The sequence below is a fragment of the Bos javanicus genome, chromosome 3 (genome assembly GCF_032452875.1).
Source record: "Bos javanicus breed banteng chromosome 3, ARS-OSU_banteng_1.0, whole genome shotgun sequence".
Lineage (NCBI taxonomy): Eukaryota > Metazoa > Chordata > Mammalia > Artiodactyla > Bovidae > Bos > Bos javanicus.
Window position 1 is genome coordinate 114,131,185 of NC_083870.1, and position 144,179 is coordinate 114,275,363.

Consider the following 144,179-nt stretch of genomic DNA (forward strand, 5'->3'; position numbering starts at 1 on the left):
AGACATTCAATAGTGAGAAACATTTCTAATAACGGGAAATGGAGAGTGAATCACATACCAGGGCCCCTAGGCTGGTTGGCCATAGAAGCCTCAGAAGCATGTTTCAACTTTGTTATTCATTCAAACTGCCACTGTTCATCCCTTTTGTACCAATTCCAACTCCTATGTTTCAGGTTGATTGTTCTGATGCAGAAGGCTGGCCAGAACCAATAAGAGGCCTGACTTTGGATTCAGACGCCTGCTAAGGCTGGCCCGAAACACCATACTTTTGAGGCTTATTCACAAGTGAAACATACTTGGGGAAGCGACTTATGGAGAAGCACATTTCAGTGGCGATTAGGATTACAGGCTAACTTTAGTCAACTGGTTTCAACACATACCAAGGCAATAGACTTTCTAGATGTATCATTTTCAGTATATTCACTTACCCCAGCGTCTGCCTTTGGCCATGGTTCCTCGTCCTAGAAAAGCTGTGGTGAAAAGGTTTCCTCAAGGGGTTGGAAGTGGGAAATGTGAGGACTCTGAGAGGTCACGGGATCTGAGAGAGAGAGTCATCAGTCCAAATGGTTCATCAGAGCGCGTTCAGCCTCCAGGGGGAACCGTGCCTCTTTTCTGTGAATCCTCTCTACCTCTTCGCCTCCAAGTCTTCCCAAGAGCCCATCTTCTGATCTAAGACTGGGTAGCACATGCCTGTAACCAAGGAAATAAAGCAGAATTAATTAAACCACCACTAGAGGAAGTCTTTGTCAAGTGTGAGTCCATAGTTAACAAAACACTGCACTCAGTATGGCCAGCTTGGCTTAGAAACTATAGATAGAAAACACTCCACATGAAAATCCAGAATGATTAGCTCTGGATGGTGATTTCTATGATATTTTATATTTATTTATTTGTTTGTTTATTTTGATGTAGACCACTTCTAGGGCTTCCCAGTTTGCACTAGTGGTAAAGAATTTGCCCTCAATGAGGACGGTTTGATCCCTGGGTTGGGGAGATCCCCTGGATAAGGAAATGGCAACCCACTCCAGTATTCTTGCCTTGAGAACACCATGGAAAGAGGAGCCTGGCGTGTTATGGTCCATGGGGTCTCAAAGAGTCAGACACGATTTAGCAACTTAGCAGGCACACACACAGATCATTCTTAAAGTCTTTATTGAATTTGTCACAATATTGATTCTGTTTTGGTTTTTTGACCGCAAGGCACGTGGGGCCTTAGCTTCCCAACCAGGGATCCCAGCATTGGCCGGTGTCCTAACCACTGGGCTGTCTGGAAAGTCCCTCTGATTTTGAAAATTGATCTGTGTTTGTTAACTATGTACAATACAATTAAAACACCAAATTCTTTAAAAAGGAGAAAACCTTATGGAAACTCACATCACATATGGAAACTCACATATGCAAAATAGATTGCCAAGGGGAATTTGCTGTGTGGCTCAGGAAACTCAAACAGGGGCTCTGTATCAACCTAGAGGGACGGGAGGGAGGTTCAAAAGGGAGGGGATATATGTATACCTATGGCTGACGCGTGCTGAGGTTTGACAGAAAACAACAAAATTCTGTAAAGCAATTATCCTTCAATTAGAAAATAAATGAATTTTTTTTTTAAAGGAGAAAACCAGAGCTTCCCTGGTGACTCAGTGGTAAAGAATCTCCCTTCCAGTGCATGGGACATGAGTTCAATCCCTGGTCCAGAAGATCCACATGCTGCGGGGAAACTAAGCCTGTGTGCCACAGCTGTTGCACCTGTGTCCCAGAGCCTGTGCTCTGCAACAAGAGAAGCCCCTGCAGTGAGAAGCCCGTGCACCGTGACTAGAGAGAGCCCCTGATCCTCGCGACTAGAGAGAGCCCCTGATCCTCGCGACTAGAGAGAGCCCCTGATCCTCGCAACTACAGGAAAGCCCGTGCAGCAATGAAGACCCAGCACAGCCAAAAATAATTAAAGAAATGAAATTGTAGAAAAGGAGACAACCAAAAGAGAAAAGAATGCTTCCAGATCACCACTATCGACTTCTGTGCCAGAGCACACGCACGGCCCAAGCAACTGGCTGGATGCCTGAACGATCAAAAGCTCTCCCAGTTCCAGAACTGCATTTGTTCAGAAGGACAAAGGTGGCTCTCATCCCATCTGTGATGATTTGCCTCGGCTTGGCTTCAATTCCGCTTCAGGGCAATAGTGGGGAAAGCAGAGGTCTACAGCAGAGAGGAGGAAAGAGGGAAACACCAGAGGTCCTGGGGGGGGGGGTCCAGTGACCATCTGACACCCCTAAATGATCACAGGGATGTTAAAGCTGCCATGTCGCAGGTGAAGGGGTGATGACAGCTTGGTGGCCATGAGCCTGCCACCTCTCACGACAACAGGCAGCTCTGCACTTAGTGGGCACCATGGGGAAGCTTTCTGTGAAATCCTGGCCCCATCAAAGAGCCAAGGATGAAGCTCTGAGTCCAGGGTCACCCCCAGCTTTCAGGCCCTGAGCTGACTGGTAATGTCCAATTTTTCCTCATCCCCACTGCCCCCCAACCTCCGCCTTCCTTGGACTGACCTGGAGCCCCTTCTTGAAGGACTTTGTCAGAACCTACAGCGACCTCTGGCAGAGTCTAGCTGAATGCCTACCAGTCTGTAAGTCGAGGCTGTTCAAGCAAAGAACATGGTCTGACAAATTGGGCAAGGATCCTCAAGCCAAGATAACTCAGCACCATAGCAGAAAGAGAGACTAGTGGGTCCTGGCAGACCCAGAAGGCCTGCCTTCCTCTGAAGTAATATTTCTTCAAAAGGAAGAAAAAGAACAAGCATAGAGAAAACGCGATTTGTGCTGTCAATCAGATTCAAGAAAGATAACACTTAATAAATTATAAGAAATCTCTCTTAAAAGTGCTAAAATACAAAACAAGGAGTGATGGTGTGAAATGGGCAGCCTGATTCTGAACTGGAAGCTTGAGCATCACTGTGGAAAGTGAACCTGGTCTGGCTCCCTTATGATGTGTGGCACTGAGGCTGCTTTTATGAGCTGTGTCTCTGTGGCAAGTACAATCCACTTACTTTACTGTAATGCATGAGATACAAACGTCTGCTTGCTTTTGAAAGGAGAGCATAGTGTGCAGTGATGAGCAAGGTAACTTCTGTTTGGTGTTTCTGAAATTCAGAAAAACCCCTCCCAGCCCTCATCTCTCAATCAGTGGTTCCCCCCAGGAAAATGCCAACATGTGACTACCTTATTTCCTTTGATTCCTTCCTGTGCCCATCACCCACCGAGCACACCCCCTGTGCAGGAAGAGGTTGGATGAAGAAATCGCTGAGGGATGAGTGGATCCCATGTTGCTTCTGCTCATTCCCTACTCACCGGCATCACTCAGGTGGACTTCCCACCCTCTTTTCAACATCATTTTGCCCTTGACGCTCATTATTCTCTTTTCAACACACATTTGTATTCCAGGGGGGCATCCCAGGTGGCACTAGTGGTAAAGAATCCACCTGCTAATACAGGAAACCTAAGAGAACCTGGGTCAGGAAGATCCCCTGGAGGAGGGCCTGGCAACCCACTCCAGTATTCTTTTCTGGAGAATCCCATGGACAGAGGAACCTGGAGGGCTACAGTCCATTGGGTCGCAAAGAGCTGGACAAGACAGAAGCGATTTAGCATTCACTCACGCAGTGTTCTGGGAGAAGAGAGGGCAGGGAGGGAGTAGTAGAATTCCTAAGTCACATGTTCAGAGATTTGAAATGAACTTGCAACAGGATCTGTAATCCCAAGGGATGGTCAGGTGTGGACAGACAGACTAGCCTGGTCACAGCACTGGGTTAGGGAAGACAAGCAGCCCTCCCCCAGTGCCTCCAACCTCCCCTCCTCTCCCAGCCCTGGGGAACCACATCCTGCCGAGAAAAAAAAAAATCCCATTGTTTTAGTCTAGCCTCATTCTTGGCAGACGAACATGTGAAAATAGACGTGTCAGTCATTTTCACGATTTCCAGGGTGGCTGCCAAGTTACCAGCAGGACCGCGCGTGGGAACGACGCGGTAAGCAAGCACCTGCTGGCCCCCATTAACGTCCCGTGTGGGGGCTGCAGCTCTGCCAACTCATCAGAAGACCTTATCTGTTCGTATTATAACATGTGAAATTCATGTTTTCATTGTGAAAGGAAAAGAAAAACACAGATAAGCCCCCTTGATTTTATGGTTTCTGTATTCTTCTGAATGTGCATATCTAATGGCAGGAATGTATGATGGGAGTTGGTGACACATTTCAGCCTCACAGTTCAAGCCTGTGCTCGTCAATCTTCACCAGAGCAGACACCTTGGCCAATCTGACAGTCATCCTCCTCTCTGCCCGTCAGGTTTTAAATCAGTAAAAATCTTGGGTGGAGATTTGCTACTATCATCTCCATTTTACAGATGAAAACTCTGAGGCCCCGAGAGGTTTTTGCTGGGGTTTTGAAGCCTGTAAGTAGTGGGGTCAGAGTGCAGGCAGGGTGTACCAGGGGCCTGCCTTGCTGAGATGGTTCACATGCCATCCCAGGCATTCAAGGGTAAAGTGATTAGCAGAAATGAAGAAACAAACAAAATAAACAGGATGTCATTTAAATTTGAATGTCACATGGACGACTAATTTTTTTGGTTATAACCATGTCCTGTGAAATCTTGTGGACATATTTTTGCTTTAACATTCTTGTTGTTTATCTGAAGTTCAAATTTAACTGGGCATCCTATATTTTGTCCAGCAGCCCTAAGTGAGAGAAGGGTTGGTAGTGGATTGTCAGTTCTGGGGCCCAGAAGTCTGGTGGTTCCGCTTGCCAGAGTCGGACATGGGGCTCAGCCAGGAGGTTCGTCTCATCCTGACCCTGGTTTGGATCCCTAGAGAGACACTGGTGGGAAGGAAAGTGCTCATGGCCACTACACAGGTGGGCTTGCACACACACACACACACACACACACCCTGGGTCCTCTGCCTGGGATGCCAGTGCATCAGTAGCAGGCTCCATGACTGACAGGGTTTCAGCCCTCTGCTGAGCACAAGGGAAGCAAAGTCAAGTTAGGGGACTTTGGAGAACCCAGGCTGCTGTGTAGCCCATCCTCCAAGATCCTACGTCATGCTTTAATTTAATTTTTGTTTTAATTTTCTTTTTTTGGCTGCACTGCACGGTATGTGTGATCTTAGATTCCCAACCAGGGATCAAACCCGTGTCCCCTGTTGGGGAAGCGCAGTCTTAACCACTGGGCCACCAGGAAAGTCCCTGAGACCCCACACTTTAAATTGGGACCTAGCATACTTCCTTCACAGGCATATTTACCTCTGAACCTGAAGCATTTCTCAGAAGTCAGTGGTTTTTTTCTCGCTGGTCCTGTCAACACTGTATTTGCAGAAATGCCCCACAGATTCTGGGAGGTGGCTAATTTTTAACTCCATTCTGCAATTAGGGCATGTAGTGTTTGCATGTACCTATGGACACACGGACAAAGGGATACAGAAGGATGCTTGTTTCAAAAATGACTCAAGGCAACTTATGTCAGTTCAGTTCAGTTCAGTTCAGTTGCTCAGTCGTGTCCGACTCTTTGTGACCCATGAATCACAGCACGCCAGGCCTCCCTGTCCATCACCATCTCCCAGAGTTCACTCAGACTCACGTCCATTGAGTCGGTGATGCCATCCAGCCATCTCATTCTCTGTCGTCCCCTTCTCCTCCTGCCCCCAGTCCCTCCCAGCATCAGAGTCTTTCCCAACTTATGTAGTGGTTGTTAAGTGTGAGTCACGGCCCACCATCTTGCTCAGAAAAGCCATGTCACGTGTCATCAACTGGACTATAAGATTCTTAAACACAAGGACAGATGTCAGTCATCTAATGCCCAGTTTAGAGCCTTGCATACATTTATTTATTTTTCCACTAGTTTATTTGTGAAATCTGATTAAGCAAATACTGTTGGGTCAAACTAATTTATACTGCCCTAGGCAATGGTATTCCTCAGCCAATTAGCTGGATGATTAATAACTATAACACGTAATTGAATATGAAGTCCCTCTTCACCGTTCCCCAAACAGATGAGGTTTCATTGTTTATTGTTATCGATGGAAAAAATTGAGCTACCTTGGCTAAATAAAAGAGGCTACAGATGGCATTGCCCTTTAACTACACAAAGTAGCCTGTTATATATGTTCACTGCATGCCAATTGTTCTCTTTCATATTTGGTGGATAAACATTTATTAAAAACATTAAAGTAAACATCAACAAAGTAGCAATTTATACTTAACAGTAAAATTTGGTTTGGAGCACAGTCAGGATCCTGGGTCTGCTTGGGGCTTAGTAGAAATGTATTTGAGGCTAACATATGTACTTCTAGAACTTTCAAAGATACACTGAGTGAAAGAAAGATTAGGACATGATTATCAAGCAGCTGCAAAATCAAAATGATTAGGTTTGCTAGAGCATACAATATAAAGAAAAAAATATATGTAACAAATGTAAACCAGGATTGTCTTCATGGTTAAATGTTAACAATTTTTCTGAGAGAGCTTTGGACTTAACCGGTTTAGCAGTTAATTATTGATACTCAGAAGAAAGACTTGTTTGAACAAAGAATCCAGAGTCACTCATTCAAAACAGAAGCATTGATAGGAATTGCATTAGCAGTGCTGGAGCTGCTCAAGTAGGGCGGCCTGGTGACCCCAGCCAAGGTCAAAGGGGAAAACTGTGTCCACAGCATTTGGTGCCAAACACCACCGGGAGTGGCCCTTACAGAGCAAATCAGAGACACCTCTCTATGCCAGACTATTTGGACAGACACTTGAGAAGCCATGATGTTTCTTACTGAGGAGAGGAGACTCTGAACGCAAAGCAAATGTTGCTGTTAGAAGCAACGCCAGCCCACCAACCATAGACCACGTGGGGATGAGAGGAGAGGAACGTTGGTCCAGGTGCTGAGGTTTGTGCCTAATCTGGTTGTTCCATGTGTGGATATTACTGACCTTCAATTATACTGGGCAAAGAACTCTGCGTTCAGTAGGGGTACTTGTGTGTGTGTATAATATCATATATATACACACATACATATTTACGCTAGATAGGCACAGATACTCATCTGTGATAAAATTCATTTGGAAAAAGTCTTTATCTGAGTTGAGCCAAGAGACACAGAGATTGCCCACTTGGAGTTCAGAAGACCAAACAGGATGGGGTGCAGGGCACACTTACCCGCACCTGGTGCAGGCTGGGGTCTGGGCAGAGGAATCTCATGACCCCTGAGATGCCTGCACTTCAGTGATGGAGAGGACAGTCTGCGTTCCCATCAAGGTGAGGATCTGGTTCTCTGTGACCTGGTTTCCTGGAATAACTGCTCTTCAGTAGAGTCCTGGTCACGTCCTGTGAGACTGGGGGCTTCTCTATGATACTGTGGGGCTGTGTGGCTTAGATTGGCTGCCCTCATGGGTTTCTTCGTCATTGACTCAATGTCCCAGCAATCTTGATGTGATACCCCTGCATTCTGCCCTGCTGAAACTTGAATGAAATGTCACTTCTCTCTGGTCTCACATGTGTTAGTTGCTCAGTCGTGTCCAACTCTTTGTGACCCCATGGACTGTAGTCCACAGGTTCTTCTGTCCATTGGATTCTCCAGGCAAGAATACTGAAGTGGTTTGCCATTTCCTTCTCCACTTGGGTCACATAAAGGTGATTAATCTGACCTGTTGACACACACCTAGGGATGGATACAGCCTCTGCAGTCAGCAGGACCTAGGTTCAAATCCCTGCTCATCCACTTGTAGGCTGGAGAGACCAGAATCTTAGTTTCATTGGTGGTAAAGATGCAAATAATAACAATGCCAACACCATAGAGTCTTGCATGGATTCAGTGAGATGCTCCTATGTGAAATGTGTAACACTGTGTCTAGCATGTAAAACGTTGCCATTGTTATCCTGCAGTGAGTCTATGGGTGACTCACTGGGGGAAGAAAACAGAGAAGGTCCATTACCTCCCTGAGCTCAGAACATTCTGACATCAATTTTGAAAAATCAGTCAATAAACCAAATATCTGTTGAGCTCAGCATGCGCCAAGCATGATTCAAGGAGTTGGGCCAGATAGTCAGCACTCTGCTTTCTAAAAGCTTGCATGCTAATACAGAAGAGAAAAGGAAAGAAAATAGAAAAAGACGTAAGGGAAAGGAAGAGAAATTTAATCTATGTAGAGGTACCAATTCTTGGGCACTGTGCCAAGAATATTTTCTGCAAATATGCTCTATTAACCAAGCAACTTATGGTTTATCTGGTGGCTCAGATGGTAAAGAATCTGCCTGAAATGCAGAGACCTGGGTTCCATTCCTGGGTAGGGAAGATCCCTTGGAGAAGGACATGGTAACCCACTTCAGTATTCTTGTCTGGAGAATCCCATGGACAGAGGAACCTGGCAGGCTACAGTCCATGTGGTCACAAAGAGGCAGACAGAGCTTAGCGACTGAACACAGCACACTCAACCAAGAGCTTAGGTTCCAATTTGTCAGAAATCATCAGCTTGTGAGGGTCTGTGAGATTTCTCACCATTGCAGCTGGACACACAGAGGCAGTGTCTTCAGACCCTGACCAGGTGAGGGGGGGACCACGAAGGGTTCTCTGTGTTTGAAAAACAATCTAACACCCACAAGAGTTGTTTAACTGCAGGAAGTTCTGACTGCCTTCAGCCTGGAGGGTTGGTGTAAGGATGTCTCTCAATGGGGAAGAGAGAGCTTGAGCAAGGAGACAGCAGCTCTGAGGTCTCTCTCTTCCCAAGGCTTGCTGGGGCACGTTGTAAGGAGTGTGTGTGGGAGGCGCCTCCTGACAAGAAGGGTACCTGGCCCTGGCCAAGCACACTCACTGCGGGGATCTCAGTGACTCACTTGCAGGTCCCGTGAGTCATAGGATGTGAAACAGAGGGGAGATGGAGGGCAGGGGTCTGGAGAGGCAGAGGGCGGGAGCAGGGGGTTACATTTTTTCTTTCCATTTTCATCAGGCAACTTTCCAGTGACCGGGATGGGGTACCAAGCGGCTTTCCCTAGAGCTCTGAAGGCACTGAGATGGAAATTCACACGACAATGCTCATTTCAGCCTGTCATTTGTAATTTGTGGTAAGTGGTCTGGGTCGTTGATTCACGGCAAAAAGTGTCTACATATCAGGGAAGTTGTAGTTTCCAGCAAAAGGAAAGGCGCTGTTTGGCAAAAACTTCACGCTCTTCAGAAAGATGTAATTCACCCAGAACCGTCCTTACCAGCAGGCAGGGCAACATGTCGAAACAAGTCCTGGGCTCGAGTCCGAACACGCAGAGGTTAGACCTGCCTCAAAGCTTTATCTGGAACAGGAGCAAGTCGCACATCCCTTCCCTTCTGGAAATACCCTGGGGACCAGCTGACAGAGGTTCTCTGAGATCCGCAGGGCACAATAGGAGGGGGAAGGGACCATCATGTCTGAGATGTTGTAACCTCCGCTGCTGGCACTTTGGTAGGAGCACCTGAGTAGCTCCATAACAGGGACCCCAACACCATGGCTATTAGGGGCTGACTCAGTGTTAGGGATTAATTTATGTCCCAAATGATAGGTTCAGATAAAAAGGTAAAGCTGGGCCTTTTGATCACAATAAAAAATGAATACATTTGACTGCTAATTACATCTTCTGCATTACGTAAGGTGCTGGGCTGTGTCCTCTGGGGGAGCAGAAACAGGTCCGGTGATCAAGGAACTCAGGACTTTGTAAGGACTGTAATTTACACCTACAAATGTCTATAACAAAGCAGTGTGACCCAGTTCACTCAGGGCATCACAATTAGGCGATAAAAACTATCACGAGAGGGGTACCTCTAAGTTGTGAGATCTCTGCCTTTGCAACTTCCTCCCACTTGGCTCCGGTAGCCTCCTGCGTTCAGGAAACATGGCCCCTGGTCTCCTTGGGGAGATCCACCACCATTCTTCTCTCCCAATGGGGTCCCAGGGATGTCTCCACTGCAGCTCTGCTCCCAGTGCCCTTGAAGACACCTCCATAGAGCACTGCCCTCCTTGGGTAGTCAGATCATCATTTCCTATGGGAAACACTTCCTCCTCTACTACAACCAGCTCACTGCCATGTGACTACCCATTTATATTCCTGATTCATTCCACTGGCCTCTTTGATTAGTCTGTGGGTGGTCACAGGGGTTCTCCCCAAGCCCAATCCACCTTTGCAGGTACTGAGGTGTGCTCCGGGTAACCAAGTTGGGATGACAGTAGGCAATGCCAACGATGGCCAGGACTATGGCTGCATAAGGGTGAACCCACTGCACATGAAGGGAACAAGCTCAGAGCAGAGAAGGAAGAGGTAGGGAGCAAAGTCACACCTGAGGGTGTCATCTCCACCCTGGGATCTGGGTTCCCAGAGGCCAACTCTGCCCTGGCCTTCCGGGTTGTCAGTCAGGTCAGTTCAGTCACTCAATCGTGTCTGACTCTTTGTGACCCCATGGACTGCAGCACACCAGGCTTTCCTGTCCATCACCAACTCCTGGAGCTTGCTCAAACTCACGTCCATTGAGTTGGTGATGCCATCCGATCATCTCATCCTCTGTCGTCTCCTTCTCCTCCTGCCTTCAATCTTTCCAGGATGTGTGAGCCAATACATCCTCCTTCCTGACTTAGGTGGCTTCAAGTTCACATTCTTCCATTTGCCAACGTGGTCCCTGCTGCTGTCAGATGGCCTGGACATCCTCCCTGGAGCTGCCAACACTGATGCCCAGGCCTCTGAGATCTTATGCAGTCCCTGGGGCTGGTCTTCGCCCACAAGGTCAACCCCAGTGCTGATATCTGTATGGATTCTGGTGCCTAGATGGCTACTGTCTTCAAGTTCATTGTCACTGACCTCCTGCTGGCCTTGGTTTTGTTCCCTCAGGATGAGTTCTTGTCAAGAGGTGCATGGTCTCCCAGGTAAATTGATTCCTGAAAATTTCATCCCGGGCATCCTACAGACTTTCCAGGCTTGGCTGAGTTCCAAATGAAGTGATTTAGGCTCAAGATGGGGATCCTGGTGTTGAAAGAGGACACAAAGTAAGGGTGATGGCAGTTAGAGGAGAATGAAGGTAATTTCTGTGTATGGGAATCCAGATCGTGCTTTGTGGAGGAAGTGGCTTTTGCAATAAATTTGAAGGAAAGAGAGGATCCGACATTTAAGGCATGAACAAAGGAAGTGAGGGCAATATTCTAGCCCCCTAGAGAAAGAGTGTGATGGAAGATCCAGAAGTGTTACCTACAGCTCTGCAGCAGAAGCCCTGGAAAGCCACTGGGAGGGTTTGGGTGTGTTGCATGGGCACTGGAGAGCCATCAGAGGCCTTAGGGGAGGATGAGACTATCAGAGCTCTGTTTTGAGCAGGTGTGTGGGGTTTCTGGTTGCAACTTGACCTGAGTCTACTTCCAGCTGGACTCCTTTCCTCCCATTGCTGGTCTGTGCATCCCAAGCCAGCCAGCTCAGCCCAAGCCAAGTCCAGAGAGCAGCCCAGCAGAGACAATTTACACATGGGAACTCAACATTGTTCCACTTCCTCCTGTAGCACCAGCTGGATCCAGAACACGAGTCAACTTTGGTTGGGTGATGGGGATGGGCAGATGTAGAGGAGAGGGGCCCAGAGCTGGCATGTTTCTTTTTTTTTAGTTGGAGGACAATTGCTTTACAAGGTTGTGGTGGTCTTTGCCATACATCAATGTGAATCAGTTATAATTATATGTATATATGTATATGTATGTATGTATATCCCTTCCCTCTTAAGCCACCCTCCCCTACCATTCCATCCCTCTAATTCATCGCAGAGCACCAGGCTGGGATCCCTGTGTTATACAGCAGCTTCCTGCTAGTTATCTATTTCACCCACTGTGTGTTTAGTCGCTCAGTTCTGTCCAACTCTCATAGGGTATATATGGGCTTCCTTGATGGCTCAGCAGTAAAGAATCCGCTTGCAATGCAAGAGATGCATGGTCGATTGTTGGGTCAGGAAGATCCCCTGGAGAAGGAAATGACAATCCACTCCAGTATTCTTGCTTGGGAAATCCCATGGACAATGGGGCCTGGAGGGCTACAGTCCCTGGGGTCACAAGAGCTGGACACGACTTAGCAACCAAGCCAACCAACCAGTGTGCGCATGTCAATGCTACTTTCTCAGCTTGCCCCAGCCTCTTCTTCCCCGGCTATGTCCACAAGCCCATTCTCTACCTCCGAGCCTCTCTGGAGGCAGCCAAGGCAACATGCTCAGAATGACCGTGCATTTGAAAGGAGCCACCACGGACAGTGCTCAATATTCCTATCCTCAGGGCCCGACTCTACTGGCATCTCTTCCCACTTCTATGCTATCTGTCAATGTTCCCTTCACTGGCTCTTCCCAATCAGCATTTACATGTGCTTAGCTCTTTCTAGTCTCAAGGAGACTCCCCTCCTGACTGCACACTCCTCTCCATCTGCTTCCTCCATGCTCCTTCCCTTTCTGTCTTAAAAGGGTCATCTATACCCATTGACTCTACTTCCTCACCATCCTATTATTTAGAAAATGGTCATAAGAATACTACATATCAAAATAATGTAATTCAGCCAAAGTCATCCCTAGAGATAACTTCATCGCCTTCCACATGTTGATTAATTTAAAAATGCATTAAATGCTACACGTGCAACTTAAGAAGTGAGAGCCTGGTAAAAGCAGAACAGAGAGGTTAATATAGAAAATAGAAAAGTAGAATTGGGGAATGTCTCTAAATGGTGCTTCTTTAAAAACAATCAAGAGTAGAAAAACCATTATTCGTTCTAACAGAGAATAAATGAAAGAAGAATATTTGGTGGTTATTAAGTTTTCTTGTCATTCTTTTTTTTAAATTAATTTGTTTTTGATCCTAATTACTTTACAATATTGTACTGGTTTTGCCATACATTGACATGAACACATACATGTGTTCCCCATCCTGAACCCCCCTCCCACCTCCCTCCCCATCCCATCCCTCTGGGTCATCCCAGTGCACCAGCCCTGAGCACCCTGTATCATACATCGAACCTGGACTGGCAATCTGTTTCACATATGGTAATATACATGTTTCAATGCCATTCTCCCAAATCATCTCTCCCTCGCTCTCTCCCACAGAGTCCAAAAGATTGTTCTATACATCTGTGTCTCTTTTGCTGTCTCGTATACAGGGTTATCATTACCATCTTTCTAAATTCCATATATATGCATTAGTATACTGTATTGGTGTTTTTCTTTCTGGCTTACTTCACTCTGTATAATCGCCTCCAGTTTCATCCACCTCATTAGAACCGATTCAAATGTATTCTTTTTAATGGCTGAGTAATATTCCATTGTGTATATGTACCACAGCTTTTTTATCCATTAGTCTGCTGATGGACATCTAGGTTGCTTCCATGTCCTGGCTATTATAAACAGTGCTGTGATGAACATTGGGGTACATGTGTCTCTTTCAATTCTGGTTTCCTCAGTGTGTATGCCCAGCAGTGGGATTGCTGGGTTGTATGGCAGTTCTATTTCCAGAATAAATGAAAGAAGAATATATGGTGGTTTTAAGCTTTCTTGTCATTCTTAATTGTTTTATAAAGCATTACTTAAGTCTTGCATGATACTACTTCATCAGGAATGCAATGTTTATTTTTAAAATTTATTCATTCATTCTTTCTGTCCAAGAACAAAGAGAGAATGGGGCTTGCACAAAGTTGGAGCTTGGAAATCAAGATTTCAAGCAAAGGAGCACCTCCAACTACTATAGAGGGTGTCTCTGTGTGTAGTTGCTCAGGCGTGTTCGACTCTGTCCATGGGATTCTCCAGGCAAGACTCTGGAGTGGGTTGCCATGCCCTCCTCCAGAGGATCTTCTCAATCCAGGGATCGAACCCAGGTCTCCCACATTGCAAGTGGATTCTTTACCATCTGAGTCACCAGGGAAGTCCAAGAATACTGGAGTGGGTAGCCTATCCCTTCTCCAGGGGAACCTTCCTGACCCAGGAATCGAACCAGGGTCTCCTCCATTGCAGGTGAATTCTTTACCAGCTGAGCTATCAGAGAAGCCAACTATAGAGGGTAGTCAGTCTTAAATAAGACTTTTGCTTGAATGAGATGAGCACAGGTAGACAGTCTGCCTGTGCAGGGTGACCCGCTCTGTGGTGTCAGAGACATAGGCATCTACCAACCCCTTAGAGCAAGCAGAGGTACTCAAATCGTAGCTCTCCCTAAGAGCCTAGAACAGGGCTAGAGTCCCAGGGAAAGTCTTTTCATCAAGAGGAAGACTAGAAAGACTAGGAATGTAATATTTAAATAAAATCTGCAAAATTATTTTCTAAAGAACACAAATTTAAACCTCAGTTAAGAGTATATAAGAATACCCATTTGTACAAGGTTTTACCACTACTGGCTATTATCAGTTTTTTTTTTTTTTTAAATAAAAGGTAGAAAAATAGTTCCTTCCTGAGTTTTCAATTTTCGTTTTCCTCATTAGCAGAGTTGAGCATCTTTTTCTAATGCGTTACGTCTCTGTACAATGTCTGTTAATTATTTGTTCGTATTCTTTTGGTTGAGATGTTTATCTTTGTCTAATAGGAAATCTTTACCTATTGAACACATTTGTTCTTCAGTTCAGTCACTGAATCGTGTCTGACTCTTTGCAACCCCATGAACCACAGCATGCCAGGCCTCCCTGTCCATCACCAACTCCCAGAGTCCATCCAAACCTATGTCCATAGAGTCAATGATGCCATCCAACCATTTCATCCTCTGTCGTCCCTTTCTCCTCCTGCCCCCCATCTTTCCCAGCATCAGAGTCTTTTCCAGTGAGTCAGCTCTTCGCATCAGGTGGCCAAAGTATTGGAGTTTCAGCTTCAACATCAGTCCTTCCAATGAACACCCAGGACTAATCTCCTTTAGGATGGACTGGTTGGATCTCCTTGCAGTCCAAGGGACTCTCAAGAGTCTTTTCCAACACCACAGTTCAAAAGCATCAATTCTTTTGCACTCAGCTTTCTTTATAGTCCAACTCTCACATCCATACATGACCACTGGAAAAACCATAGCCTTGACTAGATGGACCTTTGTTGGCAAAGTAATGTCTCTGCTTTTTAATATGCTATCTAGGTTGGTCATCACTTTCTTTCCAAGGAGTAAGCGTCTTTTAATTTCATGGCTGCAGTCACCATCTGTAGTGATTTTGGAGCCCAGAAAAATAAAGTCTGACACTGTTTCCACTGTTTCCCCATCTAGTTCCCATGAAGTGATGGGACCAGATGCCATGATCTTCGTTTTCTGAATGTTGAGCTTTAAGCCAACTTTTTCACTCTCCACTTTCACTTTCATCAAGAGGCTTTTGAGTTCCTCTTCACTTTCTGCCATAAGGGTGGTGTCATCTGCATATCTGAGGTTATTGATATTTCTCCCAGCAATCTTGATTCCAGTTTGTGTTTCTTCCAGACCAGCGTTTCTCATGATGTACTCTGCATAGAAGTTAAATAAACAGGGTGACAATATACAGCCTTGACGAACTCCTTTTCCTATTTGGAACCAGTCTGTTGTTCCATGTCCAGTTCTAACTGTTGCTTCCTGACCTGCATACAGGTTTCTCAAGAGGCACATCAGGTGGTCTGGTATTCCCATCTCTTTCAGAATTTTCCACAGTTGATTGTGATCCACACAGTCAAAGGCTGTAGCATTGTCAATAAAGCAGAAATATTGCATTTGCTATTAAATATGCTAAATGATCAGTTTGTCATTTGCCTTTCACTTTGTATGTTTGTGTGTGTGATATGCACAGCATTAATTTTCGTGAAATCAAGTATGTCCATATTATTATGTGTGGTTTATAAGCTTTCTTCTTGTAAAGACTGGCTTTCCACCCTGTTCCCATCTCCACCCCTCACTCCTCCTTGGTTAGGAAAATAAATCTTTTATATTTTCTGGTAATATTTAAATAGTTGTTATGTCATTTGGATCTCTAATCCACATGGAAATTACTTTGTATGCTGTCTGAGGAATATATCAAGTATATTTTTGCAAATATATGGTTAATTACAATGATATTTATTTGAATTTATACTTCCATTAGCATTTAGAAAATCTACATTTTCTTGATATTAAATTTCTCTATATTAGATTTTTTATTTATTCTCTTCCATTTAATGTCTATTCTTAGGGTATCAACAACACCGTTTTGAATAGGCTAATGGAATACCATACGCTTTGACTCCATAATGACACTGCAGAGCATCCATACTATGAAAATAATAGCACAAATAATGTTCCAGGATGTTCGGTTTTTATTGCTAGAAAATAATTGGGGACAATAGGGGAAAAGCTGGAAAAACACTTTCATTTGTAGCAAAATAGAATGATGGAATAAATCACTGTAGATTTGAATAGAGGAACTCTAAGAAGCCATTTGGAGAAGGCAATGGCAACCCACTCCAGTACTCTTGCCTGGAAAATCCCAAGGGCGGAGGAGCCTTGTAGGCTGCAGTCCATGGGATCGCTAAGAGTCAGACATGACTGAAGCGACTTAGCAGCAGCAGCAGCAGCAGGAAGCCATTAAAAATGAGGTAGTTATACATACTAATCTAGAAATATGTCCATGAGAGTTTTGTTTAAAAAATTATATTTGTATAATAAGAGTTGACACACACACACGCGTGCACACACACACACACTGTTTTATATGAATGTGTCTGCCAATGAATATAAATAGCTCTAAATGAATTAGGAGGAATTCAGGAAGGCTACCCTGGTAAAGAATAGCTACGTACTAGATGACAGGCTGGAGGAGCTGAGTGATTTTTCTTATATTTCTTACCTTCTATAACTAAATATGAAAGCAAGAATGGGTAAAATTGGTGATCTTCAAAATAAAGAATAAACCAGAAGTAGATGAAGATGGGGTCGGGCTGGGTGAAGAGAGCCTAAAGGGTAAATGCTGCTAAACCCTATGACAGTCGTGGGGGCCACCATCCCTCTTCCCACCCATCAGAGGTGTAGCACTCACAACCCTCACCACCCTGGGCTCCCAGGAACCAAGTGTGGTTTCCCAAGTTGGCCTGGAATATGAGCCACTACAGACCCTCAGTCACAGCCGAGTCCAGAAGGGCCTCAGCCTGTGATCAGGAGAATGGAGGGACACACCCACGGGCAGGGGCACGGGGAACAGGCAGCACGTGAAACAGGACCTGTTCCCTCCTTAAGCTGCACGCGCACATCCCCGCCCCCCAAGGTCCCGAAGCTTCCTTCCAGCTCCTGCTTTCAAACCTCTGAGCATCCTGAACTCTAAGCAGAAGCAGATTTGGATTGTTGGTGAATGTCAGCAATTCTGGGCCTAAAAACCACACATATTTTCTTGGAGGAATTAAAAAACAGTGAAAATTTTAAAAGAGTCCTTTTTCTTATATGCTTTCATGTCACATATTATCACATGAAAAACCTAGAGTTTTCAACAACAGAAGGTTCTTTCTTGGAATTTTTTTTCCCGTCTCAAAAACTATCTTTAAATATCTCATAGCAGCACAAAAACAGAAGAGTAAACCCACACGCTCAGCAATTATGACTTTCCATCTTCTGGAAGAAAATGGAAGAAAGTGAAAATAAAACAATAGATGAAACTGTGTCTTTCCAGTAGAGCCCAGATGAGAGGTGTTGAGTGTTATCGTCATAGCAGTGAACCTTTTGCTTCTCAAAGAATCAGACTTGCAGGCTGTCTTATGAGCAGGGAGCACTGCTAGGTCAGGGATTCTGTCTGTTCAGGCACCACTGTTACCCCAGCTTCCCTGGAGGCTCCGACTATAAAGACTCTGCCTGCAATGCAGGAGACTCAGGTTCAATCCCTGGGTCGGGATGATCCCCTGGAGAAGGGAATGGCTATGCACTCTAGTATTCTTACCTGGAAAATCCCAGGAACAATTCCATGGACAGAGGAGCCTGGTGGGCTACAGTCCATGGGATCACAGAGTTGGACACGACCGAGGGGCTAACACTGTGCCCCAGCATCCAGGTTGAGTCTCTGATCATGACAGAGTTCAATCTCCTCAGTGTATTTATGTATCTTTGATCCTTTTACAATAAGAATGTATTCATGTATTGCACAGAGAAGGAAATGGCAACCCACTCCAGTGTTCTTGCCTGGAGAATCCCAGGGACGGGGGAGCCTGGTGGGCTGCTGTCTATGGGGTCACACAGAGTTGGACACAATTGAAGTGACTTAGCAGCAGCAGCAGCAGCAGCATGTATTGCACGCGTGCATGCTCAGTTATCTCCAACTTTTTGCAACCCTATGGACTGTATCCCGTCAGGCTCCTCCCTCCATGGGGATTCTCCAGGCAAGAAAACTGGAGTGGGTTCCATGCCCTCCTCCAAGTGATCTCCCCGACCCAGGGATTGAACCTGAGTCTCCTGCATCTCCTGTATTGCAGGTGGATTCTTCATGCACTGAGACACCTGGGAAGCCCATTCATGTATTACTCATGTATAATTTTAAAAACTAGTTTCTTCCCCCCAAATCAAAATCTATTTTCAACGCACCCAGGCCAGCTGGGCTGTTTGACATTGATGGGTGAAACACATTGTCACCCCAAGGTCAAATATACATTGGCCCTAGTAAACAGTGGTTGATTATGTAAGTGGTTAAAGAGATGGTAATTACATTAGCAGAGGAGATTGAATTATGCCTCTAGACAGGTTACAAATACAGCTACTGAAATTTAATACAGAGCCCCTCCAGGCCCCAGCGGCCTCTGCTCTGTGTGATCAAAGATCCCTACATGGTTGGTGCCATGTGCCTGAGAAATGAAGGAACGGTGAGTAAACAGGGACTCTGGGGGGTAAACCCCAGAAAAGAGCAACTATCAGAGAAATTGTATGGTTAATTAGCCTAAGGAGAATCAGACTTTTTTTTTCCCATGGCGCTTTGCCTGAATCTCATGTTCAAAACTTCAGTGCTTACAAAACTACTGTTACCTTTGTGAAGCCATCTAGAGCACCAGGTGTAGACTATATCTATTATTCCCCTCGCCTTTTTTACGGTTAAGTTATGCCGTTTCATTTCCATAGCATGATGACAGCAATTCAGAGTAGTGCTGAGGTCTTCTACTCACTCAGTTATGACAGTTTACCAGTTTTATTTTTCTTAATTTTCACATTAAGTTGCATGCTTAGTCGCTTCAGTCATGTCCAACTCTCTGCGACCCTACAGACCATGGCCTGCCAGGCTCCTCTGCCTATGGGATTCTCCAGGCAAGAATACTGGAGTGGGTTGTCCCTTCCTTCTCCATCCACATTAAGCTATTAATCACATAAATATATTTTATGATGTAGCTTAGCCATGGATTTTATCTGAATATAAAATGATTTGGGGACTTCCTTGGTGGTGCAGTGGATAAAAATCTGCCTGCCAATGCAGAGGACATGGGCTCAGTCCCTGATCCAGGAAGATTCCACTTGTCTCAGAGCAACTAAGCCCATGTGCCACAGCTACCAAAGCCCACGTGCTATAACTTCCACCGAAGCCCAGGGGTCTAGAGTTTGTTCTCCACAATAAGGGAAGCCACCACAATGAGAAGCCCACGAACTGCAAGAAGAGTAGCCCCTTCTTGCCGCAACGAGAGAAAGCCCTCTTGCACCAATGAAGATCTAGTGCTACCAAAAATCATAACTAACTAAATAAAATGACTTTGGGTCCTGCTTTGTGTTTATTTCCTAAAATTGTCTGATATTAATCTTGCCATACTTATATACATATTTTAAAATTGCTGTTATTGTTGTTTTTGCCCAGAATTTATTTTATATTTAATCATCTATTTCTCTTGCATAGATTTCTTGTAGAAATCTAGTTAATGAATTTTTCAACATATAATACAGACCGTGCTTTTTGATAAGAGATCCAAAACACTTTTATTGGCATAGTATTTTGCTACATCTTATATATCTTCTTGTTTCACCCTCTCATTTCTTTCTCTCTTTTGTTATAAACACTGGCTTTTATTTCCTTTCACTTCTTGAGAAATTGGAGGTTTAAAATCTGAGTTCAGCTTTTACTAGTTTTTATGCTACAATTTCTCGAAAAGTCTTGAACCTATGTTTAATTATTTTCATGCTAAAAAAAAATTAAGTGTGTTTTACTTTTTATTGGAGATGAAGATTACCAATTGATTTATTATTCCAACATCATCCAATCTTCTGCAATTTTATCAGAGATTGTAAACCATATCACATCATTATTTTCGTTATTAGTTTTCATATTAGTTTCATTTATTATTATTTGTTATGATTTCAAATTCATGTGCAAATTTAAAAGAATTATTGTGATTATTTGTAGGTTTAACTAATTTAAATCCTTATCACCTACTCAATTTCTTTCAACAAAACTTAGTCATTCTTAAATATGGTTCTGTATATGAAATCTCAAGAATATTTATAAATTATTATGTTAGAAGGAGTTATGATCTTGTATTACAAGGGAAATTATGCATTAAAAATGTTCTTCAGCTTCTTGCTTGCAAATATTAATTACAAATCCTTTAAATAAAAAATTGCTAGGGGCTACATTTTATTGCTTTTTTCAAAGCAAATTAATTTTCTTAGATTGAACTTCTAAAGAAGTTTGTGTTCAATCTGGCTTTTAATTCTTTGAAGGTAACACATTACACATTTGGAGTTATTTTTTATCTTCTGGAAAAATTATTTTTATAGAGTCTGACTGTTTTAAAAATGTAATTCAGGAGATTCACTGTCGGTCTAGTGCTTAGGACTCCATGCTTTCACTGCAGAGGGCAGGGGTTCAGTCCCTGGGGGTGGGGGACTAAGATCCCAAGAGCTGCACGGCTCAGCCAAACAGGGGAAATGTAATTCAGATCAGGGTCAGGTATGGCCAGATTTTAATTATGTTTGCTAAGAGTTTGGCCACATTTTTTTTTACACTGAAGTCTCCATTTCCCTGCAGAAGGAAATGGTAACCCACTCCAGTATTCTTGCCTGGAAAATCCCATGGACAGAGGAGGAGCCTGGCAGGCTACAGTCCATGGGGTCACAAAGAGTCGGACATAATTGAGCGATTGAGCACTTATTAGGCCTGAAAGTTGCTTTTTTCAAAATTCTTTCCTATGTTCAGATAATGTTTCTGCATTATTTTCCCTTTTGGGAGAATATTGTTAGATGGTTGGATTTATTTTTCCATTAAATTCTCTCACATTTGTTATCTATCATCTTTTAACTTCTTTATCCCTTATTCTATGTTCTGAGGCTATTTCTCAAGATTTTGCTCCATGTGAATAGATACGATTTTTTTATAGGGAAATCTGCTCATTGTCTTTGAAGTACATTTTTGTTTAGCTACCAAGCTTTGATTCACATCAGGTCCAATACCTATCTTTTTATCATCATTGTACTGGATTAACGTAAAAGTCAAATTTTCTTTAAATTTCTTTTAAATTAACATATGTATGCTAAGAGGATGCCCTTTTCTTTGAGAGCTTTGCAGGTGCTACATAGTCACTGTGACTCAGCTTTATCAGGGGCCCCCGATTAAATCACTCCCCACATTCATACCTGCAGGCGAACTACAGAATGGCGGGACCAGACACTCCTGGTCTATTGTCACGGCCCCGTTATAAATGATGTAGTAATTGCAGAGCTCTCAGTTTCGTGTTTTACAATTAATACTTACAGTGCAGGTTTCACAGGCTGTGTTTCCTCCAGCTATTTGTGCTTCTATTTTCGCCTGTGCGCATGAAGAGGACACTGAAATGCAGATGGGGAAATACTTACATGACCTCTACCTGCGCTCACAGCTCCCGTGAAGGAGGCTCGAGCACTGTTCAGTTCTTCCTGCTCTTTCCTCCTTTACTCAGAAAGCACTTTTCTGTTGTCCAAGCACTAGAAACATCTTGCTGTCCCCAACTGCTATATCGAGGGTTAAAACCCTTTGCCCTTCGGCACTGATTCCAGAGAAATGAAAATGTAACTGAATATTCATGAGGGTGAGATGGTTGGATGGCATCACCAATTCAGTGGTCATGAGTTTGAGCAAACTCTGGGAGACAGTGAAGGACAGGGAGGCCTGGCATGCTGCAGTCTATGGGGTCGCAGTCAGACACGACTTAGTGATGGAACAACAGCAGCTGCACATGAGTGTCCACAGCAGCTTTATTCAAAATAGCAAGAAACCACACAACCCAAATGCCCTTCAAAGAGCAGATGATTAAACACCCCAAGACACCCACACAGTGAAACACTGCTCAGCCATGGAAAGGAAAGAACAACAGATACACTGGACTTCTCAGGAGGCTCGGATGGTAAAGAGTCCACTTGCTGAGATGAGGGTTCAATCCCTGGGTCGGGAAGATCCCCTGGAGAAGGGAATGTCAAACTCGCTCCAGTATTCTTGCCTGGAGAATTCCATGCACAGAGTAGTCTGGCAGGCTGCAGTCATGGGGTCGCAAGAGTTGGACACACACGACTGAGTAACGGAACAACAATTGATACGTTAACAACCTGGATAAGTCTCCAGAGAATGTAGCTGAGTATCTTTTTTATGACATAAAATGCTCATTTTGCTTACTTGGTTCTTGGTGGAAGGTTGCTGACCACAGGCCTCCGTGAGGTCACTGACCAGCAAACCCAGGGACAGTACAAATCCCGGCGCTCTCAGCAGCCCTGTCTCAGGAGGTGACCTGGGCTCACATTCAAAACATGCAGGTTCCTTCTTGCTGCTGCCTTGACCTTGGAACTAGGGTAGGGTGAGCGAGGTGCCAGATTTAGGGAGGCAGTCAGTCCCTAGCCCAAGAGTAAGCACCTTCTTAAAAGTGGTGCCCCAGGGGCCTCACTCCCCCTCCCCGGTCCCAGCCCAGTTTGTTAGCACGTGTTCCTGTGCCCAGAGGCACAGTGAAGCCAAACAAGCCGAAATGTCTGAGTCTGGAGCAGAGTTTACTGCAGGACCCTGCAAGAGACGGGAGGCTCCTGCCCCCCAAACCTCAAAGTCCCCTAAGGGTTTCTGCAAAGCCTTTTAAAAGACAGCTGGGGAGGAGCAGGGGTCACGGGGTAGGTGACTAGCTGCTGCACGGTTCTTTGACTGACCGATGGTGAAGCAACAGGGCAGGGTCACAAGGGTGAGCATTATGAGTCCTTAGGAGCCAGGAAGCCTGGGGCTACGTGCTCAGGGTCATCAAGGAGTTAACACCTGCCATTGGGGTGGGTGTGTGCTTAGTCACTCAGTTGTGTCCGACTCTTTGTGAGCCCCTGGACTGTAGCCTGCCAGGCACCTTTGTCCATGGGATTTCCCAGGTAAGGATACTGGAGTGGGTTGCCATGTCTTTCTCCAGGGGATCTTCTCAACCAGGGATCAAACCCAGGTCTCCTGCATTGCAGGGGGATTCTTTACCACTGAGCCACCAGGGAAGCTCCCCCACCCCAGCAACAGACAGACACCCCAAAGGCGGCCATGACCATCTGCCCCTACTGGGCTCTGCTAGACCCAGTCCCCTCTGCAGTTCTGGGGAGCCTTATCTCCCCCGTGAGTCTGGCTGGGTGTGTGATTCACAGACTTCACTCAAAGTGATGCATGACTTGGAGGTCAAGTCTGGAAAGAGAATGCAAGTTCTCCCTTGCTCGCTGGACCACTCCTCAGAGCCCACGTGGTGGAGGTCTAGATTGTCCTTGGCTCTAGGGTCACACAGCTACCTGGTCAGGAGCACGTGTCTTCCCAATTGCCCTGCAGGGAGACAGAGAGACTGAAGAGCCTCTCACAGGTGTTTCCTGCTTCTATGTGGAGGCACCCACATCTCAAACGGCACTTTGGTCAGGTCAGGTGATGCTCAAAATATTTGCAGAATGAATAAATGAATTTTCACTTCATTCATGTTAATTTATGAAAATATTTACTCTTTGATAATTTTTCTTTTTCAGAAATGACCAGCTATTCTACATATATTTTTCCTACAACTAAAGCCTAGAATTACTTGATTACATTTCAAAAATTCTGTTGGACTACAGATTGGATCATATCTAACATAAATGAGTATGAGAATAATAAACAGTTTTTATAATGATGGGTTTGGTCTGGATCTCTTCCCAGGTGGCTCAGTGGTAAAGAATCCACTTGACAATGCAGAAGCTGCAGGTTTGATCCCTGGGTCAGGAAGATCCCCTGGAGGAGGGCATGGCAACCCACTCTAGTACTCTTGCCTGGGAAATCCCAGAGACAGAGGAGACAGGTGGGCTACAGTCCATGGGGTCATTAAAGAGTTGGGCGTGACTTCGTGACTAAACAACAACAGAACAATGGGTTTTGTCTGTATCTCTTTGTATCGTGTTTTTCTTTTGAATACTCATCAGCAGAATTTATATGTGGTTATTTTCACATGTCTTGCACATTTTTCTGATTTATCTTGTTCCTAATTATTCTGCTTCTTTTGCTACTGTGCCTAGAATTATCTTCTTAATATTTTCTGCCGAGATTCTGAGCTCAGTAGTAAGCTATTGACTTTTGTGCCTATAAGTGTTGCTTGAAATAAGCACATACAGGAGCTGTAATTACAACACACTTTTATTCTTGTCTCTCCCTGCCCTTTAATATCCATTTAGTGGGGGAAGTTTTTCCTTTGCCTGTGAATAAAAACCTGCATGTTACATGCTCACTCTTCTGTGAAGACAGCCCTGTGGCTGCCTTTAGTCACAAAACATAGCATTAATCCAGAATTTAAAGCAACCAGTCACCTGGAATAGCCAAATCAACTTGACTTAGAGGTAATATCCCCTCGTGTAAGCAGGGTGAACTCTGGGTGGGTTTTCTGTTCTGCCATGGGCTGGCTTTGTTCTCTGTCTCATGGGCATTTAATGTTGGCCCTCTCTTGACTATTTTTCCTGAGTTCCCTTGACCAGGGCAACTCTACTGTCGACTTAAAAAATAGTCGCAATCTAAAAGTTGAGAGCTATGTTTTATTTGGTGGGAAGCTTTTGGACTTCAAGCCCAAGAGATCACATCTCAGTAACCCTGAGAGAGCTGCTCTGAGGAAGTGAGTGGAGGAGCCAGGTTATATAGAAGTTTTACAAAAAAAGAGCCGGGAGTCTTAACATCAAAAGATTATTGTTTAAAGAAATCCAGATATTCCAAGTTGAAGAATTTAGTGCTTTTCTATGTATGAGAAGATGCAAGAGTCTGGGCTCACTGAAATCATTCCTTTCATGCATCCCAGCTATCCTGGGTCAGTATCCTGCATTTTTTCACAACCTGAGCTCCCTTGGGGGTCCCTGTAGAGAGTGGCTGCAATCTTATGGGTGCTAGATGGGCAGGTATTTTTCTCCTTCCTGAGTGCTCTTAGGGCTCACCAGCTCACATTGGAGGGCTGGACCACTGATGACTCTGACGTTCTTGTTTTCTGATGTAGCAGGAAACACTCTCTTTCTCTCTCCTCTCTTGCCGGTAGTCACTTGTATCTGCTGTTGTTCAGTTGCTAAGTCGTGTCCAACCCTTGCAACCTCATGGACTGCAGCACACCAGGTGCCCCTGTCCCTCACCATCTCTTGGAGTTCACCCCAAGTTCATGTCCATTGAGCTGGTTCATGTCCACTTGTATCTAGGAAGCCGGTATCGTCCCAGCTTCCTGCTGCTGGGGTCCTTGCACCCCTCTGTGTACCCTGTCAGGCAGGACTCATGCTGACTCTCCCTCACAGTCAAGTGAGGCCATTTCTCATGCGTAGACATACCTACACATTCTTGGCTTCTCCACAGCCTAGAAATGAGGTTGAGTGCACTGCAGCAGCAACTCTTAGAGCAGAGAGGCAGCCTGTGTCTTGCCATCCAGTCCACAGTCCCATGGGTCCCCCAGCTGCAGTGGTCTCATAAATAGAGCCTATGGTTAGTCTGATTGAAAGCCCCCTCTCTGCTTGAGGTGAGGGCTCGGGCCCTCCTCACCTCCCTCTCTCTTGGTGAGGGACGGAGAAGCAAAGCACACAGTAGGGTTTTCTCCAAAACTGCCACACGTAGCCTGACCCCCTCCACACTCTCACCACTCCTTGGTTTGGATATTGGCCCCAGAAATCATGGAGTTCTTTCTCAAGGATCGACTATTATGGATTATTATGTATTTTTTGTAGCACTGAGCTTCCCTGGTGGCTCAGTCCATAAAGAATCCAAGGAAATGGCAACCCACTCCAGTATTCTTGCCTGGGAAATCCCAAGGACAGAGGAGCCTGGTGGGCTACAATCCATGAGGTTGCAAAGAGCCAGACATGACTTAGCAACTAAACCACCACCACCATATACTATTTCTTAGTGACTCAGTCATAATTTCAATTTTCACATCCTTTGCTTGTTCTAGTTTTGCATTTTGTGTAATTTTTATAACCAGTAGTGGACTTGGAAGTGAGGCAGGCAGCATATTTATTGACCGAGGTACAAGAAACACCAATTTGGCCTCAGAACTCAGAAGGATCCAGAGAATAACATCTGAGTGGGCATCAGAAAGACGTTAGATAAGTCTGAAACTGCTGTATGCAGCTGTAATAAGCTTGGGGACATATAGTCACACCTCCAGATTTTGAAATAATAAGGCAAAGGGGACAGCTCTCTGGAAAAGACATCATAAACAAGATTAATAACCACACATGGTCTAGAAGAAAATGTTTGCAGGACATATGGCAGATAAGTTAATAGCTCACATAGAAATAATGCTTTCTTTAATGAATAGAAATGAAAATAAACTCAACTCTGAAAATGGGGCAAATTATATACACAAAGTTTTGGGCAGAGTGCAATCAGAAACTATTCTAGATGTTTCAAGTTTAGGGAATGTAAGGTGGCTGCAAAGGTTTTGGAAGGGCTGGGAGAGCAAAGAAGAAGGGGGAAGGAAATGATGAGAAAAGGGAGGTGGGGGTGAAGACCAGCGGTCAGAGGCTGGAGCCCGCCTGTTGCTCCTACTCCACGGCTGTTTGAAACTCTGATGGGTGGATTCTGGACCCACCAGAGATGCTGCCTGGACCAAAGATGGAGACGTCCAAGGCCCCTGCCTGGATCAGTGAAATGTGGAATCACCCACTTTTCCACCAGCTCAGTAGCAAAAGCATCTGTCAACTCTGGGTCTTTCTCTACAGTCAGCTGCAGAGACCTTCCTTCCCCCATCCTCCTGATCTGCTTCCAGCATCTCCCAGTGGCTGAATCCAACAGAAAACTGGTCAGCAAGGAGCTGGGAAGCAGATTTTCCAAAATCCCAGAGCAGGCAGGAGAAGAACAAACGTCAGGTTGCACAGGGCAGGTGAACAACCAGCACGAAGAAAAGTGGGTGTGTGAAGATGGTCCCCTCGCCACTGGCTGTGAGAGTGAAGTGAAAACGTTAGTCACTCAGTCGTGTTCAATTCTTTGTGACCCCATGGACTGTAGCCCGCCAGGCTTCTCCATCCATGGGATTCTCCAGGCAAGAATACTGGAGTGGGTTGCCATTCCCTTCTCCAGGGGATCTTCCTGACCCAGGGATTGAACTCAGGTCTTTCAAACTGCAGGTAGATTTTCTACCATCTGAGCAAATGGTACAAATAAAAACAACACAACAGCCAAATTCTCAACCATAGATCTGCAAAATCTGAAAATATTGATAACAGCCAATGCTGATGAGGTCTTCCCTGGTGGCTCAGATGGTAAAGAATCTGCCTGCATTGCAGGAGACCTGGGTTCAATCCCTGGGTTGGGAAGATCCCCTGGAGAAAGAAAAGGCTACCCATGCCAGTGTTCTGATAAGGATGTGGGGAGATGCAAAGCCATTTTTACATACTCACTTAGTGGAATTGTGTCTATTTTTGTGAAATAAATGAGAGTTTAGTTGTTCGCCTTTTTCTTTGGATCTCAGGTGCACAGCTTGGAATAGTAATAATCTTTAATTCAGACGATGAGATGTTTTCATCATTGGTTTAAGAATAGTCTATTTGTAATTAGTTATTTTACTATCTCAATTTATTACTATCATTTTTGTTATACAGACTGGCTAGGAACACAGTGTTAAATAGAAATCATGACAGAGCATCCTTGATTCATATTTTTCAATTAAAAAAATGCTTTTAACATTCTTCATCAAGGAAGACATTTGTCCTACTTTTCTTATAGATACAGTTTACCATTCAAGGAAATTCTGTTTCCAAATTCTGAACTTCTAAAAAATTGTGGTTGGGCATTTCTTTTTATCACATGTTTTTTCTGAATTTCCTGAGCTTATTATATTGTTTTTCTCTTTTGACTGATTAATGTAGTAAATTTTGTATCATCAAACAATCCTTGCACAACTGGCACAAATGCAAAATGTGTCACCTCATCTTTATTTATACTCTGGGGCTATGTTTTCTAATATTTTATATCTATATGCATGAATTACATAGGACCAAATATTTCATTTCTGTGATGTCATGGCGTTGTATTATATCAAGGTTATGAGTTCATATAATGAGTTTGAAAGTAATCCCTCTTTTCTCTTGTCTGACAGAATTTGTTTAAAATTAAAAAGACTTGTTCCTTAAAAGTCTGGTAGAAATAGCTTATGGCCACATGAGACTGATGTGTTAAAATTTTAAATATGCAAGGCTGTGGACACAGCAATTCCAATGTTAGTCATCTAGTCTTTTGATGTAAAAAGCACATTATTTTGATGTAAAAAGCATGAAGTTTTGTGTGTAAGGATACATATTTCGGCATTTATTTCAAGAGAAAACAAATGGAAACAGCCTATGAGTGGTGAAGGGGTTAAATACAGAATATTCAATCACAGACTGTAAGACAACTACTATAAAAGATTCACTGTGTTCTCTGCTTCCATCTGATATGATACCCAAGTATATTGTCAAGGAAAACAAGTGACTTTGCTACAAAGAAAAGAGGAAAAGAAAGACAAGGCGGTGATCTGACCTACATAATGTTCCTCCGTGTTTATCTAAGCAAAGAACATTAACATATGCACCATTTTTGCCGAGGATGGACAGAGTAGAGTAGCTAAGACCATGGCCTCTGGAGCCAAACATTAATGTGGAAGCCCAGCTCTGGCTGTGGGACCCTATGTAACTTACTAAGCTCTCTGAACCTCAGTTTCTTTGCCTGTGAAACAAGAATAAGGGTAGCATTTACCTTAACTTGGATGCTAGGGTAGCATTTACTCGATCTGCTGAGTAAATGAATGATGCTATATTCCTGGTGCAAAAGAAGCATTCCATGAGTGGTGGTACTCATTATTATTGAATTATTAGTTATTTAAGTAATATTATTCCAGTTATTTATTATTCAAGAATTTATCATTTAAACATTATTTTAAAAGGTTGATAGAGGAGATAGTGGGCTATTAACTATTTTTAGATACCTTACTGCAGTTTTTGAATAATTTCAATGAATATAATTTATGCATATAAATGAAAAAAAAATGGAAAGAAAGGGGCCACCAACTGTATGAAGTCTGAGACAAGTATGAAAGGATAAGCTTTCCGGGAACAGCTGTGTTTCCAGGCAGACAGATAAATCTGCGGTAGCTTTGATGTTTCTCAAAACACAGTATTAAAATGAGTCACAGCCTCTCCCTGGTCTTTTATCATTCCTACACTGGAATCTGTATCATCCCTACCAAAAATTATCCGTGAAGACAGGCTCACTTCCTGGCATAGGAATTAGGAGCCTTAATGAAAATGAGCATTTTCATTTCCCAAAAGCTCTGAGCCCTGAGCCACCGCGCCTGACTCCAGGTCGACCTGGCCTTTATGGACACAGCAGCTGGCGTCCGATCATCCTGGCCCTACCACGCCCGCATTACTGGCGGTTCACTGCACCTGGCAAACCTCGGCTTGGAGAATCGCTTCTTCCCCACGGGGGCTGCTGTGAAGATTTCAGGTGGTACATGCACAGGTCTGAGCAGAATGCCTGGCCCAGGGGACTCTCCCAAATGTGGTAGAGATGGGGGTGGCCGATTCCTCGGATGGAAATGATAGATCTGGCTAAAAAATAACGTAAAACTTTCATAGCTCGAAAACACTTTACTTCAGAGGAAAAGACAAAGTAGAAAAAAAGGACTCAACAAGACACTGGTACAAGTCAACCCAGATGGAAATATGCTGACAAATAAATACTAATAGGAGAAAACACCATTGGCAGATAAAAGCAAAAGAGAAAGGGCTCATTGCCACTCTCCAAACATCCCAATTGGGGGACTTTTCCCCAAATTTACTGATCTCCCTGCAGCTTCTTCTTTACTTTCTCCTAAGAGGAGTGTGTGTATGTGCTCAGTCCACTCAGTCATGTCCAACTCTATGACTCTTCTGTCCGTGGGATTCCCCAGGCAAAAATACTGGAGTGGGTTGCCATTTCCTCCTCCAGGGGATCTGCCCAACCCAGGGATTGAACCTGAGTCTCCTGGGGCTCCTGCATTGGCAGATGGATTCTATACCACTGAGTCACTTGGGGAGCCTCTCCTAAGAGAAGAGGGCCTTTCAGAAAAGTAAATAGGGATGCTCACTCATCACTTCCATTTCCCTTCCGAGAGCCAGATGCCTGCAAGGGTGACCCTCCTCTGCTCCCCTAAGCTGGGACTCATGAGGAAGTACCCACATCAGGGAGGGACTGTCCTTGCCAACTGTCCAACCTGCACCACTCCAGAGGCAGAGAAAGGATACAAAGAAAAGATTCAGAGAAAGGATGATACTGAACTCTTACTTCAGTTCATAGGCATTTTGGCTCTCACCTGAAGCTGCGTCCTCCGTCTTCATCTTTATTAGGAATAGAGGTGATGTTTCAGCCTTCCGTCCCTCTTTGGTCTGACTTCTGAAATTACTGGACCAAAGGCAGGGGAAGGAACTGTCATTCATTGTCCCCTTCAGAGATTTTAGCCATCCCCATGGTGAAGATGCTAACTTGACTGATAATCAGACAAATGCATGTTGAAACAGAAGTGAAAGGTCACGGCCATGCGGCCGCTTGATCCAGGGTGAGCAGGAGAAGTGAGAGAGGTCACACCTGCAAAAGTGAGGGTTCAGCTGGGCGGGACTGTCAGGAGCCTTCAAGCTGCTGGGACCCTCTGACTGGTGCTTTCACTTTGGGGATTCTACCCCACGGACAGAAATTCACTGACAAGCTATTATCTATAGCATTGTCCCCAAAAGTAAACTTCAAAGCAGTCAGAATATCCAGCAAGGGAGATTTGTTGTTCAGTCGCCAAGTTAAGACTCCATAGACTGCAGCACACCAGGCTTCCCTGACCCTTACCATCTTCCGGAATTTGCCCAAATTCATATTCATTCTATTGGTGACACTGTCCAGCCATCACATCCTCTGCCCTCTTCTCCTTCTGCCTTCAATCTTTTCCAGCATCAGGGTTGATTTTTTTTTTCCCAGTGAGTCAGTTGTTCGCATCAGGCGGCCAAAGTATTGGAGCTTCAGCTTCAGTATCAGTCTATCCAAAGAATATTCAGGGTTGATTTCCCATAGGATTGAGTGATTTGATCTCCTTGCAGTCCAAGGGACTCTCAAGAGTCTTCTCCAGCACCACAGTACAATATAAATCATGGACCAGTCACAGGATGGAATGTGATAAAGCCATTAAAAAGAGTATTGGAAAACGTTTCGACACACCTGCAGTTACTGCTAAGCAACAAAATAAATTACAAGATTATTTGTAAAGTGTCAATCTAATTATATACTTAAGATTTAGAAGGAAATAACGCAAGCTATCAGGCTTCCCTGGTGGCTCAGAAGGTAAGAATCTGCCTGCAATGCAAGAGACCCCAGTTTAATCCCTGGGTTGTGAAGATCCCCTGGAGAAGGGAATGGCAACCCACATCAATGTTCTTGCCTGCAGAATCCAATAGACAGAGGAGCCTGGCGGGCTACAGTCCATGGGGTTGCAAAGAGTCAGACATAACTGAGTGACTAAGCACACACAATATAAACTATAATGGGATTTATATCGTGGGGGCTGGATTGCAGGTGATGTCTATTTTTGCCTCTGTGTTTTTCTACATTCTCTGCATTCTCCATAAATATACTCTTTTAATAAAAAAGAAAAAATCATGAGCCGGTCTAAAATGAGTCTGGTATGGAATGTAGGATAATAAAGGGCTGAAGAAACACAGAAGATAGAACAGCTGGCCAGGGTTGGTGGCCAGGGAGAAAGACACGTGAACACAAAAAGAGGCAAGTTTTCCAAAAAAGAACTGGTTTGGAAGAAACACACAGAGATGCCCACGGAGCAGCTGTGTGGGAGGACTAGATCTCTGGCACCTTTGGGGACAGAATGGTGCCCAGAGGTTCAGACACTAGTGCTCTGTCGCTGTGGTCAGGGTCTGCCTGTTAGAATGTCTCTTTCACTTTCACCCCACTTCTCTCCCACGTGGCCTGAGTCAGGTGCCCACCCTGACCTGCTCCTTTCATCCTCTGGGAACCGAAGAATTGATGCTTTGAACTGTGGTATTGGAGAAGACTCTCGGGAGTCTCTTGGACTGCAAGGAGATCCAACCAGCCCGCCCTAAAGGAAATCAGTCCTGAATATTCATTGGAAGGACTGATGCTGAAGCTGAAACTCCAATACTTTGACCACCTGATGCGAACAGCTGGCTCATTGGAAAAGACCCTGATGCTGGGAAAGATTGAAGGCAGGAGAAGGGGACGACAGAGGATGAGATGGTTGGATGGCATCACTGACTCGACGGACGTGAGTTTGAGTAAGCTCTGGGAGTTGGTGATGGACAGGGAGGCCTGGCGTGCTGCAGTCCATGGAAAGAGTTGGACACGACTGAGCGACTGAACTGAACCGAGCCCCAGACCGGAAGTTTCCAGTCTGGCCAGAAGGGAGCGCTGTGGCTCAGGCCGGGCACCTGGAACCAGACTCTTCTGTTCAAGTTCTTCGTCTGTCCTTACCTGTAACTTGCGAAATACACTTGGAGCATGGGGGGGGGGGGGGGTGGGAGGAGGGGGGGGGTGGGAGGAGGGGGGGGGTGGGGGGGTGGGGGGGGCGGGGGCGGACCATGAGCCCCGCGTCTCAGGGATTAAGTAAAACAGGTATCCACACATGTCTGTAACCTGAAAAAGGCCTGCGAATCTGAGGGTCACTAATCCTTTGGAGCTTACTGTCTACATTTAAATGCCTCGCAGCGGCTCTGACTTTCCCCAGGCTGGCACCACCGGCAGAGGTGTTGCCATCCGCCTGCGAGTGTGCACCGCGACCTCTGCCCGTGTGCTCCTTCTGGGCGCCGGGCCTGTTAGTGCAAAGGGCTGCTGGACGTTGCTCCTGACTTGGTTTGACCCCCTGGGCTGGGACCCTGGATCCCCGGCCCAGTGTGCATGGGCTCTGGGGTTAGCATCTTGGACCCATCAAAGCTCCCCTCAAGACGGGAAGGGCCTTGCTGTCAGCTGGCTGCACTCCACCTGCTTTCATTCTCGCTGCCGACCCAGCCGAGTGAGGAGGCCTCGTGTCGCTCCCGATCTTCACCCTGACTCTGGCTCTCAACCTCTCTGTACAGTTGTGTGGTCTGGGCACTGCACACGCCTCGGCGGTGCTGCTTATACTACAGTCTGTAAGGAACAAGCCTAGGCCTGAACAGTTACGAACAGGCCTGCCCTGGTGTAGTGATCAAGCTGTGATTCAGTCCAGCTGGCCCTGGCTGGTTCACAAAGGTTCCTGCCTGTTCTAGCTGCGAGAGGGGCAGGCCTCAGAATCTCTCTGAACCTCAGTTTCCTCAGTTGTAAAGGGAGGAGCTGGACTGGCTGATGTCCAAGCTGAATTAGCTAGACACGCCAAACTGTACTACTTAGCTCTTCTTGGTAGCTCAGCTGGTAAAAAATCCGCCTGCAGTGCAGGAGACCCCGGTTCAATTCCTGGGTCAGGAAGATCAGCTGGAGAAGGGATAGGCTACCCCTCCAGTATTCTTGGGCTTCCCTGGTGGCTCAGTTGGTAAAGAATCTGTCTGCAACACAGGAGACCTGGGTTGGGAGGATCCCCTAGAGGAGGACACAGCAACCCACTCTAGTATTCTTGCCTGGAGAATCCCTATGGACAGAGGAACCTGGTGGGCTACAGTCCATGGGGTTGCAAAGAGACACAACTGAGCGGCTAAGCACAGCACAGCACAGTACCCCAGTATATATGGATTCTGGGCAGTGTCCATGATATTACCAGACATGTATCTGCTCAGGTTTGGGATCCAGCATCCTGGTTCAGTCCTTGTCCTGATGCAATCTTTTTTTTTTTTTTCACTTTTTGACTGCACCCCAAGGCACATGGGATCTTAGTTCCCTGAGCAGGTATCGAGCCCACCCCCCATCCCTCCGCCATGCATTGGAAGCTTGGAGTCTTAACTGTTGGACCACCAGCGAAGTCCCCAAATGCAGTCTCCAGCCTCCTGTTGCTCTCGGTCCTGCTCCAGCACCGCCGTTCCCGCTCACAGGAAGAGGGAGGCTTTGTGGATGGCTGCGGAGGTTCGAGAATGCCCAACCAGACTGAATCAGAAAACCCATGAAGAGGATTAGTGGGTATTACAGCTAGAAATCTGTGTTAGGACCACAGAGTGGCTGTTTGCTCTTGTCAAGGTACTCTCTGGACTCGTAGGTCAGGAGGTGAAGCTCTTTGGGGCAGGTGGCCTCTTGGTGCCCTGCAGTCACACATGGGACCTGCCTTGCCAACCCCACAAAGATGCTGACTATCTAAGGTCAACTGTGAAGCCAGGCACACTGCCGTCTAGCAGATATAAGCCCCAGACAGTTTAGGAGGAACTGGAGTCAGAGCGCAGACACTCTCAAAGTCATGGGACTCTGGCTGGGACCCCAAACCCAGCTGCTCCCAGTTAGGAACCCCTGGGCTCCTAGGTGCCCACAGTTGCTTTGTGGGGCCCTTTAAGTGGGACCACCCTTCAATGCCTTGTACATAGAGCTGGAGGGTGGCCTGCAGAGCTGGGTGGGTGAGCATAATCAGGTCAGGGATGTCTGTGTGCACCATATTTCATATTTACCCAGAGCTGCTCTGGAGTCCCAGGGACACTAAGCAAGAGAGTAATATTTTAGAGATGGTTCTGGCTGACCACAGAGTTGGACAAGGGCCAAACGGGCACTTAGGGAGCACAGTCTGGGAGGCTGTGCAGTGGTTCCAAAGATGGATGGGTGACTAATGGAGACAAAAGACAGGTCATGGGGCAACAAGAAACTTGAGCCAGCCAGCCAGCATGTGCAGAGTGCCTCCCTTGCATCAAATGCCTGGGGATGGAAAAAGGTTGGGGCTACAAGAGCCTTGAGACCAGAGACATCCTGAGAGTCAAGAAGAGGAGAGTGAGAGAGAGGACAAGCCTGGGTGAGGCTTCTGTCTGTCCCCCAGCTCTCTGCTGTCTCCCACCCCTCAGCTCACCACAAACACACACACAGCCAGGGCTGTGCCTCTGCAGGCGTTGACTGCAATCAGGGGACCACGTTGATTGAACCAGAGCCCTCTTCACGGGGTCTGGACTGAACCATCTCGAGATAAGCAACGCGGTACCATGCCAGTGCATAGAGCACTCAGAAATGATTCATTTTTGCTCCTTTGAAATGGTGGCAAGTCTTCTACAGAACAAACCACATCCGGAGTGGAAGTGATAAAGCTCAGAACAGCGGAAGGATAACCATGGTGACACTCTCACAGTTTGGGGGCTGTAAATAAGAGGTGTGTTTACTCTGGAATTGCCACCGAAAACAGAAAAGCTGCAAATACAACAGCCAAGCAACACTCTTCTCTTCTGGGCTCATCGACAGAGAAAGTACAGATAACTCACATTTTCCAGAGGCTGTACGCAAATCCAAGATTTTCTTTTGGCATTGCTGTGGAAAAATCCTCAGAGAGGAAGATGAGCCTTTCAAGGATGAGTTCTTTTTTTATTATTTTAAAATAAAATATTCACCTGCAGTTGTAAGAAAGAACAGAGAGATCCCCCTAGACTCTTCATCCACTTTCTCCCATGGATACATTTTGCATGACTGTAGCAGAATATCACAGCTAGGAAACTGGCACTGACACCAATGGTTCTGTGCTGGGGAACTCTGAGTGACATCTTGTACTTTTCAAAATATAAAAATGCAAAATTTCTGTATTAAAAAAAAACTAAAATTAAATTATAAGACAATAAGGCAAGGAGAAAATGTTTTTTCTGTGAATCCTAGCAAAGGGCTTATGTCCACAGAATGGGTCTATTCCCTTTTAGAAGGAAAACAGTTAAGTGGCCCTTGAAAAAATTTTGATGGTCTGTAGAATTATAACTAAAATTACTATAATACAATAATATCTCAGGAAGCCTATAAGGCAACATTGGATGAATTTGCTTCTTGACATGATTGTTTGGAGGAATTATTGTTTGATTTCAACCTTTCCTAAAGTTCTCTAGCGTTATTTCTTACATCTGGAAATTCACCAGTTCTCTCTAGTATTATATTCTAAATATCTAGTGTCTTTTTACTGATTCACTTATACATTCAACAAACATTTATTGATTGTCTGCTATTAGCCAATTATTTTTCTAAGGGGAGGAAACCAGGAGTAATCACAAAAGTCCTTTGAGGAGCTGTCATTCCAAACAGTCCCCCCGCCCCCCTGCAACATTTCAACTTAACTATGACTGTTCTTGTTTAGGATTCCATCGTCTTCCAGAAGGAAGGTTCTAAAAGCTTCTGAATCCATCACCCTCTGTACAGTATCTCCCCTGCCCCCTGTTTATTCTCTGCACTGCTGATCTTCCCCACAGACACACCTGATTATGTGACGTTCAAGTACAAAATCCATCCAGTGCCCCATCACTCCTATCTCCCTCTATACAGCACAAGTTCAAGATGTTCTTAATGGTCCAGCCTTTCTCTTCCCGACAGTATCCGTCATTCATCCTTTATCGTCCTGCCCACACTTGAGGCTTCGGTTGGGTCTGACTCTGTGTGACCGTATGGACTGTACTCTGCCAGGCTCCTCTGTCTTGGGATTCTCCAGGCAAGAATACTGGAGTTACTGAAGTGGGTTGCCATGCCCTCCTCCAGGGGATCTCCCTGACCCATGGGTTGAACCCGAGTCTCCTGTGTCTCCTGCATTGCAGATGGATTCTTTACTGCTGAGTCGCTGGGGAAGCCCAATTTATATACACACACATATATATACACACATATATACGTACACACACAATTCAAACCTTTGTGTTTTTTCCACTTAAAGTATATTAGAATGTTTTCAGCTTTTGACACAAACTGCTAAACTGATTTTCAAAAAGACTGAATAAATTCAAAAATTTATTCTCTCATCATTAGATGTGAAAATGCACAGCTTATCTAACACACCTTCACAAACGCTAGTGAAAGCAAAAATTGGTCCTTTTCTTCAACTTTACTTTTCTTCATTCTTAGCAAGATTAACTATATTGTCATTTGTTTATAAAGTTCTTCCATTTCATCTTTCTTGAATTTTTAAAGCTTTTTCTTTGCCTATTTCATTAATAGAACATTTCGGTTTTTCTCACTGATGCTTTGGAACTATCTATTGACATTTAAATTCTTTCTCAGTCATCTTCATCAAAAAATTTTTTTTCAGCCTATAATTTGACTTTCATGTTTTTTGTGATATTTGGCATAAAATTTTTATGTGAATGCCAATATACCATTTCCCTCTTACTGCCTTCCATTGGTTTTAAACTTAGAAGTCCTTTCTCCATACAGAAGCCAAGGAGTTTTTCCCCCTCTCTCTTTTCTATTTTTTTTTTTTTTTTTATAACTGAGCTCTGATCAATCTACAGTTTATTCTGGTGTGTGGTAAAGTTAGAAGCAGGTATTTTCCTCAAATATCTTGTCAATTACTGGGTCATCCTTGATTGAGAAATCTTTCATTTTCTGTTCATGAGTGATGCCTCATTTAACATATGTTAAATGCAGACCTGGTCTGATCTCTGGTCATTGACACACAGCTGCTTCTTGTGCCTGCGGCGCTCAGAAGCACTTGGTGTAGATCGGCACAGCGTACAAACCCGGGGAAGCCCGTATGCCCTCACTTCTCTTCGTGGGGACAGTTTTCTTCAGTGTTTCTACTTACTTACTCTGTCAGCTTCATTTGGGAAGGCTATTCACTTTCAAATAGAGCATTTTCCATTCTGACCCATAGCTGCTATGTGTCAGATATACATGTCAAAACTAACTATGTTTTTAGACATAGTTTTAACTATGTTTTAAAAACTAAGTTATTTTTCAGCTTAATTTTTACTTTTAGTTATTTGCCCCCTCATATTTATTAGGAAGGATATCTTTAGCTCTTCTTTTTGTGGGTGCTATTAGAAACAGGATTTAAAACATTTTAAACTGGTTCCCCTCCCCCAAGCATGCTAAGTGACGTCTGAGTCTTGCGACTTCATGGACTGTAGCCCACCAAGCTCATCTGTCCATGGAATTTCCCAGGCAGGAACACTGGAGTGGGTTGCCATTTCCTCCTCCATTTAACTGGTTGCTACTGCTGCTGCTGCTAAGTCACTTCAGTCGTGTCCAACTCTGTGCGACCCCATAGACGGCAGCCCACCAGGCTCCCCTGTCCCTGGGATTCTCCAGGCAAGAACACTGGAGTGGGTTGCCATTTCCTTCTCCAATGCATGAAAGTGAAAAGTGAAAGTGAAGTCTCTCAGTTACATATCTCTAAATAAAAAAGCGACTTACTTTGGTGGGCTTATTGTAAGTTTGGTCATTTTATTAACTCCTGTGCTTATTTCTTCTCCTGTTAGGTGGCTCTCTTGAGATTCTAGGTGTACTGCCAGAAGAAACGGAGACAGTAGAGCTGGTGTTCTCTCCAGTGCTGGGCACACAGCATTCCACCTACATGAAGTTCAAATGCGAGCAGAGCCAGTGGAGTGATGGAGGTCAGAATGGAGACTGACTCTGGGGAGGAGGGAAGGGGCTGGCGGAGAGGAGGTGTCGGGGGGTCTCTGCAGTTCTGGTGTCATTCTAGGCGGTTGTCACATAGGGGTGCTCAGTGTGTAAAAGTTCATTGAATTATCCACTTATGGTCGGTGGACTTTTATATTTGGATGCCTATACTGGGGTAAATGGTGATCCTCCAAAAGATTTATCTGAGTCCTAACCCCAGGTAGCTATGAATGTGACCTTTATTTGAAAAATGTATCTTTGTTGATTTACTTAAGTTAAAGATCTTGAGGTGAGATCTTTCTGGATTAGTTGTTTAGTTGCTAAGCCATGTCAGACTCTTTATGACCCATGGACTGCAGCACACCAGGCTTCCCTGTTGTTCACTATCTCCTGGAGTTTGCTCAAATTCATATCCACTGAGTCAGTGATGCCATCCAACCATCTTACCCTCTGTCATCCCCTTCTTCTCTTGCCCTCAATCTTTCCCAGCTTCAGAGTCTTTTCCAGTGAGTCAGCTGTTTGTATCAGGTGGCCAAAGGAATGGAGCTTTAGCTTTAGCATGAGTTCTTCCAATGAATATTCAGGGTTGATTTCTTTTAGGATTGTCTGGTTTGATCTCCTTGCTGTCCAAGGGACTCTCAAGAGTCTTCTCCAGCACTATAGCTTGAAAGCATCAATTCTTCAATTCTTCAATATTCAGCTTTCTTTATAGTCCAACTCTCACATCCGTACATGACTACTGGAAAAACCATAGCCTTGACTAGATGGACCTTTGTTGGCAAAGTAATGTCTCTGCTTTTTAATATGCTGTCTAGGTTGGTCATAGCTTTTCTTCCAAGGAGCAAGGGTCTCTTAATTTCATGGCTGTAGTCACCATCTGCAGTGATTTTGGAGCCCAAGAAAAGAAAATCTGTCACCGTTTCCGTTTTTTCCCCATCTATTTGCATGAAGTGATGGGAACAGATGCCATGATCTTAGTTTTTTGAATGTTGAGTAATTAAGTGTGGGCTCTAAATCCAATAACAAGTGTCCCTATAAAAACAGGGAAAATGCAGACACACAGAAGAGAGGGTAATGTGATGATATAGAAGTTGGAGTGATGTGTCCACAAGCCAGGGAATTCAGGGAATGACAACAGTAGAGCTGGAAAGAGGCAGAGCTGTGGCAGGAAGCAATGTGGGCCACCCCAAAATGTGTCTCTTTGATGTGGGGATTATTTTAGGCTGATTATTTTTAAGAACCGGATGACTCAGGAAGTCTTACTTTTTACCTTTCCCTTGGCTGCCTAAAGAATTTAGACAAAGGGTCTTTTTGCAGAAGAGAGCTATCACCAATGATGCTGGCAAAGAATATGGGCCAGGTGAGGTGGGGACACTGGCAGGGCCTGGCGATCAGAGTCCATCTGTGTCCATTGTCCCTGCAGGCTCAGAAAACACATGTTTACCAGACATTTGCTTTTCTATCTCTACGAGAATCACTTTCTTCCTCTTTGAAACCCCATATACTTCCCCAACCTCCTCTCTTATCCTTAGCTGAAGATAGCCTTTAAGGGAAGGACTTCAGCCATGTTAGTGAGTTACTCAGTTTTCCAGGGTCTCTCCCATGGAGATATTATTAAACTTTTGTTTGCTTTCTCTTGTTAATCTGTCTCATGTCAATTTAATTCTTAAACCAGTCAGAAGAACCTAGCAGAGGAAAATGTCTTCCTCCACAGCAAAAAGGTCTTCCCCCAGAGCAGCGGTCCCCAAGCTTTTTGACATCAGGTTCTGGCTTTGTGGAAGACAATTTTTTCATGGACTGGGCAGGAGTTGGGTGAGGGGTTGGGGATGATTCAAGTGCATTAGATTTATTGTGCACTTTATTTCTAATATATTAAATCAGCTCCATCTCAGATCATCCAGGCATTGGATCCTGGAGGTTGGGGAACCCTGCCCTAAAGCTTTAGGAGGGAGCATGGCTCTGCCGAAGTCTGTTTCAGGCCTCCAGAACTGTGAGAGAACACACATCTGCTTGGAGCAAATAATAGCATTCCTAGGAAACTAACACAATGCCATATTTCAATACAAATTTTACTTAAACAAACACAGACAGACAAAAAATCAACTAAAACTCGTGTTGGCAGGAGTGCGTGATCTTCTACATGGTGGCTGAGAGCTCTTTGGAAAGCTATGAAGTTACTGATCTAAATCATTAAACACATACTTTTGTTTTACCCCATTCACAGAACTATTACCTAAGGAGTAATTGTAGGTGTCCACGACAATGTTCACTCCAACAGATTATTCCCAGGCCTTTAAGGATACCCATCTGACACCATTTTTCACTTGTCAACAAAACAAAATTATAAAAGTCATTGCTGGTGAAGATATGGTGCATGCGTACTCAGCTGTGTCTCCCTCTTTGTGACCTCGTGGACTGTAGCACACCAGGCTCCTTTGTCCCTAGGATTCTCCAGGCAAGAATACTATAGTAGGTTGCCATTTCTTACTCCAAGGGATCTTCCTGACCTAGGGATTGAACCTGAGTCTCTGGATTGTCCTGCATTGGCAGGCGGATTCTTTGCCAATGAGCCACCTGGGAAGCCCAAAGATATAGTAGTTAAAGCAATTTCTCTCCCCTGTAGGAGAGCAAGTATCAGTGCAGCTGTGGCAGGCTGCTTCAGCGAGATAGTAATGTGTGTTCTTTCCTTCTAAACTTTCCCTTTCTCCTTCAAAGAAAGTAGCCAGGCTATATGAGTGTCATGCTGCTGCTGCTGCTGCTAAGTCGCTTCAGTCGTGTCCGACTCTGTGCGACCCCATAGACCGCAGCCCATCTGGCTCCGCCGTCCCTGGGATTCTCCAGGCAAGAACACTGGAGTGCATTGCCATTTCCTTCTCCAATGCACGAAAATGAAAAGTGAAAGCGAGGTCGCTCAGTCATGTCCGATTCTTCACGATCCCGTGGACTGCATCCTACCAGGCTCCTCCATCCATGGGATTTTCCAGGCAAGAGTACTGGAATGGGTTATGAGTGTCCTACTGCTATGTAATAAATACCACCAACTTAGTGACTTGAGACAAAATTTATTTATAGCTTACGGTTCTAGATTTCTGGTTCAGAAATCCAGGCAGGGCTCAACTCATTTCTGTGCTCAAGGTTTCACAAGATTTAAATCACAGTGGTCAGCAGCCTACTTTCATTGCTGGTGGCTCTAGGGGCAAATCTACTTGCAAGCTCATTCTGATTGGTGGCAGAGTTCAATTTCTTGGGACTGAAGTCCCTGTTTCTTGAGGATCATCAGCTACGGGTCATTCTCCACCCATGGAGACCCTCACTTTCCTTGTCTTGTGGACCCTCCATCTCCAAAGCCAGCATTTGGCCCCTTTCCAATCCAGCCCATTTCACACTGTCTCCAGGAAGGCCTTAGTCCCTTGTGAGGACTTGTCTTATTGGGTCAGACCCAAATTGCTGAAAATAATAAACTAATTTAATAAAAGAAATATGTGGGATGATAAGTAAAGCACCCAGTTTGGGCATGATATTTGCACTGTATTTTTGTGGCAGAGGAGAACAGATACAGCCGTCTCCCTATAAGTGAGGAGAAGACAACCTGGCCCCCAAACTCTTGACCTAAATGAAAAGCTTGCAAAGATGGTGGCAGGAGGACTTTTAGTAACCTGAGGATATGGAATTGTTGTCTTGTTGTCATTTCTTCATCCTTCTGCCTGTCTCCTGAAAGGTAATCCCATCTGTGTCCGTCAGTTTCTCCCCCTTCTCCACACACACACGTACATGCACTCTTGCCCAGACAGAACACCGAGGACTGCAAATCCCGAAGGCCATGAGCAAACAAGCCAGAGACCTAGCATGGGTCAGCACACTCTGGTCTCAGAGGTTAAACTCTTAGATCAGAAAGACGCAGGGACTTTGGGGAAAGGGGAAGTCTGGGGACTGAGGCCTCAAATGGGGAGCCCAGACGGGAAGTTATTTAGGAAAGGAGCTCAGAGCTGAACCTGCACCTGCTCTCACTTCCTCGTGAGGAAAAGAACCACACTGACCACGTGGCACTGGAGCCAGGGCTGTGGTTCCAGCAAATGTCGCAGCAAGAAAATGAAAGACATGTTTTGCTTTGGAATCTAGCATTTTCCTCCCGGAGTGCCTTGCTCTGATGTCCACTTCTGACATGAGCCTTCTGAATGGTGAATTTCTTTATGGTTCTTTTTTTTTCTTCTGGCCACACCCTGCATGCCATGCACCCACCCCTAGGACACGTCTGCCTCTACAGGGGCACACAGAGATATACACCTTATTACACACACACACACACACACACGCACACACACACAAAGTCAGATACACACACAAACACATAGACACTCTCATGTACATACCTACTCACAGGCACACATATTCATATAAAGCTAAGCATGCTCAGTCGCTCCGTCATGTCTGACGATTTGCGACCCTATGGACTGGAGTCCACAAAGCTCCTCTGTCCATGGGATTCTCCAAGCAATAAGACTAGAGTGGGTTGCCATTTCCTCATTCAGGGGATCTCCCCGACCCAGGGATCGAATCTGTGTCTCCCAGTTTTCTGCATTGGCAGGTGGAGTCTTTACCACTGAGCCACCTGGGAAGCCCTTAAAGGTAAGCACATACTCTCAAACACACACACACACATGAACACATGCAGTGTTCAAATGCACACACACGCACATGACTTTTGGGCAGAAACTTTGCCCAGAGTCTGGAAGGCTTCTTTGGAGTGTTTGCTCCCTCAGCAAACATCTACTGGACACCTATGTGCGGTTAATCATCGTGTGGGATGTCAGAGGGGAAGTTGCTGGAATACAGAGGCCTGGCTCGTGGACCCAGAACACAGGGCAGATAAGGAGTCAGCAGCTTGCAGCTCTGGAGGTTGCAGCAGAAGATTGCTGCCACGGAGGTGAGCACAGGGATGGAGGTCCACCCCAGCCTGTGATGGTGGCCTTCCTGGAAGAGGAGGCTGCGTCTTTAAGCAGAGAGGAAACAGTGCAGCCTGAAGCTGCAGCATTTCATTCACCTGGGCTGCCTGGGCTGTGTGACTCACCTTTACATTCCCACCTCCCATCTTCAGAATCACGGGGCGCCCCTCCCACTCCCAAGGCTACACAGGCGGATTGACAGAGCCACAAGCATGAACCACCACGGGACCAGACATGTTTTGTTTGGGGGTTCTACACACTCAGAGCCAGAAAAAATGAAACTGAGGATAACTGCTTAAAGGAACCAGAATGAGAATTTAAGCCTAGGAAGGCAAGGACTAGAGAGGACTGAGAAAGAGGGGGCATGCTGTGACACATAAAAGGAATCATCCCTTTGTTCTGTGGGACAATTCAGCCAGTCTTCCCAACCTGTTGCTGTCAAATGTAAGATCAAGCAACCACAACAAGCTTATTGCATAAATCCATTCTCCACCCTCTCCACTCCTGACTCTGACTGCAGTGCTCATAGACATGGGAGGATATCTTGATGTATTAAGGTCTCCTTTACTTCACTGGCCCCATGTACCACCAGGGCAGCCAACCATGGGCTAGTGGTGACCTGGAAACTTCTGGATCAGTGATTCTCAAACTTGAACATGCATCACAATCACCTGAGGGCTTGTGAGGCCACAGGGCTGGACCCCATTTGCAGAGTTTCTGATTCAGTAGGTGTGGGGTGGAGCTCAAGTAATGGAGTGATGCTGATGCTCTGGGGACCCCACTTAGAGAACTGTTATAGCAACTCCTGAGGGTACAGCGATCCACCTTCACAATCTCCCTGACACCCACATAGTTAGAACAGGTGTTTGGATGTAAAGGAGGTCAAGACCAACAGAATCCGTAAATGCACCCACTGATATGTGATTCACTCCTCTCTATGATGTCACATCCACAGCCAGTAGTTTTGGGGAGTCTTTTATTAACCTAGAGGAGTCAGGGTATAGGGAAGAGAATTCTAAATCAGACTCCAGAGACGGGTTTTAATCTGGGCTCTGCTGTTTGCTTGTTGGTTGGGGTGATCTGTTACACAGCAGTAGCTGACTAATACAAGTGGCTGCTATGTCAGGTTTGGGAACTCTAGGATGAATTTAGAAAAATATCTATCTGCCAGGAATTTGCAATCTAGTAGAAGAGGCAGTTACAGTATGATGTGCTGAGTAACATGGAAGGAAGCAAAGAGGTATTGTAAGAACTCTAAGGCACAGGGACCTCAATCTACTTTGGAGGTTTTGGGGAGGAAACTTTCTTAGAAATAACTTGTGAGCCAAGCAGTGGGAGGGAAGGCAGATGGACAGCCCTGAGTGTGCCCTACACCAAACTCAAGCAGATGCTCACAGGCAGAATAGCACAGGGCTGAGATCAAATCCAGGGATGGACGCACAGATGAATGAGTTGACTTGCAGGGCTCCAGGGCCACAGAATGCTGCCTCGACTCCAACCCATCACCTTGTAGATGGGGGACTTCCCTGGTGGTCCAGTAGTTAACACTTCACCTTACAATGCAGGGGGTGCAGGTTCAATCCCTGGTCAGGAAGATACAATCCCACATGTCTCATGGCCAAAAAACCAGGACATAACCAACAGTAGCAGTATTGTAACAAATTCAATAGACTTTAAAAACAGTTCACATCAAAGCAAAACAAAACAAACAAACAAAACGGCAACTTACGAGCAGAAGTCATGATTCCTCTACAAGTGTGGATGAACTGGTCCACATCCGCCCACCACTCTCCTGCTCATGCCAAGATCCCAAACTTCATCCCTGAGCAGGTATCTCCTTGCCCAATGACCAGGACTGACATCACTAAGACCCACTGTACTTTGTAAGAGTAAAACAATTTTTCTCTAGAGAAATGATTAAGTTCTGATCCATTTTTCCAATAGTCCTTTACAAGTCCTCTGTACATCTTAAACTGTACATAATTCAGTCTTTGTTTGCCAACAATTCTATCTGACATGGGCTTCCCAGGTAGACTAGTGGTAAAGAATCTGCTTGACAATACAGGAGACACAAGAGATGCAGGTTTGATCCCTGGATCGGGAAGATTTTCTGGGGGAGAAAAATGGCACCCCACTCCAGTATTCTCGCCAGGAGAATCCCATGGACAGAGCAGCCTGGTGGACTGCAGTCCATGGCGTTTCGAAGAGTCAGACATGCCTGAGTGAGCAACTGAGCCCTCACTGAGCATATCTGACACAGGACTAGTGACAGAAGCACTCATCTGGAAAATGAAGCAAAGGAGAAGAGTCTGCCATTTCTAAGTAACTGACACCTCTCTGCAGTTTTATTTGAGCCCCCCAAAGTAGAGGAGTTTAGGCATAAGCGTCAAAATCAAGCCACTGCTGTGCTCAGCCTGCCGTCTTGGGAAGCAGCCAACTATGTTATGTGCAAGCTTATTGTTCTAACAGCTTCTTGGGTTGAGTTACAGCTTCTTAGCCAGAGGGGCAGGAGGGGCTCGTGCAGATAAACCAGGACTGTCCTGGATGTGCTGGCCTGTCCTCACCCCCTGGTCCATCTGCAAGTTCAGCTCCCAATCTGAAAAACCCATAGACAGATCTCCCCAGAAAACTGATGCTGTTTTACAAAATCCTTTTCTAGAAGGAGACACAGCAAACTGCTTAATTTTACCCAGTATTGATTTGAACCCTATAACTTTTACAGACATTTCTCACGGAGTTACTACCGGTCACAATAATATGACTCAGGGGACAGCTGGTTTCCCTTTTTTAAAAAAATGGAAAAACCACAGCCCAGACGAACAAGGCAGCTTCCCCTAGGGCCATGTGGAATTATCTGCGTCAGAGGCTGCTCAAGGTCGCTTAGGGTCCTAACCAGAAATGGGAACCTCTCCACAAAGCCTGACACAGTCAAAACCCCTGAGGAAGCACAAGAGCTTCAAGGCTCTCACTAGGGAGCCAGCGTCACAGAAGTCCTGGAGTTGGCAGCATCACAGAGAAGGAACCTGTATTGTCTGCTAAAAGATAAAGCAGTGGGTGACATGGCTTGTATAAAAGTGTGCTGCCTTTCTCATCACTGGTTCACAAGTTTCATGGTAATTAACCAGAATAAAGTCATAAGATGTCCTTCCTGGGGAGTCTCCAAATGCCAGCGTCATGTGACAGCTTCTAGACATTCTGGCCTCCATTTTGCAGACAAAAGGGTGGAACGTGTTAGGATTCTGATATATATTTAAGGCAAAGCAGACATCATTGGAAGACTAGAGATCTCTTCAAGAAAATTAGAGATACCAAGGGAACATTTCATGCAAAAATGGGTACAAAGGACATAAAAGGTATGGACCTAACAGAAGCAGAAGATATTAAGAAGAGGTGGCAACAACACACAGAAGAACTATACAAAAAAGATCTTAATTACCCAGATAACCATGATGGTGCGATCAGTCATCTAGAACCAGACAACCTGGAGTGCAAAGTCAAGTGGGCTTCAGGAAGCATCACTACGAACAAAGCTAGTGGAGGTGCTAGAATTCCAGTTGAACTATTTTAAATCCTAAAAGATGATGCTGTGAAAGTGCTGCACTCAATATGCCAGCAAATAAGGAAAACTCAACAGTGGCTACAGGACTGGGAAAGGTTAGTTTTCATTCCAATCACAAAGAAGGGCAATGACAAAGAATGTTTAAATTACTGCACCATTGCACTCATCTCACATGATAGCAAAGTAAAGCTCAAAATTCTCCAAGAGAGGTTTCAACAGTCTGTGAAACGACAACTTCCAGGTGTTCAAGCTGTATTTAGCACAGGAACCAGAGATCAAATTGCCAACATCTGTTGGATCATAGGAAAAGCAAGAGAATTCCAGAAAAACATCTACTTCTGCTTTATTTGACTATGCCAAAGCCTTTGACTGTGTGGATCACAACAAACTGTGGAAATTTCTGAAAGAGATGGGAATACCAGACCGCTTGATCTGCCTCTTGAGAAATCTGTATGCAGATCAGGAAGCAACAGTTAGAACTGGACATGGAACAACAGACTGGTTCCAAATAGGAAAAGGAGTTCGTCAAGGCTGTATATTGTCACCCTGTTTATTTAACTTCTATGCAGAGTACATCATGAGAAACGCTGGACTGGAAGAAACACAAGCTGGAATCAAGATTACCGGGAGAAATGTCAATAACCTCAGATATGCAGATGACACCACCCTTATGGCAGAAAGTGAAGATGAACTAAAGAGCCTCTTGATGAAAGTGAAAGTGGAGAGTGAAAAAGTAGGCTTAAAGCTCAATGTTCAGAAAATTAAGATCATGGCATCTGGTCCCATCACTTCATGGCAAATAGATGGGGAAACAGAGGAAACAGTGAAAATAGTGACGACTTTATTTTTGGGGTCTCCAAAATCACTGCAGATGGTGACTGCAGCCATGAAATTAAAAGATGCTTACTCCTTGGAAGGAAAGTTATGACCAACCTAGACAGCATATTAAAAAGCAGAGACATTACTTTGTCAACAAAGGTCCATCGAGTCTAAACTATGGTTTTTCCAGTAGCCATGTATGGATGTGAGAGTTGGACCATAAAGAAAGCAGAGTGCCAAGGAATTGATGCTTTTGAACTGTGGTGTTGGAGAAGACTCTTGAGAGTCCCTTGGACTGCAAGGAGATCCAACGAGTCCATCCGAAAGGAAATCAGTCCTGAATATTCATTGGAAGGACTAATGTTGAAGCTGAAACTCCAATACTTTGGCCACCTGATACAAAGAACTGACTCATTTGAAAAGGCCCTGATGCTGGGAAAGATTGAGAGCAGGAGGAGAAGGGGACGACAGAGGATGAGATGGTTGGACGGCATCACCAACTCAATGGATATGAGTTTGAGCAAGCTCCGGGATTTGGTGATGGACAGGGAGGCCTGGCTTGTGGCAGTCCATGGGGTTGCAAAGACCTGGACATGACTGAGTGAGTGAACTGACTGAAATGGAATGAGAATAAGACAGTCCTTGCCACAGCCATACACACCCTAGACGGGAGCACAGGTCCCCTGGAAGACACAGTGGCTGGGAGCTGGAGTTTGGGGATAGTGGAGCAATCCCAGGGCGAGGGCTGCTGTTGACTGTGGACAGATTGAGGGGATGTGAGGAGGATATTGCGGTGGGAAGTGACTGTGAAAGAAAGCCAGGCAGCCATGGAAGCAAGATGATACTGCTGAGTCACACGTAGAGGGTGGAGCCATTACCATAGCCTCTCTCTCCCCACACGCCAACACTGGCAGCTGAACAGTAGAAAGGCTAGCCCATCAAAAGCCTGATGTTCTGAACTACAGAGTAGGACCCCAGCCAGGGGGGCCCCTCTATGTGCCTGATGCCCCGATCTACAGAGAAGAACCCCACCCAGGGTGCCCCTTTAAGTGCCTGATGCACCAAACAACAGAGAAGGACCCTAGGCAAGGGAGCCCTCTAAGTGCCTGAAAGGGCGGAACTATGGAGAAAGACTGCCTGAAGAGACCTTCTGATCGGCAGCTACAAAAGGCTCAAAAAAAGACTGATAGGGCAGTCCTGCAGCAGAGTCAGTCCTTATCCCTGCACAGTGGGCGCCGCCAGGGTTCCCGCAAGCCAAGCATCTGCTCCATCTTCACACTCAGCTCTCACTGGGGCAGAGACGCCACAGGCAAAAGAAAGTCGAGTTTATTGCCACTTTGAAATCTAGTTAAGCTTTTGAGTATCTAGTTTTTCTCAGTCACATTTTTTATTGTTATAAACCTCTGCCACTACATTGGGCTTTTGTAGTTCTGTGAAATTTTCTTTTCTCTCTCTTTTTTTAAATTTTAGTTTTTAATTTTTTTAAACCTGTTATTATTTTTTCTACATTTATTCCTTTGTTTGCTTTTCCTACTGTCCTTTCCCCCTTGCATTTAATCTTTAATGTATATAAATCTTCTTTATCTACCTCTATTTAACTTTGCATATCTATTCTTTCTTTCCTTTCCTCACAACATATTTGTTAGTTTTATTTTCATTGCTTTATTCCCCAATTTGCACCTTGCTTTAGCTTTGTTTTTCAGTTTGTGGTTTATTTAGTTTTGTTCTTAATGGGTAGATATAAGTTTTGGTTTCCTCTGTTCTCTGGGTCAATCTATTGTACTTTATTTTTGTTGGGCTGTTTTGATTTTGCTTATGGGTGTATATGTGTGTGTGTGTGTGTGTGTGTGTGTGTGTGTGTGTGTGTATTCAGTCACACTTTTTATTGTTGGCATAAACCTCTGCCTCTACATTAGGTTTCTGCAGTTCTGTGGAGTTTTCTTTTTTTTTTTTCTCCTGTTTTTCTTTCTTCTTCCTTTTTCCACTTTTTGTTCTTTTCTCCTTTTTGTAATTTTAATTTCTAACTTTTTAAACCTATTATATTTTTCTACATTTATTCCTTTGTTTGCCTTTCCTACTGCACTTTTCTCCTTGCAGATAATCTTTAATGTAGATAAATCTTCATCTACCTCTATTTAACTTTGCATATCTATTCTTTCTCTCTTTCCTTTCCTCTCAACATATTTGTTGGTTTTGTTTTCATTGCTTTATCCCCCACTTGGCACCTTGCTTCAGTTGTGTTTTCCACTTTGTGCTTTAGTTAGCATTGTTCTTAACTGGTAAATATGATTTTTTATTTCCTTTGTTCACCAGGTCAATCTACTGTACTTTATTTTTGTTGGACTGTTTTGACTTTGCTTATAGGTATATATGTATATGTGTATATTCCATTATTTTAAGTATTATTTGCCTATTTTTTTAACTGCCCTTTGCCTGGGGTTCATCTTTGGTTTCTCGTTTTGGGGTATTTGTTTTGATCTCACTTAATGTCATAGCAAATCAACTGTGGAATCTTCATTCCTGACCAGAGATAAAGCCCTGAGCCTTTGGAGTGGGAGCACTGACTCCAAAACCCTAGACTACCAGAGAACTAACCCTAAGGAGTATCAGATAGTGAGAACTCACACAAAAGAAAGCACTTGAATACAAGACTGGGCATCACCCAACCGCCAGTAGCAGCCTGTGCAGCGTGCCTCATCTGAACGACAAACAAAACAGACGGTCATCAGCAGACAGGATTACCATGGCTTCCCTAGTGGCTCAGAGGTTAAAGCGTCTGCCTGCAATGCGGGGGATGTGGGTTCGATCCCTGGGTCGGGAAGATCCCCTGGGGAAGGAAATGGCAATCCAATCCAGCACTCTTGCCTGGAGAATCCCATGGAGGGAGGAGTCTGGTAGGCTACAGTCCATGGGGTCACAAAGAGTTGGACATGACTGAGTGACTTCACTTCACTTCAGACTTGCCCATCAGAGGAAAAACAAACAAACAAGCAAAAAACAAACAAACTCAGCATATATATAGAGAGCTTACACAAACCACTGGACCAACCTTAGGAGGGCAGAAACCAAAAGGAAGAAAGAATTCAACCTTGAAGCCTGGGGAAAGGAGACCTCAAACACAATAAATTAAAAAAAAAATAGTGAAAAGGCAGAGAAATGCTAGACAAATGAAGGAACAAACTAGAAACACAGATGTCCAAATAAATGAAGAGGAAATAGGCACACTACCTGAAAAAGAATTCAGAATAATGATAGTAGAGATGATAAAAAACCTTGAAAACAAAAAGGAGAAAATGCAAGAATCAATTAACAAAGACCTAGAAGAATTAAAGCATAAACATACATAGACAAACAACACATTTACTGAAATTAAAAATACTCTAGAAGGAATAAATAGCAGAATATCTGCAATAGAAGAATGAATCAGGCAGCTGGAAGATAGTTGGTGGAAATAACTTCTGAAGAGCAGAATAAAGTAAAAAGAATGAAAAGAACTGAGGATAATTTCAGAGACATCTGGGGCAATATCAAACACATCAACATTTGAATTATAGGGGTCCCAGAAGAAGAAGAGAAAAAGAAAGGGTATGAGAAAAATTTTGAAGAGATTATAACTTAAATTTTCCCCACCATGGAAAATGAAATAGTCAAGTCCAAGAGGCACAAAGAGTCCTATATAGGATAAACCCAAGGAGAAACATGCCAAGACACATACTAATCAAACTAACAAAGACTAAACACAAAGAAAGAATATTAAAAGCAGCAAGGGAGAAGCAACAAGTAACATACAAGGGAAAGCCAATATGGTTAACAGCTGATCTTTCAGCAGAAACTCTGCAGGCTGAAAGGGAATAGCAGGATATATTCAAAGTACTGAAAAGAAAAAATCTACAGTCAAGATTACTGTATCCAGCAAGGATCTCATTCAAAACTGATGGACAAATCAAAAGCTTTTCAGACAACACAAGTTAAGAGAATTCATTACCACCAAGCCAGCTTTACAACAAATTTAAAGGGACTTATATAGTCAAGAAATGCAAGACAAAAAAAAAGATCTACATAATCAACCCCAAACAATTAAGAAAATGGCAATAGGAACATATGTATTAACAATTAATTTAAATGTAAATGGATTAAATGCTCCAATCAAAAGACACAGACTGGCTGAATAGATACAAAAATAAGACCCATATATATGCTGTCTACAAGAAACCCACTTCAGACCTAAAGACACATATAGATTGAAAGTGAGAGGATAGAAAAATTTATTTCATGCAAATGGGAAGCAAAAGAAAGCTGGAGTAGCAATCCTAATAGCAGACAAAATAGACCTTAAAATAAAGATGACAAGAGATAAGGAAGGACACTATATAATGATCAAGGGATCAATCCAAGAGGAAGACATAACAATTCTAAATATCTATTCACCCAACACAGGAGCACCTTGATACATAAGACAAACACTAACAGACATTCAGATCAGATCAGGTCAGATCAGTCGCTCAGTCGTGTCCAACTCTTTGTGACCCCATGAAGTGCAGCACGCCAGGCCTCCCTGTCCATCACCAACTCCTGGAGTTCACTGAGACTCACGTCCATCGAGTCAGTGATGCCATCCAGCCATCTCATCCTCTGTCGTCCCCTTCTCCTCTTGCCCCAAATCCCTCCCAGCATCAGAGTCTTTTCCAATGAGTCAACTTTTCGCATGAGGTGGCCAAAGGACTGGAGTTTCAGCTTTAGCATCATTCCTTCCAAAGAAATCCCAGGGCTCATCTCCTTCAGAATGGACTGGTTGGATCTCCTTGCAGTCCAAGGGACTCTCAAGAGTCTTCTCCAACACCACAGTTCAAAAGCATCAATTCTCTGGCACTCAGCCTTCTTCACAGTCCAACTCTCACATCCATACATGACCACAGGAAAAACCATAGCCTTGACTAGACGGACCTTTGTTGGCAAAGTAATGTCTCTGCTTTTGAATATGCTATCTAGGTTGGTCATCACTTTCCTTCCAAGGAGTAAGCGTCTTTTAATTTCATGGCTGCAGTCACCATCCACAGTGATTTTGGAGCCCAGAAAAATAAAGTCTGACACTGTTTCCACTGTTTCCCCATCTAGTTCCCATGAAGTGATGGGACCAGATGCCATGATCTTCATTTTCTGAATGTTGAGCTCTAGGCCAACTTTTTCACTCTCCACTTTCACTTTCATCAAGAGGCTTTTGAGTTCCTCTTCACTTTCTGCCATAAGGGTGGTGTCATCTGCATATCTGAGGTGATTGATATTTCTCCCGGCAATCTTGATTCCAGCTTGTGCTTCTTCTAGTCCAGCGTTTCTCATGATGTACTCTGCATAGAAGCTAAATAAGCAGGGTGACAATATACAGCCTTGACGAACTCCTTTTCCTATTTGGAACCAGTCTGTTGTTCCATGTCCAGTTCTAACTGTTGCTTCCTGACCTGCATAAGATTTCTCAAGAGGCAGATCAAGTGGTCTGGTATTCCCATCTCTTTCAGAATTTTCCACAGTTTCTTGTGATCCACATAGTCAAAGGCTTTGGCATAGTCAATAAAGCAGAAATAGATGTTTTTCTGGAACTCTCTTGCTTTTTCCATGATCCAGCGGATGTTGGCAATTTGATCTCTGGTTCCTCTGCCTTTTCTAAAACCAGCTTGAACATCAGGAAGTTCACGGTTCACATATTGCTGAAGCCTGGCTTGGAGAATTCTGAGGATTACTTTACTAGCGTGTGAGATGAGTGCAATTGTGCAGTAGTGGGAGCATTCTTTGGTATTGCCTTTCTTTGGGATTGGAATGAAAACTGACCTTTTCCAGTCCTGTTGCCACTGCTGAGTTTTCCAAATTTGCTGGCATATGAGTGCAGCACTTTCACAGCATCATCTTTCAGGATTTAGAATAGCTCAACTGGAATTCCATCACCTCCACTAGGTTTGTTCATAGTGATACTTTCTAAGGCCCACTTGACTTCACATTCCAGGATGTCTGGCTCTAGGTCAGTGATCACACCATCGTGATTATCTGGGTCGTGAAGATCTTTTTTGTACAGTTCTTCTGTGTATTGTTGCCATCTCTTCTTAATATCTTCTGCTTCTGTTAGGTCCATACCATTTCTGTCTTTTATCGAGCTCATCTTTGCATGAAATGTTCCTTTGGTATCTCTGATTTTCTTGAAGAGACCCCTAGTTCTTTCCCATTCTGTTGTCTTCCACTATTTCTTTGCATTGATCACTGAAGAAGGCTTTCTTATCTCTTCTTGCTATTCTTTAGAACTCTGCATTCAGGTGTTTATATCTTTCCTTTTCTCCTTTGCTTTTCACTTCCCTTCTTTTCACAGCTATTTGTAAGTCCTCCTCAGACAGCCATTTTGCTTTTTTGCATTTCTTTTCCATGGGGATGGTCTTGATCCCTGTCTCCTGTACAATGTCACGAACCTCATTCCATAGCTCATCAGGCACTCTATCTATCAGACCTAGGCCCTTAAATCTACTTCTCACTTCCACTGTATAATCATAAGGGATTTGATTTAGGTCATACCTGAATGGTCTAGTAGTTTTCCCTACTTTCCTCAATTTAAGTCTGAATTTGGCAATAAGGAGTTCATGGTCTGAGCCATAGTCAGCTCCTGGTCTTGTTTTTGCTGACTGTATAGAGCTTCTCCATCTTTGGCTGCAAAGAATATAATCAATCTGATTTCAGTGTTGGCCATCTGGTGATGTCCATGTATAGAGTCTTCTCTGTGTTGTTGGAAGAGGGTGTTTGTTATGACCAGTGCATTTTCTTGGCAAAAGTCTATTAGTCTTTGTCCTGCTTCATTCTGTATTCCAAGGCCAAATTTGCCTGTTACTCCAGGTGTTTCTTGACTTCCTACTTTTGCATAACAGACACTAAAAGGAGAAATAACACAATATTGACAGTAACACAATAATAATAGGAGACTTTAACACCCCACTCACACCAATGGACAGATCATCAAAACAGAAAATTAATAAGGAAGCACAAGTCTTAAATGATACATTAGATGAGATGAATCTCATTGATATCTTCAGGACATTCCATCCAAATGCAGAAGAATACACCTTCTTCTCAAGTGCACATGGAACATTTTCCAGGATAGATCACAATATTGGGTCACAAATCAAACCTCAGTAAATTTAAGAAAATTGAAATCATATCAAGCATCTTCTCTGACCACAACGCTATGAGACCAGATATCAATTACAAGGAAAAGACTGTAAGAAACACAAACACGTGGAGATTAAACAACACGTTTCTAAATAACCAACAGGTTATTGAAGAAATAAAAAAGGAAATAAAAAAATTCTAGAAACAAATGACAATGAAAACACAACAACTCAAAACCTATGGGATGCAGCAAAAGCAGTTCTGAGAGGGAAGTTTATAGCAACACAATCCTGCCTCAAGAAGCAAGAAAAACATCGAATAGACAACCTAAATTTACACCTAAAACAACTGGAAAAAGCAGAATTGAAAAAAATACAAAATTAGTAGAAGGAAAGAAATCATAAAGATCAGAGCAAAAATAAGTGAAAAAGAAAAGAAAGAAACAATAGTAAAGATTAATAAAGCTAAAAGTTGGTTCTTTGAGAGGGTAAACAAAACTGACAAACCTTTAGCCAGACTCATCAAGAAAAAAAGAGAGAAGAATCAAATTAGCAAAATGAAAAATGAAAAAGGAGGGGTTACAACAGACAATGCAGAAATACAAAGGATTATAAGAGACTATTATAGACAACCATATGGCAATAAAATGGATAACCTGGAAGAAATGGATAGATTCTTAGAAAAGTTCAATCTTCCAAGACTGAACCAGGAAGAAATAGAAATTATGAACAACCCAATTACAAGCACTGAAATTGAAGCTGTGATCAAAAAGCTCCTGAAAAACAAAAGCCCAGGACCAGATGGCTCGTCACAGAATTCTATCAAACATTTAGAGAAGAGCTAATGCCTATCCTTCTAAAACTCTTTCAAAAAGTTGCAGAGGAAGGAACACTTCCAACCTCATTCTACAAGGCCACCATCACCCTGATACTAAAACCAGACAGACAACCCCAAAAAGAAAACTACAGTCCAATACCACTGATGCAAAAATCCTCAACAAAATTTTAGCAAATAGAATTCAGCAGCGCATCAAAAAGCTCATACACCATGATCAAACTGGATTTATTCCAGGGATGCAAGGATTCTTCAATATATACAAATCAATCAATGTCATACACCATAGTAACAAATTAAAAGATAAAAAACCATATGATAATCTCAATAGATGCAGGAAAAGCCTTTGACAAAATTCAGCACCCATTTATGATTAAAACTCTTAAAAAATGGGCATAGAAGGAACCTACCTCCACACAGTAAAGGCTATATATGATAAACCTACAGTAAACATTATTCTCAATGGTGAAAAACTGAAAGCATTCCCCCTAAGATCAGGAACAAGACAAGGATGTCCACTTTCACCACTATTATTCAACATAGTTCTGGAAGTCCTAGCTACAGTAATCAGAGAAGAAAAAGAAATAAAAGGAATCCAGATCATAAAAGAAGTAAAGCTCTCACTGTTTGCAGATGACATGATACTGTGCATAGAAAACCCTAAAGATAGTATAAGAAAGTTACTAGAGCTAATCAGTGAATTTAGCAAAGTTTCAGGATACAAAATCAATACACAGAAATCACTTGCATTTCTATATACTAACAATGAAAAATCAAAAAAAGAAATTAAGGAATAAATCCATTCACCATTGCAACAAAAAGAATTAAGTGTCTAGGAATAAGCTTACCTAAGGAGACAAAACAGAGAAGGGAATGGCACCCCACTCCAGTACTCTTGCCTGGAAAATCCCATGGAAGGAGGAGCCTGGTGGGCTGCAGTCCATGGGGTCGCAAAGAGTCAGACACGACTGAGTGACTTCACTTTCACTCTTTCACTTTCATGCATTGGAGAAGGAACTGGCAACCCACTCCAGTGTTCTTGCCTGGAGAATCCCAGAGACGGGGGAGCCTGGTGGGCTGACGTCTATGGGGTCACACAGAGTTGGACACGACTGAAGTGACTTAGCAGCAGCAGCAAGGAGACAAAAGAACTGTACACAGAAAATTATAAAACACTGATGCATGAAATCAAAGATGATATAAACAGATAGAGAGATATTCCATGTTCCTGGGTAGGAAGAATCAATATTATGAAAATGACTATATTACTGAACACAGCCTACAGATTCAATGCAATCCCTATCAAATTACCAATGACATTTTTTCACAGAACTAGAACAAAAAATTTCACAATTGATATGGAAACACAAAGACCCCGAATACCCAAAGCAGTCTTGAGAAAGAAGAATGAAACTGGAGGAATCAACCTTCCTAATTTCAGATTATACTACAAAGCTGCAGTCATCAAGACAGTATGGTACTAATGTAAAAACAGAAATACAGACCAATGGGACAAGATAGAAAGCCCAGAAATAAACCCATGCACCTATGGGTACCCTATTTTTGACAAAGGAGGCAAGAATATACAATGGGGCAAAGATGGCCTCTTCAATAAATGATGCTAGGAAAACTGCACAGCTGCATGTAAAAGAATAAAATTAGAACACTTCCTAACATCAAGATAATACACAAAGATAAAATCAAAATGCATTAAAGACCTAAATGTAAGACCAGAAACTATAAAACTCTTAGAGGAAAACATAGGCTGAACACTCGATGACATAAATCAAAGCAAGATCTTCTATGACCCACCTCCTAGAGTAATGGAAATAAAAACCAAAGTAAGCAAGTGGGACCTGATTAAATTTAAAAGCTTTTGCACAGCAAAGGAAACACTAAGCAAGGTGAAAAGACAACCCTCACAATGGGAGAAAATAATAGCAAATGAAATAACTGACAAAGGATTAATTTCCAAAATATACAAGCAGCTCATACAACTCAATACCAGAAAAACAAACAACCCAATCAAAAAGTGAGAAAAAGGTATAAATAGACATTTCTCCAAAGAAAACATACAGATGGCTAACAAACACATGAAAAGATGCTCAACATCGCTCATTATTAAAGAAATGCAAATCAAAACTACAATGAGATATCACTTCACACCAGTCAGAATGGTCATCATCATAAAGTCTATAAACAATAAATGCTGGAGAGGGTGTGGAGAAAAGGGAATGTTCTTGCACTGTTGGTGGGAATGTTAATTGATACAGCTACTATGGAAGATGGTATGGAGATTCCTTAAAAAACTAGGAATAAAACCACTATATGACCCAGCAATCCCACTCCTAGGCATATACCCTGAAGAAACCAAAATTGAAAAAGACACATGTATCCCATTTGTCATTGCAGCACTATTTACAATAGCTAGAACATGGAACAGAAAAACATCTATTTCTGCTGTATTGACTATGCCAAAGCCTTTGACTGTGTGGATCACAAGAAACTGTGGAAAATTCTGAAAGAGATGGGAATACCAGACCACCTGACCTGCCTCTTGAGAAATCTGCATGCAGGTCAGGAAGCAACAGTTAGAACTGGACATGGAACAACAGACTGGTTCCAAATAGGAAAAGGAGTACATCAAAGCTGTATATTGTCACCCTGCTTATTTAACTTATATGCAGAGTACATCATGAGAAATGCTGGACTGGAAGAAGCACAAGCTGGAATCAAGATTGCCGGGAGAAATATCAATAACCTCAGATATGCAGATGACACCACCCTTATGGCAGAAAGTGAAGAGGAACTCAAAAGCCTCTTGATGAAAGTGAAAGTGGAGAGTGAAAAAGTTGGCTTAAAGCTCAACATTCAGAAAACGAAGATCATAGCATCTGGTCCCACCACTTCATGGGAAATAGATGGGGAAACAGTGGAAACAGTGTCAGACTTTATTTTTCTGGGCTCCAAAATCACTGTGGATGGTGACTGCAGCCATGAAATTAAAAGACGCTTACTCCTTGGAAGGAAAGTGATGACCAACCTAGATAGCATATTAAAAAGCAGAGACATTACTTTGCCAACAAAGGTCCATCTAGTCAAGGCTATGGTTTTTCCTGTGGTCATGTATGGATGTGAGAGTTGGACTGTGAAGAAGGCTGAGCGCCGAAGAATTGTTGCTTTTGAACTGTGGTGTTGGAGAAGACTCTTGAGAGTCCCTTGGACTGCAAGGAGATCCAACCAGTCCATTCTGAAGGAGATGAGCCCTGGGATTTCTTTGGAAGGAATGATGCTAAAGCTGAAACTCCAGTACTTTGGCCACCTCATGCGAAGAGTTGACTCACTGGAAGACTCTGATGCTGGGAGGGATTGGGGGCAGGAGGAGAAGGGGATGACAGAGGATGAGATGGCTGGATGGCATTACTGACTCGATGGACGTCTCAGTGAACTCCGGGAGTTGGTGATGGACAGGGATGCCTTGTGTGCTGTGATTCATGGGATCGCAAAGAGTCGGACACGACTGAGCAACTGAACTGAACTGAGAACATAGAAGCAACCTACATGTCCATTGACAGATGAATGGATAAAGAAGTTATGGTACATATACACAATGGAATACTTCTCAGCCATAAAAAGGAACACATCTGAGTCAGTTCTAATGAGGTGGATGAACCTAGAACCTATAATACAGAGTGAAGTAAGTCAGAAAGAGAAAGATAAATATCGTATTCTAATGCATATATACGGAACCTAGAAAGATGGTACTGAAGAATTTATTTGCAGGGCAGCAATGGAGAAACAGACATAGAGAATAGACTTATGGACATGGGGAGAGGGGAGGAGAGGGTGAGATGTATGGAAAGAGTAACATGGAAACTTACATCACCATATGTAAGTCATATGTAGTCATATGTAGTCAACGGGAATTTCCTGTATGACTCAGGAAACTCAAACAGGGTCTCTGTATCAACCTAAAGGGGTGGGATGGGGAGGGAGATGGGAGAGAGATTCAAAAAGGGAGGGGATAAATGCATGCTGCTGCTAAGTCGCTTCAGTCGTGTCCGACTCTGTGCGACCCCATAGACGTCAGCCTACCAGGCTCCCCCGTCCCTGGGATTGTCCAGGCAAGAACACTGGAGTGGGTTGCCATTTCATTCTCCAGGATAAATGCATACCTATGACTGATTCATGTTGAGGTTTGACAGAAAACAGCAAAATTCTGTAAAGCAATTATCCTTCAATTAAAAAAAAAGAAACAAAAACTAAATCATGGCATCTGGTCCCATCACTTCATGGCAAATAGATGGGGAAACAATGGACACAGTCACAGACTTTATTTCCTTAGGCTCCAAAATCACTGCAGATGGTGACTGCAGCAACGAAATTAAAAGACTCTTGCTTCTTGGATGAAAAGCTAGCATATTAAAAAGCAGAGACGTTACTTTGCCAACAAAGGTCCATCTAGTCAAAGCTATGTTTTTTTCAGTAGCCCTCTATGGATGTGAGAATTGGACTGTAAAGAAGGCTGAGCACTGAAGATTTGATGCTTTTCAACTGTGGTGTTGGAGAAGTCCAAGGGACTCTCAAGAGTCCCTTGGATAGCAAGGAGATCCAGCCAGTCCATCCTAGAGGAAATCAGTCCTGAATATTCATTAGAAGGACTGATGCTGAAGCTGCAATCCTTTGGCCACCTGATGTGACCTGTCTTATCTGAAAAAACCATTATGCTGGGAAAGATTGAAGGCAGGAGTAGAAGGGGATGACAGAGGATGAGCTGGTTGGATGTCATCACCAACTCAATGGACATGAGTTTGAGCAAGTTCTGGGATTTGGTGAAAAACAGGCAAGCCTGGTGTGCTGCAGTCCATGAGGCACAAAGAGTTGGACACAGCTGAGCGACTGAACAGCACCAGACATCATTTGCATACAGTTTAGAAGCAGAGATGAGAGAGGAACGGAAGGCAAGGATGATGCCAAGGGCTTGGCTGGAGTGCCTTTGTATCTCCAGGTACGTAAGGAAGTGTTTGCCTTCATGCTCACAGCATCCTGCTTCCTACATTGCTGGTAACTCCTTTCCCAGGAGCCCCTTATCTATAGGGGTTTGCCCAGTTCTTCCTCCAAAACCAAGGCAAAGGATGCTTGCAACCCACAATATGAAGACTTTTCCATCATGTCGGCCCACACACTCACAACTGAGACCAGTGTGTTACAGAAGAGCACTGCTCTCGCTATCTGTGAAATCAGCCAGCATTCTGAATTCTCTTCTCTTCCATTCAGTTTCATTTTTTAAATGATGCTGCTCAACACCCACCAAATAGATTCTCTATCCTCTACTGGATCATGGCCCACAGTTTTGAAAATCACTCTTTCAGACAACAGTGGACAAGAATAGATTTCCTGCCTGAAACCAAGAAAGCAATACTCTGCTCCCCACCCCAGCCATGCCACTGGTCCTCTGATGCTTGGACAGGGGAAGCAGGACCAGCATCAGGTTGCCTCCTGTAGGAGAAGCTCATCTCGGGACGCTACTGAGCTTGCCTAGAGCCATGCGGGAGGAACGCTCAGGTCATCTCCTGGGCTTTTCTCCTGCTGAGCCACTGGGACCAGCCCTTGGGCTCAGGCCTCACCCCCAACCCTCTGCAGTGGCCTTCCACTCAGGGGGCCACACAAAATGCTTTTTGGGATTAGTGTTCTGGGGGCCAAGCAAGACACTTCTTGCCTTGATCTCTTCTTGGGGTGACCAGACCATTTTCTTTTCTTTTAGAGGAGATCATCTCTATGGAACCACAGACAGAGGGCAACAAAACAGCCAACAGAGAGAAAGGTTTCAAATTATGACCAAGGTTTCAACTGTTAGAGTTCATACTGTCTTGGGCTCAGGGCTTCCCTGGTGGCTCAACTGGTAAAGAACCCACCTGCCAATGCAGGAGATGCAAGAAACATGGGTTTAATCCCTGGATCAGGAAGGTCCCCTAGAGAAGGAAATGGCAATCCACTCCACTATTCTTGCCTGGGAAATACCATGGACAGAGGAGCATGGCAGGCTACAGTCCTGGTGGGCTCAAGGCCATCATGAAGTGACAATTTCAAGCTGCCACCCTCCCACAGTCCCTCCTGTTCATAGAGGTCCAGCAAGACCACATTCTAAACCTTGTTCATAACCGACAAACAACTAATCTCAAAAATATACAAGCAACTCCTACAGCTCAACTCCAGAAAAATAAATGACCCAATCAAAAAACGGGCCAAAGATCTAAATAGACATTTCTCCAAAGAAGACATACAGATGGCTAACAAACACATGAAAAGATGCTCAACATCACTCATTATCAGAGAAATGCAAATCAAAACCACTATGAGGTACCATTTCACACCAGTCAGAATGGCTGCGATCCAAAAGTCTACAAATAATAAATGCTGGAGAGGGTGTGGAGAAAAGGGAACCCTCTTACACTGTTGGTGGGAATGCAAACTAGTACAGCCACTATGGAGAACAGTGTGGAGATTCCTTAAAAAACTGGAAATAGAACTGCCTTATGATCCAGCAATCCCACTGCTGGGCATACACACTGAGGAAACCAGAAGGGAAAGAGACACGTGTACCCCAATGTTCATCGCAGCACTGTTTATAATAGCCAAGACATGGAAGCAACCTAGATGTCCATCAGCAGATGAATGGATAAGAAAACAGTGGTACATATACACAATGGAGTATTACTCAGCCATTAAAAAGAATACATTTGAATCAGTTCTAATGAGGTGGATGAAACTGGAGCCTATTATACAGAGTGAAGTAAGCCAGAAGGAAAAACACCAATACAGTATACTAACGCATATATATGGAATTTAGAAAGATGGTAACGAGAACCCTGTATACGAGACAGCAAAAGAGACACTGATGTATAGAACAGTCTTATGGACTCTATGGGAGAGGGAGAGGGTGGGAAGATTTGGGAGAATGGCATTGAAACATGTGAAATGTCATGTATGAAACGAGATGCCAGTCCAGGTTCAATGCACGATGCTGGATGCTTGGGGCTGGTGCACTGGGACGACCCAGAGGGATGGTATGGGGAGGGAGGAGTGAGGAGGGTTCAGGATGGGGAACACATGTATACCTGTGGTGGATTCATTTTGATATTTGGCAGAACTAATACAATCATGTAAGGTTTAAAAATAAAATAAAATTAATTAAAAAAAATAAAATAAAATTTTAAAAAATGAAAAAAAAAAAGCCATTCATAATCTTGAGAATCCTCAATTTAGGCTGCTTTTGTAAGTCAGACTTAATGTATTTTATAATCATTGATTTGTGTTCATTGTTGAAATCCAGCCTTTTTATGGGCTCTCCTATTAGCCGTGATAGTTTAAAATTTGTGGCTGACGAGTGTTCTAAGTAAGGGATCATATCTCAAAGATAATTTTGTCCTCTGCGGTCTTTTTAATAAAAGCTATGCCTCGTATTATTGCTAGATTTTCTTGAGCAACATTAGGTAGTAGAACATGATAGAATTCCATTTTAGATTTTATTGGAGATGCTTCTGGTTCTTCAGTCTTAAAGCATGATATTGTCTATTTGGTATAAGATATAGTCTTCTAGTACTTAGTTACTTGACAGGTTTTATCCCCCGTCCCCATAAGAATGATTGTTGAACTTTATTAAATGTCTCTCCAGCATCGATTGCTAGTTTTCTGCTTTTATCTTTTAATCTGAAATTTGTGTTAACAGATTTTCTACAATTATGTTGCTTCTGACTCTCTGGAATAAGGCTTCCCTGACAAACTGAAATATTGTATGTATCTGTGAATTTATTTGCAGGTACTTTAGGATATTTGAAACTCGATTAGTAACATGCTACCTTTGACAAAAGTATTAATATTAGAAAATAGCTTACTTACATAAAAAGAAAAGTGTCATTTTCTTTGCCTGGAAAAATCTATGAAGGGAGACTCATTTCCTTGAAAATTTAAATGAATTCCCCAGTGAATTTGGGGGTGAGGCAATACTTAAAAAATATTTTTCTATTGTTTGATTTTTGTTTAAAATTGTTTTATCTTTAAAAAATCTATTTATGTTTCTCCTTGGATTAACATTTTTCATTTAACACATGGGTGAGAATGAGATACCTCTTTACTGACACTTTAAAGTTTATTTGCGTGTGATTGTGCCCAGTCTTTCCAAATCCTGTTTCCAAATTTCCATCTTTCCAAATCCTGAAAGATGATGCTGTGAAAGTGCTGCACTCAATATGCCAGCAAATCTGGAAAACTCAGCAGTGGCCACAGGACTAGAAAAGGTCAGTTTTCATTCCAATCCCAAAGAAAGGCAATGCCAAAGAATGCTCAAACTACCGCACAATTGCACTCATCTCACACACTAGTAAAGAAATGCTCAAAATTCTCCAAGCCAGGCTTCAGCAATATGTGAACCGTGAACTTCCTGATGTCCAAGCTGGTTTTAGAAAAGGCAGAGGAACCAGAGATCAAATTGCCAACATCCGCTGGATCATGGAAAAAGCAAGAGAGTTCCAGAAAAACATCTATTTCTGCTCTTTGACTATGCCACCTTTGACTGTGTGGATCACAAGAAACTGTGGAAAATTCTGAAAGAGATGGGAATACCAGACCACCTGATCTGCCTCTTGAGAAATTTGTATGCAGGTCAGGAAGCAACAGTTAGAACTGGACATGGACCAACAGACTGGTTCCAAATAGGAAAAGAAGTACGTCAAGGCTGTATATTGTCACCCTGTTTATTTAGCTTCTATGCAGAGTACATCATGAGAAACGCTGGACTGGAAGAAACACAAGCTGGAATCAAGATTGCTAGGAGAAATATCAATAACCTCAGATATGCAGATGACACCACCCTTATGGCAGAAAGTGAAGAGGAACTCAAAAGCCTCTTGATGAAAGTGAAAGAGGAGAGTGAAAAAGTTGGCTTAAAGCTCAACATTCAGAAAACGAAGATCATGGCATCTGGTCCCATCACTTCATGGGAACTAGATGGGGAAACAGTGGAAACAGTGTCAGACTTTATTTTTCTGGGCTCCAAAATCACTACAGATGGTGACTGCAGCCATGAAATTAAAAGACGCTTACTCCTTGGAAGGAAAGTGATGACCAACCTAGATAGCATATTCAAAAGCAGAGATATTACTTTGCCAACAAAGGTCCGTCTAGTCAAGGCTATGGTTTTTCCTGTGGTCATGTATGGATGTGAGAGTTGGACTGTGAAGAAAGCTGAGCACCAAAGAATTGATGCTTTTGAACTGTGGTGTTGGAGAAGACTCTTGAGAGTCCCTTGGACTGCAAGGAGATCCAACCAGTCCATTCTGAAGGAGATGAGCCCTGGGATTTCTTTGGAAGGAATGATGCTAAAGCTGAAACTCCAGTCCTTTGGCCACCTCATGCGAAGAGTTGACTCATTGGAAAAGACTCTGATGCTAGGAGGGATTGGGGACAGGAGGAGAAGGGGACGACAGAGGATGAGATGGCTGGATGGCGTCACTGACTCAATGGACATGAGTCTGAGTGAACTCCGGGAGTTGGTGATGGACAGGGATGCCTTGTGTGCTGCGATTCATGGGATCGCAAAGAGTCGGACACGACTGAGCGACTGAAGTGATCTGATCTGTGCCCAGTCTTCTCATGTAATGTAATATCCACAGATTTTTTTTTTTCATTTCTGGTTTTCAAGTATAACTTTTATTGAGGAAGTTACTAGAGCTCTCTCCAGCCCATCCTTAGAGAACCAGCTTTGAGTTTTATGTATTCATTCTCTTTTTTTTTTTTTTATTCTTCCAATTTTATTTTATTTTTAAACTTTACATAATTGTATTAGTTTTGCCAAATATCAAAATGAATCCACCACAGGTATACATGTGTTCCCCATCCCGAACCCTCCTCCCTCCTCCCTCCCCATACCATCCCTCTGGGCCGTCCCAGTGCACCAGCCCCAAGCATCCAGCATCGTGCATTGAACCTGGACTGGCAACTCGTTTCCTACATGATATTTTACATGTTTCATTGCCATTCTCCCAAATCTTCCCACCCTCTCCCTCTCCCACAGAGTCCATAAGACTGTTCTATACATCAGTGTCTCTTTTGCTGTCTCGTACACCGGGTTATTGTTACCATCTTTCTAAATTCCATATATATGCGTTAGTATACTGTATTTATGTTTTTCCTTCTGGCTTACTTCACTCTGTATAATAGGCTCCAGTTTCATCCACCTCATTAGAACTGATTCAAATGTATTCTTTTTAATGGCTGAGTAATACTCCATTGTGTATATGTACCACTGTTTTCTTATCCATTCATCTGCTGATGGACATCTAGGTTGCTTCCATGTCTTGGCTATTATAAACAGTGCTGCGATGAACATTGGGGTACACGTGTCTCTTTCCCTTCTGGTTTCCTCAGTGTGTATGCCCAGCAGTGGGATTGCTGGATCATAAGGCAGTTCTATTTCCAGTTTTTTAAGGAATCTCCACACTGTTCTCCATAGTGGCTGTACTAGTTTGCATTCCCACCAACAGTGTAAGAGGGTTCCCTTTTCTCCACACCCTCTCCAGCATTTATTGCTTGTAGACTTTTGGATCGCAGCCATTCTGACTGGTGTGAAATGGTACCTCATAGTGGTTTTGATTTGCATTTCTCTGATAATGAGTGATGTTGAGCATCTTTTCATGTGTTTGTTAGCCATCTGTATGTCTTTTTTGGAGAAATGTCTATTTAGTTCTTTGGCCCATTTTTTGATTGGGTCGTTTATTTTTCTGGAGTTGATCTGTAGGAGTTGCTTGTATATTTTTGAGATTAGTTGTTTGTCGGTTGCTTCATTTGCTATTATTTTCTCCCATTCTGAAGGCTGTCTTTTCACCTTGCTAATAGTTTCCTTTGATGTGCAGAAGCTTTTAAGGTTAATTAGGTCCCATTTGTTTATTTTTGCTTTTATTTCCAATATTCTGGGAGGTGGGTCGTAGAGGATCCTGCTGTGATGTATGTCGGAGAGTGTTTTGCCTATGTTCTCCTCTAGGAGTTTTATAGTTTCTGGTCTTATGTTTAGATCTTTAATCCATTTTGAGTTTATTTTTGTGTATGGTGTTAGAAAGTGGTCCAGTTTCATTCTTTTACAAGTGGTTGACCAGATTTCCCAGCACCACTTGTTAAAGAGATTGTCTTTAATCCATTGTATATTCTTGCCTCCTTTGTCGAAGATAAGGTGTCCATATGTGCGTGGATAAAAGAGACCATAGCAAAAATCAACAAAACCAAAAGCTGGTTCTTTGAAAGGATAAATAAAATTGACAAACCATTAGCCAGACTCATCAAGAAACAAAGGGAGAAAAATCAAATCAACAAAATTAGAAACGAAAATGGAGAGATCACAACAGACAACATAGAAATACAAAGGATCATAAGAGACTACTATCAACAATTATATGCCAATAAAATGGACAACGTGGAAGAAATGGACAAATTCTTAGAAAAGTACAACTTTCCAAAACTGGACCAGGAAGAAATAGAAAATCTTAACAGACCCATCACAAGCATGGAAATTGAAACTGTAATCAAAAATCTTCCAGCAAACAAAAGCCCTGGTCCAGACGGCTTCACAGCTGAATTCTACCAAAAATTTAGAGAAGAGCTAACACCTATCCTGCTCAAACTCTTCCAGAAAATTGCAGAGGAAGGTAAACTTCCAAACTCATTCTATGAGGCCACCATCACCCTAATACCAAAACCTGACAAAGATCCCACAAAAAAAGAAAACTACAGGCCAATATCACTGATGAACATAGATACAAAAATCCTTAACAAAATTCTAGCAATCAGAATCCAACAACACATTAAAAAGATCATACACCATGATCAAGTGGGCTTTATCCCAGGGATGCAAGGATTCTTCAATATCCGCAAATCAATCAATGTAATACACCACATTAACAAATTGAAAAATAAAAACCATATGATTATCTCAATAGATGCAGAGAAAGCCTTTGACAAAATTCAACATCCATTTATGATAAAAACTCTCCAGAAAGCAGGAATAGAAGGAACATACCTCAACATAATAAAAGCTATATATGACAAACCCACTGCAAACATTATCCTCAATGGTGAAAAATTGAAAGCATTTCCTCTAAAGTCAGGAACAAGACAAGGGTGCCCACTTTCACCATTACTATTCAACATAGTTTTGGAAGTTTTGGCCACAGCAATCAGAGCAGAAAAAGAAATAAAAGGAATCCAAATTGGAAAAGAAGAAGTAAAACTCTCACTATTTGCAGATGACATGATCCTCTACATAGAAAACCCTAAAGAGTCCACCAGAAAATTACTAGAAATAATCAATGACTACAGTAAAGTTGCAGGATATAAAATCAACACACAGAAATCCCTTGCATTCCTATACACTAATAATGAGAAAACAGAAAGGGAAATTAAGGAAACAATTCCATTCACCATTGCAACGGAAAGAATAAAATACTTAGGAATATATCTACCTAAAGAAACTAAAGACCTATATATAGAAAACTATAAAACACTGGTGAAAGAAATCAAAGAGGACACTAATAGATGGAGAAATATACCATGTTCATGGATTGGAAGAATCAATATAGTGAAAATGAGTATACTACCCAAAGCAATTTATAGATTCAATGCAATCCCTATCAAGCTACCAACAGTATTCTTCACAGAGCTAGAACAAATAATTTCACAATTTGTATGGAAATACAAAAAACCTCGAATAGCCAAAGCGACCTTGAGAAAGAAGAATGGAACTGGAGGAATCAACCTACCTGACTTCAGGCTCTACTACAAAGCCACAGTTATCAAGACAGTATGGTACTGGCACAAAGACAGAAATATTGATCAATGGTATTCATTCTCTTTTATTCTCTTTATCATTTTTGTCTTTAAAAAATACATGGATGGAAACATTCTTGTTGGAAAATATTGAAAGACTCAGGAGTATTCTGAACAGGAAGGGACCGTCCCTCTCCACTTTCCCCCCCTCTCCACCCATCCTGATCCTCCTCTTCTTCCAGGGCGGGAGGTAGGGGTGCCTCACTCCCACCCTCTTCTGAGATAGCAACCCACTCTAGTATTCTTGCCTGGGAAATCCCATGGACAGAGGAACCTGGCAGGCTACAGTCCATGGGGTCACAAAAGGGTCAGACATGACTTAGGAACCAAAAAATAACAACAACCTTATGGATGGTATCTGGATTCCCCCAAGATTTTTACTGTCACACATAAGACTCCAATGACTATCCTAGAGACATACATCCTGCTGAATGGACAAATATTTCTGAAGGTTGGTGACTCAGAAACAAATATGTTGGAATTAACACAATACTGTAAATCAACTAAATTTCAAAACTAAATATTTTAAAAAAAGAAACTGATTTGCTGGGTATAGTGTCAGTATATTGTTAATTTTGATAAAGATTCACAAACTGCTATTTAGGGGACTTTTTAAAAAATTTCACAACAGTCAGGATGTTTTCTAATGTTATTAATTTTTGACTTAAGGCCCTGGGGTAGAGAACTCTGCCTTCCTGTGTCAGTTTGTTTCTTTGTAAAAGAATGTCTAAGCTTCTTGGCTGAATGAGTAATAAGCTATTTGTTCTCTGCGACATCCCCCCACCCTCAAACCCTTCAGGTGGGAGGAGATTGCTATGGACTGTAGCCCTCCAGGTTCCTCTATCCATGGAATTTCCCAAACAAGAACACTGGAATGGGTTGCCATGCCCTCCTCCAGGGGGCCTTCCCAAACCAGGGATCCAACCCGTTGTCTCCTGAGGCTCCTACATTGCAGGTGGATTCTTTATCTCTGAGCCACCAGGGGAGGAGCTTACTTTCTGCAACTGTTTCTATCTTTCTGACACTTCCATCAGCATCTATGGATTGCCTTTGACCTGTCCACTGCAGGGGCAGGGAGGATCTTTCCTCTCCCCCATCAGCGGAGAAAGGATGATGGAGAACTCTCTTCTATTTGTATCTGTCTCGAGACAAGCAGTCAACTGCATTTTCCTTTGTTACTGTTTTTCTTTATTTGCTTTCTTGGGTTCAACGTTTTCTCCCTCAGAAATAGTAAATAGCCTTATGTTTCTCTTTCAAACTTTACCACACAGCATTTTCTAGTAATTTTGGAAACCATTTCATAGATTTTCACAGAGTTGTGTTTTCTTTTGATGGAATCTAAAATTCTCAACTATAAATGCTACAAAATTACATTTTACTACCTGTTTCCTGTGTATCTCCAGGAGATATCTTTTGCGATCTGTCACTGTGATTTTTTGGTGGCACTAGTTGTAAAGAACCAGCCTGCCAATGCAGGAGTCATAAGAGACCTGGGTTCAATCCCTGGGTCGGGAAGATCCTCTGGAGGAGGGCATGGCAACCCACTCTGGTATTCTTGCCTGGAGAATCCCAGACAGAAGAACCTGGCAGGCTACAGTCCATAGGGTTGCACAGAGTCAGACACAATTGTAGCGACTGAGCACTTCTAGAAGTGCTCATAGAAGGTTATTAATGGCAAGTATCAAGATTTCTGGGGTCTGATTGCTTGAATTTAAACCCTGATCCATGATGAAAGAAATGATGAAAGAAAATAACCTACAGCCCAGATTATTGTACCCAGCAAGAATCTCATTCAAGTATGAAGGGGAAATCAAAAGCTTTTCAGACAAGCAAAAGCTGAGAGAATTCTGCACCACCAAACCAGCTCTCCAACAAATACTAAAGGATATTCTCTAGACAGGAAACACAAAAATGGTGTATAAACTCGAACCCAAAACAATAAAGTAAATGGCAACGGGATCATACTTATTAGTAATTACCTTAAACGTAAATGGGTTGAATGCCCCAACCAAAAGACAAAGACTGGCTGAATGGATACAAAAACAAGACCCCTACATATGTTGTCTACAAGAGACCCACCTCAAAACAGGGGACACATACAGACTGAAAGTGAAGGGCTGGAAAAAGATTTTCCATGCAAATTGGGACCAAACAAGACCCTATTCTCTTTTCTTAATTTCTTCATGGTAAACTATCAACATTATATTGTGAAATTTTTCAGAAAAAAAAAAGAATATGGTATGACATAGTTCTGTCTTAGATATTATGCAAAAAAAAAATGTTTGTAGATGACAACATATGTGTAGAAGCCCTGAAGACTCAACAATAGTAACAACAAAAAATTCAAAGCAAATTAAAAAATTCAGTAAAGTTGCAACATACAAAATTGACTTACAAAATCAGTGGTGTTTCTAGACAAAAGATCTGAAATGGAAATTAAAACAATCCCATTTATAATATTACAGTAACAAAAATAAAATACATAGGAATAAACTTCACCAAAAATGTGAAAGACTCATACACTGAAAATTATAGAATACATATATAAATGGGAAGACATCCATGGATTGGAACATTGTTAAAATGTCCATACTACCCACAGTGATTCACAGATTTGAGGTACTCTCTATAAAAATCCCTGTGGTATTCTTTACAGAAACAGAAAACATGAGGCTAAAATTCACTGGCAACCATACAGGACCACAACAGCCAAGGCGATCTTGAGAAAGAAGGAAAAGGCTGGAGTCATTATACTTTCTGGTTTCAATACATGTTACAAATCTACAGTAATCAAAAGAGTGTGGCACTGTCATGAAAACAGACATAAAGACCACAGGAATAGGATAGAAAACCCAGAAACAAATCCACAAAAAAATAAATAAATAAATAAATAAACCCTGATCCACCACTCACTACTAAGTTCTTGATTTGATTCAACCTGGTGACTGTTTGTTGTGTGCTTACCACGTGACATGCATCACTGTAGGTATTGAGACCAGAGTAATAAGCAGAAGGTACAAGGTACCTGCTTTACTGAGCTCACACTGGGGGCCCAGGATGAACTGGAAGAGGGAGTCACTGGGGAACAATGAAGTGCTCGTGGCAGTGAGAATGGCCATCACCAGCAAGTCTGCAAACAACACACGCTGGAGAGAGCACAGAGAAAAGGAGCCCTCCTACACTGCTGGTGGGAATGTAAATTGGTGCAGCCACTGCGGAGAATCATACTGAAAACAGAGTTCCTAAACGACGCAGCAACCCCTCTCCTGGCATATATCTGAAATGACAAAATCTCTAATTTGAAAAGATACATGCACACCATGTTCACAACAGCACTATTTAAATAGTCAAGACGTAGAAACAAGCTAAGTGTCCATTAACAGATGAACGGGTAAAGAAGTTGTGGTATATACACAATGGAATATTACTCAGCCATAAAAAGGAATGAAATAATGCCATTTGCAGCGACATGGATGGACCTAGAGATTGTCACACTAAGTGAAGTCAGTCAGAGAAAAGCACATACCCCACTGTATCACTTACATGTAGAATCTAAAAAAATGATACAAATGAACTTATTTACAAAACAGGAATGGACTCGCAGACATAGGAAACAAACTTATGGCTACCCAAGGGGAAAAGGAGGGGAGGGAAGAATTTGGAGTTTGAGATTAATAGATACACACTACTATATATAAAATAGATAAAACAATAAGGGTCTACTGTACAACATAGGAAACTATATTCAATGTCTTATAACAACCTATAATGGAAATGAATCTGAAAAATATATATATATGTATAATTGAATTGATTGATTATATTCTTGGCAGCCAAAGATGGAGAAGCTCTATACGGTCAGCAAAAACAAGACCGGGAGCTGACTGTGGCTCAGATCATGAAGTCCTTATTGCCAAATTCAGACTTAAATTGAAGAAAGCACAGAAAGCCACTAGACCATTCAGGTATGACCTAAATCAAATCCTTTATGATTATACAGTGGAAGTGGGAAATAGATTCAAAGGATTAGATCTGGTAGACAGAGTGCCTGAAGAACTATGGACGTAGGTTCGTGACATTGTACAGGAGGCAGTGATCATGACCATCCCCAATAAAAAGAAATGCAAAAAGGCAAAATGGTTATCCGAGGAGGCCTTACAAATAGCTGAGAAAAGAAAAGATGTGAAAAGCAAAGGAGAAAAAGAAAGATATACCCATTTGAATGCAGTGTTCCAAAGAATAGCAAGGAGAGATAATAAGATGGGTTGAGGATGAGATGGTTGGATGGCATGACTGACTCAATGGACATGAGTTTGAGCAAGCTCCAGGAGTTGGGGATGGACAGGGAGGCCTGGTGTGGTGCAGTCCATGGGGTTGCAAAGAGTCGGATACGACTGTGCGACTGAACTGAACTGAACTGAATTGAATTATTTCATTGTACACCTAAGACTAACATAATATTTTAAATCAACTATACTTAAATTTAAAAAAAAGTTCTAGTAGGTCAGATGGTGAGAAATTATATAGAGAGATGGAAAGAACATGGGGAATAAGAGGTATGGGAGCTACAGTTTTATGTACGGTGGTCAGAATTATACTTGAGCAAAGATGCTATCAAGTCATATAAATAGCTTGGGCAAAGTGTTCCAAGCCAGTTCAGTTCAGTTCAGTTCAGTCACTCAGTCGTGTCTGACTCTTTGCAACCCCATGAATCGCAGCACGCCAGGCCTCCCTGTCCATCACCAACTCCCGGAGTTCACTCAAACTCATGTCCATCGAGTCGGTGATGCCATCCAGTCATCTCATCCTCTGTCGTCCCCTTCTCCTCCTGCCCCCAATCCCTCCCAGCATCGGAGTCTTTTCCAATGAGTCAACTCTTCGCATGAGGTGGCCAAAGGACTGGAATTTCAGCTTTAGCATCAAGGCAATCCCAAATGCAAAGCCACTCCTATGCCAAACTCAATGGAAAGCACAGAAGGAAAACTGTAAGATTAACATGATCAGGTTTGTGTTTATTTAAAATATCACATAGTTTGTTAGGTTGAGATAAGTAAGGAAGGTCTGAAAAGCCTACTAGGAGGCAATCATAGTAATTTTGCTGAGACATGAACATGGGTGGTGCCTGGAGTCAGAAAAATGTGGAGCAGGTTTGAGAATGTCCCAGAGGCAGACCAAGTGTTTGATCCCATGGAAGGCAGAGCCTTGAAGAAGTGGAAACTGAAAAGGGTGACCCCCCTGTCCTCGTGTTTCTGATTTGAGAAGCTGAGTGATGGGGGTGCTGTTGTAGAAAGACACTTGGAGAACAATTCAGAACACCAGTGATGGCCAGTGAGCTTCTGAGTCTCAGGCCTGGGAGGCCAGTTAATTATAATCTCACCTCAGTACAACAAAGGACATGTGGTTGGGCATCTCAGCAAGTGTTCTGCCTCTCGCAGAATTCAGCACTGGGGCAGGGCCAGTTCTGCAGGTGCGGCTTATTAGCAGTCCCAGATACACGGAGGTGGGAATAACAGATACGCAGAGGTGGGAATAACAGAGGCAAAATCCAAACACGGCAGGGACAGGGGATAGGTAAGCTTCCCAGTCTCTCTCTTTCCAAATAGATGCCAAATTTACTTTGGCTAAGGCAACGGCAACCCACTTCAGTACTCTTCCCTGGAAAATCCCATGGATGGAGGAGCCTGGTAGGCTACAGTCCATCGGGTCGCTAAGAGTCGGACACGATTGAGCGACTTCACTTTCACTTTTCACTTTCACACATTGGAGAAGGAAATGGCAACCCACTCCAGTGTTCTTGCCTAGAGAATCCCAGGGGTGGGGGAGCCTGGTGGGCTTCCGTCTATGGGGTCGCACAGAGTTGGACCCAACTGAAACGACTTAGCAGCAGCAGCAGCAAAGCTTAACTGTGGAGCTGGCAGTGACAAAATGAATTGTAAAAAACAAGGGAGCAAGCAGAGTGCTTTGTTATCCACAACTGTAAGGGCCTCCAGGACAATGCTCCTGACAAACAGCAAGCAGGTGAGCTGAGCCCCTGCACCTGTTTGGACGCACAGGTTCAGAGATGGAGCAGGGATGAGGGAGAGAAGCCTCGGTTTCCACTGGATGGAGAAGGGAAGAAGGACAAGAAAGAAGGACCAGAAAGATGGCCATGTGTGGGTCACCAGTGGGTCCTCACAGGGCCATTGCCTCCTTGGTAATATCTCCAACACTCCCAGGCTTAGAGAGAGAGAGGGTTCTTGAAGGAAGGGTCCGAGTTTCAAGACTGGGTGACATGTAGTAGGTAGATCAGGCCCGGAGGTAGAAAGGGCCGGAAGAATGCAACAATGGGGACTTCCCTGGTGGTCCAATGCCTAAAACCCGCGTTCCCAGTTCCAGGGGCCCTGGTTAAATTATTCTCGGTCAGAGAACTAGATCCCACATGCTACAACTAAGACCCAGTCCAGCTAAAAAAATAAATATTTTTTTAAAAAAAGATTGCAAAAGTGTTTTGGTTTGAATGCCAGGTTTGTGGGATTCTTGATTTTTTTTTCACCCCAACTCTGCAAAAATTTCACATGCCATGGCGTTTTAGCAGTAGCCAAGAGGGTTATGTTTGAGACAGTATTTTCACTTTTCCTAGGGGTGACCACGCCTCACTGTTTCTTGCTTTCTCCCCCCCCCCCTTTTTTTTTTTGACTTTTTATCTTCTGCTTCTGCGTATTTGCTTTAGTACTAATACCTCTGATCCATGTCTGGTAGTAAAACACTTCCTTCTGGAACCACATACCTGCCTCTGCCCAGAACCACATTGAGAGCCGTGGTTGAAGGAGCGATGTAACCTTCACACTCCCTCTGCCTGCCTGTGTGCTAAGTCTCTTCAGTCGTGTCAGACTCTGCGGTGCCATGAACTGTAGCCCTCCAGGCTCCTCTGTCCGTGGGATTCTCCCCGCAAGAACACTGGAGTGGGTTGCCATACCCTCATCCATGGGATCTTCCCAACCCAGGGATCGAACTCACGTGTCTTACTCCTCCTGCGTTGGCAGGCTGGTTCTTTACCACTAGCAGAAGCCCCCACCCTCCCTCTACAGATGAAGAAGCCAAGGAAGCTGAGCTCAAGAGATTTCTTCTTCCTCTCTCTCTCTTTTTTTTAAACCATGATGTAAGCCTTGAAAATATCCTCTGCTGTTTCATCAGTTGATTCTTCTATAGTTTTTCACAGAAATATTTGATCTAAGAACATCTGCTACTTACTGTTGGGAACATATTTCTTTCCTTCGTGCTTGGCTTTGCACTTCCCAGAGCTGTCAGATAAGCGTCGTCTCGCAGACTCTGTGACAGGGCTTGGTTTTCCCGCACAAACATCAGGGACACTCGCGGCTGGAAGCGCGTCAATCTGAACGCACAATGTGCCAGCTGTGTGCCTTGCTCAGACTTCTTAACGATGCTGGCTCAGTTATGCTGATACTGCAAGTAATACAGTTCGTTGCCGCTTTGGAAATCAAAACGATGTCGTGAGGTGACTTCTAAGGCTTTTACTCATTGCTCGAGCTTTGGCAGATTCAAAATATTAAGGTGCAAGAATTCTGAGCCCCTCCCCCACAGGGCCCCACTCCAGTACTCTTGCCTGGAAAATCCCATGGGCAGAGGAACCTGGTGGGCTGCAGTCCATGGAGTCAGGAAGAGTGGACACGACTGAGCGAATTCACTTTCACTTTTCACTTTCATGCATTGGAGAAGGAAATGGCAACCCTCTCCAGTGTTCTTGCCTGGAGAATCCCAGGGACGGGGGATCCTGGTGGGCTGCCATCTATGGGGTCGCACAGAGTTGGACACGACAAGCGACTTAGCAGCAGCAGCCGCCCCCACAGGGTACTGCTGTTCCAGTGGTCGCCCTACGTCCGACCTCATCTCTGGGAGCTTCAGTTGGCAGGTCCTTCCCAACTGAATTGTTGGCTTGATTAATTCTGTTGTCAAGGTTCCTTTAGTTAAAACAGGGTTATGGAGCTATGTCTGAGAGGTTGCATTTGAAGAACTTGGTGTGCGACAAAATTGTTTTCAGTGTTTCTCTCTTTGATGTAATTGCTGCTGTTTAAAACCTCTGTGACTGGTGCTTAAAAATGGCTTCATCTGAGCCTTGTATTTATATTTGCCTCCTGGTGGTTAGTATCACTGTTTTGACAAACAATATCTCTCTCTCCCCCTCTTTATCTCTTTCTAAAAAATGTTTAATTCAAGATTGATTTCAACCCCCCAAATATCTAAACACACATAAATATTCCTAGAAAATCCTTTTTTTGATGACAATGAAAATATTATCAAAGTATTATTATTTACAATTGTGGTCACAAGGCACCCAGATTGTGATCCTTGTTTTATGTGGGATGCATCATTTGCCACAACAAATGAGATGATAGTGGTTTTTGGTTTTGTTTTTTTTTCCTACAGATCACACCTGGCGAAACCAGCCTTTGGGCACAGGATTATTCTAAGATGATCAACTAATGATAGAGAAGATATTGCATTATTTATGTCCATAGACAGATGAAGGGTTGAAGAAGATGTGGTGCATACATACAATGGAATACTACTCAGCCATAAACAGAATGAAATAATGTCATTTGTAGCATCCTGGATAGACCTAGAGATTATCCAACTAAGTGAAGTAAGTCAGATAGAGAAAGACGAATACCACATGACATCACTTGCATGTAGAATCTAAAATATGACACAATGAACCTGTCTACAAAGTAGAAACCGACTCACAGATGCAGAGCGCAGACTTTTGGTTGCCAAGGGACTGCAGGGTTGGGAGAGGGATGGACTGGAAGTTTGGGGTTAGCAGATGCAAGCTATTTTATATAGACAGTGGATAAACAACAAGATCCTACTGTAGAGCACGGGGAACTATATTCAATGTCCTGGGATAAACCATAATGGCAAAGAGAATAAAAACAAAAGTATCTGCATAACTAAGTCACTTTGCTATAATGCAGAAATTAGCACAGCACTGTAAGTCAACCATACTCCAATGAAAGAAGAAAGAGAGAGAGAAAAAGAAAGACACCATGTTATTTAACATTAAGAACTTTGATTTTCTGTAGGTCCTGAACTCCATGTCCGTCACCCATTTGTCCTCACTGGGGACAGAACTGGAGTGATCGTGGTCCCACCTATTCCTTGCCGCTTGGGGCCTGAACCCTCCAAGCTTGTCATGGACACACAAGCTGGCAGATTTGGTCTCTTCTCTAACCACGACTGGTCTCAGAGGAGGGGTGAATACGTGGTTTCCCCAGCTGGTCCTTCAGGGAGAGGGTACTTCATCCCAGAGGACAGAAGGGAAGCAAACCTCTCAGGTGCATCCTGGGAAAATGGCCAGCTTCCCTCAACTCCCTGCCGCCACCCTCGCGTTCTTCCTCCTCACCTCCATAGACCCCCACTGCGTGCATGCTAAGTAACTTCAGTCACGTCTGATTCTTTGCGACTCCGTGCACTGTAGCCCGCTAGGTTTCTCCATCCATGGGATTTTCCGGGCAAGAATACTGGAGTAGGCTGCCATGCCCTCCTTCAGGGGATCTTCCTGACCCGGACATCAAACCTGAGTCTCTTATGTCTCCTGCATTGGCAGGCAGGTTCTTTACTACTGAGCCACCTGGGAAGCCCCCATAGACCCATAACCAATGGGGCTAAAAGCAATATAGGGGGCCAAAAGCCTGGGGGTGGGGGACAAAAATTTCCAACCTTGGCTAGCAATCCCCCTTCCATCCCCTGATGGATCCAGCCAGGGCTCCAAAATGGCTAAAGCAGTAGAATAGTGGCCAAGAAGGTGAAATAATATGCACCTATTACAAATGAGAATTATGCAGACTCTAGTAAAACAGAAATGGCCTTGATATCACATCATTATAAAAAGAAAATATGATATTCACTGTGCACTCTGTTGGCTGTTTTAAAAGAGTGCATAATTGTAATAACAGGATTTTTTATTTTCTCATGATAAGGCTTAGGACTAATGTGCTAATGTGAATGTGCTTCATCACTTCAGTCATGCCTGACTCTTTGAGACCCTAAGGACTGAGCCCACCAGGCTCTTCTGTTCCATGGGATTCTCCACAGACCACCCTCAAATATGGCACATATTTGAATATTGGCATATTGAATACTTTAAGGTGATGAAGGGATTTGAGGAAACAGCAGGTTCAGGAAGAACTCTGGGACCTTCCCCAAGAGCCGATCATGGACCCTCTTGAGAGAGGTGCCCTTCCTCTACCTGCAGGAGAAGAGCATCATTATCGCCAAGACTGAGGGACGCCGAGAAGATTCCACACACACAGCCCTTGCTGTTTCTCCCACTTACCTACTCTTAGCTTGTAGCCTTTGTCCTGGCATGTTTCCATGCTGCCCATTCTTCATTAAACCCAGCATAGAAACACTCAAGTTAAATCATTCTTTTGGGCCTTAATTTCCTTATAAAGGTTGCCCAGTCATGTAAAACTTATATTAAATAAATTGATATGCTTTGCTTCTATTGATCTGTCTTTGTCAATTTGATTTTCACATCCAATCAGGGACTCTAGGAAGGGCCAGGAAAGCTTTTTCCTCCCCTACACTTGTGTGGTGCAATATTTAGGCTAAAAAGGAAACTGCTTTGTGATGTTTTCTGTAGCATTTGTAATGAGTCACATCATCAAAGAGAAAGCTTTTACATCCTTACATGTCTCGTTCCAGACTATAGAAAGTCATGATATGTAAGAATATCTCCAACATAACAACTGCATACAGAGTGTAGAGCTTACAGGGGACTCTGATTGGAACAAACTGGCTGTAAAAAGAGATTTTTGTGAAAACTAGAGACATTTGATTATCAAATGAATATTGTTGTTGTTCACTTGTGTCTGACTCTTTGCGATCCTATGGATGGCAGCACATCAGATTTCCCTGTCCTTTACCATCTCCCTGAGTTTGCTCAAACTTGTGTCCATTGAGTCAGTGATGCTAACCAACCATCTCATTCTCTGTTACCCCTTTCTTCTCCTGCCCTCAGTCTTTCCCAGCATCAGTGTCTTTTCCAATAAGATGATATTAAAAAATATTTTTAATTTTTAAAGATGTGCTAATGGCATGGTGGTTATGCTAAAAATATATGTATGTAAGTATGTTAAAAACATGATTTAGAAATTCGCTTTAAACTGTTTTTAAATGTGTGGAGAAGACTCTTGAGAGTCCCCTAGATGGCAAGAAGACCAAACTAGTCAATCCTAAAGAAAATCAATCTTGAATATTCATTGGAAAGACATGCTCCAATACTTTGGTTACCTGATGTGAAGAGCTGACTCATTAGGAAAGATCCTGATGCTGGGAAAGATTGAAGACAGGAGGAGAAGGGGGCGACAGAGAATGGGATGGTTGGATGGCATCACCGACTCAGTGGACATGAGTTTGAGCAAAGTCTGGGAGATGGTGAAGAACAGGGAAGCTTGGCGTGCTGCAGTCCATGGGGTCACAGAGTCAGACATGACTGAGCAACTGAACAATAGAAACCGACACGAAACGTGACACAATATTAGGAAAACGCTGATGATTTGAACTTTAAGCTGGCAAATGGGCCCAGGGAGGTTTTCAACTTTGGGTATGTTTGAGACTTTCATAGTAAAAAGAAAAAAACTGGCTATAGTTATGGAAATGAACATCAGAATAATCTTGGAGCTTAAAGTATTAAATCAGAATAATTCAAGATTTTGTTGACCCTGAAAAATAGACCTTTTTCTTTGTTAACATTACTGTTTGTACTCTTGATTCATGAGTTCATGACACTTGTTTCTAGCGTCTGGACTGGGAAATGTTAGATTTATCTTGACTTCCTTTTCACAAAGAAATGAAGATAGAGACTGTGACTACTACTCGGTTCCAAAGGGATTCTTAATGGTATAAGAAATAGTCATAAAGTAGAACAGGAGAATTGAGGATTTAAAAGTTCAGAGGTTACAAACTCATGGAAACCTGGGGTAGCGTGATAGCTGCCGGGGCGGGGGTGGGTGGGAATTGAGTGAAGGTGGTCCGAGAGTATAGATCTCCAGTTAGAAGATAGCTAAGCTCAGGGGATCTAAAGCATAGCACGGTGACTGTCGTTAACAGTACTGTATCATACACTTGAAAGTTGCTAGGAGAGTAGACCTTAAAGTTCCCATCACACGTAAATACAAAAGTGGTTACTACGGGAGGCGACAGACACCTAATCTTATCGTGGTCATCTTTTCACACTATGTCAAATCATTACTTTGTACAACTTAGGCTTACACAGTACAATATGTCAGTTACATATTAATAAAGCTGGGGAAAAAAATCAGAGATTATGCCAAATGAACAGAGAAATCCGGTATTTCCAGACAACAGTGAGAAAGTAACTTAGAGAAAGAACACTGTATTTGTTTGAGTTTCCTGGTAACCAAGGCCAAGAGAAAAACACAGATGACCCTCAACAGCTGAAAAGGGAATGAGACACATTTATCTGTGTTTATGATGAAACTGTACTTGTGATGAAATATACCTCCAAAGATTATATTTGCCTATTGAGTAACATAGAAGTCAGCATTTTCAGTTGCTGTTTGAAAACATACTGTTAATTATGTCAGTAACACTGGTTCTGTGGAAGGTTAAGAAAACACGCTCTAGGTATATTGGTGTCTGGAGAGCTAACGAATTTGAAAAATTTAGAAGCATCAACAAGCTATGTGCCCTTAGCTAGGCTCCCAGACCAGAGCTTTGGTAAAACTGGGCAGTGGCTAGAGGAGACGGGCTGCCTTCCCACCGTGGGCAGACTCTCTCATGCCCACACTGACCACAGATCCCCACATGTATTCTGGAAATCAACAGTTCTTTTTTTTTTCAAAGTAATCTTTATATTTTAAATTGAAGTATAGCTGATTTGAGCTTCCCGGGTGGCTCAGAGGTAAAGAATTTGCCTGCCAGTGCAGGAGCTGCTGGAGACGTGGGTTCAATCCCTGGGTCGGGAAGATCCCCTGGAGGCAGAAATGGTAACCCACTCCAGTGTTCTTGCCCAGAGAATCCCACGGACAGAGGAGCCTGACGGGCTGCCGTCTGTGGGGTCACAAGCAGTCAGAAATGACTGAGCGTGGACAGGCATTGGACATAGTTGATTTACAGTGTTAGTTTCTGGTGTACAGAAAAGAGTTTCAGTGTCTATATGTAAATATACATATTCTCTTTTGGATTATTTCCCCTTATAAGTTATTGCAATGTATTGACTCTACTTCCCTGTGCTATACAGTAGACCCTTGTTGCTTATCTATTTTGTATACAGTAGTATGTATCTGATAATCCCAGACTCCTGATTTATCCCTTTCCCCTTTGATAGCCATAAGTTTGTTTTCCATGTCTGTGGGTGTATTTCCGGTTTGCATATCAACTTATTCGTATCTTGTTTTAGATTTCACATATAAACGATATCATATGGTATTTGAATTTCTCCATCTGGCTCATTTTACTTAATATGATAATCTCTAGGTCCATCCAGGTTGCTGTAAATGGCATTTTCATTCTTTTTTATGACTAGGTAATATCCCATTGTGTATATGTATCACATATTCTACATCCTTTCATTCCTGGATGGACACTTAAGTTACTTCTGTGCCTTGGCCATTGTAAACAGTGCTGCGATAAACATTGGGGAAAAACACCAGTTCTGTTAGACATTACCAGGTGCCCTACCAAAAAGGTTTCAAAGCCTAAACTTGAGATGCGCTGGTCTCGATAAAGTGAAATCAGTTTGCTGCAGAATAGCATTAGCCTTTAAGACACTGAGGTATGTCTTGAATGTCCAAGGAACATAGACCATACTGATTCCCCAGGAAGGTTGACCGTGGAAGCTCTCTCCCTCCCCTGCTTTAATTCTTTTCCAAATGCAGCGTGCTTTATTATCTCTTTCCCCTCAACATGTACTTTGGGAAACGCTGAACTGCGGTATCTGCTGAAATGAGCACCATTAGCTTTTGGAGCAAACATTTACAACGTCATGTCTCACTCTGTCACTCAGAGCCAAACCTGAAGACTCCTGGTTGATACGGGAGTTCAGAGCAGGTTCCTGATTTTCCTGATTGCCTGATTCACCCTCTCCCATCCTCCCACTGAAAGACGCATGAAGGCACGTGCGCAAAATCGCAACTGCACCAGAAGCTAAGAATACCCATGAAGCCTGGCCCCAGTTGAGGAGGGATTTCTGCCAATGATGGTGCAGATGAGGACAGATTGAGGAATGCTCATTAGCTGATGCACAATTAGGCTTCTGAAACAGAGCTCTGAGTCAGACCAAAGGGAGCCAGGCCCTTCCCAGACATTGCTCCCCAGGTGAAGGTGATCACTTCTCTCAACCACCAACAGTTCTGCCAGTCTGTATTTTTAAAATTCACCATGAATGAGGCTGCCTGAAACTCCTGGTTCTCTGGAAATACTTCTCCTATTCCATGTGGGAAGGGCCTCATCAAACATCTACTGACCCCAGAATTGTGGTTGATGGCCTTCCCTTCCCCTGAGGCTCCAAGAAGTTTCTGTCAGCACCAGGGCAGTCAGGAAAGGAGTCAGGGGGGTGGATCCTCAGCTTCCACAGCCTGGTTCTAAATGCAGGCAAAAAATGTCATTTTAGTAGATACGAAGTCAGCAAAGAGATGTCAGCTTTGGGCAAAGGGTGAAGCATCTCACAACTTAGAGGTAAAGTTAGTAGAATTTAAATAGGGGCACGAGGTGTTAGCTAAAGCTATTATTGTCATCATCTTGTGATGTATAAATAGATCACCACAAACTTACACAGATAATGTATCAATTATCTCTCAGTTTTAAGGAAGCCTCGGAGAAGGCGATGGTACCCCACTCCAGTACTCTTGCCTGGAAAATCCCATGGATGGAGGAGCCTGGTGGGCTGTAGTCCATGGGGTCGCAAATAGTCGGACACGACTGAGCGACTTCATTTTCACTTTTCACTTTCATGCATTGGAGAAGGAAATGGCAACCCGCTCCAGTGTTCTTGCCTGGAGAATCCCAGGGACGGGGGAGCCTGGTGGGCTGCCATTTATGGGGTCGCACAGAGTCAGACACAACTGAAGCAACTTAGCAGCAGCAGCAGCAGCAGCAGCTGGGGCAGGAAGGATAGGATATATATCTTCCAAATTATAATAAGAAAAAAAAAAGATACTCCATAGAGCAAAAGACAGAAAAGGGATATCAAGTGTGCATTTTTAAAAAGCAAGCAAAAGCATAAAAATAAGATGGCAAAAGTAAGAGCAAACATCCTTTTTGAGACAATTAACAAAATAAAGTTTCCTTTTAGGAGACTCTAAGACTGGATCAAAAGCAAAATTTTAATGTGTTTTTTTATGCTTCTGCTGCTGCTGCTAAGTCGAGTCAGTCATGTCTGACTCTGTGCAACCCCATAGATGGCAGCTCACCAGGCTCCTCTGTCCCTGGGATTCTCCAGGCAAGAACACTGGAGTGGGTTGCTATTTCCTTCTCCAATGCATTAAAGTGAAAAGTGAAAGTGAAGTCGCTCAGTTGTGCCCAGCTCTTAGCAATCCCATGGACTGCAGCCTACCAGGCTCCTCCTTCCATGGGATTTTCCAGGCAAGAGTATTGGAGTGGGTTGTCATTGCCTTCTCCAGTTTTATTATAAGACTCACCCCCAAACAAAAGGACAGAACAGTTTTTTTTTTTTTAAGTTGGACAAAGATATATTAGGCACACATAAGTACAATGAAGCAGAATTTTCAAATCTTTTATCAGATAAAATAGGATGCAGGGGAAATTATTAAACAAAAAAGGTTATTTCAGGTTGCTAAAGATATAATTATGATGAAACTAGTGATCTTGAATCCTAATGTGCCAAATAAAACAGCACTGACATATTTAAGGAAGAAACTTAAAAATCTAAGATGAAATTCAATACAAAAAATTTTGTAACTGAAAATTTTAACAAACCAAGATAAGATTTCATTTGCAAGTTATGGAATTAACAGGAAATTTTAAGAAGCATAGAAATTTTGGATAATAAAATAATATAATTGATTAAAGGATAATTATTAAAAAGATTTACTTGCAAAAAAAAGTAACTTCTTTCAAACATCCATGGGATATTTACAAAAGTGACTATTAAATAGCACACAGGAAAACTGAATTACAAAAGTGGCTCTTTTGTATGAACTTAGCAATTCAATTGAAATTAGTAACTAAAATTTGAAAACACAACAAAAATAATCAGGAAATTTTAAACACATTTTTAATCAACTCTGTCTAGAAAGAAATGATTAATTCCTTGAAAATGCCAAGATTTGTAAAATGTTGTTAGTGATGTCAATGCTCTGAGACCATTCATTGCCATCTGCAAGGTAGGACCCTATGTTCATGAAAATCACATTTTCAGAGACTCTAAAATGGTACTGGGAAATGCGAGATTTACAGCTTAGGTGCAAAAACAGGCTACAGAACAACATGGAGCAAATACTACTATTTTTAAGCTAACAAAACAACAACATGAACCAATTGGCAGGGACTGTGAGGTGAAATTATAGGGGATTTAAATTTGCTTATTTCTATTCTGTACATTTCTCAAAATTTGGGCAACAAATACATAGTTATACAGTAAACAAATAATAAACAATTTTTCTAGAAAAAAGTTTAAAATTACAATTAAGCCCAGGATGTGCTCACTCTGATCTGGATCCTAGGTGCCTGCCCAGGTGGGATCTGCCCAGGCATGACCTGCTCAGGTGTCCATTTGCTCAACTCTCATCTCGAGGGACCACCTTCTGCTCTCTGGTTACCGATTACTTCATCAGTCACTGACATGGAGGACTCCTCCCTACTTAGCAAGTCAGACAGAATTAATGTTTCTTTCCTTCCAAAACTGTATCTGGACTGAAACCAAATTAATGCATGAGGATTCACGAATAGCCTTCTCTTTGGTACACGCCCCAGGTGAACTTTTGAGCATTTCCAAGGCTCTTCTTTGGAGAGCCTGCCTCCTGCCTCTGCCCTCCCTCCATCCACGAACATGCAAGGAACCAGGGGCTTCTCTCAATGGGGGATGGAGCACAGGTATACGAATGAGCGTGATGCTGGAAAAACAGCTCAGGTATTAAGTGAGGGAGAGAGGGGCCTGAATGGAGGAGAAGCCGGAGTTGTAAGACTGTCTGAAACTTAAAGACCAGTGCAGCTGAAACTAAGGGTGTAAGACAAGATGGGGCTGGGGATACACGTGCACTTCACGAACAGGGATTTGTGGGCCTTGTGGAATATTTGGGGCTTTGTCTTAAGAGCAACAAGAACCATGGACATATTTTCAGCAGAGGGTGACATGACCGGACTTCTTTTGAGAAAATGTCGACATTGCTGCAGTAGGAATAATAATATGTAGACACGCTAGATGGCAACCGTAGTGACCATCTGGGAGACCAGACAGGGTGACAAAGGCAGAGATAAAGGGAAGTGGGCAGACTAAGGAGAGAAAAATAATGCAGTGCTTCTCAACTAGGGATGATTTAGACCCTCAAAGGATGGCTGACAAATCCCTCCTCCAGCCTCAGGTCTGAGAAAGCACTTCTCTGCCTCTTTGGGCCCAGCCCAGCACAGCGTCCTGTCCCATTCATCCTCACGGAGTGTATGGATCACAACTTGGAGGGAGGCACTGACTGGCATCTTAGTGGCCAAGGATGTTACTCAGTATCCTACCTGCTCAGGATGGCCCCTCTACAAAAAGTGATGCGAAAGGTCAATAGTGCTGCCGTGGAGAAACCTGGATGAGCAGAACTGAGGTGGGAGAGGCTGCAGGGGAATCCCCTTTCTTGCAAATGACCGATGGTGGTGCTGGCCCCCGAGTGAGGAGACCAGGATGCAGGGAAGGCAGCGAGGGCACCCGTGCCCTCCCGGTGGACCCACTGCTGTCAGGAGTCCCCACAGACACGGTGCACCGGTGCCCCCTCCTCCTCCAGCCTCGGGTCTGAGAGAGCGCTTCTCTGCCTCTTTGGGCCCAGCCCAGCACAGTGTCCTGTCCCATTCATCCTCACGGAGTGTATGGCTGAGCGGGTTTACCTGTGCCTGCTGGGATTCGTGAGACACCAGTGCTGTGTTCACACTGGGGAGGGACAGGACCAGACGGCCAGGCCCCCATTAAAAGTCTTACCTTTTTGCACTGCTCAGGTCTCCCCAGCCCCCACTACACTGCTCAGTTTTGATGGACTTTTTAGAACCACAGTCCTCAACCTTTTTGGCACCAGGGACCAGTTCTGTGGGAGACAACTCTTCCAAAGACTGGGGTGGGGAGGAGCTGGTGGAAGAGTGGAGAGGGGTAGGGGTTTACGGGAGGCCGGCGGGTGAGGGGGTAGGGGAATGGGAGGGGGAAGGGGGAATGGGGGAGCTGGGCGATGGCGGGTAGGGGGGTAGGGGGGTAGGGGTGTGGTTTTTGTTTCACTTACTGTTCACCTCCTGCCCTGCTGCCTGGTTCCTAACAGACCACGGACCTGTACTGGTCAGGAGCCCAGGGGTTGGGGACCCCTGTTTTAGAACACACTTTTATTCCTTTTTCAAATCTATACATCAAAATATCAAATTGAAAAATAAAGACTTCATATTCTGGCTCCAAACCTACCACTAAAATTTGGGACAACTCAAATCGGTCTCTGATGCGAAAGCTTAGGCACCTGGCCAGGGTCTCCATGTGAACCGAGGCCACGTGCGTGGAGCTGGTCACCCACAAAACTCATGCTTAAGGTGCCAGCCATGCAGGTCTGGTGAATAATGATGGGACTGAAAATGTATGATAGCTGACATTTAATAAAAGCCTTGAGGTCAGTGATATGGAGAAAAGAGATGGAACTCCTAACTCTGGGCTTTCTTGCACATGTTTTATGGTTTGGTGCTGTGTGTATCATAAAGAGCATTCTGGGACAAAGGGGTGTTTGGGACCCTCCGAGGGCTAGACTGGACTTGGGGTCCATCCCATAGGGGAAAAGACCTGTGGATTCTAGGAGCTCCTGAGGGGAGGCCAGCTGGGCTGTTCACACAATGAACTAACACCCCCTCGGAAGGCTCAGGAGGTGGGACAGTCCTTTAATCCACAGCCCTGAGGGGAAGGGCCGTTTTGAGCATGGTCTGCCCCGTAACTCACGCTCAGCCCCTTCCTAAGGAAGGACGAGGGGGGCAGGGAGCCATGGTAGCTGCCTCTCTGTAGGGGGTGGGGAAGCAGCGTGCTGAGGTCTTGATGAACCCAGCACAAAGGTGAGTCCCCCTGCCTGAACACCCCATTTCCTATCTGCCTCTCACCCAGATGACTCATCACCCATGCTCACGTTCCAGACTCTTCTGGGGAGCGTGGGACCCCAGAGCTGCTGTGGACACTCCTCTGATTGATTCTATCAAAGCACTGATGCCACCACATGGGAAATGCTCCTGGGTCCTGAGAGGCCCTTGAGGGTGGGGCTGTGCTTGGAGCTCCACACGGGGCAGTGCCTGCGCTAAGGAGTGGCTGGATGACCCGGAGGCACAGAGCGCCGCCTGCAGCTCATCTGGTACCCGAGAGTGATGGAGGGCTTTGCCCCCAGGGACCTCAGGCAGCCCAGGGCACCCAGCACTGGTGCTGGCAGCCTCGATTCAGGCATGGTGGGAGGAGAGCAGCCCCCATGCTTCCAGCTTCTCAGCCCCAGTGACGGCTCATAGCTTAGGACCTGGCAGGGAGGGGAGCCCCCAGGATTGCTGATGGCAGCAGCCTAGAAAGCACGGGGGTCCTCTCAAAAGAGCTGGGTAGGGAGACTTCTAGAATGTGGGAATGACGTTCCCAGAACAGCAAGTGTCAGCAGCGCCCTAGGAAGACTGCCCATGACCGCTATCCTGACCCTGGTTTTCCCCTGGTCACATGGAAAGCAGGGATCACACCCAAATCGCCTATTAGTCATGTTTCTAGGAAAGAGGCCCTCCATGAGATAAACTGGGTGTTGATCGTAAGAGTGGGATGTTTCCTATATCTCAGCAAGAAGTTAAGTGTCAATCAATAAAAGTAGGCATTCATTGATGATCAGACATCTGGTTTTGATTTTAAAGCTTGGACAAGTGCTTTGTTTTGTGTTTGCTTTTTTTTTTTTTTTTTTTTGCTTTGTCATTTTGTCTTACACAGCTGGTTTGTGACAGATTCAGAAGTCAGCACTCAAGAGAAGGTCAGGACAACGGCCTCCGGCTCACTGTGGATCAAGACAACAGTGTCAGGGGCTCCGGCCTCCTCAGCAACCTGAAAAGTCCTTCCTTTCTGAAAGACGTGGGAGCCTGTTTGCTGAGCCTCGGCCTGGTGGGCCAGACCCCTTGGCAGACTTTGCTGGGGGCTTCATCAATTCCCTCTGCACCTGGAATTATACTAGGCCTCCTATGGGATGTGTTTGTAGCTTCAGGGTCTGCTTATCCAAGCCCCGCCCATCTGTTCCGGAAGCCAGAAGCCGCATGAGTAGAGACCCACTAGTGGAGGTGTGTGGGGACTCCTTCCGGGATGGAAGGCAGTGAGGGTGGCGGGGGCGAAGCTGGGGCTTTGATTCTCAGGGAAGCCTCAATGGACTCCACGGAGAGGACTGAAGATGAGATGATTTCTAGAACATTCCATAGACAAAACAGACTCCTGCTTACTCTGGATGGAGAGGAGAACCACAGAGATACAAGGAGCCGTGCAAACAGGAACAGACTGTCTCAGGAAAATGAACTGACACGGGCTCTGGGCAGTGAGGTCTGGAGGAGCTAGAAGTCTGTGCAATCACAGGCCCCCTAAATCTGCCCACCTCCAGCTTTCCAGTTCATTTGACGGTTCCTCTGGGCACCTTTGTACTCATGGTCAAGACCACTAACAGCCTTTGCCTCTTCCCCTCCTTCCCCAAATCCAATCTTCTGGCCAGTCTCGTTGGCTCTAACATCAAAAACAAGTTTTAATTTCAAAAGGTCAAGGGCCAATTACTTTAAAATGTACACACATTTTGTCTCCAGTCACCCCACTGATACAGGCATCATCGTCCCCACTTTGGGGGATGCAGGCTCCTGGAGGAGAGTAGCCAACAGAGCCTGGATGTGGCCTGGGGTCTCTGAAGCCACATCTGCATCCTCTTTGAATTACCTGCTCAAGAGGTGTGACGTCTGAGTGGGACAACCCTGCGTTCACATGATGAAGTGAGGGAGCTGAGTCATGTCCAACTCTTTGCAACCCCATGGACTGCAGCACACCAGGCCTCTCTGTCCATCACCAACTCCCGGAGTTTACTCAAACTCATGTCCATTGAGTCAGTGATGCCATCCAACTGTCTCATCCTCTGTCGTCCCCTTCTCCTGCCTTCAGTCTTTACCAGCATCAGGGTCTTCTCCAATGAGTCAGTTCTTCCCATCAGGTGGCCAAAGGATTGGAGTTTCAGCTTCAGCATAATCCTTCCAATGAATATTCAGGACTGATTTCCTTTAGGATGGCTGGTTGGATCTCTTATAGTCTAAGGGACTCTTAAGAGTCTTCTCCAACACCACAGTTAAAAAACATCAGTTCTTCAGTGCTCAGCTTTCTTTATAGTACAAGTCTCACACCCATATATGACTATTGGAAAAACCATAGCCTTGACTAGATGGTCTTTAGCTGCAGGTTTACTCCAGGGAGTCCCCTCCCCATGTGACATTCCTTCAGGACACTCAGGACCTCCTGTTCCCTCTCCTGTCCTTCATCACTGCACCAAGCTGTGCCCTTCATCCACCAAGCATGCAAAACAGGTTATTCCCAGTTGTGTGGGGTAAGTGTCCTGGGCTAGGAGTCGGGGGTTTCGGGTCCTGGATCGACGTCTCCACTTCAGTGGCCTCCATGTTCTGCTTGTTCCTGTCCTGCTTATGCTCTAGAAATGTGGAGGTGAGGGAGGAATTTGCCATCAATGGCTTTGGCTGAGAAAAAACATGCTTCCTGCTTGGTTCCAAGCTCATTCACTTATAAATCAGATTAATGAAAAATTGGGGAGCACGAACTGTATGCCAAACACAGTGCACGTAAGCAATGTCTTCAAGGAACGTCAGCCTAAATGGTGAGAAGGAGGAAAGTATGACTGGAGAGCAGCGTTCCTCATGAAAGCTTATGTGCTGTAAACCCTGGGGTGTTAACAGAGGGGGAGAATCCAAAATGAGCCTTGAATGACAAAGGCTTGCTCCACCCAATCTCAGAACCACCAGCACTGCGTCCGTGCGGTGTCATTATATGAGATGTTTCCTGGAAGCCACTTTTCCGTGGCCAGAAGGAGCACACCCTCACCCTGGCTTTCAGCAGCATGCGACAGTGGCTTGGAGACCTGAGAACTAAGTGGGGCTGGAAGGACCAGTTTTTGGAGGCGGGTTACTGGGCTGCATCTCAGCATCTTCTGTAAAGACGAGGGAACAAGCAGAGGGGGGAGAAACAAGCTGGGCATGGCCGCAGAGCCAGGATATGCCATCTGCAGTCTGACACCAGTGCCCGAAGCTCACGAATTATCCAGAACTGGTCCCCGAGTTGCTCTCCTCTGTGGGGAGGAGAAGACTTGCGTCACTGACTCCCTAAGTCAAGGCTTCTAAGGCCTCAAACCCAGGCAGTTGGAGAGGAAAGGAGCTTGCACAGGTTTCTCCAGACTGATGGCAGTTTGGTTGCCCTATTTCTTCAAAAGGAAGAAAGGCGGGATGCTTTGAAGGAGATGTGGAGGAAAAAGTCACTGGTGGACAAGGAGGGATTGGGGAGGGCAGATTTCTAAGAAGAGAAGCTCTTCTCCAGCAATGCTTCTGGAGCTGCAGTGAAAGCACCTGGAGACTTACCGGGGAGACTGGGTGGTCCCTGTAGCGGGACACCCAGAGTGACATCGTAAGAGGGTCAACAAAGCCCTGAGCTGCTCCTTAAATGTTCAGGTCAGAACCTCAATCACACAGGGACACTGAACTGGTCCTCCCTGGGGGAGTTAATAGCACTGGCTGAGCTCTCAGCAGAGTGTGTGTGTGTGTGTGTGTGTGTGTGTGTGAAATAAATACAAACATTGAAAGCCAGTAATAAAACAAACACCCGTGCATCCGCCTTCGTGATAAAAAGTAAGGCATCAGCAGTCCTGCAGGGCTGCCTGGTGCCTCTCACCAAGAACTTCCTTCCAGTACTTTCAGGCTAGACACACCCTTGCTTTCTTTATTGTTTTACCACCTATGTATATATTTCTGATCAACGTGTTGTTTGGTTTAGAGAAACGGGTAATAAGCACAAATTTAGTGCTTATGACAAAGAAAAGATTGTAACCCTGCTTGGAAATGAAAGCTCCCAGGAGAGTAAATGGAACCATCTCTATTGTAGAGCCTGGCTTCCACTTTGCTGAGAGTTTACAAGAGCCCCTCCTGGGGCAGCCATAAGCAAGATCTTGAGTGGGTTCTGGGGGCCACAGGGACCATCCTAGCTGGGGTATCAGGCAGATGGGACGGGTGGACTGGGGACCACAGGAGGAACAAGGTCAGGGAGCTGCTCATGCTTTCCAAGCTTCTAAGCTTGCTGGCTCACCTCCAGCTGTCAAGGAGGCCAAGTGTGAACACTTTTGTAGGGTAAAATTAGGGACCTCAGGTGGACCAGGGGCCAGTGTATTGAGGGGAGAATAGAAACCCCATCAACACACAAGGAAGACAAGCCCAGATGGGTCAGGCTGACCCAGGAGTTCCGTCCTCAAGTAAAAGACAGTGACTCCGGGACACAGACCTCACCCGGTGGGTCTCCAGAGTCACACGGTTCCAGCCTGAAAGTACTGTCCTGCGTCAGCACACACAGGCTGCCCTGGGTTCACCACCAGATCCACAGGTACCTAGAGCTGACTCTTCCCAGGGCCTTTCAGAGTCAGATTGGTTCTCAGCTTCCTTCCTGAAAGTGAAGTCAACTTTTAAAGCTCTTCAGTCATCACTGCACCCATCTTCTTTCCAGTTCTCCCAAAGTCGTTGCGGTCATGTTGTCATCTTTGCTCCTGCTCACCCGGGGCCCTGTCTCCATCTCCCTCCTCTAATTCCTCCCCAGTCTTTCATTGATTTAGCAAAAAGAGACTAGGTGTTGTTTGGAGAGAACAAAACTAGACTCTGATGGTCAGTCTGCCATCTTAGCCTGGAGCCTCTTTGATTTTTCTTTTTGACTATGGTTCCTGATTCAGGTGGTCAGTAGCCCTGTTGACCAGAGGTCTTCAGCCAGGGGACCACACACCCGCAGAAATGAGAAGAGTTTCCAGTGGGGATCAGGCAGGAGGAACTGAGTCATCTGCACAGTCTCAGTGTCCTCAATGGGTGATGAAGTTGGGGTTCCCCTCTCGCACTCCCCGTTTGGTATATTTCAAAAAGGAACTGCCTCCTACTCACCTACAGGACTCTTTGCGCAAAGACATTTTAATGTTGGTTGTTGTTTAGTTGCTAAGTCATATCTGACTCTTTGTGACCCCATGGAATGTTGCCTACCAGCCTCTTCTGTCCATAGGATTTTCCAGTCAAAAATTATTGGAATGAGTTGCCATTTCCTTCTCCATTTAATGTCAGGGATGGTCTTGAAAATATTGAAAGGCTTTAATGGCTAGATAAAAATCCTTTCACACACCAGGTGGCAGTTTTTATGTTTGCTTTCCAAAAAGTCAACAGTTGATTATCATTAAAATTATTCTCTTTCTTGATGAAAAAGCAGTGCATGTTTTTGGCACATAGCTCAGAAAATTCAAAGAATTGAGTGACACTGACTGATTAAAAAATTAAATTTAAAAATTTAAAAAACCAACTTCTGCATGCAAAAGAAAAAACCTTAGTGCTGGTAGTTATAAAAATGAAAAACATAGAAGTAGTTTAATTGTGAATTCTAACTTATTCTAAAAGGAGAATATTCCTACTCATGAAACGATTGAAAATTGAGATAGCATCATTCATCTCGTGAAGAGATAAATTTCTGCTAACATTTCCCCTTTAATATTTATCCATCAAAATATGAAATCTACTTGTATTTTGGTCAGTTCTTTGCTACTAATAATTGTAATGGTAATGTGATCCAGAGGTAATTTTTAGCATCACAATGCATATGGACATGGGATATTAGAAACATATTTTAGCTCCTGCTTATGGGCACATTCGTTTTTGATTCAGAGACATATAATAAATGGAATACTTTCAAACAAAAAATGTTTCACATCAGATTACATTCTATAGGAATGGAAATATGAATTCAAAGAGAAAGGGAAGCATGCAAAATTTTCAATGGCTAAAGAATTTTTTCTTGCTGGTTGTCTTTTAATGGATGATCATTTCAGTTCAGTTCAGTCGCTCAGTTGTGTCTGACTCTTTGCGACCCCATGAATCGCAGCACACCAGGCCTCCCTGTCCATCATCAACACCCGGAGTTTACCCAGACTCATGTCCATCATGTTGGTGATGCCATCCAGCCATCTCATCCTCTGTCGTCCACTTCTCTTCCTGCCCCCAATCCCCCACAGCATCAGGGTATTTTCCAATGAGTCAACTCTTCGCATGAGGTGGCCAAAGTATTGGAGTTTCAGCTTCAGCATCAGTCTTTCCAATGAACACCCAGGACTGATCTCCTTTAGGATTAACTGGTTGGACCTCAATGCAGTCCAAGGGACTCTCAAGAGTCTTCTCCAACACCACAGTTCAAAAGCATCAACTCTATGGCCCTCAGTCTTCTTCACAGTTGAACTCTCTCATCCATACATGACTGGAAAAACCAGTCATGTATGGAAAAACCATAGCCTTGACTAGATGGACCTTTGTTGGCAAAGTAATGGCTCTGCTTTTGAATATGCTATCTAGGTTGGTCTAACTTTCCAAGGAGTAAGCATCTTTTAATTTCATGGCTACAATTACCATCTGCAGCGATTTTGGAGCCCCCAAAATAAAGTCTGACACTGTTTCCACTGTTTCCCCATCTATTTCCCATAAAGTGATGGGACCAGATGCCAAGATCTTCGTTTTCTGACTGTGAGCTTTAAGCCAACTTTTTCACTCTCCTCTTTCACTTTCATCAAGAGGCTTTTGAGTTCCTCTTCACTTTCTGCCATAAGGGTGGTGTCATCTACATATCCGAGGTTATTGATATTTCTCCCAGCAATCTTGATTCCAGCTTGTGCTTCTTCCAGCCCAGCGTTTCTCATGATGTACTCTGCATATAAGTTAAATAAGCAGGGTGACAATATACAGCCTTGACGTACTCCTTTTCCTATTTGGAACCAGTCTGTTGGTCCATGTCCAGTTCTAACTGTTGCTTCCTGACCTGCATACAGGTTTCTCAAGAGGCAGGTCAGGTAGTCTGGTAGTCCCATCTCTTTCAGAATTTTCCACAGTTTCTTGTGATCCACACAGTCAAAGGCTTTGGCATAGTCAATAAAGCAGAAATAGATGCTTTTCTGGAACTCTCTTGCTTTTTCCATGATCCAGTGCATGTTGGCAATTTGATCTCTGGTTCCTCTGTGTTTTCTAAAACCAGCTTGAACATCTGGAAGTTCACGGTTCACGTATTGCTGAAGCCTGGCTTGGAGAATTTTGAGCATTACTTTACTAGCATGTGAGATGAGTGCAATTGTGCGGTAGTTTGAGCATTCTTTGGTATTGCCTTTCTTTGGGATTGGAATGAAAACTGACCTTTTCTAGTCCTATGGCCACTGCTGAGTTTTCCAAATTTGCTGGCATATTGAGTGCAGCACTTTCACAGCATCATCTTTCAGGATTTGGAATAGCTCCACTGGAATTCCATCATCTCCACTAGCTTTGTTGGTAGTGATGCTTTCTAAGGCCCACTTGACTTCACATTCCAGGATGTCTGGCTCTAGGTCAGTGATCACACCATCGTGATTATCTGGATCATGAAGATCTTTTTTGTACAGTTTCTGTGTATTCTTGCCACCTCTTCTTAATATCTTCTGCTTCTGTTAGGTCCATACCATTTCTGTCTTTTATCGAGCCCATCTTTGCATGAGATGTTCCTTTGGTATCTCCAATTTTCTTGAAAAGATCTCTAGTCTTTCCCATTCTGTTGGTTTCCTCTATTTCCTTGCATTGATTCCTGACGAAGGCTTTCTTATCTCTCTTTGCTATTCTTTGGAACTCTGCATTCAGATGCTTATATCTTTCCTTTTCTCCTTTGCTTTTCACTTCCCTTCTTTTCACAGCTATTTGTAAGGCCACCCCAGACAGCCATTTTGCTTTTTGCATTTCTTTTCCATGGGGATGGTCTTGATCCCTGTCTCCTGTACAATGTCACGAACCTCATTCCGTAGCTCATCAGGCACTCTATCTATCAGATCTAGGCCCTTAAATCTATTTCTCACTTCCGCTGTATAATCATAAGGGATTTGATTTGGGTCATACCTGAATGGTCTAGTGGTTTTCCCTACTTTCTTCAATTTAAGTCTGAATTTGGCAATAAGGAGTTCATGATCTGAGCTACAGTCAGCTCCTGGTCTTGTTTTTGCTGACTGTATAGAGCTTCTCCATCTTTGGCTGCAAAGGATATAATCAATCTGATTTCAGTGCTGACCATCTGGTGATGTCCATGTGTAGAGTCTTCTCTGTGTTGTTGGAAGAGGGTGTTTGGATGACAGTGTATATTAATTCATTCTGATATCTAAAGTCTATTGGATAGTTTAAAGGACTTCCTAGGTGGCTCAGTGGTAAAGAATTCACCTGCCAATTCAGGAGAGGCAGGAAACACAGTTTCACTCCTTGAATTGGGAAGATTCCCTGGAGAAAGAGATGGCAATCCACTCCAGTACTGTTGCCTGGGAAATCCTATGGACAGAGGAGCCTGGCAGGCTACAGTCCATAGAGTTGCAGAGTCGGATATGATTGAAATGACTTAGCACACATGCATGGATATTAATAATTAAAGGAATGATGCTATTACTTTATTTTAAAATAAAAATATTTTTGTTGAGGAAGCTGAGTTTTCCTGAAACAAACTTCTGGAGTACTTCTTAGCTTCCCCAAATCTTTTCCCTGTGGCTTTGTCCTCAAAACCATTCTCTGCTCTTTTCAGAGAGTTACAGACCAACATTTGATGCAGTCTGAAGATTATTGTTATAAGAAGAAGGCGATTATGCTCAGTCATTTGCTAACCAGCCTAAGTTACCGATCCAACCTTGGGGTTTGCATGACCCATGTAATTTCTAAGATCCATCTCTAGTATCCTAACATGGTAGAGACCATGTGGACCAGACCTCCAGAGACCTGGGCTCAGTCCAAGCTCCTGCTCAATTAGCCCAAGGGTTTCAAGTATGTTCTATAACTTGCCTGAGATATTTATCATTTTTGAAGCTTTGTAATGGGCATTATAATCTTACCACCAAGAGGTTTTCTGAGAATTAAATGAGAAAATGAAATTGAAAACACTTCGAAGAATTTATATCAACAAAATATCAGACATGGTTCCATATTTGTGAGCATAAACAATGCTAAAATGAACATCTTTGGTGCAACCTGGGTATACTCTGGTTATCCCAAGAAGAGACATTACATATTGGATAAAAAGTATTATTCCAAAAAGTGGGATTTAGAAGTTGATAGATTTGAATATTTTTAAGACTTTTGAGCATATTGCCAAATCATCCTCTACAGAAGTTATTCAAATTTGCCTCCAACTAGCCTTATATGTGAGTACTATTTCCTACAACCCTGGTCAAAACTGGGTATTATCTTTTCTTTTCATGTTTGCAAATTTGATCTTGTTTAATATTTTTAAGCCCCTAATGATCACTTCATGGGAAATAGATGGGGAAATAGTGGAAACAGTGTCAGACTTTATTTTTGGGGCTCCAAAATCACTGCAGATGATGACTGCAGCCATGAAATTAAAAGATGCTTACTCCTTGGAAGAAAAGTTATGACCAACCTAGGTAGCGTATTCAAAAGCAGAGCCATTACTTTGCCAACAAAGGTCCATCTAGTCAAGACTATGGTTTTTCCAGTGGTCATGTATGGATGTGAGAGTTGGACTGTGAAGAAGGCTGAGCACCGAAGAAGAATTGATGCTTTTGAACTGTGGTGTTGGAGAAGACGCTTGAGAGTCCCTTGGATTGCAAGGAGATCCAACCAGTCCATTCTGAAGGAGATCAGCCCTGGGATTTCTTTGGAAGGAATGATGCTGAAGCTGAAACTCCAGTACTTTGGCCACCTCATGCGAAGAGTTGACTCATTGGAAAAGCCTCTGATGCTGGGAGGGATTGGGGGCAGGAGGAGAAGGGGACAACAGAGGATGAGATGGCTGGATGGCATCATCGACTCGATGGATGTGAGTTTGAGTGAACTCCGGGAGTTGGTGATGGACAGGGAGGCCTGGTGTGCTGCGATTCATGGGGTCACAAAGAGTCGGACACGACTGAGCGACTGAACTGAACTGAACTGAATGATGCTGATATTTAAACAATGTTTATCATCTATTTGCATCTCTTCTTTTGTTGCATATATTCGCTTAGTGAGAGAACATACAGGGTCAGGAATATACTTTCCTTTCTCTAATTATCTCTTGGCATGACCAGCGTTTTTCCAAGTCTGTTACTTTACTCATCATTCTTTATGACATTTCTTGACATATAAAAATATTTTAAATGTTTCGATAGCCAAAACATTTTAAGCATGAGATGTGAGACGGCTAATATTTATAATATTATAAATATGTTCTTCCTCAGTTTATAGCTTGAGTTGTCCTTCCCTTCCTTCTTGCCTCCACACACACTTTTAAAAACTAAATTTTGGAACAGTTTACACTGCATGGATATTGTAGGTTTTTCTGATTTTAAAGTAATAGTCACAGATTCAATTGTCTGGCCTTAGATTCTTATTTGGAGATATTTTAAACAAGTTTCTCATGGATTTTACTTTAGGGTGTTTTTTTTTTTTTCTTGTTGGCTTCCACTGTTTTCTATTTCATAGAGATTTTTAAATTTATGGAAATATTTAAATTTTTGACTTCCCTATCATGCTATCTCCACATTTTCCTTAATTTTCTATGATTAGGTTTTCTGTCATCTTTTCACTATACTTTTAAGTTGTATATCTATTTTTATTCTTTCAAAGGTGGTTTTTGTTGACTTACTAAATTGTAGGCAATCTTTTATGTGTTGAGGATCCCAAGGTCAGTGAACTGTGTAGGATTCCTACCCTCATGATACAAGCAGTCTAATGTCATCTGTTTTGTTAATTGCTTCTTAAAGAAGGATTTATTTGTCAAAAGCTGCCTTTAGCTTATTAATACGTGTATTTGTTTCATTATTTTCTTTTTACTATTTTCTCAAATTAGTTTTTTTCTGAATTTTGTTATAATTTCCCTTTCTGAATGTTTAGTATCTTTATTTCAATTTTTTCTTAGTTAATTATAATAGAACTTAAGGCTATAAATTTGACCCTGACTATAACATTAGTTCTCATATATATGTTTAATTTGTAACATTCTCATTATCAAAACTTATATGTTTAAAATTTGCTGATTATAGAAGTATTGATCTTTAAATTTGTAAGCCCTTGCATTGCACTTCTTCCTAGAAAGTTTCTCCTAATGCAGACCAAGAAAGCAGATGTTTTTCATTTTTATTTTTAAAATTCTTTAACTTGTTACTTTAGTTTTTAGACTACATTAGGTAAGGATTGAATTTCATTTGTTTATTCTTAAGATGCTAACCATGTTCTCAGCACTATTTATTAAATGATCCTTCTTTTTCCACCAATGTATTGTGTCACTGTTTTCACATTAAGTTGTGACTGAGCTTTCTCCTTTATTTAGATGTATTCATATTTTAATTACTTTATGTTTATAATATGTTTTAAGGCCTTTATCATTACTCATCTTTAAAAGAAATTATTAGGACTTCCACCTGTTTATTTTTTCAGATTATCTTTAGAATCACTTTGTCATTATATTAAAGAGAAAAATGGAAGCTCACTGGTCTCTCATTGAACCTATAGCCAATTTGGGGTAAAAGCGTTATATTTACAACACTGAAGAGATTTTCCATCCAAGAACACAGTAGGTTTCTCCAAGCCTCTTCAGTTATTTATTGTTAGATGTCTTTTATAGTTTTCTTTTTTCCTTGAATGGATTCTTACACTTTTATGCTAAGTTTATTCCTGGATATACATAAGGCATATTTGTACATATATACATAATCTACAAGGTTGTATATAGTTCCAAGACCTCTGTGGATGGTATGACAATGCTCAAGTCCCATATATAAAATGACATAGTATTTACATATAACTTGTGCACATCTCTTGAATAAGTTAAATGATCTCTGCTGCTGCTGCAGCTCAGTCGCTTCAGTCGTGTCCAACTCTGTGCAACCCCATAGATGGCAGCCCACCAGGCTCCTCTGTCCCTGGGATTCTCCAGGCAATAATACTGGAGTGGTTTGCCATTTCCTTCTTCAATTCATGAAAGTGAAAAGTGAAAGTCAAGTTGCTCAGTCATGTCCGACTCTTCCTGACCCCCGTGGACTGTGGCCTACCAGGCTCCTCCGTCCATGGGATTTTCCAGGCAAGAATACTGGAATGGGGTGCCATTTCCTTCTCCAAAATGATCTCTAGACTACTTAAATACCTAATACAATGTAAAAGCTATATAAATAGTTATAAACACAATGTAAATACTATGTAAATAGTTCTCAGTGCATAGCAAACTGAAGTTTTGCTTTTTGAAAGCCTCCAGCAATTCTTTTCAACCCTCAGTTTGTTAGATACACAGATACAGTGAATTTTTCTTCCTACTAGATATTGCCATTCATAAGGAGGTTCTCATTTGTTTAGGTACATCTCACAAGCTATTGAGTTCTTTTTAAAATATAGAGCTTATTTTTTAGGGCAGTTTCAGGCTCACAGAAACATTGAGCAGAAAGTCAAGAAAAAGATCTTAAATTTTCCCTGCTCCAACACATGCACAGCCAGCCCAATTGTCAATATCCCAGCCCAGTGCTGTATTTGTTACAAATGACACAGTACGATCAGCCAAAGTCCATAGTTTACATTAGAGATCATTCTTGGTGTTGTCTACTTTATGGGTTTGGATAAATTTGTAGTGATGTGTGAAACTGAGCAACTTCATTTTCACTTTTCACTTTCATGTGTTGGAGAAGGAGATGGCAACCCACTCCAGTATTCTGGCCTGGAAAATCCCATAGACAGAGGAGCCTGGCGGGCTACAGTCCTTGGGGTCATGAGAGCTGAACACGACTTGGCAACTAAACAACTTCCCTATGTAGGCTTTTGTGTGAACACAGCTTTTCAACTCCTTTGGATAAATACCAAAGTGTGGGATTGCTGGATTATATGGTGAGAATATGCTTAGTTTTATAAAAAAAAAAATTGTCAGACTTTCGAAGTGGCTGTATCATTCTTCATTCCAGCAATGAATGAGAGTCCCTGTTACTATACATTCAGCACTTGGTGGTGTCGATGTTCTGAATTTGGGCCATTCTAACAGGTATGTAGTGCTATCTCACTTTAATTTTCATTTTCTTATTGGTACACGATATGGAGTATCTTTCTATGTTTGCTATTTGCAATTCATTTTTGGTGGGGTGTTTGTTAAAGCCTTCAGCCCATTTCTAAAATCAGATTGTTTGTTTCCTTATTGTTGAATTTTAAGAGTCATTAGTATATTTCGGATAACGATTGGTAACATATATGTCTTTCTAAGTTCTACTTTTTTAAGTTATAATTCTATTTTTTTGTTGTTGGCTATTTTTGTTCGTTATTTCGGGATTTCTAGATAGACAATTATGTAGTCTTCTGGCAATAGGCATTTTCTCTCCCTAAAAAAGCTATTTCTCTCACATGTCTTATTGCATTGGCTATAATTTCTAGAATAAAGTTAAAGAGGAGTGGTGATAAGAGCATCCTTTCCTGTCTTATCTTAAACAGATCTTTCTGGAGCGTTTCAGCTTTAAATATGATTCTAGTTGTTTCTTTGAGATTTATATTAGGTGTTCTCTAAAGAAAGTAGCCTTTCTCCCTTCCAGTAAAACCATCATTCCCTATTTAAGACCTCCAAGTTGTTGAGGTCCCAGTATGTGCTGACATTATACTGTAAAGGAAAGAGCCGAGGTGCAGAAAAGTGAGGCTACTGGCCTGCTTCAAGCTAGAGCTAATACTCTCATTTCCTGGGAAAATGAGGTCTACACTTTTCTTTTTTTCTCTAAATTGAAGCCAACTTTGCTGTAATTTTGCCTTCCTTAAAGCTGTCTTCTCTTAATTTTATCTTCACTCAGTTTGCAAAATTTAGCATTGCTCTAATGACCCCTATTTATCACACTTCATTGACCAAGATTCTAAATTTGCCAAATCATTGCCTATAAAAAGGAAAGAAAAATGGAAAAGAAGAATAAAAAAGGAAAGTACAAGGTATTCTTGTCTGTGCCCATTTTGTCTCCCTTCTCTGACCTCTCTGGACACCGCCCCGACCCCAGGCTCCTGCTGTTGTGGGTGAAGCAGAGCAGTTTGTGCTCTCCTGAGAAGGGGCTGCCTTGCTCTGTGGGGTCCAATTGCTGCTGGCATGACTGTGTCTGATTCCTTGAGGCCCAGTACATCAGAATTTGGACGTCGCAGAGGGCCACTGCATTTATTTTTCCTTCATTGAGACTTGCCATTTACTAAACGGGGTCTTTTCTTCTCTTGAGGTAGTGTAATTTCTTTTTGTAATGTGTACACTACAAATGCACTTGAGTAGGTTTTCACTTTGACTCTTGAGGACACACACAGGTGATTTTCTTTTCTACCTGATATGCTTTCTGGAGAGGCAATTATTTTGTGAGAGGTATGTATGGATTTTTTAACGTTTAGTGTTTCATTTTGCGCACCAGCTGCCTGCAGGATTTTGGACAGCCATCTCTCTTCCCGCTGCACTCACAGCAGCATTTGTGGGCTTTCCCATGTCTCACTTCTCTGTGGGCTGCGGGTTGTAAGAGCCAGAGGAGACACTTGGAGCTGTGTGGCCCAGCATTTCCCAGAACCAGACCAGGAGATACTAATTTTGAAAGATGATCTTTGCCAAAGGGGTCTAGTAGTCAAACCCACAGATCTGCAATGAACAGAGAGAAGTCTTGCCATAAAAAACAAAATCATATTCCACTTATTTTAACCCAGAGTCTTCCGAACATTTTATCCGATAGTCCTTTCCTTGCCTAATAACAGTATCAGGTCTGCAAAACACTTTGAAAACACTCCGCCCCCTCCCCACTTCTCACAGAAGAGTCTCACCACTTCCCTGGTGAGTAGTGAACTGCACAATATCTCAAAGCCTCAAGTTGACTACTTGAAGTTATTTATAACTGTGAATCCGTTTAGGTTTATGGTGCCATCTCTGTGTAAATATGATCCCATAGACCTCATAATATCTATAGAGATGTGTCTCTTTCCTTAGTGTGACTTCAGCCCACCTCGGCTTTTGTTGTTTTCATTAACCATGAATCTTTCCAGTTACTCTTGTATCTTTGAACTCACGTTGCCTGTGGACACCTGTGCCGTGTGCACCTTACTTGACTCCTCAGCCCAGGTGGGGAGCCTGTCAGAGGCCATCCTGTAAGGCTGTTTGCATCTGGGGGTGGGTTAAACACTGCCCAGGGACCCTGCGGCCATGGTCCTGAGCCACTTACTATGTGGACTGATTCCATTTCCTCCTTCCCAATATCCCAGGCCTCAACCCAGCTGGTCAATCTGCCAAAGTGCTTGGAGCTATTTTTCCAGGAAGGATGAAAAGGTTCTGCTCCTCTTTTATCCTTGGTGCAATCTTCCCTGGTACAGTCCCCAGAGGCCTCAGGGGGCGAGGAATCCAGAGCAAAGTAATCATCGCACTCAATGAAGTTACCAGCTGTCTGTGACTTTTGTGTTGTGTTAAGTGAGCCTTCCCAAGGCACCTTGCCCGGCCTCCGAGGGGCCTAGGTTAGAATGCATACTCCTACAGGTGTACAGAATGAGCAGTTCCCCTTGGGATGGGCCTTGTAAACCAACTGTGTTTTTAATTTAAAAATTTATGTATATATTTGACTGTGCCAGGTCTTGGCTGTGGCATGTGAGTTCCTAGTTCCCTGACCAAGAATTGAACCCAGGCCCCCTGCATTGGGAGTGTGGAGTCTTGACCACTGAACCACCAGGGAAGCCCTGTGAATCAGCTTTTTAAAGAAACCCATCCAGGTGATTGGTTCATCTGAGAAAGTGTGAGATGATTTATTCCCAGAGGTACAAGCCATCTTTTTCTTTACCAAGGTTTTGAATTCAAGTGTCAGTTAATCTCTCTTACCATAATAAATACAATACCAATTATTTTTTTATCTCCTCTCTCTTTTCACTGTTTCTCAAAAAGCATCATTGTCCACTCCCCAACTTCATCCTCCCTTGAATTGTTTAGGACTCTGCTGACCTCATCTTCTGTTCCCAAGAAAGACACTCCAGCTTTGAAGCAATTGGAGCAAACAAAACAAAGAAACAATAAAGAGCCCCTTGAAGCTATTTAAAATAAACCATAATAAAGAGACAATTCCTTTACCCTTAATGTCTCCCCTATGCCTGCAGAGAGCCCCAAACAGCAACCACAAAACAAAGAGACAGCAGGCTCTTCTCCCTGCCTCTGAAAAAGTCTGCCAACCAGAGGTCTAGTCTTGCCTCCCCCTGGCTGTGTTCACAGGGCGGACAGATCCCCAGGCTCTGCTGTGCTGATGCAGCTGGACACTGGGCTATGCACTCATCAGTTATTCAAGGGTCGTATAAACAACAGAGTAAGTAAGCATAACACTAAGTTCAATGCTGGCTTCCTAAGGGAAAAAGGAGAAAGGATCATTTCATCCATTCATAAGTTAGAAAAACAGAAGTATCTCCCCAAGACAAACAGACCTTCTTTATGGTTAAACTTATTGGTAAGATGGCTGGGAGAGGGTTTTGGCTCCTAGTATCTTTCTAAAGGGCTTGCCTGGTGGCTTAGTGGTAAAGAACCCGCAGTCCAATGCAGGAGACAGCGGTTCAATCCCTGGGTCAGGAAGACCCCCTGGAGAAGGAAATGGCAACTCACTCCAGTATTCTTGCCTGGGAAATCCCATGAACAAAGGAGCCTGGTGGGCTACAGTCCATGGGATCGCAAGAGAGTTGGACACGACTTAGCAACTAAATAATAACAACAACAATCTTTCTAAAAGAGTATGAGCATTATCTCACTTACAAACACATAGAAATAAGCATTTGTTGAAGACCTACTCTGTGTCCAATATTTTGGCCACCTGATACGAAGAGCTGACTCATTTGAAAAGACCCTGATGTTGGGAAGGATTGAAGGCAGGAGGAGAAGGGGACGACAGAGGATGGGATGGTTGGATGGCATCACCGACTCAATGGACATGAGTTTGGGTAAACTCCAGGAGTTGGTGATGGACAGGGAGGCATGGCGTGCTGCGGTTCATGGGGTCACAAAGAGTTGGACCTGACTGAGCCACTGAACTGAACTCAACTGTGTCATATACACAGTATTTCTGCAACACTTACACAATAGTTTACATTTAGTAACACTTATTAGGGGACAAGCAGTTCTTACTCTAAAATAGTTTATTTATCTCATTTAATTCTTACAACAACCAGAGGAGAAACAAGTGTAAGAGAATATCCTTTAAAAAAAAAAAAAGAAATAAAGTCACAGATGTAGAAAAACTTACGGTTGTAGGGAAGAAAGCAGGGATGGGAGGGCAGGGATCAACCGGGAGACTGGGAATGACATATAAACAGTACTATATATGAAATAGACAACTAATAAGGATTTACTTCATAGCACAGGGCATTCTACTTAATAATCTGTAAAGACCTATATGGGAAAAGAATCTAAAAAGAGTGGATATATGCATACGTAGAACTACAGCATTGTAAATCAAGTATACTCCAATAAAAAAACTGTTTTAAAAAAAGAATACTCATCTTAAAGTTGAGAAAACTGAAGCTTACAGTGTTTTGAAGTCATAGATTTATAAGCTCTGAATTGGAAATAAAAACCAAGCCTAAATCAAGACTCTATTTTTAAAATCCTGTTTATTATAAATGATTTCTTATAATTTTCCTAAGTAGGGCCTGTTTTCATACCAAGACATTCTGTGGCCTTCGAAAGGGGAAGCAGGCTCCAGGAAACCCTGTCCTAGATATTCCCAACAGAGCTGGGGCTTCTGTTTACCCGTCAGAACAGCTCCCGCTCAGACAAGGCCCCCCGGAGAAGAGCCCAGTAACTCAGTTCCAGGGAGACAAGGAGGCATCCCAGCCCTGGTGGCCTCTATCTGCCTGGGTCTTTGAAAGTGAAGTTGGATTGACTCTTCCATAAAATTTACCTCTGCTTAATTTTTTCTTTTCATTGGGAGAATCCCCAGTAACAATTACTTTCAAATTTAAGGGTCACCATGTGTCGCTGGACAGTGCTAATCCAGAAACCACCTAAGTCCATTTTCACGAGATCACAGAATGCCTCCGGGGAGACAGTAGCTTTGAGGAATTTGCTGTTACTCCAAACAGACCGAGGGATGAGAAACCTTAGCCTCTGGACACGGGTAGCCTGCACTGCAGTGAGAAAGGCGTGAGGCAGTCGACAGAGTTTTGATTAAGGATCCCTGGTCTGTGCTTATGGAAGGAAGTGCAAATAGAAATAGCCGAGTCTTGATGAACAGAGAGTCTCTTCCCCATCCCCTTCCAAAAGCCTTCCCCCACAAACTCCCTCTTCTTTCTGAGAAACTTTAAACAAAAATAATTGCTTTAATCTTTTTCTTTTAATTCTGAGCTCAGATCAAGTGTAGAAACCTTCATAAAGATCCACAGTAACATCTTTTCATCATTGCTCAGAACTGATTAGCCTTTGATACACACACACACACACACACACACACACACACACACACACTCACTCCATCAATAAGTCCTCAGTTACCCACTGTCACCTTTACACACAGGCAGGCACACACACACACACACACACACACTCCTTATTGTTTTAAATTATCCTTTTGCTTCTCAGAAATATAGAGATCATGCATTAGGGACACCAAGAGATCTTTTGATGCTCAGATTTGGCTATTTTCATCATCGACAATTGCTTTAATCTTTATGCAAAGAATCATCTTCTCATCCTAGGACATATTAGCAATCTCATCACTGTGTCCATTTCTGCCCCCTGGGAACCCCCCTCTCTTGGATCTACCAGGCACAGAAGGCACCGAGCTGCCCAAGCCCCTGGGTTGCCTTTATCTGTCTGAGGGGGGTTCTACTTAACTGCTCTTCCCCGCTGCTGACCATCCTAAATCACACTGCCTTTCCAACCTGTGGGGCTGGAAACTTCAAAGGCCTGGGTCACGGCCCTACTTAGCATCTGTGAATGTCCAGCAACCCAGAAACCTGAAAGAGAATGTCATCAGCTCTCTTGAGAAATCACGATTAATTTTGTAGCTGATGGTCCTGCCTGCAAAGCCTGGGGCAGTGTGTGTGTGTGTGTGTGAGAGTGTGTGTGTGCGTGTGTGCTGTTCTTCACTTCTGCTTAGGTTCTAGCAAACACTGGAAACAGCGCTAATGAATTTGACATTCTGGAAAGGCTGCAGTGAATGTCGAATTTTGTCCTTGGAGTCAACCTGTATATAGTTAAGGAAGGAATCTGGTCCCAAAGGGTGGGGGTGGGGAGCAACTCAGGAAAGACTACCACGGAAAAGAATCAGTGTGAACTCTCTCAGAATCCCAGGTGAAAATGTGTTTCTTTTATTGTCTAGGCAACACAGCAGAAATCTTCAGCAGGTTTAAGTATACAGTTTTGGGTGATAAGTTTAATGGACAAAACCTCAGGTTTTCTGTGTGATGGAAAACTTTGTTTTAAGCTCTGTTTCAGTGTGGAAGGGGCTTTTCCTTTCACAGGAAGGATGCAGCCCCATCAGATATCTCATTCCCTAAGGAGGCCGAGGTGAGAGCTCCATGCTTGCAGAATAGAAACCTCTGAGCTGCACTCACTGCTTGGAGGAGACCAGCTTCTCCAACATGGCTGGTGAGGCTCTGCTCTTTGAAGTCTCTGTTGCTGAAAAGCTGACGTCTGGGCAACAGCAGGTCAGGATGGAGCACAGGGAGAAAGCCCAGCCATCAGTGATAAGGCCTGGGTCTTGAGAAGGTCCAGACCAGTGCTGCCTGCCCGGCCCACTCCGGGCGCAGGTGAGGAACACTGGTGTTTATCTTTCAAGTCTCTTAATGCAAATTCTTGTCTCGGTGTGAAGATGATCCATCAAGGGGGAGAAGGGGCTTTGACTGCTTTAGGGCAATCTCAAGGACTTTATCTCAAGAAATGTGGCCGGAGGGTGAGTGCAGGGAGAAAACAGGCATGGGTCCTGCCAGCTCACCTCCCCATCCTGGAGGTGTCAGGGCCCTTATTGGTGAGGGGAGTGAAATTCACAGAGTATTCACAGAGTTCCCAGAGCTGAACCCTCCCAGAGCTCCCTCCCCAGAGGGAGCGTTTACACCAGAGTTTAAGATATCTGCTCAGGCCTTTCTTAACTTCTCATGTTAACCCTCACTTATAGGTGAAGTTTTTCTTTCAGCTTTATTGAGATAATAATTGACTATACAGTACTGTGTAAAGAATACAGCATAATGATTTTTTAAACATTTTTTATTGAAGTGTAGTTGATTTACAAAGCTGTGTTAGTTTTCGCTGTACAGCACAGTGAATGAGTTATATATATATCTCCTCTCTTTTTAAGATTCTTTTGGTTATTACAGAATACTGAATAGTGCTCCCTGTGCTATGCAGTAGTTCTTGTTAATTAACTATTTTATATATAATAGTGTTGCTGATAAAGGTCCATATAGTCAAAGCTGTAGTTTTCCGGTAATCATGTACAGATATGAGAGCTGGACCATAAAGAAGGCTGATCACTGAAGAATTGATGCTTTCGAATTGGGATGCTGGAGAAGACTCTTGAGAGTCCCTTGGACAGCAAGGAGATAAAACCAGTCAATCCCAAAGGAAATCAGTCCTGAATATTCGTTAGAAGAACTGATGCTGAAGCTGAATCTCCAATTCTTTGGCCACCTGATGCAAAGAACGGACTCATTTGAAAAGATCCTGATGCTGGAAAAGATTGAAGGCAAAAAGAGAAGGGGGCATGAGGATGAGATGATTGGATGGCATCACTGACTCAATGGGCATGAGTTTGAGAAAATTCTGGGAGACAGTGAAGGACAGGGAAGCCTGGTGTGCTGCAGTCCTTGGGGTCTCATGGAGTTGGACACCACTGAGCAACTGAACAATAACAATTCAGTAGTATATATATGTCAATCCCAATCCCCCAACTTTTTCTTCCCCCTTTGTTTCCCTACTGGTAACTGTAAGTTTGTTTTCTACATTTGTGACTGTTTGTAAATAAGTTCATTGGTACCATTTTTTAGCTTACATACATTAGGAAACAATTACCATAATCATTTCAGTGGAAATCCATCATCTGATATAACATCAAAGAAATAGATTAGAAGGCATTTTTCCTTTGTGATAAGAACGCTCAGCATTTACTCCCTTATCTTCCCTATTTGGCATACAGCAGTGTTATTATCCTTTTCAAGTTGCACATTACTTTTGTAGTGCTTGATTATTTTATAACTGGGAGTTTGTACTCTTAGACTGCGTTCATCCATTTCCCCCTCCCTGCAACCCCTGCTTCTGGTGACCACAAACCTCATCTCTTTTTCTGTGAGTTTGTCAGTTTGTTTTGAAGTATAATTGATTTACAGTACTGTGTATGCGACATAGGGATTTGATATTTCAAAATGATCACCATGATAAGTCTAGTTGTCACGTGTCACCATATAAAAATATTACATAATTATTGACTACATTCCCCACACTGTACCTTTTACACCTGTGACTCATTTCTTTTGTTACTGAGTATTTGTGCCTCTTAATCTCTTTCCTCTATTTCTCTCCTCTCCCAAACCCCTTTCACTCTGGCAGCCTCCTCTCCATTCTCTGTATCTATGATTCTTCCTGTTTGTTCATTTGCTTCATTTTTTAGGCTTCACATATAAGGGAAATCACACAGTATTCGTCTTTTTCTGACTTATTTCATTTAGCGTAATACCCTGTAGGTCCATCCAAGTTGTCACGAATGGCAAGATTCCATTCTTTTTTATAGCTGAGTAATATTCCACCATGTGCGTGTATATACATATGCCACATCGTCTTTAACTGTTCATCTATTGGTGGGCACTTTGGTTGCTTCCATATCCCAGTCATTGTAAATAATGCTGCAATGAACACAGGAGTGCATATAACTTCTCTAATTCATGCTCTTGTTTTCTTCAGATAAATACCCAGGATTGAAATTGCTATGCCATACAGTAGTTTTATTATTAATTTTTGGAGGCATCTCCTTACTGTTTTCCATAATGGCTGCACCAGTTTACATTCCCACCAACCGTGCACCAGGGTCCCTCTTCTCTACACCGATTTGCTGTCTTTTTACAGCCATTCTGACAGGCATGGGGTGCCATCTCACTGTAGTTTTGATCTGCATTTCCCTCATGGTTAATGATACTGAGCATATTTTCATGTATCTGTTGGCCTCCATGTCTTCTTTGGAAAAAAGTCTACTCAGGCCCTGAATATTCAATTTTTAATTGTGAGTTTTAAGTATACGATATTATTTTCTAAGAAGTTTTTATTTTTTCATTAAGTCCTTTTATAAACAACCCTGTAAAAATATCCCACTTAAACGGTTCCAGTCATGAATTTTTATTATTGTTATTCTAGCAGGGGACTACAATGTTTTATTTAGTATTATAAAATGCAAGAACATACAAATCAGAAAAAGAATCCTTCTGAATGTCATCCTTCTGAGATAACCACCATTAATCACTGGCAGATAGACCTCATTCCACAAAGTTTTCCTATGCCTGTGGAATCTTTTGTGTTTGTGAAAACAATCTGGGCAAAGTACATTAGAACTGACTTTAGGTAAGTAAACAATACACACATATTAAAACACACACAGTCAAACTAGTCAGTTTTAAGGGAAATCAACCCTGAATACTCATTGGAAGGACTGATGCTGAAGCCGAAGCTCCAGTATTTTTGACTACCTGATTCAAACAGCTGACTCATTGGAAAAGTCCCTGGTGCTGGGAAAGACTGAGGGCATAAGGAGAAAAGGGCATCAGAGGATGAGATGGTGGGAGGGCAACACCAATGCAGTGTACATGAACTTGGGCAAACTGCGGGAGATGGTGAGGGACAGGGAGGCCTGGTGTGCTGCAGTCCATGGGATCGCAAAGAGTCAGACATGACTAGGCGACTGAACAACACCAACACACACACACACACTCAGTACTGCAGACTGAGCCACACTATATACTAAAATGCAGCTTGTCTTCTTGTTGACAACTTCATAGGCATCTCACTGATGTCTGACTTAACTAATCCCCAGCTGATGGACCTTTGAGTGGCTTCTAATTTTTAAAAACAAAGTAATGCAAAAAGCACCAATAAATTTATTACAGAAATAAAGATTGCTGTGAAAAGTTGTTGCTGTTCAGTTGCTCAGTTGCATCCAACTCTTTGAGATCCCATGGACTGCAACACACCAGGCTTCCCTGTCCTTCACTATCTCCCTGAGTTTTCTCAGACTCAGGTCCTTTGAGTTGGTGATGCCATCCAACCTTATCCTCTGTCGTCCCCTTCTCCTCCCGCCTTCAGTCTTTCCCAGCATCAGGGTCTTTTCAAATGAGTCAGCTCTTCTCATCAGGTGGCCAAAGTATTGGAGCTTCAGCTTTAGCATCAGTCCTTCCAATGAATATTCAGGACTGATTTCCTTTAGGATTGACTCGTTTGATCTCCTTGCAGTCCAAGGCACTCTCAAGAGTCTTCTCCAGCACCACAGTTCCAAAGCATCAGTCCTTGGCCCTCAACCTTCTTTACGGTTAACTCTTATATCCATACGTGACCACTGGAGAAACCATAGCTTTGACTAGACAGACCTTTGTTGTCAAAGTAATGTCTCTGCTTCTTAATACACTGTCTAGGCTTGTCATAGCTTTTCTTTTAAGGAGTAAGTGTTTTCAAATTCATGGCTGCAGTCAGCATCTGCAGTGATTTTGGAGCCCAAGAAAATTAAGTCTGTCACTGTTTCCATTTTTTGTCATCTACATGCCATGAAGTGATGGGACAGATGCCATGATCTTGGTTTTTTGAATATTGAGCTTTTAATTTCTTAACTTAAAAAAAAAATGGCAGGTACCCTGACCTTGAAATTCCCAGTCTCCAGGGCTGTGAGACATCAACTTCTGTTTGCTTATACACTGTCCAGTTGATGGCACTTTTTTTATAGTGGCTTGAGTGACTAAAGACAAACATTTCTTAGTACAACTTAGAATATTAATGATATTTCCATTTTTTTTTGCAATTAAAAATAATGATGCAATGAGATTTCTCCAACTAGTACCTTTGCATATTTATGCCATTATTTCTGTAGGATAAATTCTGAGGAGCAGGGTTGCTAGGTCAAAGAATATGGGTATCTTTCAATTTTGATTTCTTTAAATTTTTTGCTTCCTTGTCGCCTTCCAACGTGCCATTTACCCAATGTACAAATCCAACTCCTTGATAGTTTTTACTTCTTACCCTTCATGCACGTGTGCTAAGTCGCTTCAGTCATGTCCGACTCATCATCCCGACCCTTGTCTTCCATCTACACGTGAAGTTCTCCCTATCTGTATATCTGCCTCCAAATTTCCTCCTTTGTGAAAACACCTGTCAAACTGGGTTTGGATTCCCTTTCATGACCTCATTTTCACTTGATGACCTCTATAAAGACCCTTTCTTCAAATATGGTCACATTCTGAGGGTCTGGGGGCTAGGGCTTCAGTGTATCCATGGGGTGCGTGTGGCGTGCTAAGTTGCTTCAGTCGTGTCCGACTCTTTGTGACCCCATGGACTGTAGCCCACCAGGCTCCTCTGTCCATGGAACTCTCCAGGCAAGAATACTGGAGTGGGTTGATGTTTCCTCCTCCAGGGGATCTTCCCAATCCAGTGGTTGAACCAGCATCTCTTATGTCTCCTGAATTGGCAGGTGGGTTCTTTATCAGTAGCACCACCTGGGAAGTCCTCTCACTCCTGTGCCTACCCTAGAGATTAGCATTCTTTTTAGTCCTTATCAATTACCTGGGGAAAATTCACTAAATGATCACAGTGATTGTCCCCTGAGGGGCAGTTATGTTTCTGAATTTTCATTTTCTCCACAATTCCCTTAAATATGCAGATTTTCTACCTTGATTGTCAATAATCTTATAATTTATTATTATACTAAAGGTGAAGTGCTAAATTAGCTTTCGTGGCTGAGAGAAATCACCTATGATTAGAGACTAGAAAAGGTTTAGGAAGATGGCAGTGTAGGAAAAGACCTGGCTCCTGATGAATGGGTAGAATTTCTGATTGGGCAGGAAAGCTGGAGAGAACTGTTGAGACTCAGGAAAGGAGGTGGAGGTGTTGGTAGACAATAGGGAGCAAGGATTTTCATCCGAGGAAGACTCTGGTGGGGTGAGGTTTAGGAAGAAGACTCTAGTCATGGTCTTTAGGAGAAACAGGGCCTGGGGAAGGACCAGCCCAAAAGCAGTTTCCCAAGTCCAGATAGGAGGTAATGAAGGTGTAAATTCAAGTGCTGGGAGGTGCTGGAGAGGGAGACCATGGCAGCTCACGCTGGAGGACTGAAGTGTCAGTCCTTCCCAGGTCAGCCTCTCTCCCAAAGCAGCAAAGGAAGCTCTCGTTGCCATTCGCAGGAGCAGCTGCAGGTGAAATGCAGCAGGGCCCTCCCATCCTTCCCCCACCATGCCCTCCACCTGCCTTTTGTCTGTAGAAAAACTTCAGTCAAAGAATAACTTTAATCAGGGGAATGAGAAAATACAGACGCAAAGGAAAACTGTCAAACAGCACAAGATAATCATAGTTTAGTCATTAAGCAAAGTCAAGGACATTTACTTCTTCCTCGACTTCCCTAGTGGCTCAGACGGCAAAGCATCTGCCTACAATGTGGGAGACCCGGGTTGGATCCCTGGGCCGGGAAGATCCTCTGGAGAAGGAAATGGCAACTCACTCCAGTATTATTGCCCGGAAAATCCCATGGACAGAGGAGCCTGGTAAACTACAGTCCATGGGGTTGCAAAGAGTCAGACACAAATGAGCGACCTCACTTCCTCACTTCAAGGGTTATCGATAATATTCTGAGTCATTTCCTTTGAGCTGTCCTGTCGATAATAAAACCTCCACCAGGTAGAAGACATTAACTACATGATGACCAGACTGTAAGCATGACTTGTTGTTGTTTGTTGTTGTTTTAGTCGTTCAGCCATATCTAACTCTTTTGCAACCCCGTGGACTATAGCTTGCCAGGCTTTTTGGTCCATGGGAAGTGCCAGGCAAGAATATTGGAGTGGATTGTCATTTCCTTCTCCAGGGGATCTTCCCAACCAGGGGTTGAACCTGTGTCTCCTTCATTGGCAGGCAGATTGTTTACCACTGAGCCACCAGGGAAGCCTGTGGCCACAGTTCCAAGAGTTGGCCTCAAAGAAATGGGAACAAATTGACCCTGGAACTGAAGAATAAGTGTACTTAAAACAATCAAGATGACCCTGATCAGACCACGGCAAGACCAGTTTCGAGGTGATTGTCAGAGCTGACTTTGCTGCTCTGTATGTAGCCCCTTCCCTCCACTCTATACACCCCTAAAATTCCCCTTGAAAAACTCTTGCCCCTGATTGTCAAGGGGACTTGGCCTTTGGACACCAGTCCACCCCCTATCCTGGTCGCTGATCTCCAAAATAAAGCTAACTTTCCTTTCCACCAGCCTTGCCTCTCCAGTATTGGCTTTAGAGCGGTGAGCAGTCTGATCCCACTTTCAGTAACATAGGGACATAAGCAGGTTTTTCTAGCTCAGCTATTTGAGAAAAATAAATCTGAGTTTAGAGGCCTGGAAGCATTTTGCAATTTTTCATTCACAAGAGGTCATGCTCAGGCTAGCAAAAAGAGGGTAATTTCAACCACAATGAATGTCTTTTCCCTTGAGAACATTGCATTTCTCCAAAACATCAAAAAAAATGCATGTGTTTGACCAGTTTCATTTTTAGATCAATATTTTTCAAGGCACAAAAGAAATTTCAATTCACGGGAAAAAAATACAGAAGTCGTGGAAACTCTCGCCACTGACCCCTCTTTCAATCCCCAGAACAGAGTGTCCAGGAGAAGGCACGGTTCTTATCTCACCTTCATTTCTTTGTTTTAAATGCAGTCCCACCATTCCCCTGTTCATCTTCCAAAGAGCCATAGAAAACAGCCCCATAAAATGCACTGTCAGGGGTTAAGTAACTGGCTTATGGGGATTGAATCTTAAAAGTAACTCTTTGGCAAAAATAATAGTAATAATAATAACTCCACAACCCCTTATAACCGCAAAGTGGGCTTCCCAGGTGGCACTAGTTGTAAAGAACCCACCTACTAGTGCAGGAGACATAAGAGACGTTGATTTAATCTCTGGGTTGGGAAGATCCCCTGGAGGAGGGTATGGCAACCCACTCCAGTATTCTAGCCTGAAGGAGCCCTTGGACAGAGGAGCCTGGTGGGCAGCAGTCCGTAGGATCACAAAGAGTCAGACACCACTGAAGCACCTTAGCTCACACCCACACAACCACACAGCTTTGTTTCTCACATAAGTTACACTTTGGCAGAAGGTTGGCTCTGGCTCTATCCTCCCTTGTCCAGAAACACATCCAAGGGGCAGCTGATCTGGGGGCCAAGGTCTTCTCATGGTGAAGGGAAATAGCCAGAAAGCTTAAACAAAACAAAAGAAAAGCAAGCAACAGCCACGGCAACAATCCTGACAATGGATCTTAAAATACCACCTGGTCAGCTGGGGACAGACAGGCTACGTCACTTTTGCTCACATTTCATTGGCCAAAGCAAGTCCCACCCCCAAACTCACCCAGTGGGATAGGAAGTAGACTCTGCCCAACAAAGGCACCACAGTCACAGGCCAACTGGGCCACCATATAAGCTCCTAGGGGGGAGGGGAAACAGGGCAGGCTGTGCCATGGCCAGTGGTTGAGGGGCTGGCATTAGACACCGCCTCATGGGTCCTAACGCTTTGACTGTCCCTACTACTCTGCACTTCCTCTCAATGCGCTTCATGGGCTCATTGATTGGAGCTCTACTCCCAGACCTGTGCCTTAGATGAGAATTCTGTTTCATGCTGTAAAGGGACCATTTGTATGTGTGCATGCTCAGTCGCTCAGTTGTGTCTGACTCTTTGCGACCCCGTGGACCATAACCCACTAGGCTCTTCTGTTCATGGAATTTTCTAGGCAAGAATACTGGAGTGGGTAGCCATTCCCTACTCCAGGAGATCTTCCCAACCCAAGGATCAATCCACGTCTCTTGCATTGGCAGGTGGATTCTTTACAACTGCACCATCTGGGAAGCCCAAAGGACCACTTAGGACCACCAAATTTCCACCCAAACCATGACCTCTGGACTGTGCCCCAATGGTGTAAAAGATGATTCAAGTCCAGTTCAAGCTCAACTTTCTTTCATGATACATGAGTTTTACTTGTTGACTTTCATCCTTCCTGTGGACCTACACCAGTCTAGTCTCTCCTACCGTGGTCCTCACTCTTCCCAGCTTCTTCTAATTCTCCATGGCCCCACTGTGAGGTTCCAACAAACTATGCTGCCAAATAGCAAAGACAGGAAAGAAAAGAGGGCGGGTCACTGCCACTATGGGTGTCTGTCTCACCAGAGTCTTACATAAAGGGATGTGTGCTGGAGGAGAAATCGCCCTCCTCATCCCCAGAGGACCTGCAGGGGTGAGAGATCATTTCCAATCCTGCTCCATCTGGGCTTGTACTTTTTCCAGGTCAAATTAGCAAGAGTCAGTTTTAGGAGTTGCAACAGGGAGGTCTGTGCAAGCGAATTTTCTAAGTGATGATAACCAGCCTAGTTTACAGAAGAACAAACAGTGCTTTGCAATTGATACAAATCAGTCAAGCTTGCAGAAGGCTTCCTGCGGGTGAGTAGAAGTCTGGGCTGACTGTCAAGCGACCTGGTCGTTTAACTCTTTGACCCAACAGCGGAGATTAACAAAACAAACAAACCAAACAGGGATTACTTAAAACAAGCAAGGCAATTTAGACAAGTCAGAAGCCAAGAGCAGGAAGAGGAAAAGCAGCCACCACTATTATTATTTTAACCATTTTCTCCAGTTTTTTTTTTTTCATATGCATATAAAATCTCAATGCCAGTCTCCATAAACTTTGGTACCCAGGTTTTAAAAATTAACATCAATAAATGTTCTTCACAGTTGTTTCTCCTGATGGCTGAATAATTTTCTATTACTAAGTGGGTGCTTTGTATTTTCTGTAGTTTTCTTTTGATTTCAATTTTTCCATTTTTATTGAATCTTAATCAATAATCAATATATTTAATTATCTGCTTTCGCATGCATGCTCAGTCATGTCTGACTCATTGTGACCCCATAAACTGTAACCCACCAGGCCTCTCTGTTCATGGGATTATCCCTGCAAGAATACTGGAGTGGGTTGCCATTTCCTTCTCCAGGGGATCTTCCTGACCCAGGGATTGAACCCACGTTTCCTGTGGCTCCTGCATTGGCAGGCAGATTTCTTTACCACTGAGCTACCTTAGCCAACCTGCTTAATGCCGAGCTGTGGGGTGATTTTTATTTGCATACATTGGCAATTATAAAGGACATTCCTGTGAAAATATTTATACATTCGCATTTGTGTGCTGTTAAAGGATAAATTGAGAGTTTGAGTAAAAATTGATTTGTGTGGGGTAACCCCAAACCACAAGTGCTTGGAAACACTCTACTCCTAGGAGCTGGGAAGACAGTTCTATAGAGAAAAGTGAAGCAGAAGCAAAGTGAGACAGTGATTGATTGGCTCTGGCTTATAGCTTACCTGGCTGTTGTGATTGGTCATCCTCAGTGTTGAGATTTTGGAAGCTTGGGGCATTTACAGATCCAGATTCTGTTTGCATACATTGCAGCACTGGCATCAGAACCACATCATTCTGATGGCTTCCTTGTTTAATTAGCCGCATCACTATGAGCTCGTGACCGTCTGATCTTTTAGGCACAGAAGCTGGACTTCCACGAGTAAGGACAGAAAGGGGTTCCAGATATTTACAAGAAACCTAAGAAAAGCGATGCCCATTTCCTCATATGCTTTGGCAACTGTAGGAAAGATTCACCTCAAGAGCTCATGATACAGCCTACAGTGGGGGAGTTATAAGAATAAAACTTGGATGAAGTGTCTTCCTATCCTTCTGAGCATGCTGAGTGCTAAGCCACTTCATTAGAGTCCTCTTTGTGACCTTATGGACTGTGGCCGCCAGGCTCCTCCGTCCATGGGATTCTCCAGCCAAGAATACTGGAGTGGGTTACCAGGCCCTGCCCCAAGGGATCTCTTGAGGCTCCTGCATTGGCAGGCGGATTCTTTTGCCACCAGCGCTACCTGGGAAGCCCTCCTATCCTTTGTTCACAAGCTTAATTGTAGGATAAGCAGATCCTCCCTCAAAGGACTCTTGAAAGAAATTCTCCCTGGGGTATCAGTATGGTCCTGGTCTGAAAAGCATGTTATGTTTTATTTAATGAGCATCGTGGATCCTGCAAATTCGTACAGCTTATATTTTTGACTTCACACATTTGAGGCTCACCTCTGGCAAGTATTTAGGATCCTTCATTACACAATTCTCTGCTAAGCTCACCTTCACTTTCATTTCCAGTATGCTGTTGCTATTTAAGGTGATGTTTAAAGAGTTCTTAACGATGTGCAAAAAAAAAAAAAAGTGTACACTATACAAAATAGCATTTTTTAAAAACCAAAAAGAAATGTATCTGAGGTTAAAAGTGTTTGGCAGAGTAGAATTATGTATAACATTTTCCAAGCTAGTTTTTGTAAGGTTTTTTTTCTTTTGTTTTCAACATTCAGACTCTTATAAAGCGAATAGGAAGACCCATCAGCTTTGGAAATCACGAAAGAAATGCAAGTGAAGATCCCTCTGCACCATTTAATGACATCAGGAAATTGGAAACAGAAGCCTGAGAGCTCCAACAAGTTACTAATTTCCCTAATTTGCCGATTCCTGTCACACACCGGACTTTAACTCTTTTGTCCACAAAACATTAGCACTCCTTGATGTTGTTAATACAGCCACATTAAACATTTATATAGCATCTATATTCCCAGGGATGGTTTGTTTTCATTTTTCACTTGAGGAGCTGATGTGGTCCAAGTCCCTCGTGTGATGAGTAGGCAAAAAAAAAGCCTGCTTTGGTCAGAGAAGGCATATGCCAAGAGTTGATGAAACTTCAGACAGAAAAGTTTGCCCGTTTAGTTTTTTCCATTTCCTTTTCCATCCCCTCTGACTTGGCAGGGCTTTCCCTAGGTACCGGGCTCTCTTCTCATTCTGATGGGTGCTAATAATGTCGTGAAACTGCAGTTTCCCTCGGCTTACTTCAAAAGATGCTTGGATGTTGCGATGGCAGTGTTTCCAATTAGCACAACACTTTTCACTCCATATTGTCAGTACTTTTCGAGTGGAATGGTTAATTCATGGAAAATGAATTCAAAAGATTTAAGAAACAACTTCCTTCCAAACAGTTGTGCATTGAAACATCATCCAATTCTGAGCCTCTAAATCCACCTTTCATGGAAAATAGCTCCAGGAAACTTAATGGCCCCTCTCGTGCCTCCCTTTTAGAACTGCCAGATAAAATAGAAGAAGCCCAGTTAAATGTGAATTTCAGATAAACACAATTTGTTTAGTATAAGTATATCCCAAATATTGCACACCGATTTCTCCACTAGATGAAGCAATCCTTCACCTCCAGTTAGAAGAGTCTCCAGAAATGAAGCTTGGTCAATGTCTTATCACTGAAGTGGTTGGTATAGATGAGAAGACATTTGGCAGTTTGGACAAATAGCCCGTTAGATGCTTCTTCTGAAAAGACAGGATGCGGTTCACTCTTTTGAGGGTGTCTGGGACCCACAGAGAGATGGCAACCCTGTATCCCACGGCTCATCTTTCTCCACTTGGTAAACATGGAAAAGGGGTCTGAAGAAGAAGCCTGGTGGCTGAGCAGCGGGAGGGCCGGGGGGAAGAGGGAGAGAGAGGAAACGAGCTGAGACCCTAAATTTGATTTAGCTCATGACCCTAAATCTGGCTGCTAGTCACCTAACTAAATCCACAAAATTCTTGGTGTGAAGAGATGTCTTACCTAATTGGAATGGCTGTTTCTTGGTGTTTCTGAATGATGGAACAGAAGCAGCTCACACAGACTCATAGGCACTTAGGCAGTAGAGATGATGAAGAAGGAACCCCCTGGGAACTGCAGGAGTGGTGGAAATCCAGAAGGTCTTCTGACATCTGGGGGACACGTTAACAGCAGAAGGAGCTTTGATTTTGGTATTCAGTTGCCTCAGTTCGAATCCTGTATCTACAACCTACCAGCTGTGTGATCTTAGATAAATAACTTAACTTCTCTGATCCTCAGATTCCACATCTTTAAAAAGAGAATGGTAACAACTGCATCTGGAGGCTGGTCAATGAAAATAATCAATAAACAATTTAGAGTAAGAGTTTGTTGCTCAGTTGCTAAGTTGTGTCTGACTCTTTGCAACCTCATGAGCTGCAACACGCCAGGCTTCCCTGTCCTTCACCATCTTCCAGAGTTTGCTCAAACTCATGTCCATTGAGTTGGTGATACCATCCAACCATCTCATTCTCTGCCACCTTCTCCTCCTGCTCTCAATCTTTCCCAGCGTCAAGGTCTTTTCCAATGAGTCGGATCTTTGCATTAGGTGGCCAAAGTATTTGAGCTTCAGCTTTAGCATCAATTCTTCCAATTAATATTCAGGGTTGATTTCTTTTAGGATGGACTGGTTTTATCCCCTTGCAGGCCAAGGGACTCTCAAGAGTCTTCTCCAGCACCACAGTTTGAAAATATAAAATTTTTCAGTGCTCAACCTTCTTTATGGTCTAGCTCTCACATCCATACATGGCTACTGGAAACACCATAGCTTTGACTGCCCATAAAAGTTTTATTTGAGCTAAACTAAGGATCACAGCCCAGAAGACAGCCTCTCAGGTCACTCAGGAACTGCTCCATTGAAGTGTGGTTTTCAGCATAGCTTTTTATCTTGTCAGAACAAAGAACATTAAACCAAGGTCAGGGATGCATTCCTCCAGGATTTTATTGAGTCAGGATGGCTTTGGCACCTAGGAAGGGAGTCTTACGAAAGGAGGACCAGCATTCAGCTCCCAGGGAGGCACTCAGTGTTTATTTTTAACATGGGCATTCTTTGCTTCTGTGCTTCCCATGAGGCACTAACGATAAAGAACCTGCCTGGCAATGCAGGAGACACGTGAGACATGAGTTTGATCCCTGGGTCAAGAAGATCTCCTGGAGGAGTAAATGGCAACCCTCTCCAGTTATTCTTGTCTGGAAAATTCCATGGACAGAAGAGCCTGGCAGGCTACAGTCTATGGGTCCTCAAAAAGTTGGACACGACTGAGCAACCAAACACACATTCTTTATTTCTGGTCAATGTGCCCTTTTCTTTAATAAAGCAGATGTGTAATGTATGTTTGAGAAGCCACAGACAGGCTGCTGTAGTTCGCATAAAACTTAACTTGTGGATAAACCAGAATGGCCTCCCACAGTCAATGTGTGAATATGTCTTTTATCAGGCTCTTTGAGAGTTAAATAAGACACAGAGATGACTCACTCAGTGTAAAGTAGGTGTTCCCAAAAGTGTGTTCTCCTTTTCTCTTATTTCCATTATTTCTAGGAGATAAATATGCTAGAAAAAAGGTTCACAGAATTGAACAACAAATGACACCCTTGTCCTGCAGTGTGCCACCATTTCTGGCTTCTTCACTGCGTTCAGGTTACACACAAGAGAGAAGAGAGGGCAAGATGACATCATAAGGGCAGGTTCAGATACACAGGGAACTGAGGCCTTTTTTTTTTTCCTGCACAGCAAAACTGCCTTTACATACACACACACACACAAACACACACACACATGCCCAATTCAATCATCATAGCGACAACGTTAAAAAAAAGCAGTAATTGAGTTGTTTGGGTTGTTTGGAATTATTCCTAACAAGTCTTTTCTACATTTCTGGCATAATTGAATAATTCAACTACTTAATAAAGATCTAGTATTTTCAACTTCTTCAGAACTATAGCAAGGAGAAGGGTCCCTTCTATCCTTTGGGCTTCCCTGGTGGCTCAGAGGGTAAAGCGTCTGCCCGCAATGCAGGAGACCTGGGTTCGATCCCTGGGTTGGGAAGATCCCTTGGAAAAGGGAATGGCCACCCACTGCAGTATTCTTGCCTGGGAAATCCCATGGACAGAGGACCCTGGTAGGCTACAGCCCATGGGATTACAAAGAGTCGGACATGACTGAACGACTTCACTTCACTTCACTTATATCCTCGGAGGTTCTGTGGTTAATCAAAGAATTAAATTGATTAAGACAGATGAACAAGAGAAAATAAATGACTTGAAATATGTGTCTAAACACAGGAGTTCACAAAAATATGAGATTCGGGGTGATTCTCAGATGACTGAGGCTTATATAACATCCCGAGTTGAGGAAAGAGACAGAGAAGGTGGCATTGGGACTTGGGGTTGGGGGGAAGGAGCCCCAGTTAGGGGGCAGGTGAGGAGAGGACATGGATGTAAATACTGATAAGGTGCTGATAACAGGCTCACATGGACATTTTCTCTCTGGAAGTAGATCTTTTCTGGGTATGCTTGCTAGTGGAAATTTCCATCTAAATGTCCATTTCCTCTCCCTTCTCTCCCCTCTGTCCCCCCTCTTAGGGGAAGGTGAAGAGTTTTTCCTGTGTCTGCTTGTTCTCCCACTGCTTTTAACTTGAAATAATCCATAATCCAAAGTGGCATACTCGGGAGTGGCAAGTTCAGAACTCTTCAAATCCTTCAAAATAAAGCAATACAAGATGATAATTTTAACCAAACTTTACCCAGAAATAGCAGCAGGATTGAAATAAAGACTTCCTCACAAATCCAAAAAGAGGGGATATATGTAAACACATAGCTGATTCACCAGGGCTTCCCTGGTGGCCCAGACAGTAAAGCGTCTGTCTACAATGCAGGAGACCTGGGTTCAATTCCTGGTTTGGGAAGATCCCCTGGAGAAGGAAATGGCAGCCCACTCCAGTATTCTTGCCTGGAAAATCCCATGGACGGCGGAGCCTGGTAGGCTACCGTCCATGGGGTTGCAAAGAGTCAGACACGACTGAGAGACTTCATTTTCACTTTCACTTTCACTTTCTATAGCTGATTCACTTTGCTGTACAGAAGAAACGGACTCAACATTGTAAAGCAACCGTTGTTCTCGTTCAGTGGCTCATTCGTGTCCAACTCTTTGCGACCCCATGGACTGTAGCACACCAGGCTTTCCTGTCCATCACCATCTCCCGGGGAGCTTGCTTAAGCTCATGTCCACTGAATCAATGATACCATCTAACCATCTCACCCTCTGTCATCCCCTTCTCCTTCTGCCTTCAAACTTTCTCAGCATAAGGATGTTTTCAACCAGACTCTGATAAAAAGAAGAAAGAAAGAAAAAAAAAAAGACTTTCTCAGGATGATCTGTTAAGTTCACAGCCTCTGCAGACCCCGCAGGGAGACCCGAGAACAGCGTTTCAGTCTATACTGTGAGTGTCAGGACAGCAGGAGAGGCTGGAAGAAAATGTTGTTCAACCTGCTTTAATCTGAATGCCAAAAAGCCAGAACATCTCTGACCTTTCACCCTGGTGAGAGGCTGCCTTGAGAATAGGCCTGACAAGGAAGACCAGTGCACCTGTCTATCTCAGCACCAATGGGTGATGTCCACAGGGAGTGGTCTGCATCGCCAGATGCCGAGAGATGGGGAGAACTCGGTGGGGGCCGGATGTGTGTACACAGCAAACGCTCCCTCTCCGGAGACCAGGGTGTGGCAGTGGGCACAGTGGACAGGGCAGCTTGGACCCCTCTCCCCTCCCCAGAGAACTAGGAACCTGTAGGAGAGCATTGTCATCCCCTAAAGGGAAAAAGAGGGCTTCCCTGGTGGTCCAGTGGTTAAGAATCCACCTTGTAATGCAGAGGACATGGGTCCCATTCCTGGTCTGGGAAGATCCCACTGCAGAGCAAATAAGCCAGTGCCCCGTGACTACTGAGCCTGTGCTCTGGAGCCTTAGAGCCAAAACTACTGAGTCCACGTGTCACCACCACTAAAGCTGGTGCTCCGCAAATACCGAGCCAGCACTTTGGAGCCCAGGGGTCACGACTACTGAGCCCACGCACCCTAGACCCCACGCTCTGTAACAAGAAAAGCCAGTGCAATGAGAAGCCCCCACACCACAAGAAGAGTAGCCCTGCTTTCTGCAGCTGGAGAGAAGCCCGTGTGCAGCAACAAAGACCCAGCACAGCCAAAGTAAATAAATAATAAAAAGAAATGTTTAAAAAACAAACAAGGAAAGAGGAGTGGATGGTGGATCTCAGGTCTGGCCGTGGCTGGGTGATCTGGGTAGCTGATCAAGACATTTGGATTCTAAAAACAACTCTCCGAGCCCGCTGCAGACAAGAGTGCTCCACAAGCAGATTCCACCCAGAAATTAGGACTGCAGATGACTCTTTGTGTTCTCAGCGGTTCTGGCCAGAAACGATTACCCACTTGGCTCATTTAAACAAGTAACAAATGCTAATTGTCCTCACAATTAGCCAAGGACTGTTACAGCGATTTGTGCCTACCAGCTCAGAACTGGGAAGAGTGGTCGGCAGGGACAGAAAAGGAGTGAAAATTCAGCCTCAGTGGGTAGTCCATCCCTTCATTCTGCATTTCTTTCCTTTCCATGTGAAGTGAGGGGTGCAGGGTGTAAAAAGAGGGAGATTGGGCAAGGTGAAAGAAAAGAAAGTGAAGTTGCTCAGTCATGTCTGACTCGTTGTGACCCCATGGACTGTAGCCCACCAGGCTCCTCTGTCCATGGGATTCTCCAGGCAAGAATACTGGAGTGGGTTTCCATTTTCTTTTCCAGGGGATCTTCCTGACCCAAGGACCATGGAACCCGCATGCTTAACTGTAAATGTACAGAATCCTAGGGGACCTGTGGTCCATTTCCAATCCTTATTATCATGCTATGCCCTGGAGGGGACAGGGGAGGGGAGCAAAGGAGGAGGAGGGAGATGAGGAGGGGAGAGGCGCTCCCTACATAACACAACATTCCCCCAGTTCTGGAAGTCTCCCAAGGCCCTGAGTGGCTTCTCTGAGGGGTAGATGAGACCCCAGGGAAGACAGCCAGCCTTGCAGAGTAAAGCTCCATCTTTGAAGACTCCAGCAGAGGGAAGAAGGAGCAGGGGTGTTAGCCGGGGGCAGTGAAGGGCTGGTTCTCACCTTCCTTCTGAAGTTGTTCACAGGAGGAACTGGAGCCCTGTCTGAGCATCACTCTTTCTATTTGCATTCTTCCGTGTTTATATCTAGCTTTATGCTTTATTTTCCCCAGATTCTCTGAGGACCTTATGCAGCTTTTGCTCAGAAAGGATAGTGCTTATTTATCCTCCACTAGGGACGGCAGGTGGACTCAAGCCCTCTGTCTTTTGGAGCGAAGTTAATAAAAAAAACAAAGCAAGGAATAATAAAGCTTTAAAGGAGCTTAGGATTAATACCTACACACAACTATATATAAACTAGATTATCAACAAGAACCTACTGTAGAGCACAGGGAACTCTGCTTAATATTCTGTAATGGCCTATATAGGAAAAGAACCTGAAAAAGAATGGATATGTGTGTGTGTAACGGAACCACTTTGCTAGACACCTGAAACTAACCCAATGCTGTAAATCAACGATACTCCAATATAAAATAAAAGTAAATTTAAAAACTTTAAAAAGAAATGGTACAGAAAGAAAGAAAGGAGACTGAAGGTTGCTGCTCTGTGAAGTCTCCCTGCAGGCAAACACCCCCCCATTTACTTTTCTCCATTGCAGGTTTCCCACATTCCAACAGATCTGACTGACAAATTTATTCTGCTATCCTGGTGATTGATGAAAGTTGAAATATTCATCAGCCCCAAGGCATTCATATTACAAAAATGGATACTTGAAAAGTTTCCCGATTACTCTCCCCAAAGAAATTCACAGTAGCAGGCATTTTAGACAATCCAGGGATTGTTAGTGTCTCCACGTCAGTAACACATGAACAATATAAATATCGAATTCGTGCATATATATTATTGATGAGTTTTATGTTTCATGTTATTTTTATCAGGAAATGTATTGGGTGAAATGCACATTTTCTGTTCATATACATCTTAAAACTTTTCGTGGGCAAATTTTTGCCACTCACATTTGTTTGAAGAATCCAGATTTCTCTGTAATTGTTTAAGGTTTTTCAGATCTTGGTTGGCAACTGAGAAACCCATTAGGGTTATCAAGAGATCCTTCCCCTGCTATCAGTGAATTCTTGAACGACACTTGAACTCTGGAGAAGACAGATGGTCTCAGTGCTAGAGTGCCTGTGTATGGTGAGGGTCCACTCTGAAAAGAAAAGACAGCAGACACACGGCCAAGGAGGAGATGAGAAATGAAAATAGCTCCTGCCATATCAGTAAACAAGAAATGCCACAGCCATCAATGATTTCTGGCCTCCAAATGTGAATGAGGGCTCCCCAAACTGCGATCCAGCGGATGCTGCCAACTCCTGCGGTGATTGCTGAGGAGCTGGGGAATGCAAGAAACCATGTGAACAAGAAAACAGGATGGGCCCCAGAAAGCTGAGGTGCTTATGAAAGGAATTAATTCAGTGAGCCCAGAGGCCTGCATCTTCCCAAACACAGAATGTTAAATTCCTTAACTTAATACCCGATCTTTGATGTTCAGGCTGTCTGCTCCCTTTGTTGCAAACTTGTATATAGCCTGACTCTCCTTCCTCTTTGGAGCAGTTTTCTCAGAGCTTCTGAAATGCTGTCGCCCGAGCTAAGGGTCCTAAACTTTCCCACCAAATAAAATCACTCTCCACTCTCAGGTTGTGACTATATGGTTTCAGTCGACAGAGGAAAAGTCAGTGGTGTGTCAGAAAATGCGTGTCATCCAAGGTTTTAGGACGGGAGTTCGAATGTATGTGTTTTGCACATACAAAATGTGTTTTGCCGATGCTAACACTGTCAAATCCACAGATGCAGAAGCCCTGAACTCTGCTGGGCTTTTAGTCCTAGCAATGCCCAGCAGCACAGACATTTCACAGGCTTTCTCAACACTGATTAACAGGGCTCAGACTGACCCTCTTTGGAACAGCGTTCCTACCTGGAACGGTGGCCCTCCCAGGCCATAAGCAAGGGTGAGCAAATGTGACCAGCTTATTTGGCTTCTCTCCTGGAGCAGAAGAGAAAATTCTGGAATGAGTTGTGATAAGGCAGGATAAGCATGCACCTTTTTGCAGTACCTTTTCCAGGGGGTATATCCACCACCCCCCAACTCAGGGCACTAGAATTTGACAACATTCCATTCTGATTCCCCCCCTGAAGTCAGCATTCTTAAGTCGCAGGTCCTTAGGACTTGCGAAGGTGAGAAGTCATCCTCAATTTCTTGGGAGGAATTTCGAAGACTAAAAGTCAAACAGCCTCCAACCAGCAGCATGTTCTGGAGCACCTGCCTTTTTTTTTTTTTTTTCTGAAGGCAGCACCTCTCCTGGATCAGGGCAGAGCCCATCTGCTGTGATATCCTGGGATTTGTAAAACAACAGGTCTTGTCAAAGGATGCAGTCAGCGACAGAGCTGTTCCTTACTTTAGCTGCAATGTGGAGAAGTAAGTCTTCTTATCTGATGTACTCAGGGGAATAGCTGATGGTGAAACAAAGTTTGTTAAGGAATCACAGATACAGAATATTTTACTTTAACTTAGAAGATATAGAAATATAATTTCTTGGCCACTCTTGGTTTGAGAGCCAAGTTCTGTCCTTTGAGTGAGGCCTACTGATTGGGGTTCTGCATCATTTTTCTTGCAAAACCACATCTTTATTGCCTCGTGTAAAATTTCCAGATATGATTCTCATGGAGCAAAAACTTTAGAATACTTAGAAAGCACTGTGAGGGTCAAATCCTAGAATTGTACAATTGCCATCCACCCCCCAATTGTTCATCCTTCTCTTGGCCACACTTTTCCAAAAACATTTTAAGAGATTCATTCTTATCTAGTCTTTCCAGAATATTTGTCTTAGTTTTCATCAAAACCATAACTTTTTCTTAGGCATGCATATTTCATAAATTTCATGTAGCATTTATTTAAATTACATAATTACAGAGATGAATGTACTTGAGCTTATCAGAGGACAGCTCACTGGCTTCAGGCTACAGGTCACTTTGAACCTGAGGATCTGCAAATATTGGTTAATCCTGCAAAGGAGCGTCTGCTGTAGAAGCCAGCAAGCGAGCTGAGTCACTTCAGTCGTGTCTGACTCTTTGCAACCCTATGAACTGTAGCCCACCAGGTCCATCTGTACTTGGGATTCTCCAGGCAAGAATACCGGAATGGGTTGCCATTTCCTCCTCCAAGGGATCTTCCTGACCAAGGGATCAAACCCCTCCCTCCTGTATTACAGGCAGGTTCTTTACCCACTGAGCCATCAGAGAAGGCCTCGCTGTAGAAAATACAGTCCACTATAAGATTCTCCAGCTCCTCCCCTCCTGTGTATGTAGAATACATAAACTTCCTCAAGGCTTACCATAGGCTGCAGGAGGGCAGGTGGGTACCATAATATCAGTACTTATACTGTATTGCTCAAAAGTGACTGAGCAGGCAAGACAGTGGTCCAGTTTCACTCTTTTGCACATGGCTGTCCGGTTTTCCCAACACCACTTATTGAAGTCACTGTCCTACCCCTCACTGTGTATTCTCGGTTCCTTTGTCATCCACCATGGAACTGCTCCTTCACAGATGCTGTGATGGACGGTTTCACGAGCGAGGTATCGCCTGAGTGCTGACAGCATCCCATTGCTTTCCCAGATGCTGCTGAAGGATTTTGTTGGCCCTGGCAGGTCAGTCTCAGTAGTGTCAGATCCCAGGTATTTAAGGCAATTGTGTGGCTCCCCTCTTCCCAAACCAGTCTTCCCCTCATGACAGGTACAAGATGCTTCCCCAGAAGACAGACGGAAACCTGCCTAAGGACAGGGCCCTCCAGCTCAGCCAGCCCATCTGGCACAGCATCAAGACGGAGACTGCCTCTAATGCAGCCCGCAGCTGTGTGTGCGCATGCTCAGCCGTGTCCAACTCTTTTCCACCCCATGGACTATAGCCCGCCAGGCTCCTCTGTCCATGGAATTTTCCAGGCAAGAATACTGGAGCCAGTTGCCCTTTCCTCCTCCAGGGATCTTCTTGACCCAGTGATTGAACCCATGCCTCCACGTCTCCTGCATTGCAGGTGGATTCTTTACCACTGAGCCACCTGGGAAGCCTGCTCCCACCCCAGCTACCTGTTAACTAATGATGAAACCGAAACAAACCCAAACTAAAAATAAACTCGTAACAGCCTGAAAACTACAGCAATGATTACCCAGTTGGTAGAGTCTGGAGGGTGGAGTTCAGTTCAAAAACTGAACTCATCAGTGGCTTGTATGCCAGAGCACAACACCATTATACTCTGCAGTCCTCATGCTTCTGATCTAGTAAAGGCTTAGATGAGAAAAAGCCTGAGTTAAACTAATGTCAGAGAAAGCGTCAAAAAGTCTGGATGGGAAGGGTCATCACAAAAGTCCTATGATTGGTTTGAATTTTTAAAACAGAATGAAAGGCTAAAAAACAAACAAAAATTCTGAGAAAAATGCTTACCATAGAAAAATGGGGGTGAAATATTAAAACTCTTCATCTCTATCAAGTCCTTATAGAAAAGGATGTGAACCACAGCATTATTGAGAATAGTAAAGGTGTAGAAAAGTGAAAGGGTCTGTCAGTTGTGTCTGACTCTCTGTGACCCTATGGACAGACTGTAGCCCACCAGGCTCCTCTGTCCATGGGATTCTCCAGGCAAGAATACTGGAGTGGGTTGCCCTTCCCTTCTCCAGGAAATCTTTCCGACCCAGGCATAGAACCCAGTCTCCTGCATTGCAGGCAGATTCTTTACTCTCTGAGCCACCCAGGAAGCCCATAAAGGTGCAGAAATAATCTAAATGTCCAACGCTAAGGAAATGCTGATAGATTTTTCTACATGTATAAAATGGTATGTTGGAGTATAAAGACATATTTATCAAGAATTTTAATGACATTAAAATGCTCAGAATGGAAAATTGGAAAGGGGAAGCGTACATATACTGCATGCCCCAGTGTATATGTACACGCTGTGCCTGTGTGTGTGTGGTATGTTTGTAGGCATGTGTGTGGCTGTGCACGCAGATGGACGTGCACTTGTGAGCCCGTGTGTGTGCACACCTGTGCTTGTGCATCTTTATCTCACCAAAGTAAAATCTCAAGAAAACTTCCCAGAATAACTAGAGCAGTTATCCCTGAGGGATGAAGTTATAGAGTGATTTACATTTTCTTTAATTTTCTACAATAAGCATGTACTGCTGTTAAAATCAGGAAAAAACAATAAAAAGATGTTAACATTGGAAGATAACAAAAAATCTATAGTTCTCAGGGATACATGGGAAAATAACACAAAAAGGAGACATTCAAGAGATAATAAAATATTGAAAATGTTCCCCAAATAAAGAAGAGTGATACAATGCAGCTTGGCGCGCATGTTTCCTGAACTGCATTAGTGATTGTATTCATGAGAGGATCTCCGGAGCTGGGGTGAGTGCACTGAAGGTCAATCTCATTACCCCGGTGGGGAGAACAGAACCTTTCAAAACTAATTCAGCAACACAGGTCGAGAGTCTTATTAAACATATTCACAACTTCTCTTCAGAGGAATTCACTTTAAAGAAATGCTCTGAGATTCAGAAACAGATTCCTGCACCAAAATGCAAATCACATCGTTATTTATAGTAGCGGAAAACTAAGAGTGAGGTAAGTGCCCAGTAATTTCCAAAATTAATAAAGTGTTGGTGAAACAACTGAAGTCTACTCAACTGATAAATGCGATTCAGCCATAAAAAGCTGTAAGTTAAAAAAAATGTGTCTGTAGTGGTATAAGGCGCTCTTGAATGTATTAATTTGAATGATATGCATAGTTAAATACTGGCAAGTTCATTCAGGTTGATGCTCATAGAGGTGATTCTTAATGGTTTGCCATATGCATAGAAGGACGAAAATGGAAGTGAACATTAACAGTGGTCCCTGAGTTGTCTCTGTGTTGATATCATGGTGATTTTCATCCTCTTCTCTGTGGACTTTCAATAAAATATTGTACAATAAACAGTATAATTTTGTACTTACAAGAAGAAAAAAAAATGACTAATATTATCCACCTTGCCCCCCAGAAACACTCTGTTCCTTAAAAAATTAAGAACTGATTGTAAAAATTCTTTGTGAGTTTTTTTCAGATTATGAAGAAAACTAGAGCAACTAGTCTATCTCCTATAAATCTTGATTTAACAATTGTTGACATTTTGCCATTAAAAAAGCTCTTCTTTTTGCTGAAGTATTTCAAAGTCAGATGTTATGCTATTTTTCACACAAATATTTACTTGAGCATGCATTTTGAAAAGATGCCAAAATTTTTCTTCACTTCTGCTATCTTACCTAATAAAATAATACCATGTACACATTTAAAATCTCAAAGTTATCTCACCCTCTTGCCATAATTTCTGGCATGGTTAACCATGATACTAATATAGTTGAAGTTCCTTTTCACTTCTCTTTAATTCTGGAGACACCTGGTAAACGTGAGATGGAAGACTGCAAGAGAATGTGTTTCTGGCATTGTTCATGGGAGCTGATGCCTCAATTCCATCTCAGCTGTAGGCAGTTCACAAAACACTGAATTTGAAGGTCACATCTCTGTGGTGGCTCCTAGTGGGAACCCAGACCTCCAGCTGCTCAGTACAGGGATGGTTCAGCATCTGCATATAAATAAATTCAGTTCAAACGTGGTGCTCTCTGGATGGGGCAAGGAACCAGCATAGATGATGGCAGCATAGCATACAACGGGTGGGAGAGGCGAGATTTGGAGTCACGTGTTGACCCACTCTTGAGTGGGGCACAGTTCTTTTGTGTAATATTATATCCAGTGTATATTAGGAGCAGAAGTAAATTAGTGATACCCTAGCCTCTCATACAGCTTAGCAATGGCATGGGAGATGTGGGCAAGAGGAAGGGAGGTCAGAGTCCTAACCTTGTAGTCGAAAACCTTTTGTATCATCCTGTTGATCTTGGGGGCTGGTGGAAATACTCTCCAATCTCTCTTCTTTCACTTTCTGCTTCCCTTTCCAATAGTCTGGAAAGGTTTAACCTATCCAGTTAGAGAATCATCTGTCAGATAAAAGATATTTGGCTACTACTAGACTGGAACCAGGGCTTCGATCCCTGTGGGGAAGATCCCCTGGAAGAGGGCATGGCAACCCACTCCCATATTCATGCCTCGGGAACCCCATGGACAGAGGAGCCTGGTGGTCTATGGTCCATAGAGTTGCAAAGACTTTGACATGACTCAAGCGACTTAGCATGCACGCACACAAGCTGGAACCACTGAGTGTACCCCTCCCTCCCCCATACACGCTCCCCAGACTCTTGAAAAATGAACTGGACCCACTGTGTGTAGTGCCCAAAAGGGCCAGCCTACAGGCTGTGACAGATTGTCCAAGGGTTGGGACCATTCGGCCTTCCCTGAAATTAGCATCATCCTCTGGCTTATTTTCAGCTGTTGTGGACTTCCCCTAGACTGGCCAAGTCCCTAAATAGACCAGTTAGAGCCATTGGAGGGCTGATCTCTTGAGTCAGGGTGGGGCATTTCCTCCACTGACACAATAAGTTTTGCACATGTTTCCACACGCGTGGAGGAAGGCAAGCCAAGCTCATGGGATGGGGAGGCAGTTCTCTTGGCCCCAGGGGAGAGGAAGCAGCTTTTATGACCCACTGGGGAGAGAGAGGTCACCCTGCCATCTCTCACACCATCAAAGGAGGTCTAATCAGGCAGCAGGAGGTTCAGGAAGTGGCTGGATTCAATGCCAGGCACATGGAGGTGTTTGGGATTCTGAGCTGGCCAGTAGCCAGGATCCCCAGAGCAGCCTCGTGTGGAGAGATGGGCTAGTTAGAACTGTTCAGTGCCAGGCCTGTGCAAGCTCGCTCTGCAAGCAGAGCATCTGGTTCCCACTGGAGTTTCAAAGGGGCTGAGACACCATCCTGGCTGAGAGGCCAGTACAAGACACCAGGGCAAGAGAAGGCCATGGGTGGTCCAGCCTCGCCCCAAGCACAGCAGGGCTGGGTCATAGCTACCAGACCTCTCTGAGCCTAAGAGCCTGGAGGTGGTGGAGCTCTGCTCTGTCCCCTGTGCCAACTGTGATGAAAGCAAGTGCCCAGCAAGGGTAAGCCTGCCATTTCCAGAATATCTGGGTGGCCACAACCGTGCAGGCATGAGACCCTTTCCATTATTAGAGCATCGCAAGCAGCCAAGGCTGGTGACCCCCCTAGGTGCTTGTCCTACACCTGCCTCCAGTCTTGATACTAACAGGTCTGTCCCTTGTAGTAAGACAGTCATTGACCCCTCTAGAACAGTGACATAAATAAACGCACAGTTCTGGAGCCAGACTGCCCTAGTGCAAGGTCTAACTCTACTACATACTCACTGTGTATAAACTTATTATATCAGCTATCTGTGGCTGTTTGTAACATAGGAAAAAAAATGAAAGTTAGTCACACAGTCGTGTCCGACTCTTTGCGATCCCATGGACTGTATGTAGCCCGCCAGGCTCCTCTGTCCATGGAATTCTCCAGGCAAGAATACTGGTGTAACATGTATCTTCTTATTAAAACACACACACACACACACACACACACACACACACACACACATACACACAATACCGAAGAGTTGTTAGAAGCAACTGGGAATACTATTTAATGCTCACATAGCACTGATTTACCAAAATATTTCTTCTCTCTAAAATATTTGCCTTTAATCACATGAACCCGCATATCACTGTTACTGTGCATTGTTTTCATGCTGAGAAGTCCAACAAGGAGAATCGGCACCGCTCTGCCCCAGGGCACCAGCTCACCGCTGAGCTGAACCCATTCCTCCACTTGCTAGGTTTGTGGTCTTTTGTTTATAAGCAATAGGAGAGCAAAACCCTCTCTGTCTGCCATAGTCAGCCAACGGACCAAGTTGAGATCGAGGTGAATGAAATGACTTACAGTGTTTAATTTTCTTCATTGCTATTCATTGGCCAACACAAATTTATTTTTTACTATATGAGAAAGGCTTACTATTTAAAGTTTTATCAGGCTGGTCTGTTAGCAAAATCTAGGAGTATGAAGTCACTTAGCTCTTAGGAGTATAATGGTGATGGTTTAGTCACTCAATCATGTCTGACTCTTTGCAACCCCATGGACTGTAGCCTACCAGGCTTCTCTGTCCATGGAATTCTCCAGGCAAGAATACTGGTGTAGGTTGCCATTTCCTTCTCCAAGGAGTATAATAAATAAGGAAAATATGCACATATGTAAATACATAAAATGAATATGGATAAATCTGCCCATTAGTACTCACATTTGAAGAATGTTGTTTGAGAGAGCAGTGTTTGCCCAAAACAATAACTCTTCAGTAGTAAGATTTAAACCACGTGTCACTGCAAAGGCAAGATGTTTTTAAGCTGAGACTTCCTGCATGCGTGTGCACGCTAAGTCACTTCAGCTGTGTCCAACTCTTTGTGACCCTATGGACTGTAGCCCACCAGGCTCCTCTGTCCATGGGGATTCTCCAGGCAAGAATACTGGGGTGGGTTGCCATGCCCTCCTCCAGGGGATCGTCCTTACCCAAAGATCGAATCCACATCTTTTGTGGCTCCTTCATTGCAGGCATATTCTTTACCACTGAGCCCCCGGGAAAGCCCAAAATCCTTTCTAGTGGCCCCAAAATAATCTCCACTGGCTGAACACTTGCAAGAAAAACCCTACACTGAGCCTGTCTCTAAGTTGGGAGCCACAATCAGTAGGTCACGAAGTCCTGGTTGTCTCTAATGAGATTCATTTAGTAAGTGGATGAAGGCACAGGGAGGAAGTTGGCCAGAGCTCAGCCATGCTGGTGGGTTCCTACTCCCTTTACTGTCAATATGGCTCCACCAGATTGAAGGCTCCTGGGGCAGAGACTCCGGCTTCCCTATTCTCAGTCCTGCGTGAGACACAGCGCCATGCTCAAGGTAGGCTCCAGAACATGTCGGAGGAGTTCATTAGTTCAGTGGGTGAAGGTCTAAGCAGGTAGAATCACTGCAGACCTCCTCTGAATCTGGTCCTGCGAGCACACGTCTGCTGTTAACATGCTAACAACTCCAAGGGACTTTTCCAAGCTTCCCCAGGAATCTACATCTTACAGGGTGTCAGTATCTCCCAGTTAATGTAAGGTTTTGGTGCTATTTCTTACGTTACAGGTAGGTCTGGCAAATGGAGTTCATAGTCCAAAGAATCACAATGTCCCAGAATTCTAATGGCTTAAAGAAAGAGAGTTTTCTCTGGTGGCTCAGATGGTAAAGAATCTGCCCACAGTGCGGGAAACCCAGGTTCAAACCCTGAGTCAGGAAGATCCCCTGGAGAAGGGAATGGCAACCCACTCCAGTATTCTGGCCTGGAGAATCCCCTAGACAGAGGAGCCTGGTGGGCCACAGTCCATGGGGTTGCAAAAGAGTCAGACACGACTGAGTGAGTAACACAACACCACCAAGAAAGAGAGAGTTAGGGTTAACATTCCCAAGAAATACAAGGCTCACTGCTTCATCACTCATTTCCAGACTTCCCTGCTACCTCCTTGGCTGTCCTTTAGGAACCCATGGCAAAGCTGCCTTATCTTGTCCCTAAAGGGTGATTTGCCCAGGGTTTCACCTCCCCCCTGTCCTTTGGCTCTGGGGTTCTGTATGCAACCCTTGTAAGGATATGGGGTGGCTCTGGCCACAGAGAAACTGCTCAGATTCCCTGGGTCAGCATCTGGCTGAGCCCAAGCAATCTACCCTCCCCCAGGCCACATGGCCAGAAGGCCAGCTCTCTAATCACGGCTTGGCCTCACCATCAAAGGGTCTGGACCAACCCATCTTGCGTCCTTCAAAGTCCGAAACTTGAGCATAATTAGTAGATGCTTTCCCTGTGGAAAAGGGCTGGGAATCCTGCTTTGTGCCATCACAGCCATGAGCAGGCGGGGAGTGGCTTCCTCTGCGAGGACTCCTGTGTGTGGTCCAGACGCCAGGCTGCTGCCAAAGGCACAGACCCCAGAAGCCAGCCCCAGTGTGTCGTGTTCAGCACCACTTTCCCCGTGAAGCATCCACTCCCGTGGCATCACACAGGGGCCACGGCAGACCTGGGGACAAGGCGATGAACATCCAAAATGCGATGTGGATGCTCATGGAGGTTGTCACAAAGCCCCTGAGGTGTGACTGGGCACAAAGGGCCCCAGAGATGGCTCATTGGCAGAGTAGTTCTGGAGACACGTCCACCAAAAGGCAGGGCACAAGTGAGGCGAGGAGATGAATTTGAAAACCATAGGGACTCCTAAGAGGCAAGTGGGCCCGAGGGAGGTGAGGTGGTGGCAGATAATGCCAGCTCTGGATGCAGACCTTATGGGTCCAAAATCCCCATGCACCAAGGGTGGGATTGCAGGGGCGTGTGCTAAGAACTTGGCAGGACCTCAGCCTCCTTTTCTGAGGATAGGCAGGATAGGGTCACCAGAACAGTTCCTGTCATGATGACAGAACCCATGTCATCATGGTTAACATGGATAACCCATCAATCAGGGTTTGCCCTGATGGTTAAATGAGGGTTTTAACCATTTAAGGTTAAATGCTTAAATGAGACCATTTAACCTGAGGGTTAATGAGACCACGTGTTGAAAGCCCCACTTAGCCAGACCCCCAGCACAGGCTCAGGAATGCAAGTGACGTGAATCCCAAGGCCATTTGCCTACAGCCAGGCCATGGATGCCATGTGGTTTCAATCCTCAAGGGCCGTGTTTTCCAAGTGGGCTCAGAATTACTGGTGTGCTGGTTAAATGCAGACTCAGTGTTCCACCTCCGACCGGCTCAGTAGGAATCTCTGCAGTGAGACAGAAGGATACACAGTCTCAAAAATCTCCCTAAAAGATTCTGATTTACACCAGCCCAATGTGTGAGAATTGATGCCTTTGAACTGTGGTGTTGGAGAAGACTCTTAAGAGTCCCTTGGACAGCAAGGAGATACAACCAGTCCATCCTAAAGGAGATCAGTCCTGAATATTCATCGGAAGGACAGATGCTGAAGCTGAAACTCCAATACTTTGGCCACCTGATGTGAAGAACTGACTCCTTTGAAAAGACTCTGATGCTGGGAAAGATTGAAGATGGGAGGAGAAGGGGACCACAGAGGATGAGATAGTTGGACGGCATCACCGACTCAATGGTCATGAGTTTGAATAAGCTCTGGGAGTTGGTGATGGACAGGGAAGCCTGGTGTGCTTCAGTCCATGGGGTCTCAAAGAGTTGGACACGACTGAGCGACTGAACTGAATGTGTGAGAACCACAGTCTAGGTCCCCAACCACACATCCAAAGTCAAGATAGAAAAACAAGCACACCAGTACATGTTCTTACACAGAAGTGGTGCAGAAACGCTGGTCCCAGTGTCCCCAGGGGTGGGAGGAGGGATCGGGGCAGAAGGGAGGAGAGGCAGGTGGGAGAGGGAGTCAGTGCCCCCTGAAGTAACCACAGCTGGTCCCTTGTCCCCCCTCAACCTCATGGTCAAAATAAAACACTGTCTGAAATGTTGCTTGAAACTTACCTATAGACGACAGTAGCAAAAATTGAAATAATAAACTCAGGTTGTTTATTGTTTCCTAAGAGTTGTGCTTAGAGTCTCACTTTTTTGCATTAGATGGGGCCCCTGGCTTTCTCATTCTGGTTTTGCAGAGCCTGAAGTTGTAACTGGTTCAAGGGCACCCTAGACAGCCTTTGATGAATGAAAGGGGGGTGGGGACCAATTGCTAAAAATCAAACAGCATTGCTTTATGGCTCCCAAAGCATTTTAGCCATTGCTGAGCAAGCAAAGCCTACCTAGTAAAGTTCATGGGCAACCCATCAACAGGACAGGGGGTGTGTTCCGGACATTTTCCTTCTTGTGTTGTGTGTGTGTGTGTGTGTGTGTGTGTGTGTGTGTATGTGTATGTGTGCTTGGTTGTGCCTGACTCTTTGTGACCCTGTGGACTGTAGCCCGCCATGCTCCTCTGTCCAGGGGATTCTCCAGGCAAGAATACTGGAGTGGATTGCCATTTCCTCCTCCAGAGGATCTTTCTGACCCACGGATCAAGCCCACGTCTCCTAAATCTCCTGCAGAAACAGGTGACTTCCTCACTTAGGGAGTCTGTGATGCCCCGCTCAGATGTTATTTCTTTCAGGTCTTACCACAGCCCCAAAAGGGAGGTTCTACAGTCCTGCCCAATTCACAGATGAGGAAACTGAGGTGCAGAGCATGTGGAGCTAGTGAGGAATGGATGGGGACGGGGACTCAGGCTTAGCTAGGGATCCACTCACAGCCTCAGTCTCCTGCCTTCTCTGGACACCTGGTCATTGGTGGGACCACACTGCCCATCACTAGGGTGTGGTCATAAGTTTGGCATGTTTCTCTCAGGACCACAGTATCTATTCATTGTCCTCAACTTCTCAGTGACCCCAAATGGACACAGATTCAACAAGCATTCCTGAAATGAACTCCTTCGCTCTTCTTTCTGGCCTTATGCATGTCTGCATGCCCTGGGGAGCTAGGTGGTCAGGCAAGAGGAGGTCAAGTTTCTCAAGCTCTGGTCTGGGTCTGGAAGGGTCACTGGAAGACCACCACGCTTGCCCTAGTCCCTCTGTGTTTACATGGCCTCCGGGGAAAGAGCAAGTGGTAGGTGGGGCTTGTCTAGATGCCACGCAGTGGAGTAAATGAGGGCTTTTGCTTCCCTGGCAACTTTCTGGCTAATGACCTATGTCAGGATCTCTCCTTACATGGCCACTCTCCCATGGGGGCAGTTACTGGAAGTTACTCTGGAGATGCAGAGTAAAGTAAGGTTAGGCATCCGGGCTGTGAAGTCGGCCAGGCTGGGCTCAAATTCCAGGTCTTCTGTCGATGCTGTGTGGCCTTAGGCTGGCTCTAATCCTCTTCTTCACCCTCATCTATAAAACTGCAGGAAGGTGGTAATAAAAATAAAGCCCTTTGATGTCGTGAGCATAATGTGAGGTTGCAGCCAGTGCCTAGTGTATTAAGAGAGCACTCTTTAATCTTGCCTTTGTTGCTGGGGATAGAGTTAGGAGAAACTGGCTGCAAGAAGCTGTGTGATGTCATTTCTTAGAAGGAGTTCATGAAGAGGATCTCCTCAATGGAAACTACACATACCTAGAGCAGGATCCGCCCCATGTCCTCAGGCTTTCTACCTTCTTGGGGCTTAACATCGGTGTGGGCAATCTGACTGCTGAGTAAGAAATGCCAGACCTCGGTTATGATTTCAGCCACCGAAGCTGCAAGCCAAGGAGATCATTAGAGGTTGACCCATCTTGGGATTCTCATGAGAGCTTTGGGAACTCAGTGGCTGGAGGTTTCCCGTGCTTCATTATTATGTTGGATGAATGGCCATTAGGAAAGCATGTTAATACGTTGGCATGTTTTTGCATGCAAAACAGTTCCAACCAGGAAGCAGATGTTCGGGGGTCATTCTATTGCTCTGAAACACACCTCAGTGATTGATCTCATAATGATGGAATTGAAGTTTATGCTAAAATCGAAACAACATATGGAGACTATTCAATATGTTGAAAATGGCCTCCTTATCCTGACATGGTTAATATCTTCCTCTTTTGTGCTTGACATTCACTGCTTCCTTCTGAGATTTGAAATACACAGAACTCACAAATCAGCTTCTGTCTATAGAAACAAAATCCACTTGAATGCACCTGCATTTGTTGAGAAATGAGCCTAGAAATAGATGTTTTTCCCATGTTACCAACATGACACAGAATCAAATATGCCCTTTTGGAAGAGTGACTGTAAGGCAGTCCAATCATTCCAGAGGTTCTGCGTGGACATCGATCAAGGTAAATTCACTCACAGAAGAGGACCTGCCACACTGACAGCCTCCCCCATTGTGAGCTAAGCATATGCAGGTGATAAGGGCCAGCCAGGATGCACAAGGACCAAAGAAGTAGTGGAGAGAGTGTCCTCCCTTCCCAGAGGGTCTTAAAAATGTGATTGTTTCAGTCTCCTGGATCAATCACCCAGTGTCAATCCTCGGAAATGAGTAAGAATTGGGCAACCTGGTTTTTCCCTCTGTCTCTCTCTGTCTCTATCACCTTCCCCATCTCTTTCATTCTACAGCATTTCTCTCATCTTTCAGATCCATAACTGCCCTGAGATATGCAGATGACACCACCCTTATGGCAGAAAGTGAAGAGGAACTAAAGATCCTCTTGATGAAAGTGAAAGTGGAGAGTGAAAAAGTTGGCTTAAAGCTCAACATTCAGAAAACGAAGATCATGGCATCTGGTCCCATCACTTCATGGCAAATAGATGGGGAAACAGTGGAAAGAGTGAGAAATTTTATTTTGGGGGGCTCCAAAATCACTGCAGATGGTGATTGCAGCCATGAAATTAAAAGATGCTTACTCCTTGGAAGGAAAGTTATGACCAACCTAGACAGCATATTCAAAAGCAGAGACATTACTTTGCCAACAAAGGTCCATAGAGTCAAGGCTATGGTTTTTCCAGTAGTCATGTATGGATGAAAGAGTTGGACTATAAAGAAAGCTGAGTGCTGAAGAATTGATGCTTTTGAACTGTGGTGTTGTAGAAGACTCTGAGAGCACCTTGGACTGCAAGGAGATCCAACCAGCCCATCCTAAAGGAGATCAGTCCTGAATATTCATTGGAAGGACTGATGGTGAAGCTAAAGCTCCAATATTTTGGCCACCTGATGTGAAGAACTGACTCATTTGGAAAGACCCTGATTGAAAGCGGGAGGAGAAGGGGATGACAGAGATGAGATGGTTGAATGACATCACCAACTCAATGGACATGAGTTTGGGTAAACTCCGGGAGTTAGTTATGGACAGGGAGGCCTGAAGTGCTGCAGTCCATGGGGTCACAAACAGTTGGACATGACTAAGCGACTGAACTGAACTGAACTGAATGTTGCCCAGCTTCTCCCAGCCTTAGGAGCTTGTGATGGTTAATTTTATGTATCAGTTTGACTGGGCTAGGGGATGCCCAGGTAGCCAGTAAAACATGATTTCTGGGTGTGTCATTGAGGGTGTTTCCAGAAGAGATTAGTGTTTGAATCTGTAGACTGAGTAAAGAAGCTCTCCCCCACAATGTGGGTAGGCATCATCTTATCCCTTAAGGCCTGAATACAATTTAAAAAGTGGAGGAAAGGTGAATTCACTTTCTATTTGAGCTGAGCTATGTGTTTTCTCCTGCCTTGGGACATAGGTGCTCCTGGTTCTCAGGCCTTCAGGCACAGACTGAATCATACCATCTGCTTCCTGGCTCTCTCTTATCTATTTGTTTGACTATTATCTACCTACCTACCTTTCAAAACTCTAAACCACTATCTATCTACAAATTTGAAGAGATCTCTAGTCTTTCCCATTCTGGTGTTTCCCTCTGTTTCTTTGCATTGATTGCTGAGGAAGGCTTTCTTATCTCTTCTTGCTATTCTTTGGAACTCTACATTCAAATGGGAATATCTTTCCTTTTCTCCTTTGCTTTTCGCATCTCTTCTTTTCACAGCTATTTGTAAGGCCTCCCCAGACAGCCGTTTTTGCTTTTTTGCATTTCTTTTCCATGGGGATGGTCTTGATTCCTGTCTCCTGTACAGAGTCACAAACCTCAATCCATAGTTCATCAGGCCCTCTGTCTATCAGATCTAGTCCCTTAAATCTATTTCTCACTTCCGCTGTATAATCATAAGGGATTTGATTTAGGTCATACCTGAATGGTCTAGTAGTTTTCCCTACTTTCTTCAATTTCAGTCTGAATTTGGCAATAAGGAGTTCATGGTCCGAGCCACAGTCAGCTCCAAGTCTTGTTTTTGCTGACTGTATAGAGCTTCTCCATCTTTGGCTGCAAAGAATATAATCAATCTGATTTCGGTGTTGACCATCTGGTGATGTCCATGTGTAGAGTCTTCTCTTGTGTTGTTGGAAGAGGGTGTTTGCTATGACCAGTGCATTCTCTTGGCAAAACTTTATTAGCCTTTGCCCTGCTTCATTCCGTATTCCAAGGCCAAATTTGCCTGTTACTCCAGGTGTTTCTTGACTTCCTACTTTTGCATTCCAGTCCCCTATAATGAAAAGGACATCTTTTTTGGGTGTTAGTTCTAAAAGGTCTTGTAGGTCTTCATAGAACTGTTCAACTTCAGCTTCTTCAGTGTTACTATTTGGGGCATAGGCTTGGATCACAATGACATTGAATGGCTTGCCTTGGAAATGAACAGAGATCATTCTGTCGTTTTTGAGATTGCATCCGAGTACTGCATTTCGGACTCTTTTGTTGACCATGATGGCTACTCCATTTCTTCTAAGGGATTCCTGCCCACAGTAGTAGATATAATGGTCATCTGAGTTAAATTCACCCATTCCAGTCCATTTTAGTTTGCTGATTCTTAGAATGTCAATGTTCATTCTTGCCATCTCCTGTTTGACCACTTCCAATTTGCCTTGATTCATGGGCTTAACATTCCAGGCTCCTATGTAATGTTGCTCTTTACAGCATCGGACCTTGCTTCTATCACCAGTCACATCCACAACTGGGTATTGTTTTTGCTTTGGCTCCATCCCTTCATTCTTTCTGGAGTTATTTCTCCACTGATCTCCAGTAGCATATGGGGCACCTACTGACCTGGGGAGTTCATCCTTCAGTGTCCTATCTTTTTGTCTTTTCATACTATTCATGGGGTTCTCAAGGCAAGAATACTGAAGTGGTTTGCCATTCCCTTCTCCAGTGGACCACATTCTGTCAGACCTCTCCATCATGGCCCGTCTGTCTTGGGTGGCCACACACAGCATGACTTAGTTTCATTGAGTTAGACAAGGCTGCAGTCGTGTGATCAGATTGGCTAGATTTCTGTGATTATGGTTTCAGTGTGTCCGCCCTCTGATGTCCTCTCGCAACATCTACCATCTTACTTAGGTTTCTCTTACCTTGGACGTGGGGTGTCTCTTCATGGCTGCTCCAGCAAAGTGCAGCCGCTGCTCCTTACCTTGGATGAAGTCACCCCTCCTGATCTTGAATGGGGAGTAGCTCTTCTCTGTCCTCCTGCGCCTGTGCAGCCGCTGCTCCTTGGATGTGGGGTAGCTCCTCTCAGCCACCGCTGCCCTTGGATGAGGTTGCCCCTCTTGACCTTGAACATGGAGTAGCTCCTCTCAGCCATCCTCTGCCTGCCAAGTCGCCACTCTTGGACGTGGGCTTGCACCTCTTGGCCACCGCCCCGACCTCGGACGTTGGGTAGCTCCTCTTGGCCACTCCTGTGCCATCGAAGCCTGGCACTCTCGGTCACTACCCCTGTCCTTGGGCATGGTGTAGCTCCTCTTGGCCGCCATGCTTCTGAACACCAGAATGGGAAAGACCAGAGATTTCTTCAAGAAAGTTAGAGATACCAAGGGAACATTTCATGCAAAGATGGGCTCAATAAAGGACAGAAATGGTATGGATCTAACAGAAGAAGATATTAAGAAGAGTTGGCAAGAATACACAGAAGAACTGTACAAAAAAAGATCTTCATGACCCAGATAATCACAATGGGGTGATCACTCACCTAGAGCCAGACAGCCTGGAATGTGAAGTTAAGTGGGCCATGGAACAACAGACTGGTTCCAAATAGGAAAAGGAGAACGTCAAGGCTGTATATTGTCACCCTGCTTATTTAACTTATATGCAGAGGACATCATGAGAAATGCTTGACTGGAAGAAACACAAGCTGGAATCAAGATTGCTGGGAGAAATATCAATAACCT

At 43.8% G+C, this 144,179-nt stretch overlaps 1 long non-coding RNA gene, 1 other non-coding gene and 1 pseudogene across 2 annotated transcripts; 1 reads left to right on the top strand and 2 right to left on the bottom strand.

The window, feature by feature from the left end:
• The first annotated feature begins 6,597 nt into the window (after positions 1 to 6,597).
• LOC133244920 (uncharacterized) lies at positions 6,598 to 79,529 on the top strand. Its single transcript, XR_009735552.1, has 4 exons — positions 6,598 to 6,911; positions 8,968 to 9,082; positions 38,686 to 38,820; positions 77,420 to 79,529. It is a non-coding gene; the product is annotated as an uncharacterized LOC133244920 (long non-coding RNA).
• A 27,239-nt stretch (positions 79,530 to 106,768) lies between these two features.
• Positions 106,769 to 106,832, bottom strand: LOC133245463 (small nucleolar RNA U2-30; annotated as a pseudogene).
• A 168-nt stretch (positions 106,833 to 107,000) lies between these two features.
• LOC133245464 (small nucleolar RNA U2-19) lies at positions 107,001 to 107,080 on the bottom strand. Its single transcript, XR_009735721.1, has one exon. It is a non-coding gene; the product is annotated as a small nucleolar RNA U2-19 (small nucleolar RNA).
• Between the last annotated feature and the right edge of the window lie 37,099 nt (positions 107,081 to 144,179).